This window comes from Hyla sarda, chromosome 9 (genome assembly GCF_029499605.1).
Source record: "Hyla sarda isolate aHylSar1 chromosome 9, aHylSar1.hap1, whole genome shotgun sequence".
Classification (NCBI taxonomy): domain Eukaryota; kingdom Metazoa; phylum Chordata; class Amphibia; order Anura; family Hylidae; genus Hyla; species Hyla sarda.
This window is the reverse complement of record NC_079197.1, coordinates 125824538-125968716: the sequence shown is the minus strand read 5'-3', so window position 1 is coordinate 125968716 and position 144179 is coordinate 125824538. Positions and strand designations below refer to the sequence as shown.

General features: G+C 43.8%; 1 protein-coding gene across 6 annotated transcripts; it reads left to right on the top strand.

Annotated features, from left to right (window-relative positions):
• Positions 1-32094: 32094 nt before the first annotated feature.
• On the top strand, positions 32095-116576 carry LOC130291176 (integrator complex subunit 6-like). Of its 6 annotated transcripts, none has more exons than XR_008847812.1 (20): positions 54168-54246; positions 54448-54533; positions 54620-54697; positions 80426-80575; positions 81092-81181; positions 82967-83150; positions 89222-89350; positions 89786-89949; positions 92490-92642; positions 98076-98208; positions 98304-98398; positions 102503-102613; positions 104182-104397; positions 105012-105135; positions 105314-105456; positions 106687-106924; positions 107567-107950; positions 114891-114984; positions 115615-115855; positions 116319-116576. XR_008847812.1 is itself a non-coding variant. In XM_056539669.1 (19 exons), the coding sequence occupies exons 2-19, from the start codon at positions 54462-54464 to the stop codon at positions 115712-115714; spliced, it is 2658 nt and encodes an 885-aa protein (XP_056395644.1). In that variant the 5' UTR covers positions 32095-32111; positions 54448-54461; the 3' UTR covers positions 115715-116576. The 6 variants fall into 6 exon arrangements, 4 of the variants coding, with proteins under 4 accessions (XP_056395644.1, XP_056395646.1, XP_056395643.1 ...); XR_008847811.1 differs by having other exon boundaries at positions 115615-115957; XM_056539669.1 differs by lacking the exon at positions 54168-54246 and adding an exon at positions 32095-32111 and having other exon boundaries at positions 115615-116576.
• The last annotated feature ends 27603 nt before the right edge of the window (positions 116577-144179 follow it).

Genomic DNA, 144179 nt, shown 5'->3' with positions numbered 1-144179 from the left:
GATAAAATATAATTCCCGGGGTCCCCTTTTGACCCCTTTTTATAAATTGGCACCACATTTGCCATGCGCCAGTACTGGGGAACAGTCCCTGTTACTATAGAGTCCCTGAATATTAAAAATAGGGGTCTGTCTATTACATAACTTAATTCCTTTAGAACATGGGGGTAAATGCCATCTGGACCTGGTTATTTGTTTATTTAGATTTTTTTGTAGGCGGCACTGTACTTCTTCCTGGGTTAGACAGGTGACCTGTACTGGGGAGTTTACCTTATTTCACCTTGCATTTCATTTTCCTCGGTGAATACAGTGGAGAAGAATTTGTTTAATATATTAGCGTTTTCCTCATCCCCATTTATAATTTCCTCATCATCATTTTTTAAAGGGCCAACACTTTCATTTTTAACCTTTTTGCTATTTATGTAGTTAAAGAACATTTTGGGGTTAGTTTTACTCTCTTTGGCAATGAGTCTTTCTGTCTTTATTTTTGCGGCTTTTATCAGTTTTTTTTTATTTTTTTACATATTTTACATTTTTCTCCATAGCTTTTTAATGCTTCTTCACTGCCGTCCTGTTTTAGTAGTTTAAATGCTTTATTTCTGTCATTTATTGCCCCCTTAACATTTTTGTTCATCCATATTGATTTTCTTTTATTTTATTTCTGACCCTTTTATTCCCATAAGGTATATACATCTTACAGTGAGAATTTAAGATATTTTTAAAAGTCTCCCATTTAGTGTCAGTATTCTAGTTTTTCAGGACATTATCCCATTTTATATTGTTAACCCCTTAACGACGCAGGACGTATATTTACGTCCTGCGCCGGCTCCCGCGATATGAAGTGGGATTGCGCAGCGATCCCGCATCATATCGCGTCGGTCCCGGCGCTCATCAACGGCCGGGAACCGCGGCTAATACCACACATCGCCGATTGCGGCGATGTGCGGTATTAACCCTTTAGAAGCGGCGGTCAAAGCTGACTGCCGCTTCTAAAGTGAAACTGAAAGTGACCCGGCTGCTCAGTCGGGCTGTTCAGGACCGCCGCGGTGAAATCGTGGCGTCGCGAACAGCTGACCGGACACCGGGAGGGCTCTTACCTGCCCCCCCGGTGTCCGATCGACGAATGACTGCTCCGTGCCTGAGATCCAGTCAAGCGGCGATAATGCTGATCACAGGCGTGTTAATACACGCCAGTGATCAGCATAGGAGATCAGTGTGTGCAGTGTTATAGGTCCCTATGGGAGCTATAACACTGCAAAAAAAATGTAAAAAAAAAAAGTGTTAATAAAGGTCATTTAACCCCTTCCCTAATAAAAGTTTGAATCACCCCCCTTTTCCCATAAAAAAAATAAAACAGTGTAAAAAAAATAAAAAATAAACATATGTGGTATCGCCGCGTGCGTAAATGTCCGAACTATAAAAATATATAATTAATTAAACCGTACGGACAATGGCGTACGCGCAAAAAAAATTCCAAAGTCCAAAAAAACGTATTTTGGTCACTTTTTATACCATTAAAAAATGAATAAAAAGTGATCAAAAAGTCTGATCAAAACAAAAATCATACTGATAAAAACTTCAGATCACAGTGCAAAAAATTAGTCCTCATACCGCCCTGTACGTGGAAAAATAAAGTTATAGGGGTCAGAAGATGACATTTTAAACGTATAAATTTTCCTGCATGTAGTTATGATTTTTTCCAGAAGTGCGACAAAATCAAACCTATATAAGTAGGGTATCATTTTAACCGTATGGACCTACAGAATAATGATAAGGTGTAATTTTTACCGAAATATGCACTGCGTAGAAACGGAAGCCCCCAAAAGTTACAAAATGGCGTCTCACAATGAATTTTTTTTCCGTTTCGCTGTGCATTTTTGGGTAAAATGACTAATGTCACTGCAAAGTAGAATTGGCGATGCAAAAAATAAGCCATAATATGGATTTTTAGGTGGAAAATTGAAAGGTTTATGATTTTTAAAAGGTAAGGAGGAAAAAACGAAAGTGCAAAAACGGAAAAACCCTGAGTCCTTAAGGGGTTAAGGGCTTCTCTGAGTTGATCAAACTTTGCCTTCCTAAAGTTCACTGTTTTTGTGGCCCCTTGCAAGGTTCCCTTATTTAAGAACAAGTTATAATGTATTATATTATGATCATTATTTCCTAGGTGCCCTTATATTTGCACATTATTATCACGTCTTTCTTATTTGCCGCCTTGTTTATTTGCCTCAGTAATTGATCTTTTGCCTCTACCATTATGTTTGGTGGCTTATAGTAAACCCCTATCAGAATTTTTTTATTTTTATCTCCATATATTTCTACCCATAATGACGCCACATTATCGTTTTCCTCCCGTATACCCTCCCGCAGTGCGGCCTTCAGACTCGATTTCACATAAAGACAAACTCCTCCCCCTTTTCTGTTTTGTCCGATCCTTCCTGACGAGACTATAACCCTGTATGTTGACCGCCCAGTCACAGCTATCGTCCAACCAAGTCTCTGTTTTACCCACTATGTCATAATCCTCCTCAGACATCAACCACTCCAGTTCCTCTGTTTTATTGGTCAGACTTCTGGCATTAGTCAATATGCAATTTAAAGGTGTATGTTTTTTCTTCCTATGATGCCTATTAACTATTCTAATCCCTCCTTCTGCTCCACCCCCAGGTACATTAATAAGTCCCCCCTCTCTATCTACACTATCTTCCCTCTCTATGTTGTAGGTTCTCTCCCCCCCCCCCCCCCCCATTCCCTAGTTTAAACACTCCTCCACCCTTCTAGCTATCTTCTCCTCAAGCACAGTTGCACCCTTCCCATTGAGGTAGAGCCTGTATCCGACAGCGAAGTCGGCCCAGTTCTCCATGAACCCAAACCCCTCCTTCCTACACCAGCTTCTGAGCCACTTGTTTACCTCCCTAATCTCCCGCTGTCTCTCTGGTTTGGCTCATGGTACAGGTAATATTTAAAAAAATATTACATTGGAGGTCCTTGCCTTTAGCTTGTGGCCTAAGTCCCTAAAATCATTTTTAAGGACACTTCATCTACCTCTTACTTTGTGCTTGGTGCCAATATGTACCAGGAGTGCTGGGTCCTCTCGAGCTCCACCCAGCAACCTATTAACCCGATCCACCATGCCGAACTTGTGCGCCAGGAAGACAACACACTGTTCGGCAATCCCGGTCTTTGTGACAGATTGCTCTGTCTGTCCCCCTAATAATTGAGTCCCCCACTACCAGTACCTGTCTTGCCTGCCCTGCACTCCTCCCTCCTTACTGGAGCAGACACCCCCCCCCCCTGTACTGCTAGCTCTGAAATGGCATCCCTCTCATCTGCCAACCGGCAAAACCTGTTGGGGTGTGCCAGATCAGGACTAGCCTCCCTTACACTTTTCCCCTCCCCCGTTTTCTACCTGTAACCCTGCTAACTGCCTGACTATCCTCCCCCACCTCTACCCCAGAGAGTACTAGCTCAGTGAGCCAGTTGCTCCTCTAGATCAAGGATCTGGGCTTCCAAATGAACAACTTGCATACATCACACACAACAATATGCACCCTCAAACTGCTGTTCAAGGATTGCATACATTGTGCAAGATACCCACTGGACTGCCTTTTCCAACATGGAAGCCATACTAGATATGGGGATTACAAAAATTAACACAAAAAAAAAAACAATCAAATATTTCAATTTAACTCCCTGAATTTAAAGTCCCTTAATTTTTAAATCCCTCTCACTTTTTTTATTTACACTCACTTGTATACTTCACACTCTTGTATACAGGCACACAATCACTAGCTCAGACAGCGCTTAGTGTACTTGCTTTTATAGTTACCAGATACCACTGGCTGCAAAGACATTCAACTATTCCTGTTGCACACAGCATCACGAAAAATATTGCAAAAGCTGCAAAGGCTCACAGGGAGACCAACAGGGCTAGTATAAGGCATTTAAGCAACTGATATTTTGTAGAGTAGACATCAACATGTCTGCTTTTAGGTTGTCCTCTACCTGGTGTAGTGTCTTGTTCTCATGCAGCAGGGACAGGATGTTCTCTTGATTCTTTTTGCAGCTTAGACTGGCAGTCTCCTCATTTGACTGGAGGTCACTTTCTAGCAGTTGTTTCCTGGGCTGGAGGGACACAAATCTGCATTAATTTTGGGAGAACTGACAGTTCTCGGATTGGAGACCTTGATGAACTTCCTTTATCTCTGGCCCCACTATTCATCATTGTGTGTTTTGTAGCAGCAGCTAAGGCTACTCTTATATTTATAAAGTAGATGTTCAGGGTATACATCAGCATAGCTGTAGAACTGTATGCTATCATACACCAAATGAGGTTCAATGTGGATAAATGTAAAGTTATGCATCTGGGTACTAATAACCTGCATGCATCGTATGTCTTAGGGGGGATTACACTGGTAGAGAAGGATCTGGGTGTACTTGTAGATCACAGACTACAGAATAGCATGCAATGTCAGGCTGCTGCTTCCAAGGCCAGCAGGATATTGTCATGTATAAAATACATACATACTCCCCCTTTATAAAGCATTGGTACAGCCTCACCTGGAATATGCTGTTCAGTTTTGGGCACCAGTCCATAAAAGGGACACTGTGGAGCTGGAAAGGGTGCAGAGACGCGCGACTAAACTAATATGGGGCATGGATCATCTTAGCTATGAGGAGCGATTAAAGGAGTTACAATTGTTTAGTCTTGAGAAGAGACGTTTAAGGGGGGATATGATAAACGTATGTAAGTATATAAATGGCCCATACAAAAAATATGGAGAAAAACTGTTCCAGGTTAAACCCCCCCCCCCCCCCCCCCCAAAGGACGAGGGGGCACTCCCTCCATCTGGAGAAGAAAAGGTTTAGTCTAAAGGGGCGACACGCCTTCTTTACCGTGAGGACTGTGAATTTATGGAATGGCCTACCTCAGGAACTGGTCACAGCAGGAACAATTAACAGCTTTAAAACAGGATTAGATACATTCCTGGAACAAAATAACATTAATGCTTATGAAGAAATATAAAATCCCATCCCTTCCCCAATAACGTGCCACACCCCTACTCTTCAATTCCCTGGTTGAACTTGATGGACGTATGTCTTTTTTCAACCGTACTAACTATGTAACCATGGCATGCCCAGTGTTGGAGGTCAGGGGCAGACTGATAATGCTCAGGGCTCCAGGACCAAATAAAGTAAGGGCCCCCCTGTGTGATTCCTTACCTGGCCACTTGGTGGGGTTATAAAAAATGTTTCCACTGCGCCATGACCACACATCACTATACTGTTACTCCAAAAAAATAAAATAAACCCTGTACACAGACCAATAGACCATTCCCATACAGTAACCATATAGTGGTAGATATCAGCTGCAGGCCTAGAAAATGAGCGGCACTTTTAACTAATCACATTAGGACATGCTTAAAGTATAGTATTTAACTGTATGAGCATCCTGAGGATGTCCATGCAGTTGACAGGGGCTCAAGGGGCGTTCAAACTGTGAAGCCACTCTCTTGCATACACCCCTGGATTATACATATGTTCACATACATATATTTACATACTGTACATACATGAATTCATCATATATATTAAAAGAAATTACATTTTAGGGAGAAACTCCAGGAGCCCCACACCATTTAAGCAGCCTTGTGCAGATCTTCCTCTCAGACGGCTTTCTGCTTTCTTCTCTGCCTGCTCTCTTCCTCATCCAGGAGAGTGGGGGCCCTGCATGGGGGGGGAGGGGGCCCTGTGTGTATTGTGGTTTGGTGATATACAGTGGTGTGTGGAATGCTGCAGGCGGGTGACAGAGTCTGCAGCATTGGGCCTCTTTCTCTGTGTCACATGGCCTGGGCCCGACATGGCCTGGGCCCTTTCTGTGGCCGGGCTCTCGAACCGTATCTGGAGTGTCAGATCGCTCAGTCTGTCCCTTCTGGGGGCCATTGATTTCAATGGACTGAACGCAGTCCCCTAATGACTACATTTGGTCCATTTTTGAGCATATACAGGAGCCTGCGCTTTTGAGTCCTGCACAAAAAATTTATAAACTTAAAAATGAAATAAAAATAGTCACTAGTAGACTACATTCCAGCAGGTATACATAACCTTTTCTGATATCGGCTTACATTTAAAGGGAATCGGTCATCAGTGTCACCCGCACTAACCTGTTAGTATAGGCGTATAGTGAGGGTGACACTGATTATAATGATACTTACCTATCCCCGATCGGTGGTCCTGTTTGTCCATTGCTTCTTATTCGGGCGACAGGCTTGATGCATGGGCGGAGGTTAAGGTTTGGGGAAGCTGCAGCAGTGATCCTAGCGTCCTCCTGGAGCGCCGCCCGTGCAGGTGACACTGATGACTGATTCACCCATTTAGATTATATTACTTCCAAGGGCCACAATAAAACTGAAATGAGTAATGTATGTAAAATATATACCCTATGTCATGCCTAGTTCAGGTCCTAAAGGAGGACTGTATCCTTTGTAAATAGTTTCCTACTTGTTTACTCTTTTTTGTTTAATTGTAGGAACAACAGGATGACGGGCTGCAATACCTAATGGCACTGCCATGTTGGATTTCTGTGGTTTCTGAGAGTGGTGCAAGTATTGGCATTGGCTCTAGAAGAGCGTAGCAATGGTAGAAGGATGTGTATGGTGAAGGTGAATTACCATGCTGGGAGAAGCCTTAGAGAGGTGTTAAAATACTACGGTTTGGTCCCAATCCGGGAGCTTGTGGCCAATCCTTGTCAGGTGAAAGTGGGAAGTGCTGTTGGTCTGTGTAGTGGGAGATCAGGCATAAGGCTGGGATACTCAGCAGAAGCATATGTTTATGCAGAAGTGTCAGAAGAGGTACTCCGGTGGAAAAAAAAAAAGTTTTCAGATCAACTGGAGCCATAAAGTTTAACATATTTGTAAATTATATCTATATAAAAATATTTAGCCTTCTAGTACCTATCCATTGCTGTATTCTCTAGAGAAAGTTGTGTAGTTCTTTCCAGTCTGATTCCAGTCTCTTAGCTGCCACCTCTGTCTGTGTCAGGAACTGTCCAGAGCAGAAGAGGTTTGCTATGGGGAGTTGCTCCTTCTCTGAACAGTTCTTGACACGAACAGAGGTGTCAGCAGAGAGCACTGTAGTCAGACTGAAAAGAACAACTCAACTTCCTCTAGCACATACAGAAGCTGATAAGTACTGGAAAGATTAATATTTTTAATAAAACTAATCTACAAATCTGTATCACTTTCTGGCACTAGTTGATTTGAAAACATTTGTTTTCCACCAGAGTACCCCTTTAAGGTTCCTGAGGCCCTTGTGGCTGGAAGTTGGAAAAATCTGCATCACCAATAAATTGTGTAGAGTGGATCTGTGAGGGAGAAGAAGGGACAAGTTTTTTTTAGAGCAGACATTGGCTTGTAAAAAGTCTGTGACCACTACTACTATTCTGTGGTTAGGTACGTCTAGGTATGGAGGAGGGTGGCTTGCCTTGTCATTATGGGAGTATTTAAACCTTTGGAACCTGCTGGGGATAAAGTCAGCCCAGTACAGGGAACCTGTATGAGCAAACAATGGAGTGCTCAAACATGCGGGAGGCTACAGTTAGGTCCTTTTAGGGGAAACTGAGGAGGAAACACTTGTCTTTATCCCAGTAGGTTGATGTTACTGACTTCAGTTGCCATACAGGTCTGTAGAGTGGCCCAGATAGGTAGGCCTGAAGTGTGGCCTAGATATTGGGCCTAGATCATAGGTTAGGCTGACACAGTCTAGAAACCAGTGGTCTGGACACAGTAGATAGTAGAATGGTTAAAGAAGTGGGGTTCCTGTAAATGAGGTCCTAAGAAGCAAAAGAATCTTCATCCCCACAAAACTGTAATAAGAGAAGATATAGAGGCAGGCCATAGTAAAGCCTAGTGATGCCAATAGAGGGAGATAGCCAAGCTGAGTGTGTAAATGTAGGGGGGAATTGCATTTGCCTAACAGTTTGGAAAGGTGTATGGCCACCTCTACAGCCACACAGGCACACATATAGTGGGTCATAGACAAAACTCTTCAATGAGAATGAACCAAGGTTTACACTAGTCACGCCAGTTTTTCAAAAGTGTGCGTGGTTATGTAAATGTAATGTTTTACATGATATTTTCAAAGCAATGAGTCCATTTGTAATCCAAAAAATGTCAGCTCTTTGCTAGTGTAAAAAAAAAATGTTTTTTTTTTTGGGGAGGGCGAAAAAGGTGTTATTTAATCAATTATTAAAATATATATACTAATTATTGGCAAATGTTAATAAAAAATATATTATTATTTTGTTTCATAGTCACTACACCTGTACTCACATTTAACCTCTGGATATGTTATATTCATACAGTTATCACTTGTATGGGCATTAGTGAACATGGAATATTAGGCGAGATGCGTCTGCCAGAATTTTCCGTGATTTACAATTTGGTGCCAAAATCGGGAATTTTGGCACCAACATTGCAAATTTTGGTGGTAAACTTGGGAATTTTGGCAAAACAAATTAAATATGGCGGAAAAAGATTTTTTGCACAACAAACTCTCCAATTTTGGCATGAAAATGAAAGCAAAAGTGGCAAGAAAATTTATATTTTCATATTTTCAAAGCAGCACAAGAGATCTTTGAAAATGTGAGGAGAAAAAAAGTGTGATTAATATCGCTGGAACAGAAATTACAGTAGTTTTTGAATATCTCCCCCCCCCCCCCTTATATTTCTTACATTTTATTACACTATGAAATGGATAAGTGTAAAGTTTATGGGAAGAATTTTTGTGAATATTTAGTGTTGTTTTAAATTAAGTAAGTGACCTAAAGGTAGACCTTATACATTACAGCAGGGTTTCCCAAACAGTGTGCCTCCATCTGTTGCAAAACTACAACTCCAAGCATGCCCAGACAGCCAAAGTTGTGAAGTTTTCGTCTGGCAGCAGGTGGAGGCACGCTGGTTGGGAAACACTACTTTACAGGGTGTGTTAGGCTGCATTCACATCACAATTTCGTATGAAATCGTATATAAAGTCGGATCCATTGACCTCCATTAAAAAATCGGATCCATTACACACATCCGATTTGATCCGCATCCGATATCACACGATTTTTGTTGAGGTCTGAAATCGTGGTCAACCCCGATTTCAGTCCCGAACAAAAATCGTGTGAAATCGGATGCGGATCAAATCGGATGTGTGTAATGGATCCGATTTTTTAATGGAGGTCAATGGATCCGACTTTATATACGATTTCATACGATTTCAATTTATAAAAATCGTGTACTCAGGTCGGATGGAGAAATCGTGATGTGAATGCAGCCTAAACATAACATGTATTCTCTGCTTACATTTAAAATAAATAAATAAATAAAAAATCAATAGCAAGCTTGACAAAAAACAAAAAATTTTTACAACAGAGCAAATAAAGTGCACCGCTAAACTGAAATATACAAAAGTCTTTTCCCTGAATCTTAATCGAAAGATAGTCTTTTAGCCAAGAATTGATGTACTTCCCTTCATTCAACAACAAGCTCAGGCAATTCCAAGTAGGTATAATTAATTTTGGCCTAGTAAAACAGGCAGGATACAGGGATCATAAATGATAACAACTATACATTTCCAAGGTAATGTAAAATGGTTTATTATGCTATGAGCAACCAAGACTTTCCGGATAATGATGACAAAACTTTCCATAATGCATAGAAGCTATGTCTACACCGCACATACTTGTCTTGTTTATGCAGTATCTGTTATCGGGTCTTACCTTTTATTTTCCTGTTAAGACTAGAAAAAAGTTATCATTAATGATCCTGTGCCGACTACTGTACTTTTCTGTATATTTTCAACAATCGTTGTAGATTATGGATTAGAGAGATGCTGTCAACTCTCCTGACATGTCTATTCTAGTAATTATTTATAAATATACAGCTGGTAAAATAAGTATTGAATGTAGTCATGAATACTTTGCATAGGGCAGGGAAGAGTGAGCCCTAAGCTGACCCTGAACCTCTTTCCCAGTCTACTTGCACAACCGTCCTACAATGGCGGCTCACAACTGGGCAACATTCCATACTCTAACTAAGATGCAGGGGAGTCATAGTCTAAACAATAAACAAGTAAGTCGGGGACACACAGTAAATAAACCAGAATACAGAATTACAACAGGAATACAAAATAGCACAAAACCGACATCAGGGAAACAGGGTAACAGGAATATAGCGTACAGACAACAGGCTTAGAACAAAAATAAGATAAATGGTAGATATGAAAATATGAACAAGACAGGTAAACTAGGAATTATATACAGTGATATATATCCACAGGTGCAGGGAATGAACAAGATAAAACTCAAGGATACGCAAATACCAGAATGACAAGAACAAAGACAAACGCTCAAAGACCAACTGGTCTGAACACAGACCAAGAACAGGGAACACAGAACTAATTCAAAATTAGATACAAAACAAACTGACTCCTATGTTAGGGACAAAGCAAGCTCAGGAAACGGATCTAACACTAGAGGGAACCGGATAACTCCAACTCCAATAATATGGAGAGACACAAAATACCAAATCCAAATAGGCTCCACCACTGTGTGAGAAAGGATCTAACCTTGAAGGAAAATAAAAATCAGAGACACATCAAAACATGGATACAGATACACATAACAAGAATATCAAAAGCTAAAAGCTACACTGGACAGAAAGCCATGGCAAACACAAAATACAATGTGTCCACTCTCAAGGTAAGGAACTTCCTCGCACTACTACTTTTGCTGTTCACATTGGTGCGTTTTACACATAAAGCTCATCAAGTACTTAGCGTGGCCTGTCTATTCTGGTGGTGCTTCACGTGTATAGCAAGTAACATAAGTAAGTCCAGTAAAGAAGAAAATGACGGAGCACTCACTACTTCAAATGCTGTATACAGATGCTTCTTTATTTTCTTTTCTTTTAGTACATTGAGACAAGGCTTAAAGGGGTTGCGCGCTGCCCTAATTTTCGGAGCTCCGCTCACAGCGTCCGGAAGTTCATTACTCCGAACGCTGTGTGCGGGCTTCCGTGTTTGCGGCCGCTGGGTCTGACGTCACGCCCGGCCCCTCGCCCGCCCCCTCGTGACGTCACGCCCCCTCTACCAAAGTCTATGGGAAGGGGGCGTGACAGCGGTTGCGCCCCCTTCCCATAGACTTTCGTTGAGGGGGCGGGCGAGACGACACGAGGGGGCGGGCGAGACGTCGCGAGGGGCCGGGTGTGACGTCGCGCACGGCGGCTGCGAACACGGAAGCCCGCACACAGCATTCGGAGTAATGAACTTCCGGACGCTGTGAGCGGAGCTCCGAAAGTCAGGGCAGCGCACAACCCCTTTAAAGGCAGGGAAGGTGGACCAGGTCTTGTGCGGGGGGGGTTTCAGGCTAGCCCCGTGTGATCACCTAAAACCCCCGGCACAAAACCTGGTCCACCTTCCCTGCCTTTAAGTCTTGTACTAAAATAAAATACAATAAAGAAGCACCTGTCTACAGCATTTGAAGTAGTGAGTGCTCTGTCATTTTCTTCTTTACTGGACTTACAAAATACAATGTGCACACACACACACAGACAAGGCTAAACTAAATATCAGCAGCCAGGCTGAAGGCCTGAGAAGGCTAGATATAACCCCTTCTATGTTCTGACTGACCAAGGCACACATTACAAATATATTTCCAAAGGTGCTATTGACATGACATTTTCACCAGATGTAGGTAACAACCCAAGTAATCCATACATAGAAAAAAACTAAACAAATGGGGTCACAAATTAGGTTATATGTAATCATGTGGAATGACACAGGGAAAAAGTATTGAACACATGGAAAAAGTGCAAAAAGGCATGGAGAGCCAAGACAACAGCTGAAATATATCCGTAATTAAAAAGCAATCCTGTCCCTTGTCTGTGCAAATTAATATCAGCTGGTTTAGTCCTAACTAATGGTCTACAAAGGTGTCAAACACGTCACATCTCATGATGGGTAAAAGCAAAGAGCTGTCTAGACCTTTGCAACCTAATTGTTACTAAACATAACAAAGGCATTGGTTACAGATTCTGTGGGGAAAAAAAGAGAAAGACCGATACCGGCGCCTAGCGCATTACCCTTGGTAACAAGAGTTAAGGAATTCAAGGATTGGCCAAAAGAAACCATATAGATGGCCGCTCACCTTGGATAAGATGTTTAGGAGCCTATCACCCCAGTGATAATGGGGTAATGCGTATAGGTAGATAATGCTGCTAGCCCTCTGGGTTGCAGGAAACAGCTGCACCGCTGTCCTGTGGAGGAAGATGAGCTTGAGTGGAAGAAAACCCTTTGGAGAAGGCGCTGCGGTTCCTCAGGAAATAATGATGATGGACTGAGTATATTTTAAAAGGTTCGCAGTGGAACCATATTTATTCAATGTAAATAAAAATGGGGATGACGCATTACGCGAGGTGCCCTCCCTTCCTCAGATCAGGACAGATCCTGATCTGAGGAAGGGAGGGCACCTCCCAAAACACGTCATTCCCATTTTTATTTACATTGAATAAATATGGTTCCACTGCGAACCTTTTAAAATATACTCAGTCCATCATCATTATTTCCTGAGGAACCGCAGCGCCTTCTCCAAAGGGTTTTCTTCCACTCAAGCTCATCTTCCTCCATTGATTACAGATGCATTTCTAATCTTCTGAATGTTCCAGTAATCATTGTTGGGGCCATAATATGGAAGTGTAAAGACAGTCATTTCACCATAAATCACAAGATTTCTAAAAGAGGAGGGAAAAGAATAATCGGAAGAGTTGTCCAAGAGCCAAGGACACTTGTGGGGAGTTTTAAGAAGACCTGGAATTAGCAGGTTTTGTTGTCTCAAAGAAAACAATATTTATTGAGAAAAATGGTGACAATGCTTATTTCACCTGCTATATGTAGAAAGGGTTTGTAATTCCATAAAATCAAAGTAACTTTATTGCTTAATCCATTAAAACAGCATGACAGGTACAAACATGGCAATCAGACATGTTTTGCGTCCCAATGACCCTTGATCACTAACACTACCTTACATACATGCCCTTTTAAAACAACAATTGACCTAATGCGCTATACTATACTTCCCTGAGACATTACAGATGTCCCTAAAGTAAGTCAAGCAATACAAACAAATATTTGCATAAAAAAGTACTAAAATATCTTCACAAAAAGCAAAGCCTTATGAAAAAAAGACATTAAAGAATAGAAATATGCAGTATGTTTTATTATTTGCAATTATTTGCATATTTGTATTCTGCAATGTCTTTTTTGTAAAGTTTTCCTTTTTTTGTACCTCATCGCTTGACATTAGCAAAACATTACTGATATTTGTTTCTGTCTGGTCTTACAAGTTTGCCGGCATATATAATAACAAAGGTCCTGCGTATCTGGTGCTGTTGTATTTGCAGTTAACAATATCATTGGCATCCTAGAAGTCACACCTTTGCCCCTAATGAAAAGAAAATGCATCAAGTCTATAGGGGTTAACCAGGCATCAGGTTTGTTTTTTTAATTCTGTTCTGGGTGATGGTAAAACAACATAAATGTTAACCGCAGTCCACCAATTCCCACTGCAGTGTTTTTTGGCAATGACATTTTAGTATTTTCTTCAATATAGTTATATAAGGAGAGATTTATTAAGACATGTGTAGAGGAAAAGTGGTGCAACCAAAAGTCGGGGGGGGGGGGGGGGGTCATCTTATACGCCGGGTGCTGCAGTCGGCCGGGACGCCTGGGGTATGGATTATCCATACCACGGGCATCCCGGCCAAGATTAACTTCCCCCATAACATTAGGGACATCCCTGTGTCCCAAAAGATCTTTTCGGGACACAAGGATGTCCCAGTTACCTTTCTACGGCCCTGCGTTAACTTTAAAAACGCAGGAGCCGCCGGGAGGTAAGTTACCAGCGGCATATCATTTTTGGTGCTCGACCACCACTCCTCCGGTCCAGGGACCTACTGCTATGGCCTATAGATCATGACCCCTAAGCAGTAGATCATGACCCCTAACCGGAGGAGGGGTGGTCAGAGCATATGGCTAAAGGCTGTATGTCTGTGGGGTGAACTATACTGCCAACCTAATGTGGTGGAACTACAACCTAATGTGGGGGTCCACTGCCTACCTAATGTGGGGGAACTACAACCTAATGTGGGGGTATGCTGCCAGCCTAATGTGGGGGAACTACAACCTAATGTGGGGGTATACTGCCAGCCTAATGTGGGGGGAACTATACTGCCAACCTAATGTGGGGGAACTACAACCTAATGTGGGGGTCCACTGCCTACCTAATGTGGGGGAACTACAACCTAATGTGGGGGTATACTGTCAGCCTAATGTGGGGTGAACTATACTGCCAGCCCAATGTGGGGTGAACTATACTGCCAGCCTAATGTGGGGGAACTACAACCTAATGTGGGTGAACTATACTGCCAGTCTAATGTGGGGGGAACTATACTGCCAACCTAATGTGGGGGAACTATACTGCCAGCCTAATGTGGGGGGAACTATACTCCCAGCCTAATGTGGGGGAACTACAACCTAATGTGGGTGAACTATACTGCCAGCCTAATGTGGGGGAACTATGCTGACAACCTAATGTGGAGGGAACAATACTGCCAACCTAATGTGGGGGAACTATGCTGACAACCTAATGTGGGGGAACTATGCTGACAACCTAATGTAGGGGGAACTATGCTGACAACCTAATGTGGGGGGAACTATGCTGACAACCTAATGTGGGGGGAACTATGCTGACAACTTAATGTTGGGGGAACTATGTTGACAACCTAATGTAGGGGGAACTATGCTGACAACCTAATGTGGGGGGAACTATGCTGACAACCTAATGTGGGGGGAACTATGCTGACAACTTAATGTTGGGGGAACTATGTTGACAACCTAATGTAGGGGGAATTATGCTGCCTACCTAGTGTGGGGGAACAATGGTAAGGTACCGTACATCGTGGTAGAGGGGTAGTCTTATACGGCGAGTATATTCCACACTCTATATTTTAACTGTAAAAGTTGGGGGTCGTCTTATACGTCGGAAAATATGGTAGGCCTCTGAAAACTGAAAGAAGCAATCTGATTGGTTGCTATGGGCAACTGTACCACTTTTCCTTTGCACAGGTCTTAATAAATCTCCCCCATAGTTTGTTAGACAAGAACCCCTACTGTGTTGATCCAGAGGAACACCCCCCCCCCCCCCCAATTGGTCCATGACAGATGACAAATTCCTTTCCGACTCCAATATGGCAATCAGAACAAGCGCCTGGATCAATGTTCTATTCTGATACATCTAGTATCCGTAACTTGTAATAATCTATAATAGGTGTAAAAATTCTAATCCCAGAAAGGGACACAACATCCCAGAAATGGACCAAAAAGCAGCAATTTTACCGTACTGGATCATTAACATTATATTTTAATAGTCTGGACACTTGGGCATGCTGCAATACCAAATATGTTTAAAGGGTGATTTAAATTTTACTTGGGGAAGGGGCTTGTTCACATAATAAAAAAAAAAAAAAAAATTATAGTAATCGTTTGATTGATAATACTTTTCAGTGCTCTGCAATCTACTTTTCTGGTCTGCTGGGACCTGCTGTGCATGAGTTGATCGCAGCTCGTGACCACTGGGACCACTGCCCTGGTGGTCCTCAAGTTCCTGTCAGAATACAGTTGTGGTCTGTGACAATGAATAGAGTAGCAGTGAGCACTTTTAAACATTGCTACATTTTGATGGCAGCTTTGGCACACCTTTTCTTAAAATTACGGGGGTCCCAGAAGTCGAATCTCGAAGCAACAAAAAGCTCAAGAATGGCTGCACTGATTAGTGCATTGTAAGCAGCATTAGAAACAAGGTCACCTGCACTATCTACCTGTATATTAAGGTTAATGTTGGTGACCCTGGTGTCAGATTCCCTTTAAAGGGGTATTCCAGGCAAAAACTTTTTTATATATATCAACTGGCTCCAGAAAGTTAAACAGATTTGTAAATTACTTCTATTAAAAAATCTTAATCCTTTCAGTACTTATGAGCTTCTGAAGTTAAGGTTGTTCTTTTCTGTCTAAGTGCTCTCTGATGACACCTGTCTCGGGAAACGCCCAGTTTAGAAGCAAATCCCCATAGCAAACCTCTTCTAAACTGGGCGGTTCCCGAGACAGGTGTCATCAGAGAGCACTTAGACAGAAAAGAACAACCTTAACTTCAGAAGCTCATAAGTACTGAAAGGATTAAGATTTTTGAATACAAGTAATTTACAAATCTGTTTAACTTTCTGGAGCCAGTTGATATATATAAAAAAAAGTTTTTGCCTGGAATATCCCTTTAAGTTTAAAGGAGAACGGCAGGAGTTTATTATTTTTTATTTATTTTTTTAACTATGCCCATTGTGTGGGATAAAAAAAAAATCTACTTCCCATGCTACATCCAGTGACCTGTTTCAATCCCCCACAGCGATGATCATCTTCCTGAAGCTGCAGTGTCAGACTGCAGCTCAGTGAATCATTGTCTGCAACGATGTCCCACCTCAGCATTTTCTGCCTTCGTTGGAAAATGTTGGTTTTACTTTAAGGGCTTGCTCACACTGCCGTTGGGCTCTGTCCTGTTTAGGGTCCGTTTGGCACCAATTAAGGGACGTTTTGCACAACAGACAATGTTGGGTCTTAAATGGGTACTGTCACCAACTTTTTTTTTCTCTAATATATTTTCATTATTTTTTTTATTATTAGGGTGAAATTTACTCCTAGTGGCCGGCTGCAGCCTGGCGTGACGTCACGCCTGAATTTGGAGTGATGCCGGTCGGGCAATCGGTCCTAATTCATTTAGGCTGCGCTCGCTCCATGGCTGTCAATCAGACAGGTGGGAGCAAGCGCATTAAACGCTGGGGCTGCACGCATTTGCTGATTAGATTCGCGCGCAGCCCATCCATCCCCGGCATGTAAGCTGCAGTGGAGACAGCAAACACACACTAGTTATCAGTGCCGCGCTGAAGCTCCACTGCAAGTTTACAAGCCGATGTAGTGAAGAAAACTGTGTCTTGAAGCGATGTGTCCCGAACAGCTGATGAAAGTTCTGAGTCACTGTTCTGAGTGCTGAAACACTGTTATTAGTTGAGAACACTTCAAGACACAGTTTTCTTCACTACATCGGGTCTCGGCAGGTGTCTATTTCTATGCAGGCTGCTCCTATACTCCTCCTCCCTGGGTAGCACATGTACTGCTAAACAGGGAGGAGGAGACCCCGAAGCAGCCTGCCCTGCGATTCACTGATCATCTATGCGCGCTCCCGACGGGAGCACAGCATAGATGAAGTGAGGGCGGAAGTCGGCGACCAGCAGGCGTCAGTGACGTCGCGCCTGCTGGGGAAGCCGGCTTCCGGAACAAGACTGCACAGTAAGCAAGAAGACCAGAAGATGAAGACTATGTAAGTCCCCCAAAACATTTTTAAAGGCAGGGAGGGGGTTAGGGATAGATTACCTATAGGTAGGGACAGAATAAAACAATATTGAGATGGTGGGAGCTACTCTTTAATGGATCCCATTGATGGTATTTTACAGGAGTTGAGAGTAGAAAAAACGGTAATTACTCACCGGTAATTCTGTTTACTCGTAGTCACAACAGCACCACCAGAGAGATGGACTCCTCCCCCAGGGACTGGAAACCTGAAGCTTAAGAGGAAGTGCATCTCTACTACCGAGACCTAGAAAACACTTCCAACTGGTTAGCATATACAATACAATATTACAATGCAAATAAAGATTAACCAACACCATAAAGAAGAACATTTTTTTTTTATACTTAAAGCGCAACTGTCATGACATTTTGGTGCAATAACCTGCACACAGCCTTTGTACTGTGTGCAGGTGGTGGTTATAGCAATGTTTTTACCTGAAATTTGGCGGCTTTCATGACTGAAAAAAAGGCTTTTATTCAAAGCCACTGACGGTCGGATAGGCGTGGCGCGAGGTACGCGATGCCCTGCCGCCGCCATGCCCACCCCCATGCCTACCCCGTATGTCCGCGCTGGGACCTCTCTGTGATTGACTCACAGGTCCCAGCGCATGCGCCCTTCAGCTAATCTAACCTGCGACGCCTATCCGACCGTCAGTGGCTTTGAATAAAAGCCTTTTTTGCAGTCATGAAAGCCGCCAAATTTCAGGTAAAAACATTGCTATAACCACCACCTGCACACAGTACATAGGCTGTGTGCAGGTTATTGCACCAAAATGTCATGACAGTTGCGCTTTAAGTATGGTGTCTTCTTTATGGTGTTGGTTAATCTTTATTTGCATTGTAATATTGTATTGTATATGCTAACCAGTTGGAAGTGTTTTCTAGGTCTCGGTAGTAGAGATGCACTTTCTCTTTAGCTTCAGGTTTCCAGTCCCTGGGGGAGGAGTCCACAGTACATAGGCTGTGTGCATGTTATTGCACCAAAATGTCATGACAGTTGCATTTTAAGTGCATAACCTCTGTGCAAGAAAAGGAAGAGTGGGAATAGGTTGTGGTGCTGTCGTGACTATGAGGAAACAGAATTACCGCTGAGTAGTTACCGGCTTTCCACCCCTTCACGACAGCACCACCAGAGAGAATACCAGAGAAACCTAGGGTGGGACAACAGCCTGCAGAACCTTGCAACCAAAGGATAAGGAAGAAGAATCACCCAAATTTAGCCTGTAATGGCGATAAAAGGTGTGAGCTGCTCTAAAAATTTATTGAATAGAGGAGCCCATAAATTCTGCCCATGAGGATGCCATAGCTCTAGTTGAGTGTGCTCTTAATCCAGCAGGATGGTTTGAGCCTGCTTGTCAGGATTCGGCAGGCAGGAGGTGGATCTTCTGTGTCAGAGAGGGATTGGCGTGGACCGTGCCGGCGGACCGGTTCTAAGTTGCTACTGGTTTTCACCAGAGCCCGCCGCAAAGCGAGATGGTCTTGCAGCGGCGGTAGCAACCAGGTCGTATCCACCGGCAATGGCTCAACCTCTCTGACTGCTGAGATAGGCGCGGTACAAGGAATTAGGCAAGAGCAAGGTCAGACGTAGCAGAAGGTCAGGGCAGGCAGCAAGGATCGTAGTCAGGGGCAACGGCAAGAGGTCTGGAACACTGGCTTGGGATACACAAGGAACGCTTTCACTGGCACAATGGCAACAAGATCCGGCAAGGAAGTGAAGGGGAAGTGAGGTAATATAGGGAAGTGCACAGGTGAACACACTAATTAAAACCATGCGCCAATCAGTGTCGCACTGGCCCCTTAAATCGCAGAGAGCCGACGCGGGGCCCTAGGGAGCGGGGCCGCGCGCGCCGGGACAGCACAGACGGGGAACGAGTCTGGTAAGCGGGTCGGGATGCGCACCGCGAGCGGGCGCGTCCCGCATCGCGAATCGCATCCCGGCTAGGGATTTTATTGCAGCGCTCCCGGTCAGCGGGTCTGACCCGGGCGCTGCGAACAGGAGAACGCTGCAAGCGCTCCGGGGAGGAGCGGGGACCCGGAGCGCTCGGCGTAACACTGCTGAAGTGTAGGCTGAAGTGATCACTTGTCTAATCCATCTAGAAATGGACTCACCCATGGCTCTCTCACCCTTATTTGGAACAGAAAATTGTATGAACAGTCTATCAGATTTCCTAAAAGGCTTTGTCCTCTGAAGATATTCAATGACGCATCTACGAATATCCAACATATTAAATTTTTCCTCTGTTTCATTGGAAGGGTGATGGCAGAAAGAAGGTAGTATTAAATCTTGGGTTATATGAAAAGAGGAGACCACTTTGGGCATGAATGAAGGGTCTGGTCTCATTACAATTCAGTCTTCCAAGATTTGAGTGTAAGGTGGACTAGCGGATAAAGCTGCATTCTCTCCTACTCTTCTGGCCGAAGTTATAGCCACTAAAAGTGCTGTCTTTTAAGTGGGGTGGAAGATAAAGGTTCAAACGAATGTAGGCATAGGGAATTAAGAACAATCGTGAGGTCCCACGGAGGAACCCAAATTTCTTTTGAGAGTTGTAACCTTTTAACTGATCTAATGAACCTTAGGATACATGGATGATCTGCGATTTTCTGACTAAACAAAGCTCCTAGAGCAGAGATGTGGACCTTCAATGTAGCCTCTCTTAAAGGGGTACTCCGGCGCTAAGACACCTTATCCCCTATCCAAAGGATAGGGGATAAGATGCCTGATCGCGGGGGTCCTGCCGCTGGGGACCCCCATGATCTTGCATGCATCACTCCGTTAGAATCAGTCCCCAGAGCACGTTCGCTCCGGGTCTGATTACTGGCGATCACGGGGGCCAGAGCATTGTGACGTCACGGCCCCGCCCCTGTGTGGCGTCATGCTCCGCCCCCTTGAATGCAAGCCTATGGAAGAGGGCGTGGCAGCCAGTCTTGATGATCTTTGTGGATTGGCACATGTAGGTAAGTGTCTGTTAAATCTAAAGATGCCATGAAACAATCCTTTGACAGGAGGTTTATGGTTGACTTTAGTGTCTCCATCTTGAACCGCTTGTATTTGGGATTAGGGATTTTACATTTATAATGACCCTGAATGTGTTTTTTTTTTTTGTGTTTTTTTTTTGTTTTTTTTTTTTGTTTTTTTTTTATTAAGAAAAAGGGACAAATAAAACCCCTGACCCTGTTCTTCTAGATGGACTGGCACCAAAACTCCTTTTTGAAGGAGAGACAAAACTTCTGACTGAAGTTGATATTGTCCTGTAGGACCTGATGGACTTTTTGTAACTATAAAACGAGAAGGCAGCAAGTTGGAGAATTCTAGAATGAGACTATTTTTTATGGTCTCCAGATCCCAGGAGCTACCGGCTATCTCTTTCCACTGGGGAAAGAATTCCTGCAACCTGCCTCCCATTTGTGGCATCCTGTCATTTTGAATTGTGTTTTTTGGTTGAAGTGGAGGGTTGATTAAACATGAGGCCCTCACTCTTCTTTGTAAATTTCCACCTGGCTGACTGACCTCCCCTGTACTGCTGGCCCCCCTCCCGCTAGACCAAAAGGGCCGATTCTGTCTAGGAGGTTGAGGAAAGGGAAACCCTTTCTTTTTATCTCCTGCTTTCTCCAGGATATCAGTAAGCATGGAGCCAAAAAGCAATTCTCCCTCACATGGGATGGCACACAATTTGATTTTTGAACTAATTTCACCCTGCCAATTTTTTAGCCACAGAGCCCTTCGTGCAGCGTTCACTAAGGCTGTAGATCTGGCCAAAAGTCTCAGTGCATCTGATGAAGAGTCTGCAAGAAAGGCAGTCGCCTTCCTAATAGCTGGTAGGGATCACAATAACTGATCTATAGTAGCGTTATTCTGTATGTCAGATGATAACTGATCAATCCATAAGAGCATTGATCTGGCTACAGATGTACCAACTATGTTGGGTTTTAAAGCTGCCCCTGCTGTCTCCCAAGTTCTTTTTAAGAAGCCTTCTCCATAGGATCTTTTAACACTCCGAGATCCTCAAAGGGTAAGGCACCTTTCCTAGACACTTTTGAAATGGCTACATCATCTTAAGCTGATTTCTAATGTCCTGGCGGCCCGCCTTGGTTGTCTTCTCCCATCTCATCCATAAAGATCAGGTGGGTTTTATACCCTGCAGACAGGGGGTGACGACACTAGGCGAGTTGTTAATTTAATTGACCTGGTGAACCAGCGGAACGAGCAGGCAATTGTCCTAAGCTTGGACGCTGAAAAGGCCTTTGATAGATTGGGCTGGCCTTTCCTTTTTGCCACCCTTCGAAAATTTGGGATCACGGGTGCCTTCCTTACAGCGCTGTGGGGCCTCTACTCTTCCCCCACAGCCTCTCTCAAACTCCCCCATGCCTCGTCTCCCTCATTCCCTCTCCATGATGGTACTAGGAAAGGTTGTCCGCTGTCCCCTTTGATCTTTGCCCTATGCATTGACCCCTTGCTGCCATGATCCGGGGATCTGCGGTCATCTCGGATGTTGCTCTCCATGACAGGGAATTTAAAATCTGCCTTTTTCCTGACAATGTGCTCCTCACTCTCACTAAACCTCTCCTCTCCCTGCCTAAATTATATAGGGTCTTACGTTCTTACTGAGATGTTTCTGACTACAAGGTTAATCTCTCCAAAACTGAAGTCCTACCTCTGAATCGTCCTCCATTTTTGTCTGCACAGTTACAGGCTTCCTATTCCTTCTGGTGGTCCCCCTCTGCTATTACCTATCTTGGCGTATGTCTCACCTCTAGTTATTCCTCTCACTATTCTACTAAATATACACCCCTCTTCCATCAGCTGCGCGCACTCATGGATACATGGCGCACACAGTACATCTCCTTTTTCTGTCATATAGTGGCGGTAAAGATGACTATTCTCCCTAAGTTACTTTATTTTTTTGAGACACTACCAGTCCGGGTCCCTTTAGCCGCGTTAAAGGCTTTTCAGTCTGCCATTTTCCGCTTCCTGTGGGGTGGTAAGAGACATCGCCTCCCGATATCGGTAATGCTTGCGAGTAGGGCGGGGGGTGGGGGGGCTCTCAGTACCAGATGTCACTAAATACTATTGGGCTGCTCACTTACGTCACCTCACCGCGTGGACCACATACCGAGCCTATAGTCGCTGGATGGAGTTGGAGAAACTGTGGTTGGCCCCAATTTATTCCAATACATTTCTCTGGAGTCGCTCCCCCCCACCTTCTCCCTCGGGTCCCCTGCTGGGCCCTATGGCCTTCTCCCGATATGTCTGGGGCTACTGCTCTAGGAAATACCAACTCTTTTCTTGTGTCTCCCCTTTGCAATCTTTCCTCTACCATGCATCTTCCCCCCCCAGGTCTTACTTCCCCAGTGGTTAGGGAATGGGGAGGTAGGGGGCTTTTTTGTTGGGCGGACCTGGTCAATCCCCTCACCCGTATATTGCTACCCTTTGAAGATTTGGTCTCCCGCTTTGTTCTTCCCTCCTCCGAACGGCTTCACTACCTCCAGCTCAGGCATTTTATGATGTCACAGTTGGGGACTTACGAGATCTCCCGGCCTTCAGCTTTTGAGTGGCTGTGCCGGTCTGGGCCGCAAATGAAAGGCCTTCTTTCTGATATCTACTCGATTATTATAACCCCTCCGGAAGGAGATGCCCCAACCCATCGTTATATGAGGCGTTGGGAGGAGGTTCTGAATACCACTATCACCCTCCCTTAGTGGGGATCTATTTGGGAGCGGGCTTCCTGAGCATCCATTTGTACCACATACAGGGAAACGCAATATAAACTGTTGATGGGCTGGTATCACACCCCTGAGCTTCTAAACAAGTTGAATCCTAGTATCCCGCCCCAGTTCTAGCGGTGTGGTATAGGGTTGGGTACGATTTTCCATGTCTTCTGGTCCTGCCCCCTGATTGTTCCCTATTGGGTAATGGTGAGGGGCCTGGTGGAGGATGTGGTAGGGACTGGGGTTCCTCTGGATCCTATGGTGTATCTTTTGTTCCTCCTGTAGATCCCTTACTAAGAAGCCATTTAAGCTCTTCATGCATATGGTCCTAGCAGCTAAAATCCTAATTGCTAAGCACTGGAAATCTTCCTTGCCCCCATCAGAATCTGAACTGATAGCCAGAATTCGTGAGATCCGTTCCCTCGAGTCCCTCACGGCTTCCCTTAACCCCTTAAGGACCAGGCCAATTTTCACTGTAGGACCAGAGCATTTTTTGCACATCTGACCACTGTCAATTTAAGAATTAATATCTCTAAAACGCTTTTACCGAATATTCTGATTCTGAGATTGATTTTTCGTGACATATTCTCCTTTATTTTGGTGGTAAATTTTCGTCGTTACTTGCATCCTTTTTGGTGAAAAATCCCAAAATTTCATGAAAATTTAGAAAATTTAGCATTTTTCTAACTTTGAAGCTCTCTGCTTGTAAGGAAAATTGATATTCCAAATAAATTTTATTTTTATTCACAAATACAATATGTCCACTTTATGTTGGCATCATAAAATGGACATATTTTTACTTTTAGAAAAAATTAGAGGGCTTCAAAGTAGAGCAGCAATTTTCAAAAATTTCATGAAAATTGCAAAATCTGAAGGGACAGATGTTACAGAACTACAGCTCCCAGCATGCCTGGGCAGTCTAGGCATGCTGAGAGTTGTAGTTTGGCAACATCTGGAGGGCTACAGTTTGGGCACCACTGTAACAGTGTTGTAACAGTTGCAGTTTGGCCTTCCTAGTGGTTGCCACAGTAAAGATCACATTAATTTAACTTTCATTTCCCCCCCCCCCCCCCCCCACGTCGCTTCCCTACCTGAGCTGGGATCCAGCAGTCTGCAGCGACGATCAGCTGTTCCCAGGCATTTACTCCTGCAGGTACCGACCTCCATCTTCTCCCCATGTTCCCCGCGACATCCAGGGGTGGGCAGAACGGGGCAGCCCACTGTCCTGCTCTGCCATTGGTCAGAATCAGTTCTGACCAATGGCAGGGGATAGGAGGAGATCGCAGCACTGCAACCTCACTCCTACCCTGCAAGATGATCTGGGCTGTCACTGACAGGTCAGATCATCACTATTTTCCGGGCTGATCGGGTCACCAGAGACCCGATCAGCCCGGAATAGCAGAAAATCGCATGTCTGAATTGACATGCGATTTTCTGCGATCACCGACATGGGGGGTCTCAGGACTCCCCTCGGCGTTTGCCTTGGACGCCTGCTGAACGATTTCAGCAGGTGTCCGGTTTCGCAACCCACCCGTTGCGCGGTGGGATGCGAAATTCCCACGGACGTATGAGTACGTGCCTGGTCCTTAAGACCCAGGGCGAAGGGACGTACTCATACGTGCCTGGTCCTTAAGGGGTTAATAACACTCAACCTCTCTTCCTCTCAGTTTGGGAACCCTGGGACAGGTTCGTGGACCGGCAGCCTGCTTAGCTTGCTTTCTTTTCTTCTTCCTTCCCTTCGCTCTCCCCCCCCTCCCTTCTCTCCCCCCCCCCCCTTTTCTGTCTTGTGGTCCCTTGCCTGGTGTCCGTTTTTATGTCGTTCCTTGTCTAATTGTGTTGTCCTTGGTGACACGGATAAATCCGATATTAGATCTCCTGGAATGTTCCAGGTGTTAACTAACTTTTACGCTAGAGGTTTACTTGTTGATCGAGTTATCCTGAGTTTGCCTTGATTGTGATGTAATGAGCCTTTTTGTCTATGTTACCTGTACTTATGTTTGAAAAAATTTGAAACTTCAATAAAAATTTACAGTTGAAAAAAAAAAAAGAAATGGCTACATCAATTTTAGGAGCTCTATTTCAGTTTTTTTTGTATCTGTTTCATCAAATGGATACTTTCTTTTTATGGCCCTCAGAATAAAGGATTTTTTGTCCGGGTTTTCCCACTCTTTTTTAATTAATTGGGACACCATTTTATTAATAGGAAACACTCTACGCTTCCTTACTCCCAGTCCCTCAAACATTAAATCTTGTACTGATTTGGGCTCTTTTTGTTCTTCTAATCTGATAGCTGATCTCACTGCTTTGACGAGCTGGTCTGTATCTTCCATAAAGAAAACTGGTTTGCCAGATAAATCCTTGTCTGTGGATATGGACTCATTCCCTGCAGAAAAAATATACAATTATTCATTTTAGAATCTGCAGAAAGATGTAGAAACAGGCAGAAATATAATTTTTTATATATAGTACCTGATTCTGAATGAGCCGTAATTAACCCTTCTTCTTCATCCTCTATTATGGGAACAGAAGGGGTAACCATATCTTGCATTTGCTGTAAAAGTCTTGGGGCGTCTGCCGTCATCACTTTATTTGTCACACAAATAGGTTTGTCATAATCCAAAGCTAAACTTGCTTTGCAGATAGCACACTCCTTATGCTAAGTTTTTGTAGATGCCTTTTTATGCGAATCCTAACTTTCTTTAATTAGGTGTCAGTAACCCCCCAAAAAAACAAGATATAACTCACCACACAGTCCATGAAAGCTCATGCTGGAACACACTCCCTTCTGGAAGCTAGATAAACGATAAGCCGGTTGTCTAGTATACCCGAGAAGGCAAGGGAGCAGAAAGAAGACCGGCATCTGCCCCCAACATGGCCACAGCCACCAGAGCACGCCGCGCAACTCCACCGTGGCTCCGGAACCCACCGCATCCAGCAATTGTACCGAACCAGCTCTGGCCTCCATAGGTAAGCGCCCGTTCCTGCACCCAAGCCCGAACTACGGGCCGGTGCAGCGCAGAGGATGCAGTCAGTGGAGGGAGTGGGGAGGGTAGAGGGTAGATAACTACCTGCTGGGGGTACACAGGATGGCTCCCAACCTTAAGGGGACCAAAAAACACCTGAACTCCACAGGATTCTGCTTCCGAGGACCACTCAACCAGCACCCATCCAGAAAGATGGATTACTCCAGGTTTCACAAGGGACAGGAAACCACTGTAGCTTGGGAGAGATGAACTTCCTTTTAAGCTTCAGGTTTCCTGTCCCTGGGGGAGGAGTCTATCTCTCTGGTGGTGCTGTCGTGACGGGGTGGAAAAAGATCGGACATGCAGTATCTTTTTCTAAACTCAACTCCCGTCCTTTAACCACATAGGGACCCAGGGAGTACAGGTACACCTTCGCTCCCTGGTACTTAAGGACCCAGGGTGTACCTGTACACCCGTTAGAATTTGGGTCCCCGCCACACGTTGGGTGGGGACCAGACCAGGGTGACTGCTGATATCTATCAGCAGGCACCCTGCGCAAATGCCCAGGGGGGTCATCAGACTCCTTCATGTCGGCAATCGCCGCAAATCGCCGGTGAATTCACACCGGCGATTTGCAGGGGTGCCACCCCTCATATCCCTGCTATTGGACGTCAAGAAGCGACGACCAATAGCAGATGGGGGTTGGGGGGGTTAACTTTCGGTTTCCCCATTCTGCCCACCCACAGTAGGCGGGGCAGAACGGGGAAACCGACAGGGACCATCGTCGAAGTCCACTTACCCATCAGCGGCGGGAGCAGCAATCGGCGGCGGGGATCGACGGAAGAAGAGGACGGCGATGCGGCTCCCTGGATCCTACAAAACCCGGTGAGTTGCCTAGCAACATCTGGAGAGCTACAGTCTGAGACCACTATACAGTGGTCTCTAAACTGTAGCCCTCCAGATGTTGCAAAAATACAACTCCCAGCATGCCAAGACAGTTGTTTGCTGTGTGGGCTTGCTGGGATTTGTAGTTTTGCAACAGCTGGAGGGCTGCAGTTTGGAGATCACTTTGCAGTGATCTCTAAACTGTGGCCCTCTAGATCTTGCAAAACTACAACTCCCAGCATGCCCACATAGCAGTTTGCTGTCTGGGCATGCTGGGATTTGTAGTTTTGCAACATCTGGAGGGCCACAGTTTGGAGATCACTGTGCAGTGGTCTCTAAACTGTAGCCTTCCAGATGTTGCAAAACTGCAAATCCAACATGCCCAAACAGCAAACAGCTGTCTTGGCATGCTGGGAGTTGTAGTTGCGTACCTCCAGCTGTTGCATAACTACATCACCCAGCATGCCCTTCGGCGATCAGTACATGCTGGGAGTTGAGGTTTTGAACAACTGGAGGCACACTGGTTGGAAAATACTGAGTTAGGTAACAAGTGTGCCTCCAGCTGTTGCAAAAGTACAACTCCCAGCATGCACGGTCTGGCAGTGCATGCTGGGAGTTGTAGTTTTGAAACAGCTGGAGGATTGCCCTTCCCCCCCCCCCCCCATGTGAATGTACAGGGTACATTCACACGGGCGAGTTTACAGTACGTTTTCTGCTTCAAGTTTGGGCTGCAGCAATTTTTTTGCCGCAGCGCAAACTCCTAGCGGGAAACTCACCGTAACCCGCCAGTGCGAATGTACCCTAAAAACACTACACCACACTAACACATAATAAAGGGTGAAACACTACATATACACCCCTTACACTGCCCCCCCCCCCCCAATAAAAATGAAAAACGTATCGTACGGCAGTGTTTCCAAAACGGAGCCTCCAGCTGTTGCAAAACAACAACTCCCAGCATTTACGGACAGCCACTGGCATGCTGGGAGTTTAGCAACAGCTGGAGGCACCCTGTTTGGGAATCACAAAAAATGTAACATTTGGGGAAAAAAATTTGCATTTTAGTGAAAACATTTTTTTATTTTCATTTACACATCCAACTTTAACAAAAAGTCATCAAATATCTGTGGGGTGTTAAGGCTCACTGTACCCCTTGTTACGTTCCTTAAGGGGTGTAGTTTCCAAAATAGTGTGCCATGTGTTTGTTTTTTTTGCTGCTCTAGCAACACAGGGGCTTCCTAAATGCGACATGCCCCCCAAAAACCATTTTAGCGAAATTTGCTTTCCAAAAGCCAAATGTGACTCCTTCTCTTCTGAGAATTGTAGTTCGCCCGCAGAGCATTTTACATCCTAAAATGGGTTATTTCCATACTCAGAAGAGATGGGGTTACAAATTTTGCGGGGTATTTTCTCCCATTGCCCTTTGTAAATTTGGGGGGAAAAACTGCACTTTAGTGAAAAAAATTTTTTCTTCATTTACACATCCGACTTTAATGAAAAATCATCAAACACCTGAGGGGTGTTAAGGCTCACTGGACCCCTTGTTACATGCCTTGAGGGGTGTAGTTTCCAAAATGGTATGCCATGTGGGGTTTTCTGCTGTTCTGGCACCATAGGGGCTTCCTAAATGCGACATGCCCCCCAAAAACCATTTCAGGAAAATTCACTCTCCAAAATCCCATTGTTGCTCCTTCCCTTCTGAGCCCTCTACTGCACCCGCCGAACACTTGACATACACATATGAGGTATTTCCTTACTCGAGAGAAATTGGATTACAAATTTTGGGGGGCTTTTTCTCCTATTACCCCTTGTAAAAATTCAAAAACTGGGTCTACAAGAACATGTGAGTGTAAAAAAATAAAGATTTTGAATTTTCTCCTTCACTTTGCTGCTATTCCTGTGAAACACCTAAAGGGTTAACACACTTACTGAATGTCATTTTGGATACTTTGAGGGGTGCAATTTTTATAATGGGGTCATTTGTGGGGCTTTACTAATATGAAGGTCCTTCAAATCCACTTAAAACTGAAATGGTCCCTGAAAAATTCCGACTTTGAAAATTTTGTGAAAAATTGGAAAATTTCTGCTGAACTTTGAAGCCCTCTGATTTCTTCCAAAAGTAAAAACATGTCAACTTTATGATGAAAATATAAAGTACAGATATTGTATATGTGAATCAATATATAATTTATTTGGAATGTCTGTTTTCCTTTCAAGCAGAGAGCTTCAAAGTTAGAAAAATGCTACATTTTCAATTTTTTCATCACATTTTGGAATTTTTCACAAAGAAATGATGCGAGTATCGACAAAAATTTACCACTAACATGAAATAGAATATGTTACGAAAAAACATTCTTGGAATCAGAATGAAAAGTAAAAGCATCCCAGAGTTATTAATGCTTAAAGTGACAGTGGTCAGATGTGCAAAAAATAGGGGTTAAACAGGTTGAGCAACGGAGCTTCCTTTAGCAGACCTCAAAGACCTCAAGAGTAAAAAATAAAATGGTTTCTCAGGAAATTAAGATAATATTTCCAAACCTTGTAGATTTTAAGCTTTGCAGGCAGGGCCCCCTCCTCAGTCTGCCTTTTACTTTGTAGTACATTCATTGTGCTTGTATTTTTGGTATGCAGTCTAACTCTTATCATATGAACTCCGCCATGGAACCAAGGGTACATATATATATATATATATATATATATATATATATATATATAGAAAAAAAGTGAAGAAGAAAGTGCACCATGCGTGGCTGTAGCCAAGGATTCTAAGATCCACGTGGGTGCTCAGCTCCAGGGTCAGACCCAGGCCCCAAGTAAATGTAGCAAAAAATGGAAGAGAGCGGCACTCCAGCATTCAGTGAAAACCAAGTGTGGGTGTATTTATTCACACATCTGCAATACACGCGACGTTTCGGCCGGCCAATAGAGCCTTTGCTTGAGAAAGGCTCTATTGACTGGCCGAAACGTCGCGTGTATTGCAGATGTGTGAATAAATACACCCACACTGGGTTTTCACTGAATGCTGGAGTGCCGCTCTCTTCCATTTTTTGCTATATATATATATATGTGTGTGTGTGTATATGTATATATGAATATATATTAACATTTTGTTGGAGAACACTGAAAGGCAATAGGGACATAGTACCCCACGTGTACATACATGTGTAAAACTAGACTAAACTATCTGTGCTCGGTAGGAATCATTTTCCAGAGCTGCAGAACAGTTATAGTATTAGAAAGGGCAAAATGGACTTACCAGTGTCCAAACACTTCATTGACTCTGGACATCATGAAAGAGACTTACGTTTTATGGCTATTGACTTCATACCGGTTCCACCGAGAGGGGGAGACAGACTAGCAACATTGAGACAGAGAGAACTGTGGTAGATCCACCTGTTGAATTCACTACTGCCTGGCGTTCTGAATGTAGAATTTAACATAACATAAACAATCTTAATGTAGAATCTAACATAACATAAACATAGCATGAATATGTGGCTACTCTTGTAGTAATCTATTTTTCCTCAAGAGATCTTGACTATCCACTGAGGTAATGATACACACAGTACCATATATATTTGGTTTTGTGTGTATATATATATATATATTCATGTTGATATATATATTTTGTTTGTTTTTTATAGGTATACATCTGGAAGAGGAGAAGACACTATCTGCTCCGTTTTCGTGATTATTTTATTTGTCAATCTTGTATATGAGATCAATAAAAAATCTTGGGTTGGAGACAATCTGTATGGATGCATTATGTTAATCTTAGAATTTAGTGCATGGGTAAAGTCTAAAGTGGATTATAACACATGTGCACCAGTTTCTTTGTCTTGAAAAAATTTTCTTTTATTTTTATTTTTTCTATAATTATTATTTTTTATTTTTCTCATTTTATTTTATTTATTATTAATATATATATATTTTTTTTTATAAATTGAGTTCTTGAGCTCATATACAGATACAAATGCCGCTAAAATAACAGGCGTACTACGGTGTATATAGGTGGATAGATCGAGACATGTAGGGACCTGACAGTTCCAAGTGTCATGGTCCCCTGTTGACAGCTGTCCCTTTTGTGTCAGAAATGATTCAGAAGGGCAGAGGTCCTACAATAGGAGTCACGTGTTGAAGATGAGTTCTTTAGTATTCAAATATACTGCTTCATATTGGATTCAGTTATTCATATTGGCTTCAGTTATGTATATTTTCAAACTGGTGCCCATGAGTATAGTTAACACATATGTACTGTATTAGTATGTCCCTATGTTTATTGAGCCAATACAGTCCCTGGCATCATTTGAACTCATACAACTTGTCTCCTATATATAGACTTTGACAGCGATTGCTTCACTCTCCCCTTGGCATCCACTGATGGCTGAAAGCGTCTGTGGTAACCAGGGTGATGAGTGACATATACACTGACTCAGTCATGTGACGGGACCATGTGATCCCAGAGCATGAGACTTATCTAAAGAGGACTTACATCAGAGTCCAGGCTGCTGGCACCAACCGCATACAGGCTGAGTAGTGCTGCACTATTTTGTGGAATATATATATATATATATATATATATATATATATATATATAGTGACCCCCGACCTATGATGGCCCCGACATACGATCATTTCAACATACGATGGCCTCTCAGAGGCCATCGCATGTTGAAGGCAGCATCAACATATGATGCTTTTGTATGTCGGGGCCATCGCATAAACGGCTATCCGGCAGCGCAGACTGCTTCAGCTACCACCAGATAGCCGTTTACGGTGTCCCATGAGGTCGGCTGACGATCACTTACCTGTCCTTGGGGCTACCGCGCGTCCTCTTCGGGAACCCCTGCATCTTCGGCGCTCTCCATCGTCGTCATCACATCGCTGCGCACGCCGTCCTGTCATCCAATAGGAGCGGCGTGCGCAGCAACATGATGGTGGCGACAGAGAGAGAGGATGCCGGGACAGCAGAGGCCTTGCCGGAGCGTCGGGGACACCATGGGGACGCGGCGATAGCAATGGAAGGAGACATCCAGGGCAGCGGTGACGGGTCCGGAGTGGCGGGGACACGTGAGTATAACTTCCTATACCAGTGGTCTTCAACCTGCGGACCTCCAGATGTTGCAAAACTACAACTCCCAGCATGCCTGGACAACCAACGGCTGGGTGTTGTAGTTTTGCAACATCTGGAGGTCCGCAGGTTGTAGACCACTGTCCTATACTTTACATTGCACGGATCCCTCAACATACGATGGGTTCAACAAACGATGGTCCATTTGGAATGGATTACCATCGTATGTTCAGGGACCACTGTAAATATATATATATATATTTACACACAAGATATATATATATATTTTTTTTTTTTTTACATTTTATTGGAGAACACTGAAAGGCAATAGGGACATAGTACCCCATGTGTATATACATGTGTAAAACTAGACTAAACTATCTGTGCTCGGAAGGAATCATTTGCTGCAGAACAGTTATTTCTGGCATCCATAATGCAGCCAGGTGACTGATGCTGAGATGTATCTACATTTTATAATTAGTACCAGCACATTTTATATATTCTGATTTATCTATTAGCCAGGGATTTACAGACATCTTATACCAGAATCTTACATCGTGTCTTGATTAATGTAATGTGCCAGTGGATTTGCTCCAAGGATTACTTTGACCCACTAAACCTTTGAAATCTGCAGATAAGCACAGGTAGAATCTAAACATCTGTCAGGATCCGGGTACTGTGAGGATACTGTTGGTGGATCCTCTGTGTCAGTGGGGTGATGACGTGGGCCGTACTAGGGGAACGGCGTCTAAGGGGTTACTGGTCTTCACCAGAGCCCGCCGCAAAGCGGGATGAACTTGCTGCGGCAGGTAACCCCCAGGTCGTTCCACCCAATAGCGACTCAACCCCAACTGACGGCTGAGACAGGCACGGTACAAGGGATTAGGCAAGAGCAAGGTCGGACGTAGCAGAAGGTCAGGGCAGGCAGCAAGGATCGTAGTCAGGGGCAACGGCAGAGGGTCTGGAACACTGGCTTGGGACATACAAGGAACGCTTTCACTCGCACAAGGGCAACAAGATCCGGCGATGCTGGGAAGGGGAAGTGAGGTAATATAGGCTAGGACACAAGTGTATTCACTAATTGGGCCAGGCGCCAATCAGAGGCGCACTGGCCCTTTAAATCGCAGAGAGCCGGCGCGCGCGCGCCCTAGGGAGCGGGGCCGCGCGCGCCGGGACTGTACTGACGGAGGACAGGTCGGGTAAGAAGACTGGGATGCGAACGGCGAGCGGGCGCGTCCTGCTTCGCGGGTCGCATCCCCGGCAGTGACATTAATGCAGCGCTTCCGTTCAGCGGGTCTGACCGGGGCGCTGCGACAAGGTGAACGCTGCGAGCGCTCCGGGGAGGAGCGGGGACCCGGAGCGCTCGGCGTAACAACATCAATGATATTACAACCAATGTATGTATATATATATATATATATATATATATATATAAAAGAAGAGAAGGCCTGACTCACTGACTCATCAACGCCCAGCCTAAATTTTCACAGGTGTTGTTTTTAAGACGTAAACGAGGAATAAGGAAGGAATTTTTGAAATTCAACCCTTAAGGGGGTGAAAAGGGAGTTGAAAGTTTGTATGGAAGTCCGCCATTATTGAAGCTGGAAACATGAAACTTTTTTTTTAGGCTAACAATTAGAGATAAAGAAACACATGTTTTAACGTTTTCTAAAATTCCACCCATCGCTGTTCTGGCAGATGTCCGGCATTAACTCTTTAGACGCGGCGATCAAAGTTGAAAGAATTGGGGTTGTTTGGATGCCCGTAGACTTTACCCAGAGCGGCCTCATAACTATAGGATCGTAAAAAGTAGATCTATATTACTCCAAATTTAACACGAGCGAAGCCGCGGGCAAAAGCTAGTACCTCTATAATGATCCTGAATCTGAATAACATTTTATTACATGCTGGAGTTTACTGTTATATAAGGAATAATATCCCCCTACCTGTCCACACCAGTGTATTTACAAAGAACACCGAAAAGGAAAGGAAAAAAGAGCTTAGGAACACCACAAAAAGAAAAACAAAAAGGGTGGAATGTATGGATGCTGTTGTGGAGACTCCCAGAAAAGGATAATACCGTAATTCACCGTTTTCCTTATTGTCTCCACGACAGCACCCATGAGAAATACCAAAGATAAATTTAGGGAGGGACAATAGCAATAAGGACCTTGCGCCCAAAGGCCATATCCTCATTAGACCTAACATAAATTCTATAATGTTTAGAAAAGGTATGAAGACAGGTAGCCTTACAAATTTGCTCTACAGATGCACCTGCTCTCTCTGCCCAGGAAGAAGAGACTGCTCTAGTACAATGGGCTTTTATTTGAAGAGGTGGGGATTTACCTCTGGTTACATAGGCTTCTGAAATAGCTGTTTTTATCCATCTGGCTATGGAACCCTTAGAGGCCTTGTTACCTCTATTACGACCAGAAAATTTAACAAGTAGATTGTTATCTTTTCTCGACTGACTGGTTCTATCAATATATTGGAGAACAGCTCTTCTCACATTTAAAAGACTGTAGGATCTTTCAAAGTCATTTTTTGGATTTGAGCAGAAGGACTGAATTACAATGTAATGGGATCTATGAAAAGAAGACACAACTTTAGGCAAAAAAATTTGGATCAAGTTTAAATATGATTTTGTCATCCAAGATTCTAAGATAAGGTTCCTGTATAGAAAGTGCCTGGATTTCATCGACTCTTCTAGCTTTAGAGATGGCTACTAAAAATACAGTTTTTAGAGTAAGGAATTTTTCTGAAACCGAGACTTAGGGCTCAAAGGGATGTAATGGAAGAGCACTTAAGACTGTATTTAGGTTCCACTGAGGACAGAGATTTAGTATTTTAGGTCTGAGTCTACTAGTGGCTTTGATGAACCTGGAAGTCCACATGTAATCAGCTAGTTTAACCTGACAAAGAGCACTAAAGGCTGACACCTGTACTTTGAGGGAACTAGGGGAAGGGCCCAAGTCAAATCCCTGCTGAAGGAAGTCTAAAATTTTAGAAATCATCAGAGTGTCAATAGAAAAGTCATCCCCACACCAAGAAATATATTTCTTCCACACTTTAGAATAGGCATTAGAGGTAGTAGTTTTACGGCTTGCTAAAAGCGTATTTACTACTCTCTCAGAGAACCCTTCCTTTAGCAGAATGGACTTTTCAGTTTCCAAGCTGTCAATCTGAGGTATTAAATCTGTCCGTGAAGAAACTTCCCTGGGACAAAAGTTCTTTTTTGAGGGGAAGCCTGATGGGATCTTCTATACTTAAGGCCCTCAGTAGAGAGAACCACCCCCTCTTCGCCCAGTATGGAGCTACTAGGATCAGAGTGCAAGGACTGTTCATAGGCTTTTGAAGGACCCGGAAATCAATGGAAGAAATGCATAACCTATCTTGAATGTCCAGTCCTAGGCTAGATCATAAACTGCTAATGGAGAGTCTCTTGGATTTAGGGAATAAAATAGATCTAATTTGTGATTCTTCCTTGTAGCAAAGAGATCCACTTGTGGAACTCCCCATTTTTTCGTTATCATTTTGAACGCCCAGAGAGCTAGAGACCATTCCCCTGGATCTATTAGGTGTCTGCTTAGAAAGTCCGCTACCAGATTCCAGGCCCCTTTGAGGTGTATTGCTGTGATGGAAAGTATATTGCTTTCTGTCCAAGAAAATATTTGTTGTGAAATCAATTGGAGGGCAGTATGTCTTGGGCCTCCCTGATGGCATACTGCTGTCGTATTGTCCGTATAGATAAGGATGTGACGATTCCTGCAATTTTGCTCAAACTCCTGAAGTGTCATCCAGATGGCCAGTAATTCCCTGAAATTTGAAGATTTCTATACTGTTTGAGAGCACCACTTTCCCTGGACTGCCTGACCCTCTGAGTGAGCTCCCCATCCCCATGCGCTTGCATCGGCTATCAGCTGAGGATTTGTTTGGAACCAGTTCTCCAGATTCTTTGGGGACAACCACCATTTTAGCTGGACTTTTAGATGTAAAGGAATAACTACTCTTTTGTCTAACATTAGTTGGGACCTGTTCCAAATGAACAGTACAGTGGTCCCTCAACATACGATGGTAATTCGTTCCAAACGAGCCATCGTTTGTTGAATCCATCATATGTTGAGGGATTCGTGCAATGTAAAGTATAGGAAGCTGTACTCACCTGTCCCCGCCGCTCGAGATGGTGTCCCCGGGCCTCCGCTGGGCTCTCCGCTGTCTTCTCCGGTCCTCTGCTGTCTTCTCTGGTCCTCTGCTTTCTTCCGCAAGGCCTTACTGGGCTTGCGTAGCGACGTCATTACGCCGCTGCGTACGCCATTCCTATTGGATGACGTGCGCAGCAGCGTATTGACGTCATCGGAGAGGGCCGAGAAGACACTGGAAGACCAGCGCTGGACCCAGAGGGCACCCCGGAGCATCGTGGAGGGGTAAGTAATACTTACCGCACCACACGGGGAACATTAAGCTGCTATCTGGCAGCAGCTTAAGCATTTGGCGCTGCCGGATAGCACTTAATGCCATGGCCCTGACATAAAAAAGCATCGTATGTCGATGCTGACATCGACATGCGATGGCCTCTGAGAGGCCATCGTATGTCGATTTCATAATATGTCGGGGCCATCGTAGGTCGGGGGGTCATTGTATTCATTTTTGAAGAGGCCTGGAGTGGAACTGGACCCAGGCTACTGAAGGGATGCAGGATGTCATATGGCCCAGAGTAGACATTGCTGTCCTGATCGAGCAAGAGTGCAGGATTAGAAACAGAGAAATTAGAGCCTGAAGATTTACCCTCTTGGAATCTGGAAGAAAAGAGGACTGGACTCTCGAGTCCAAAAGGGTACCTTGGAAGATTTTCCTCTGACTGGGAAGGAGGTCTAACTTATCTAGATTCAAAATCCAGCCTAACTGCTGAAGAACTATAATGGCTCTCTGAATGTGAAGTTCCAATTGAGGAACTGAGTTCGCCACTATCAGAATGTCGTCTAGATAAGGGATAATGAGAACTGACTCCTTCCTGAGAAGGGCCACCTCTTCTGCCAAGACTTTGGTGAAAATGCAAGGGGCAGAAGACAGGCCGAATGTAAGACAGACAAACTGAAAGTGACGCACACTGGACCCCCATTGGGTGTCGAATCTCGAAATTTTTTGGTAATCTGAATGGATGGGAAGATGCCCCTCCTTTATTAACTGAACAGCAGACTTTACAGTTTCCATCTTGAACTTCCTGTAAACCACAAATTTGTTCAAAGGCTTTAGATTTATAATTGTCCAATACTTTCCGTTGGGTTTGGAAACTAGAAACAGGAAAGAATAATGACCTAGGCCCCTCTGAAGGATAGCCCCTAGGCTGAGAAGGTACTGCCTTAGAGAATTTGTTTCTGGACTCTTGGAATCTGCTGAGTGATGACAAATCTTGGAGGGGGAGGTGGTGACAACATGATCTGGTAACCCTGAGATATGACCCCCACTATCCAGGGATTTGGAATCAGAGACTCCCAAACTGGGGCAATATGGGAAAGTCTTGCCCCGACAGGCCTGGTGCCACAGTTTAGGATTGGATGAGATCTGGCTGGGATTAAGAAGGACATTTCTGCCTCTGCCCCCTTTCTTATATGATCAACGCCCCAATTTTTCTCTACCTACCTTGGAAGATTGATCTGGCTGACAGAAGAGAAGAAAAGGAGATTTTTTGTTGTTGTATTTTATCAAGGGGAAACCCTTTTTTCTTGTCCGCTGCTTTCTCTAAAATGGTGTCCAGTTCAGGACCAAATATAAATTGACCATGGAATGGAAGAGAACAAAGTTTGTTTTTAGAATTCATATCATCAGATCAGGATTTTAACCACAGCACCCACCAAGTAGTGTTAGATAAAACTGCAGTGCGGGCAGCCAATTTTACTGACTCAGCATAAGCATCGGACAAGAAATTAGAAGCCATTTTAAGTAGAGGCAGGAACTTTAGAATCTGCTCTTTTGGAGAAGATGAACTTCCAGCTGATCTAACCAAACTCCCAGGGTTCTGGCCACACAAGTAGAGGCTACATTAGTTCTTAATATGGAAGCCACAGCCTCACAGCTCTTTTTTTTAAATAAACTTTCTGCCTTTTTGGTCCATAGGATCTTTCAATTGTGTGGCATCTTCAAAAGGCAGAGAGGTACGTTTGGCTATTTTAGCAACTGGGACATCAACTTTCGGTATAGCATCCCAAGTGCTAAAGTCTGAATCACTGAAAGGATAACGTCTTTTTCTCCGGTCTAGCCCATTCATCCTTAATAATCTTATGCAAATTAGGGTGAACAGGAAAAGAGCAGGTTTTCCTATCTCCTAACCCCCAGAACAGTTCATCCTGGATAGATCTAGTCTCCTGAACTTCTTCAAGATTTAAAGTAGTATGGATAGATTTAACCCGATAACGACCACGGACGAGTATAGACGTCCAGGTTGGCGGCCGTTCCCGCACCTGGACGTCTATACTCGTCCATTATTCTCGTGGGTGCTGCCCAGTGCACCCACGAGATCGCGGCAGGGACTCGGCTGTATCACACAGCCGGGACCCTGCTGCACTGCCAGGACCAAAGTAAACTTCGGTCCCGGCAGTTTTAACCCTTACAGCCGCGGTCGGAAGTGACCGCGGGCTGTAAGTGTTATGACAGAGGGAGGGAGCTCCCTCTGTCACTCCTGCAGCACCCCGCATCGCGATCGCGGGGTGCTGTGTGTGTCCACGGCTGGCCGGGACCGGCCGCACTGCCGGGAGTGAAGTTCACTTCACTCACGGCAGTTTAACCCTTACAGCCGCGGTCAGAAGTGACCGCGCGCTGTAAGGAGTTCTGACAGAGGGAGGGGGCTCCCTCTGTCTTCTCTGCAGCACCCCGCGATCGCGCTGCATACCTGGGCAGCCGGGGGTCCTACAAAGACCCCCAGGTCTGCCCTGGGTATTGCCTGAAAGGACGTGCCAGAGGCACGTCCTAATATGCTGCCTGCTAGTGAAAACTGGCAGGCAGCATATAACCGCAATGCTTTGGAATACTAAGTATTCCAAAGCATTAAAAAGTGTAAAAATAAATAAATAAAATAAAAGTGTAAAAATAAATAAAAATGTAATAAAAGTGAAAAAAAAAAAATAATAAATAAAAAAAAAAAAATATATATATATATATATATATATATTACATATATATATTAAAAATACATTTATTAAATGAATCTAATTTAAAAAAATGCATAATGTGTAGGATCGCATTGGCGGACATCCGCAGCATGTAATATGTTGCGGATGTCCACCATGTGATCCTACACATTATGCAGCAGTCACGGTAATGAGCTCCCTGCTGCGGCTGGGTAGCTTTGTGTGTCCACTCATAGCGGCGGATTTCCCGCCAGCAGTCATGAGCGGACACACTGAGCTACCCAGCCGCAGCAGTGATGGATATATTTGCCATGAGCGGGTGCTTATTCCCACAACATGGCGGATATATCCATCAGGAGCCTTAACTGTCACAGACAGACGCGTTATACTGCCAGCCGACCAAGGACTAATCAGAGTGGTCCCTGGTGCAGCCAATAACTTGTAGGGGTGCGGTATATAAATGGGGTCACTTGTGGGGGTGGTGTTAAACTATGGTGTTAAAATACTCACTGTACCCCCTAGCGAATACCTTGAGGGGTCTAGTTTTTAAAATGGGGTCATTTGGGGGGGGTGTTCCTATGTTCTACTACCTTTTAATTTCTGCAAACCTTGCATAGCACATAAAAAAAGATGTACTTTTCAAATTTTCAAAATTTTCAAAATTTCAAGTTAAATTGTTAGGCTTCTAACTAATTTAAAATGTTAATTAAAAACAAAAAAAAATGACGTCAAAATAAAGTAGACATCTGAAAGTATAAGTTTCATAAACTATTTGGTCAGTATGTATAAATATATGCAACCTATTAGTGTTAAAATAGCAAAACAAATCGTAATTTTTTGTAAAAATTTCATGATTTTTTGCATTATAAAAAAAAAAAAAAAAAAAAAAATACAAATGATATCGGCTTACTTTTGCTATGTACATGAAGGAAAACTTGTGACAAAAAAACAATGTCAGAATTTTCGTGATTGGCAAAACGTTACCAGAGTTATTCTCTAATAAAGACAGACATCCCCGATTTGAAAAAACAGGCCTGGTCTTTCAGAGGCGTACAGGTTTATTTTCATTGGTCCTTAAGGGGTTAATTAAAAGTTCAATCTCATCAGAATTAAACAGGAATTTTTTAAGCAAAGAATCTTCCTCCTCATGAGGATCTTCTACATATTCTCCTTCCTCTATTTCTGGGGGAACACTCTCTTCAGAATCAGAGATGGCAACTGTCTTAGCTTTTATGACTACTGAAATAGTAACCGTATTAGATGAAGTAGCTGGGACAGGGGGTGGAGTAAAGGAGGCTAAAGCAGAATAATTCTCCTAGTGAACCATAGATTTAATTTCATGCATAAGGCTGGGAGACTCAGAGGAGATACAAGCTTTACATAATGGTTTGGATGCAGACTCTGGGAATTCTCTACAACACATTAAACATTTATGTTTAGATTTTTCCTTCGGTTTAACCGCAGACCCCGCAGGATCCTTGTCTCCCTGAAAATACAAGGAAAAGAAGGATGAACACCAAGCAATCGAAGATAGGCCAGGGTAAAAATCCCTCAGGCCCTCAGTACTCACGGATCCAGGGACCGCTGGAGGATCTGGAACCTTTGCTGGTGAGCTCATGATGCAGCCTTGGAAAATCCAACATTGTGACCAGGAAGAGCAGCATCCATACAGGAGAGGGGTTCTTTATAGAAGAAAGGCTGGTCTTCTGAATTGAATTTGCCGCCGAGAGGCAGCGGAAGTGATGTCAGGCGCCAGTAATCTGGTCGGAAGGAGTAACAGCACCTTCCCTCCCCAGCCGGAACTGACGTCCTTGATGCTGGTGTCACCTCTGGAGTGCCCGTGCGCGGCCGAAGAAGATTAGGCCGTGTCGGAGGAATACAGCACGGCAAATCCAGAGACCATATCATGCGTGCAGCCTGACCCGGAAGGAGAGCGTCTCAGCGTCGATCCTGTCCTCCTTCGAACTCCCCAGTCCGGACGCTCCTAAAGCAGACCGGACAGCCGGGAGAAGAAGACAGGGGGACCTACATCAAGCTCCCTGGAAAAGGAACAGGGAAAACACTAGTGTAGACAGGAAGGGGTGGGAAATTTAACCTCTCAGTGTTTTTCCTGTCCCAATCAGGAGGAGTTAATCTCATGGGTGCTGTCGTGGAGACGATAAGGCAAATCACAGTACAACGTACTATAACCATATAAGTATAAAACAGCCTACCCAGTGCATGTACTTAGGTCATGCAACCAGGGACCAGCCAGAGGCTGCGCCAGTGCACCTTGGGGATAGGGAATGCTAATTTATATATAATAATTTGGGGCCATATCTTGAAAACAGCAAAAAAAAAAAAAAGATTAAAAAGATAGAAAGGTAAAGACCATTGTAATCAGCGTCACCCAAAATATTAGCATGTAGTGCTGTTAGTGCAGCCAGTTTATGCTACTGTCAGTTTCCCTTTAGCTTTAGTTTTTAGACTAACCTAATATGGCCACATTTTTGCATTCCCATTTTTGCCTCAAGTATCGGCCCAGCCAATATGGACTAAAATGGGTATGGCTGCTTCTGTAAAATTATCGTTTATCAATCATTTGTGGGCTGTTCAACCATCAGCCTACTTTCATGTAATGTGTACTGTATACCTTCCCTGTTAAATTCAGCTTTACCCCACCCAGGGCCGGTTCTGCCTATAGGCAAAATAGGCGGCCGCCTAGAGCGCCCTCTTGATGGGGGCGCCGCTCTGCACGCAGCAAGAAAGTAGAGTAGCTAGCTAGCATCTGAAGCACCCGCCCTGCCAGCACCACAGTGTCACACCAGTAATGAGTTAATTACATGAGGCGGAGGTTTGTTACAGTGTGTCATCCCATTAGTAAGGTGGGGCATGTCAAAGGGAAAAGCCAATAGGCAGGTTCAAGGGGCGGAAAAATTAACTTTTGCCTAGGGTGGCAAAAATCCTTCCACCAGCCCTGACCCCACCTCATCATCCCCTGTCTTTCTTGTCTCTAACCTGTTGAGCGTTTTATAGAATTTTCTATTTCTATAATGACAACTACACAAAATATTGTTATAACTTACCAATACGTCTGTTCTTTCAGAGAAGATGGCCTCTTGTTATGATACATCTGTTTGGCACTATATTTTTTTTATGTTAATAATAACTTATAAAACTAAAGTCTTTAGCATCTGAGTTGTATATTATGAGAATCTTTAGCAGTCATGACATGGAATTTAAAGGGGTACTCCGCCCCTAGACATCTTATCCCCTATCTAAAGGATAGGGGAGGAGATGTCTGATCGCTGGGGTCCTGCTGCTGGGGACCCCTGCAATCTCGGCTGCAGCACCCCAGACATCCGGTGCAAGGAGCGAACTTCGCTCTGTGCCGGATGACTGGCGATGCAGTGCGGAGGCTGTTGATGCCACGGTCACGCCCGTTCGTGCCGTCACGACCATGCCCCCTTAATGCAAGTCTTGGTATCGATACCAGCAGCGGTGCGGACGCCGGACAGGATCATTATCTAGCTCTCTCACACTGAACACCAATGAAGTTTGGGAACTGTTAAGTGGACCTGCGGAAGGCATCAGCAGATGCCGAAACGCGTTGTCCTGTTACTTTCAATAAAATTTCGTTATCCTGCACCGCCTGAGTATTCCTGTAATTTCGCCATTTGAGCAGCGCCTCCATTGTATCAGCTTTTTCCCACATTGTCTCCCTATATTGCATATAGGCTTCTAACCTAGGAGTCCGATGCCGGTGGGAGTGCTGCAGCTCATCTAACATAAGGGCTGCACAGGTCAAAGTGCGGCTCTTCCAAGGTCGGTATATCACTGTTTGGTGTGGTGGAGGGTGCACATCAGTGAATATACTATCTCAGGGAGCGCCCCCTGTATCTTTTTTTCTCTCCCCTCGCATCCTAATTACAATATTGATGTTACTTGTTCCTACTCAAAAAAATATTAAGAAAGTAGCCTTGGGCAACAGGACAATGGAATAACTTTGGTATCCACCAGGAGCCAGTGTGTGCATTATACAGTAAAGGACATCCGAGCAGTGGCAGCCAGAATGCCATGTGCTACTCCAGGAAAAGCAGTAGAGAGCAGCAGTGGCTGTGAGGGAACAAGACAACATCAGGATGTCAAGTGATAAAAGTAAAAAACTAAATCTGTTATAAGTGCAGGGAGCTCAATTCAATTCTTTAGAGCAAAGCTGTCCCGCAAAATCACTGCAAAACAAATTACCTGGTTGATGTTAAAGGGGTTATCCACCATGAGGTGATTTTAGCACTTACCTGACAGACAATAATGGACATGCTTAGAAAGGATCTGTGCTTGCCTTGGAGCTAAGCAGCTATGTTCTGAGTCAACCATAACCCCTTAAGGACCAGGCATATTTTGGCCTGAAAGATCAGAGCGTTTTTTGCACATCTGACCACTGTCACTTTAAGCATTAATAACTCTGGGATGCCTTCACCTTTCATTCTGATTCTGAGATTGTTTTTTCATGACATATTCTAGTTTATGTTAGAGGTAAAATTTTGTCGATACTTGCATCATTTCTTGGTGAAAAATTCCAAAATTTGATGAAAGAATTGAAAATGTTGCATTTATTTTTTATTTTTGAAGCTCTCTGCTTATAAGGAAAATGAATATTCCAAATAAATTATATATACAATATGTCTTCTTTATATTTTCATCATAAAGTTGACATGTTTTTACTTTTGGAAGACATCAGAGGGCTTCAAAGTTCAGCAGCAATTTTCCAATTTTTCACAAAATTTTCAAAATCAGCTGGTTTTCCCCCAAATTTTACATTTTTACATGGTGTAATAGGATAAAATGCCCCCCAAAATTTGTAACCCCATCTCTTCTGAGTATGGAAATACCCCATGTGTGGACGTCAAGTGCACTATGGGCGCACTACAATGCTCAGAAGAGAAGGAGTCACATTAGGCTTTTAGAAAGCAAATTTTTCTGAAATAGTTTTTGGGGGGCATGTCCCATTTAGGAAGCCCCTATGGTGCCAGGACAGCAAAAAAACAAACAAAAAAAAACACATGGCATACTATTTTGGAAACTACACCCCTCAAGGAATGTAACAAGGGGTACAGTGAACCTTAACACCCCACAGGTGTTTCACAACTTTGGATGTGTAAATTAATGTTTTGTTTTTTTTTTTACTAAAATGCAGTTTTTTCCCCAAATTTTACATTTAACAAGGGATGATAGGAGAAAATGCCCCCCAAAATTTGTAACCCCATCTCTTCTGAGTATGGAAGTACCCCATGTGTGGACATCAAGTGCACTGTGGGCGCACTACAATGCTCAGAAGAGAAGGAGTCACATTTGCAAATTTTGCTGAAATGGGGGGGGGGGGGTGTTTATGTCACATTTAGGAAGCCCCGATGGTGCCATAACAGCAAAAAAAAAAACACATGGCATACTATTTTGAAAACTACACCCCTCAAGGAATGTAACAAGGGGTACAGTGAGCCTTAACACCCCACAGGTGTTTGATAAATGTTCATTATAATGGGATGTGAAAAGGAAAAATTTGATTTTTTCCACTAAAATTCTGGGGTTACCCCAAATTTTTCATTTTCACAAGTGGTAAAATGAGAAAATGTCACCGTAAATTTGTAGATACATTACTTTGGAGTAAGGACATATCTCATGTCTGGATGATAGGAGCTCGACGGGTGCACACTGTACTCTTAGGAGCAGGAGATCAGTCAGGGCCTTGAGCTTTGCTGCCTATGGAGCAGGAACAGTGGGACCCCCCTCAAGGGGCATCACATGGGGTAAATAACTGGTGTACACTAAGTAAGTAAAATGGGTTACAGTGGGACGTTAAAAAAAAAATAAAACAGGTTATGTTCCCAGAATGATGACCCAGAGCATAGCCAAAACTAAAGAATATGCCCACCCCAAACACTATGCTCTGAATCATCATTCTGGGAATGTGATGTGTGTGGCTGTCCCTAACCTGTTTCCTCAAATGCGCACCCCGCTCAGGTGGAGAGAGAGAGCGCTGCGCATTTGAGGCAACATAAAAAATCCCCGATGATAGTGACTTAGTGACCCATGACCAGTGACCAGTACCCCCAGAGGTCTTATCAGGTTTTTTTTTTATAAAATAATTTTTGGGGCAATTTAGATGTTTTATGGGGTTAAACTTGGAATGTACTCTGGACTTGGTACATTGGGGTCAAATTATGGAAAATTAAAATGAAAAGGGAAAATGTAGTACTCCATGGAAGTGTGATACTCCCTGAAACAATCCTTAATGCAGAGGCCCGGATGATTGGGGCAAGTGTCACATTGAGTGGTGGTGTCCTTCCGTATCCCCCTCTTGTAACACACTCTGCATTTTTTCTGGGCTCGTCCCTTCTTTCCAGTGTGGGGGACTTCACCTGGAAAGTGTTGGCCTGGGACGATCCTGGCACCTATAACTTCAGTTCCTTGGGAAGTCCGGCCTGCTCTTTCCAGGTCGCCAAAGATCAGGACCTTTACGACTTCTTCTTGGAACTGAAGGTAGGTCCCTGTGTTGCCAGCGTACTGTGATAGTACAAAAGCGTTGTACATGGCAACCTGTACCAAGTAGACCGCAAATTTCTTGTACCATACCCGTGTTTTCCGCATGGCCATGTATGGCTTGAGGACTTGATCAGAAAGATCAACTCCCCCCATATACTGATTGTAGTCCAGAATACAATCAGGTTTGAGGACCGGTGTTGTGGTACCTCGCACAGGGACAGGTGAGCTGCCGTTACCATGAATAGTGGTCAGCATAAGGACATCCCTCTTATCCTTATACCTGACCAGCAACAGGTTTTCATTGGTAAGGGCACTCACCCTTGGATATAGGTGTCTGAACAAAATTTAGAGGGAGGCCTCTCTGGTTTTTCCGCACGGTCCCAAAAGTGGACGTGGATCTGGCGGAAAGCGATGTGAAGAGAGGGATGCTGGTATAAAAGTTGTCCACGTGCACATGGTAACCCTTATCCAGCAATGGGTACACAAGGTCCCAAACGATTTTCTGTGTGTGTGGGGGGGGGAGAGTATGTAGTGTGTGTTGGTGTAACTTTATCTGTAACGGTGTGTGATTAAAAATCACACACTGTTATATATAGGGGGAGGGGGAAAGCGTTGCGGCCCAAAAAAAAAATGAGGGCAAATCGCAGCACCCTGAACCCCTAATAGGGCCCGGGTCACACTGAAAAAACTGCAGAGGACCCTTGGAGACCTATTAGGGGGTCGGGGGGGGGAAATGTTTTAACTTGTTTTAACTTTTATTTTACTTTTTACCTTACCTTTCCCTGGGCTGTATGCTTTCCCTGATCTATGGGGGGCTTCTTGTCTCCTGTGGGGGCTCCGATCTCGGCAGAGGGGGGGTCCCATGGCTTCCTCCAGCAGCTCTGACCGCTGACTGAACCCAGCCAGCGGCGGGAGCTGCAGGAGGATGCCGTTAACCCCTCCCCTGCTGGCTGCTATTGGCCAGCCAATAGCAGCGATCCTGGGGGGGGGTGACGAAATCGCCCTTAAGTACCAGTGAGCTAGGACGTACGCGTACGTCCTTGGTCCTTATGTGGATAACACTATGGCTATCTTTTTGTGAACTGGCCATTTCCTGTTGGAGTTCCCTCCCTCGAACTACAATTCCCATAATTCCTTGTTTGTACGTGTGAGGTCATATTTCTTTCTCCCACACATCAACCACTCCACCCATTGAAACACACCTGTGATCCCTTCAATGCCATAGACCAGTGTTTTCTTACCAGGGTGTCTCCAGCTGCTGCAAACATACTATTCACTGCAGAATGATCTTCCTCCCACCCAGTGGTTGCTCCACCCATTGAAGCTAAGGCAGGCTCCCTCTAAACATCTGACTAGTGATGTATTATCTTGGGCCACACTGCAACCTGGGAAAACCTGAGACGACACTCATTTTGTATGCTGTTAAAAAACATTGGGCCAAAAATCACAGAATAATTGCGAGGCCACCATCAAACACAGGTAAAGACACCATATTATGAACTACACTAACTTTACAGCCCCTGTAGCATAGTCAAATAAAAATAATCCAGCCAATTTTATTTTTGCATTTTTGATTTTTCCTCCTCGCCTTCTAAAAATCATAACTCTTAAATTTCTATTAAACAGACCCATTGAAACTGAAAACAGCAATTTTGCACATTTTGGTAGGTTAAATTTTCACGCTGTACACTTTATGGTAAAAATTACATGTTTTATTTATTCTGTGGGTCAATACGATTAAAATGATAGATACTTTTCTATCATTGTACTGCTTTTAAAAAAAAACCTTAAACTTTGTTCTTACAAAATAAGTGTTTAAAAATTGGCCAATTTGGACCACATATAACTTTCTACTTTTTCGAAATATGGGGCTGTATGAGGGCTAATTTTTTGCGCCATGATCTGTAGTTTTTATAGGTACCACTTTTGCATATATGTGACTTTTTATTAGTTTTATAGTAATATTTTTTTGGAATGTGATGTGACAAAATAAAACAAAAAACAGCAATTTTGGATTCTTTTTTTCCTTTTTACGTTTACGTTGTTCACCATACTGGATTATTAACATTATATTTAGATAGTTCTGACATTTACGCATGCAGCGATAACAAATACGCTTATTAATTATAATTTTTTGCGTTTTGGGGTAAAATGGGAAAAAGGGGCCATTTAATTTTTTATTGCTATATTGCTATATTTATAACTATATTTTTACACGTGCAGATACTGATCAGGGCTATGCATATGCATAGCACTAATCAGTTTTATCAGAGAAGAAGACGCTGGGACGATGGACGGAGGAAGGTGGGGGGACCCCCATCCGCCATCTTGGATGACCGGATCATCCAAAGTGGCGCATATGCCGTGATCAGTATTAAAGGGTACCTCTCATCAAAAAATGTTCTGATATATTATAGATTAATGTATGCAGAATAACTTTACAAGTGCATGTTATTAAAAAATATGCTTCTTTCTATTTAATTTTCCACTTTGAAGAAATGACCACTAGGGGTCTCCCTACCAGTCCTGGCAGCAAGCATTTCAGACTCATGCTGGAGTCCTAAACACTACGAGCTGCCAGTCTGCTTTGTTCACAAAGGAGAACACTCGGGGCTGCCAGCCTGCTTTGTTCACAGCCTGTTTGGCTGTGAACAAAGCAGGCTGTCAGCTCTGAGTGTTTAGGACTCCAGCATGAGTCAGAAATGCTTGCTGACAGAACTGATCGGGAAAAATACAATAGAAAAAAGCATATTTTTCATTAACATGCTATTGGAAAGTTATTCAACATTCATTAATCTAAAATATATGAAAAGTTTATTTGATGAGAGGTACCCTTTAACACTGCATCTGAGGGGTTAATGGTGGATATCGGCGCAATTGCTGATGTCCGCCATTACCGGCGAGTCCCTAGCTGCTGTATGCTCCACAGGAAGTTCTTTTATTTTTAGATTTCCTTTCTGTCTGACCACAGTGCTCTCTGTTGACACCTCTGTCCATTTTAGGAACTGTCCAGAGCAGGAGAAAATCCCCATAGCAAACCTCTCCTGCTCTGGACAGTTCCTGATATGGACAGAGGCGTCAGCAGAGAGCACTGTGGTCAGACAGAAAGGAAATCCAAAAAGAGAAGAACTTCCTGTGGAGCATACAGCAGCTGATAACTACTGGAAAGATTAGGATATTTAAATAGAAGAAAATTACAAATCTGTTTAACTTTCTGACATCATTAAACAGATATAACTGGGCAGAGATGTTACTTCACGTCGAGCATATGATACCACATATGTATGTATTTTTAAGAGATTTACTCACGACCACCACGTTCAGGTCTTCTCATATATTTCTTTCTTTATTTGCATGATTTAAAATCCTTATAAATACAGTTCTCCTGTTATTGGGGTACGATGATCTACATCCCTGATAGGTATGGCTCCTTTCACACTATGAGCATTCATCCATTTTTAAACATCTGTTTTCTGTGTAAAAATGGATGTATAATAACGGATGAAATAACGGATGCTAATGGCAGAATAAATATTCATCTGTTTATACCCGTTATAAAATCCCTCATGTATGGCCGTTTTAACACCTCTGCCTACAGACTCCAACAGCCGGGACTACTACTACCCCCATCATGGAACATACTTCTTTCCATGATGGGAGTAGTACTTCCCCGGCTGCGGGAGTCTGCGGGTGGCTGGGGAGGCTACATTAGTGTTTGTACTACTACCCCCATCATGGAACAGAGTTTGTTTAATGATGGGGGCTGTAGTACAGGGGCTGAGGGATTGATCGAACTGGGTCTCACTTCTGAGACCCGAGGCGATTAGAAGTTATTAAACTATTAAACAGGGGAGCGGGCAGCATGCTCCACTCCCCTGCGATGTGCGATGTACCACTTTCATTTTTAAATTCCCCGCAGGTGGGGTTTTCAAATAGAAGCGCTGTGGTGGGGAAAAATATATAGAATCGCTGGGGGGGTATATATCTTGCCCCCGCAGCGCATTTATATATGTCCCCCCCTCCCGCAGCACTATCATAAGCCCCCAGCAGCGCTATGAATGAAAAGTATTGTACAGCAGCGCATCTGGCCAGCGCGATTTGCTGCTCAAAAAATACTTGTCATTCATAGCGCTGCAGCGGCATCTGTATATAGATGCACTGCAGTGTCAGACATATATCCATATATCTGGCCCCCACAGTGCGCTTCTATAACTAAATGCCTTAGCAACGCTGTGAATGAAAAGTATTCTAACAACAGCGTATCTAGCCGTCCAGATATGCTGCTGTAGATTTCTTCAGGTTGTGTGTGGTATTGTAGTTCAGTTCCATTGAAGTGAATGAAACCCTTTTAACTTAGAAGGGACCTTGGCCTAAAAGATGGAAGAAACCTTAGCAGGATCTCAAAATCATAAAACACTTTGGGTGTTAACTGGTTATCGAACAAGGATGTGTGTACAGGTCCTTGTGCTGTTAACGGAGTATGGCGCAGGCTCCCGACTCGAGCCCGCTCCATACCGGCCGGCCCAGCTGAATCTTGTAGCTGGGGGCCGGCATTAATAGCCGACATGCGGCGATCACCGTGGCCGGCTATTAACCCTTTAGATCGCTGCTGACAAAGCTGACAGCAGCATCTAAAGGAAGCTTTGAACACTCCCTGGTGGTCCAGTGTGGTGGATTGCCCCCCCCCCGCAGCGCGATCGCGGGGGGACAATCCACTGTGGAGGTAGCCAAAGGGCTTACCTCTGCTGCTGCAACTGTCCCAGTTCTCGCATTGATAAAGCCTGGCAGGACCAGGACTCTATGAACCACATTGATCTGTGTGAGGAATCTAATGATTCCTCCTAAAAGTCCCCTAAGGGGACTAATAAAGTGTAAAAAAAAAAAAAAAAAATATTAAAAGTTTAAAACACCCTTCTTTTCCCAAATTCCATATAAAAAATATAAAAACATAATAAAAATAAACATATCTGGTATCGCCACATGAGTAAATATCCGAACTATAAAAAAATTATGTTAATTAAACTGCACGATTAATGGCGTATACGTTAAAAAATACCAAAGTCCAAAATTGTGTAGTTTTGGTCATTTTGTATACTCTAAAAAAATTATAAAAAACGATCAAAAAGTCCCTTCAAAACAAAAATGGTACCGATGAAAACTTCAGATCATGGTGCAAAAAATTAGCCCTCTTACCGCCCAATAATATTTTTTTAAGTAGTGAAATAAAGAAAAATTCAAATATATATTGGGTATCATTGTAACTGTATGGATCTACAGAATAAATATATGGTGTCATTTTTACCGAAAAGTGCTCTGCGTAGAATCGGAAGACCCCAAAAGTTACAAAATGGCGTATTTTTTCCAATTTTGCCCCATAAATATTTTTTTTCTGGGTTCGCCATAAATTTTGTGGTGAAATGATTGATGTCATTAATAAGTACAATTGGTGGCGCAAACAATAAGCCCTCATATGAGTCTGTAGGTGCAAAATTGAAAGCATTATGATTTTTAGAAGGTGATGAGGAAAAAACGAAAGTGGAAAAACCCCGTGTCCTTAAGGGGTTAAAGGAAAACTGTCATCCTGATCACCCATACTAAATGCAATACACTGGATTATAGTGTGGGTGACCAGAAATCCAGAAGAGGTTTCACTTACTATAATCAGTGCCATGGTTTCCGAGATATTGGTTGGCAAAGTTCCCCTTCAGAATTCAGGGACTTGCGCGCCGGAGGCGGGGCCCCGCCAGCTGGCCACCCCTGCAACCTTTTGTCTTATTAATCAGCCGTCCCCTTAATTAGCATATTCTGCTACTCCACTTTCTAGTGATGTGAGTCGCATGTCATGTTAGCGCTGCACTCTGTCGATAGAGCACATGCGCTGCCAGATTACATACGGCTCTCATGTCCTAAAACAGTGGGTCAACTTGTCGCAGGATTTGTGTCGGTGTTATATTTGCAACTTTTGGTTTACACAAGAACAAGGCTATGAATTCCGTGCGGAGTCCAAAAAAAGAATGTGGATAGAGAGAAAAGAAAAAGAGGGCAGCGCCTCGTGTAATCCTGCGAGCTTCAGTGAAGGGGGAGGGTCTAGTATATGGACTCTCATCTGCTGAACCTCTTGATATTTAGCATATCACCCCAGCTATTGGGGTATCAATGGAACTGCAGGCCGTAGGAGCTTGACTGGGTACCGTAGCTTTGGGTCCAGTAATGCAACTAAATAAAAGAAAAGAAAAAAACTGGTGGCGGTGTTCCAGCAAAAACATGAACTTCTGGTATTTCACTTAAAAAAACATATTTATTACTAAAATCAGTTTAGCAAGCCCATAGCAAAAAGCAAGACGCGTTTCGGGTCCCTGCATACCCTTTCATATCTGCAATTGAGAAAGGGTACGCAGGGACCAGAAACGCGTCTTGCTTTTTTGCTAAGGGCTTGCTAAACTGATTTTAGTAATAAATATGTTTTTTTAAGTGAAATACCAGAAGTTCATGTTTTTGCTGGAACAACGCCACCTTGGAGTTTTTTTCTTTTCTTTTATTGTGTTGCAAAAAAGAATGGACAGGTTCATTCTTCCTGCGGAAACGAAAATTGGTATTTCCATGCCAGAAACATCTAGGGGGAGATTTATCAAAACCTGTCCAGAGGAAAAGTTGCCCAGTTGCCCATAGCAACCAATCAGATCGCTTCTTTCATTTTGCAGAGGCCTTGTTAAAAATGAAAGAAGAAATCTGATTGGTTGCTATGGGCAACTGGGCATCTTTCCCTCTGCACAGGTTTTGATAAATCTCCCGCCTAGAGCGGAAATCCTGTCGAATTCAACGTAGTGGAATCTCTGTGCGGAATAATTCCGAGGTGTAAATATAGCCTTTGGGTTTCTGATCTGCTTTATAATTTTTAATGCATACTTGAAAAAAAAATGCAGAAACACTGGAAAACTCAAAACATACATACAAATAAAAAAAATACAAAACAAAAAAACCTACTAAACGTTTTGGCTCTCCATTTATTAATTATGAGCCAGTGAGTGAATTAGTCTGATAAAACAAGACATAAGAAGGGGCCTGGGAGTGACTGGCTGCCTAGTCACATGACTTTAATATTGTCACTAGAGGGCGTAGTGTACAATGTATGGGCACTATTACTGGCATTCCTGTGACCACTGCAGATGCTACTGATAGGTAAGTCCTGACACTAGGACTCATATATGACATATAATAGTACTAGTATAATGAAAATACGTAATATACCCAGTAGAGACAGTTGCCAGTTTCCTCTCTGAGGTTTAACCCAAATTGTATACCAAGTGTACCCCAGTGTGTGGCTCTGCAGTCCTGGCAGCTGTAGTGTCACCCATGGCTCTTCAGTTGTTGCAAAACTACAACTCCCATTATGTCGTTAGCCAAAATGTCACTGTAGTGCAGCATTCTGCATCCCCTGGTTCTCCAGCTGTTGCAAAACTACAACTCCCATCATGTCCTTAGCCAAAATGTCACTGTAGTGCAGCATTCTGCCCATCTGGTGCAGCACTACAACTCCCATCATGTCCTGCTTCACAACGCCTATCATGTCCTGACAGGGCATGATGAGAGTTATAGCGTTGAAACCTCTGGTTATACTCTATAAGTGGTCTCCAACCCGTGGACCTCCAGATGTTGCAAAACTACAACTCCCATCATGACCTATCAGCCAAAATGTCACTGTAGTGCATTATTCTGCCCATCTGGCTCTCCAGCTGGTGCAGCACTACAACTCCCATCATGTCCTGCTTCACAACTATCATGTCCTGACAAGGCATGATGAGAGTTATAGCTTTGAAACCTCTGGTTATACTCTATAACAGTGGTCTCCAACCTGCGGACCTCCAGATGTTGCAAAACTACAACTCCCAGCATGCCCGGACAGCCAAAGGCTGTCCGGGCATGCTGGGAGTTGTAGTTTTGCAACATCTGGAGGTCCGCAGGTTGGGGATCATTGCTTTATAAGCCTCTCTAGCAGCAGGTACAGCTCTGCAGCACATGTGGCAGCCATAGACCGTGGCTCTGTCCCCATGTGCGGCCCTTCTCGCTCACTGGCCTCCTCGCCCATGATTATTGATAACATCCCTATTTCCCACCACCTGCACATCCTCCTCCCGCTCTACAGGAATGCCACTGGGCGCATTGTTAAAAAAATACGACCCCCCCCTTTTCCCAAAAATGGACACCGACAAAAGCAACCCTCCCAGCCCAAACTACAACTCCCACAAAACAAAGCGTCTCTCCGCAGAAGAAACACGGCCCCGCCCAGGCGCTGAATAATTCATCTATGCAAACGAGGCGCCAGCCAATGGGGTGCCCCGCGACCACGTGACGGCCTGAGAGCGAGCCGCTCATGAATATGCAAACGTCGGGCGGCCAATGAGGAGGCGGGCGGTCACATGGTGCGCGGCTGAGGGGGTTCGGAAGAGAAGTTATCTATCAGTGAACACGGTGCAGACTCAGAGCTCAAGTGAGCAGTACACGGGGCGCAAGGGTCGTGTTGCGGCCGGGGGGACCCACTACACCACATACAAGGGGGGGCGACAGCCCGTACCCCTCCCAAATTACTCGCTATAGATGAGGGCAGCATTGGGTCCGTTCTAGGCTGGCGCTTCAGTGGGGGTTACCGCCTGGCATGCGCTAAAAATGCCTATTTTACTGTTCCTCATAGACACGTCCGCCTCTATGAACCAGCGGACGTATTTGGGGACGACCTATTTGGATATTGCCAAAGGCGCGGTAGAGATATTTATGAAGGTAACCGGACTGGGCTGTGCACTCTGTGTGGTTGTTGTGACTATTCTCTGCTATTCACTCCCCCCTTGTTGTTTGTGTCCCCGCAGCTGCGTGCCCGGGATCCGGCTAGTAGGGGCGACAGGTACATGCTGGTTACATATGACGAGCCTCCATACTGCATCAAGGTAAACGCATCTACGGCTGCTCCCCCCCTCCCCGTCCCCCCGCTGACACCCGACTCCGTGGCGGTTTGTTGCAGGAGGTGGGAGGGGGACACAACAGGCCGCCATCCGCATACAGCCCCTTGTGTAGGGATGGGACCGTGGTGGACACCCGCGCCGGGGGCCCGGAGGGGGGGGGGAGGCCCGCGGGCTGGGAGGGAGGGGGGCATTTCGGCGGGAGTAGCCGGGTCGCAGCCACTGAAGATGGCGGACATCTTGCTTTTGTATGGGTCTGAGGCGCTTGAGATGGAGGTGGGGAGGAGAGAGAGGCTGGAGGGGCGTGGCGAGGTGACGTCACAACTTCAGCTTCCTGATTGGTGAAGGGTGACTCCCAGTCACGCCCCTTCCTGTGTCCCTGCGCCTGACGGTGATTGGCAGGATAGTAGGGGTCAATAACACCAGAGGGTGCAGAGGTAGAGCGCCCCCTGTAGTCTGTGTGCATACAGTGCATGTCAACCTCCTGGGCTGTCACATACGTCAGTGGGTGATGGGGTGTTACCAGACACACAACCACTTCATAGAACTTTCAGTTCACACAGATAATGTAAACAGCTGTTGCAAAACTACAACTCCCAGCATGCCCAGAAAGCCGTTGGCTGTCCGGGCATGCTGGGAGTTGTAGTTTTGCAACAGCTGGAGGCACCCTGGTTGGGAAACACTAGCTTATGTGCATAATAAGGGGTCGTCCACATATATAGAAACATAGAATGTGTCGGCAGATAAGAACCATTTGGCCCATCTAGTCTGCCCAATAATCTGAATACTATGAATAGTCCCTGACCCTACCTTATATGAAGGATAGCCTTATACCTATCCCTATCTTATATGAAGGATAGCCTTATGCCTATTTCTATCTTATATGAAGGATAGCCTTATGTCTATCCCTACCTTATATGAAGGATAGCCTTATGCTTATTTCTATCTTATATGAAGGATAGCCGTATGCTTATTTCTATCTTATATGAAGGGTAGCCTTATGCTTATTTCTATCTTATATGAAGGATAGCCTTATGCTTATTTCTATCTTATATGAAGGATAGCCTTATGCTTATTTCTATCTTATATGAAGGATAGCCTTATGCTTATTTCTATCTTATATGAAGGATAGCCTTATGCTTATTTCTATCTTATATGAAGGGTAGCCTTATGCCTATTTCTATCTTATATGAAGGATAGCCTTATACCTATCCCTATCTTATATGAAGGATAGCCTTATGCCTATCTCTATCTTATATGAAGGATAGCCTTATGCTTATTTCTATCTTATATGAAGGATAGCCTTATACCTATCCCTATCTTATATGAAGGATAGCCTTATACCTATCCCTATCTTATATGAAGGATAGCCTTATACCTATCCCTATCTTATATGAAGCATAGCCTTATACCTATCCCTATCTTATATGAAGGATAGCCTTATACCTATTTCTATCTTATATGAAGGGTAGCCTTATGCCTATTTCTATCTTATATGAAGGATAGCCTTATGCTTATTTCTATCTTATATGAAGGATAGCCTTATGCTTATTTCTATCTTATATGAAGGGTAGCCTTATGCTTATTTCTATCTTATATGAAGGATAGCCTTATGCCTATTTCTATCTTATATGAAGGATAGCCTTATGCCTATTTCTATCTTATATGAAGGATAGCCTTATGCCTATTTCTATCTTATATGAAGGATAGCCTTATGCCTATCCCTATCTTATATGAAGGATAGCCTTATGCTTATTTCTATCTTATATGAAGGATAGCCTTATGCTTATCCCATGCATGTTTAAACTCCTTCACTGTATTTGCAGCGACCACTTCTGCAGGAAGGCTATTCCATGTATCCACTACTCTCTCAGTAAAGTAATACTTCCTGATATTACTGCAGAAACCTTTGCCCCTCTAATTTAAAACTATGTCCTCTTGTGGTAGTTTTTCTTCTTTTAAATATGCTCTCCTCCTTTACCGTGTTGATTCCCTTTATGTATTTAAAAGTCTCTCTCATATCCCCTCTGTCTCTTCTTTCTTCCAAGCTATACATACATATATAGAATATAAAATCGCACAGTGTTGTAATGTCCATGTATTTAAAGTTCTGCACACGTAATTTACTTCTGGCAATACACTTACACTACTACAACTCCCAGAATGCCTCGACAGCTAACCCATGCACTTTTTTTTTATGACTGCCTTAGGGCAATCCACTGAGACATTCAGACTGGCACCAGCCCCTTAGACTTTAGTGGCCTGAACATAGTCAGCTAGTTGACTGCATTAGAGCCATTCCCTGCATGTTTGTGTTTGTTCGTCGACCTTGATTTAGGGTCCAAGTTAAAACTTGTATAGGTGTGGGAAATAAACTGACCCTAGTCACTAGCAGACAACACTCGGATTATAGAAGTCAATGGGGCGCTTGCCTATTGTGCTTGTATTCATCACATCCTGTTTTGACAGGTTACTGACATACGTGCCATGGATGACACAATCTGAGTGAACCTATACACAAAAAGGTGGGCTCAGCCTATAACTAATCACTAGGGTGCTATCACATGTATCATAGCCAAACACTACACAAAAAAGAAAGAGATACAATAATGGATGCACACCTGCTTATTCTACAAAATATAATATCTTTATTACATATATAAATTGATACAAGACAACTCAAAAAAGGACATTTAAAAACACCTACAAAGGCTCCAAGGCCTCCACAAACGGGGGGACCCACAAAAATGAGCCCCTCCCAGGACACCCGCAAATATAGTAATTGCACTAAACCACCGAGCCTATCGAATGACAATAATGCTTAAGTATATATACAATCTGGTAATACAGCCATACTCCTGGACAATGAAAAATACAACCTGCACCAAATGTCTGTAAATGCTAAACACAGGAGAAGGCAAGGCAATATGGAAGGATGGATGAAGGTGACCATGCGGGTGTCCCCCTCGGGTTTAGGGGGACACCCGCATGGTCACCTTCATCCATCGTTCCATGGGTCCCCCCCTGTTTGTGGAGGCCTTGGAGCCTTTTTAGGTGTTTTTAAATGTCCTTTTTTGAGTTGTCTTGTATCAATTTATATATGTAATAAAGATATTATATTTTGTAGAATAAGCAGTTGTGCATCCATTATTGTATCGCTTTTTCTTTTATGTGTAGAATCTGAGTGAACCTGGCTTAGATGTGAATAGTATTTTGTGGAGGAGCAGGATGTATGCAGTAGCTTCTTGTAATGTCCCTCATAGCAGAACCATGCGGTAAAAAGTTGACAACGCATGTTTTTTTTTTTTTTACATGGAAATCAGTCTGGTTTCAGCATCTAAAACCATGTGGGTATTAGCTTTGTGAATCTGCTCCTGCTGTCTCCTCTGCTATTTCCCCCTTAAAGGGATACTCCTGGGGAAAATTAATTTTTTTCAAATCATCTGGTTAAAAAAAAGCTCATGCAGATTTGTAAATTGTCTGCTTAAAACCTAAATCCTTTCAGTACTTATGAGCTGCTGTATGTTACAGAGAAAGATGTGTAGTTCCTTCAGTCTGTCCACAGTGCTCTCTGCTGACACCTCTGTCCATGTCAGGAACTGTCCAGAGTATGAGAGGTTTGCTATGGGGATTTGCTCCTGCTCTGGACAGTTCCTGACATGGACAGAGGTGTCAGCAGAGAGCACTGTGGTTAGACTGCACAGAACTGCACAACTTCCTTTGTAGTTTACGGCAGCTGATAAGTACTGGAAGGATTCAGATTTTTAAATAGAAGTAATTTACAAATCTAACCTTTTGGCACCAGTTAATTAGAAAATATGTTTTTCATCCACTGAGCCATATGAGAAATAGAATAAATAGTTATAGCTCATAAAAGAGGAAAAACAAAAATGCAAACCGTCTGTGTAAAAATAGGACCTGTGGTCCTCTGAAAAAAAGTCGTGACCAGTAAATACTGATCACATACCGATTTACAGGATTATAATTAATTAAATTTTTTTTGTAAAAAGGGGATTTATATTCGAGGGGCTTTTATATTTTTAATATTTATTGTAGACTTTTTAAATTTCAATAGTGGTGTAATGAAGAAAAGTGTTCCTGTAGCTGAATGTGACCCCTGCAGTGATTGGCTCAGCAACGCACACCCTCTGCTAAAAGGAGCACCGCTTTCTTCATTGCAATAGACACCATTTTTTTCCATTCCTGCTTGCTATTACAACGGGACATCACACTTGTCTTAATTCCTGCTCCAGGGATGCAGGCGGGACACAGGTTTCCCTGCTCCCTCCGCACATCTCCCCTCCATTTAGACAGACTGGAGCGCAGCCAGTAGAGTGCTTCACAACCTTTCTCCTGCCCTCACCTCACATCTACTACCTGTCCACTAGCTGTTGCAAGACTACAACCCCCAGCATATCCTCACTCTAAGGGCATGCTGAGCGGATTCTGCTGAAAGAATTGACAAGTCAGCTCTTTGTGGAGTCCGGAATTTGAATTTGACTCAACTTCTGCTGTGTGCACGGTGCAGCAGGTTCCTATTGAAAACAGAACATAATTTGAGTGGAATTTTTCAACCAGACTCTGCTTTGAAATTCCTCCATGTGAACGAGGCCTAAGAGACTTTCAGTCGCCATTTGCCCTCATCAGACCCCTGTGATTACACTCCGGGGGCTGATGACCTACAGATCTATTTTCACTACAGATGCCGTGCTCGGCATTGATTGTGGAATATATAGGTTTTTTATGCTTAACATCAATATGATTGCTAATGTCTGCCATTATAGGTGAGTCCCACTATGAAGCAATCGCAGCTCATGCACTTTCTTCATTGCCGCACATTAAATATATGGCAATGTAAGCACAGTTACTCTGCAGTGCCGTACATCTACGACCTACAGACAATTGTGTATGTATTTTAGTTAACTAAGCAACAACTTGAGACAGATGTTGATAATAAAGTTAAGTGGTATTACTACCTGGAAGAAGAGATCCACTGTTCACAGAATGTTTTATAAAAAGCTAATTTGTGGGGATGTGACTGCTTGGTCCTCCACCAATCCTGAGAATGTGGACACAATTCTCCCTGTAATGAAGGGAGTGCTCTGGTGTGTGCAGCTAGTGCTCTGTTTATATTTTATGAGGCTGCTGAATGTTGCAGAATTTCATGCAGTGTTTGGTGTCCCATAGAGAATGCGCTGGCCATGCACACTCGGCAGTACACTCCATACATTGACAGGTACCTTTCGTCTCATGATTGTGTTACCTCATTCTGTGGATAGGGGAAAACTTATCCGATTATTGATGGCTTCACTGCGCCATAGGACTGATGGAGACTAAAGTATTCCAGGCCCAAAATAAATTATTTTGATCTCCCTCTGGCTGATGTAACCCTTTGGTCACACAGATGAAAAAATGTCATGTGTATAGGACCTACTCTGGGACCATTCCATCATAAGGAGAAGACAGTGCGGGGATCAGCTCATTACATTGTAGCTATAGACCCTAGCGATCAGCACTTATTACCAGAATCACATGTAGATGTACACCTATGCAGGATTTATTAGTCTAGGAGGTTCAAAAAATACTGGGTGTTACCGATCCTGTTATCAACGGGGTGCGTCTCTGTAGCCTGAGGCACACATCTGGTTGACAAGGGCAATGTAAACAGTTCCAGGAGGAGTACTGGAGGGACAATGCAACTCGAACATCATTGTTAGTAACTGTATTAAAGGACAACTGTAGTGGTACACATTTATATATGCCCGGGCCTCAAAAATAAACAAAATAAACTCATACATACCTTCCTACAAGCCCCCGTTGGTCCGGCACAGGCCTCACGGTTCGGCAGTGCTAACGTCATTCCACTTCCTGGGGACGAGGATGCCGCAGAGCCGTCGACGTATCACCGGCCGTGGCGGGAGATTTGAAAACAGTCTGGGAAACCCAGTGTATTGCTGCAGTAAAAAAAGCTACCTGCAGGGGGGAGAATTTGACCTGGGGGGAGAGAATGTGTGTGTGGGGGGGGATTGTGGCAGGGTGGTGTGACGAGGGGGGGGGGAATAGAAATTAAACGGTGGAGATGTGAAATAGGCGGTGGACATGAAATGGGTGGATAGATGTGAAATGGTTAGATTGGACATAAAATGGGGGATTTCACCATCTCCTATCGAAATCTCAATATTTAGGCCCATAATCGTCTCCTCATATCGTGCAGCCCTAATATATAATATAAATATATGCAGTCATGGCCGTAAATGTTGGCACCTCTAAAATTTTTCAAGATAATGAAGTATTTCTCACAGAAAAGGATTGCAGTAACACATGTTTTGCTATACACATGTTTATTCCCTTTGTGTGTATTGGAGATAAAAAAAAAAAAAAAACACACCAAACTCCAAAAATGGTCTGGACAGAATTATTGCCACCCTTTCAAAACTATGGAAAAATAAGATTTCAAGCATGTGATGCTCCTTTAAACTCACCTGGGGCAAGTAACAGGTGTGGGCAATATAAAAATGACACCTGAAAGCAGATAAAAAGGAGAAAAGTTCAATTAGTCTTTGCATTGTGTGTGTGTGTGCCACACTAAACATGGACAACAGAAAGAGGAGAAGAGAAGTGTCTGAGGACTTGAGAACCAAAATTGTGGAAAAATATCAACAATATCAAGGTTACAAGTCCATCTCCAGAGATCTAGATTTACCTTTGTCCACAGTGCGCAACATTATCAAGAAGTTTGCAACCCATGGCACTGTAGCTAATCTCCCTGGGTGTGGACAGAAGAGAAAAATTGATGAAAGGTGTCAACGCAGGATAATCCGAATGGTGGATAAGCAGCCCCAAACAAGTTCCAAAGATATTCAAGCTGTCCTGCAGGCTCAGGGAGCATCAGTGTCAGCGCAAACTATCCTTCGGCATTTAAATGAAATGAAATGCTATGGCAGGAGACCCCGGAGGACCCCACTGCTGACACAGAGACATAAAAAAACAAGACTACGTTTTGCCAAAATGAACTTGAGTAAGCCAAAATCCTTCTGGGAAAACATCTTGTGGACAGATGAGACAATAATAGAGCTTTTTGGTAAAGCACATTATTCTACTGTTTACCGAAAATGGAATAAGGCCTACAAAGAAAAGAACACAGTACCTACAGTGAAATATGGTGGAGGTTCAATGATGTTTTGGGGTTGTTTTGCTGCCTCTGGCACTGGGTGCCTTGAATGTGTGCAAGGCATCATGAAATCTGAGGATTACCAATGGATTTTGGGTCGCACTGTACAGCCCAGTGTCAGAAAGCTGGGTTTGCGTCCGAGATCTTGGGTCTTCCAGCAGGACAATAATCCCCCCCCCCCCCCGCCCCCCAAACATATGTCAAAAAGCACCCAGAAATGGATGGCAACAAAGCGCTGGAGAATTCTGAAGAGGCAGCAATGAGTCCAGATCTAAATCCCATTGATCACCTGGGGAGAGATCTTAAAATTGCTGTTGGGAAAAGGCGCCCTTCCAATAAGAGAGACCTGGAGCAGTTTGTAAAGGAAGAGTGTTCCAACTGAGAGGTGTAAGAAGCTTATTGATGGTTATAGGAAGCGACTGATTTCAGTTATTTTTTCCAAAGGGTGTGCAACCAAATATTAAGTTAAGGGTGTATTTTTTTTCCTTCCTTTTTTGATTTAGTTCCAATACACGCAAAGGGAATAAACAAGTGTATAGCAAAACATGTGTTGCTGCAATCCTTTTCTGTGAGAAATACTTCATTTTCTTGAAAAATTTCAGGGGTGCCAACATTTACGACAATGACTGTTAATGCTGTGGTAAATTGTGGTAAATTCACTGTATTTTAAATAGTAGCACATGTGGAGGAAGTTTTAAGAAATATCTATTGTCATAGGTTCACCACAGGGTTCTGTGTGCTTCTTATTTTTTTGAGCCAGAAGTGGATCCAGCAGGAATGAGATGTATAATTGCATCCTTTATTTCTAATTCCTTTTCAATACACTCCTGGCTTTGACAAAAAAAAACTGCTACAAAAGTTTCTGGATAACACTGTGTAAAAGCTCCCAAACAATAGAAAAGGGAGTGAGTGTTGTCGCAGTATAGGGTTGTGTTTGCACAGTATAGCATGATGGGGATGATCATGGGCCAGCCCAAGGCACGGTCAGCGTTATCAATGTTTTTGCAGCCGGCAGGCCCATCCCTTATGTTCACTGGCCGGCCGCTGCTGCGTGGTGATGGAGGGGGGCACAGGCTGTGTGCTTGTGCTGCTCTGTAACGGTTTATGGACCGACCATAGACTTGATCACGGTGGTGAACGCACCTCAGGCAGCCATGGACGTGGTGAGGGTATCCGTGACATTTGCATGAGTACTAGTACCGATACTGGTTTCAGGACAACCCTGATATATATTCAATCAATCCCATGAGAGGTATAAGCAGTAGAAGGAGAGAAGTGCTGACTGGGGAGACCTCACTTGGAGTATTGTGCGCAGTACTGGAGGCCGTATCTCCAAAAGGATATAGATACTCTAGAGAGAGTTCAGAGAAGATACTAAACTAGTACATGGATTGCAGGATAAAACTTACCAGGAAAGGTTAAAGGACCTTAATATGTATAGAAGAAAGAAGAGACAGAAGGGATATGATAGAGACTTTTAAATACATAAAGGGAATCAACACGGTAAAGGAGGAGAGCATATTTAACAGAAGAAAAACTTCCACAAGAGGACATAGTTTTATATTAGAGAGGCAAAGGTTTCTGCAGTAATATCAGGAAGTATTACTTTACTGAGAGAGTAGTGGATACATGGAATAGCCTTCCTGCAGAAGTGGTCGCTGCAAATACAGTGAAGGAGTTTAAGCATGCATGGGATAAGCATAAGACTATCCTTCATATAAGATAGAGATAGGTATAAGGCTATCCTTCATATAAGATAGGGCCAGGGACTATTGATAGGATTCAGATTATTGGGCAGACTAGATGGGCCAAATGGTTCTTATCTGCCGACACATTCTATGTTTCTAATGGACTTATGGTGTAGACATGTCTGACGTGTGTCGCCACTTACCTTGTTTAGGGCATAGTTGTGGAAAAGCTGCAGTACTCAGTCCTGTGTGCATGTATTCTAAGGCCCCATTCACACCTATTCAATGCCAAAATCTGTACCATTTCATTATCTCTAATGGGAATCTGCACCATAGTGTCTTTATTAAAAAAAAAAAAAAAAAAAAGTGCAGGAAAAAGTCACCAGTTATTCTGCACGGAAATCATGTTTGGTGGCCATGATAGGTTATATTATTTCATAGCGTTTTTCTGCATGCAAACTGCAAATCTGAGTCAGAACAGAGAGTATGCTGGGTATACTGGTTTGCTTCTATCATAGGGAATCACTTGTACATTACACAGCTGCATTAGGCTAAGTTTCCACTTGGTTTTTTTCTGGCAGTTTTTGGATATCTGTCATTGCAGTACTTGTGCCAAAGTCAGAAGTGGATCCATAAGGGAGGAGGAGTATAAGTCCTTCCTTTATATGTCCTATTCCTTTTGAATACATTTCTGGCTTTGGCTCAAAAACTGCAGTGGCAGATATCCAAAAACTGCCAGAAAAAAGCGGAAACGTAGCCTTATAGGGGGAGATTTATCAAAACCTGTGCAGAGGAAGAGTGGTGCAGTTGCCCATAGCAACCAATCAGATTGCTTCTTTCATTTTCCACAGGCCTCTTTAGAGGCCTGTGGAAAATGAAAGAAGCAATCTGATTGGTTGCTATGGGCAACTGCACCACTCTTCCTCTGCACAGGTTTTGATAAATCTCCCCCATAGTGTTGATATTCTGGGATATCTTGATGAACAGTTCACTGGGGGATAATGTCAGATAGTTATTGGGTGAGCCCTGAGACATTTCAGCTGTAATGTGATCTTCCCTTCCATAATAAATGTTAGCATTGTCATTTTATCAGATTTTCTCATTCTGGGTATTCTTTCAGCTGACATTTAATGTTTACTTCAGGCTGGTTCGTTCTAGGGTAAAACCTGTGAAGTTCTCTCCAGATAGTGACCTAAAGGTTAGTCTTAAAGGAGTACTCCGGAGCAAAAGTTTTTTGGACCATTTAAAAGATAATCCTAAATTATATAACATTGTTAATGACCTCCTCTCAGTAATATGCACGCATCCTCGAGTTTCCAAAATCCGGAAGTACAGCCTGGGTTTCTCAATGATGAGTTTCGTCCCCTATTCATTCTGCTTGCCGCAGCCATTTTGGTAACGAAACGTCACCTTTGTAATCATCCTCCCCGCTCTCTGCCGGCCCCCCTAGCCTCCTGTGGGTCACCCCCACAGTTTACATATTCATGGCATCTTTGTTTGCACACCCGTGATTCGCTGGGCTGTGCAAACACCCCATGCCAATTAGTCTTCCGTCCGCGCCTGCGCACTCGCCACAGAGTCGGGACCGGACATGTGACTTTAGCAGGCCAATTATATCACTGCTAGTTACGATGCAGTAACTAACAGGGATATTCTTGAAGCCATTCAGTAAATACCTTTAGAGCAGTGTTTCCCAACCAATGTGCCTCCAGCTGTTGCCAAACTACAACACCCAGCATGCCCAGACAGCCTTCAGCTGTCTGAGCATGCTGGCAGTTGTAGTCTTGCAACAGCTGGAGGCACCTCTGCAACTCCCAGCATGACCTGATGGTACATAGCTGTCTGGGTTTGCTGGGAGTTGTAGTGTTACAATAAATTATAGACAACATTGCTTTATAGGGATTGTTTGTGTTTTACCATACACTGTACATTACAGCAGTGCGCTCTCATAGCTAGTATGTGCTGCAGCCTGCTCTCCTATTGGACAGGGGAGAGCCACAAGGGAAGGAGCTGTGAGCGTCACTTTATTATAATATCCTAGGGGGCAGGGCAGCAGCTTACAGGAAGCAGAGCGCAGGGAGTTATGGGAAATGTAGTCTCTATGACGTGGCTGCTTACCATTTCGGGCTGCAATTACCGGAGAACGGCTGGACCGATTTGGACAAATGAGGTCAGGGGTGAGGAAATAATAAACTACTTGTCCAAGGGACTAAAGCGGAACACAATCTACTTGTCCCTCAAGAAAATCCACTTGTAATGGTAGATAAAATAATTTCAACCAAAATAGTCTGATACCCCCACTAGACCACCAGGGATGGATATAAGATTCCTTTAGACACTGTTGTCAACTTAGACAGCGCTGATCTAATGGTTTAATAGCGGCCACAGCGATCGCAGTATGCCAGGATATTAGCGGCCGGAGAGCTGTAGCTCCTTTTACACCCGAGACAACCACAGAAAAGTCTAGATGTAACTTTTTGATCACCATAAAAAATTTCTCATATGAAGTGACCAAAAATGAGCAATTCTGGACTATTATTTACAATTACACCGTTCACTGTACGGTTTAATTAACATTATATTTTAATAGTCTGGACATTTTCACATGTAGCGATACCACTTATGTTTATTTTTGTACATTATTTTTATTTAAAGAAAATTGGAAACTTTTATTAGGAAAGGGGCTTATTCACATATATTCGCACTTTTTAAAATATTTTAATCACTATTTTTCAGTCTCAATAGGGACTTATGTGTTACTGGGGGGGGTTCTGCTTCTCCAGTTTATGTGCTGCATTTTGTGTCAGAAAATGCTGGAAGTTGCATTTAGTTACTAGATAACTACAACTCCCAGCATGCCCTGATACAGCCTATGGTTGTGTGGGTGTTGCAGCATGTTCCACTGTATAGTAGGACAGTTAAGGTTATTGTAGGACATGGTGGGAGTTGTAGTTTTGGTTTGTGTCAGCTGCAGAGCCATAGTCTGTGTCAAGGAATACTGGGAATAGCTGTTAGTAACTACAACTCCCAGCATGCCCTGATGCAGCCTATAGCTCTGCAGCTGACCCGAATCAAAACTACAACTCCCAGCATGTTACACTTTATAGTTCTACAGTTTAGGTTATGGTGCAACATGCTGGAAGTTGTAGTTTTGGTTCGGGTGTGTTTGCGTGCATCCGTGGGGCTCTTGATCGGCGGGCGAGTATGAAGGGGGTGGGATTCTGGGGGTGCAATTTAGTGCGGGTGACCAGAAGACACTAAAAAAAAAAATTTAGATGGCACAACTGGCGGCGGCAGTGACAGTCCGCTCCTATACAAAACATTCATGCATACACATATCATACATGCACCAGTCACTGCCCCATATCATACATACACCCCCCCCACCACTGCACCCCTCCACATCATACATTACATACACACATTACAGATACATCATACATTACATACACTCACACCTTACATATGCACACATCATACATACATCCACCGCTTCCCCCATCATACATTACATACACACATCACACATACAGACATCATACACACCACACATACTCACACCATACATATACACCATACATATGCACACATACATACACCCGCCGCTGCCCCCCCATCATACATTACATACACACATCACACATAGACATCATACACACACTCACACCATACATATGCACACATACATACACCCGCCGCTGCCCCCATCATACATTACATACACACATCACACATAGACATCATACACACATACACTCACACCATACATATGCACACATCATACATACACCCGCCGCTGCCCACCCCACATCATACATCACATACATACACACATCACACATAGACATCATACACACATACACTCACACCATACATATGCACACATCATACATACACCCGCCGCTGCCCCCCATCATACATTACATACACACATCACACATAGACATCATACACACATACACTCACACCATACATATGCACACATCATACATACACCTGCCGCTGCCCACCCCACATCATACATCACATACACACACATCACACATAGACATCATACACACATACACTCACACCATACATATGCACACATCATACATACACCCGCCGCTGCCCCCCCATCACACATTACATACACACATCACACATAGACATCATACACACATACACTCACACCATACATATGCACACATCATACATACACCCACCGCTGCCCACCCCACATCATACATCACATACATACACACATCACACTTAGACATCATGCACACATTATACATTACATCAGTGGTCTTAAACTGTGGCCCTCCAGATGTTGCAAAACTACAATTCCCAGCATGCCCAGACAGCCGTTGGCGGCGGCAGTGACAGTCCGCTCCTATACAAAACATTCATGCATACACATATCATACATGCACCAGTCACTGCCCCCATATCATACATACACCCCCCCCCACCACTGCACCCCTCCACATCATACATTACATACACACATTACAGATACATCATACATTACATACACTCACACCATACATATGCACACATCATACATACATCCACCGCTGCCCCCATCATACATTACATACACACATCACACATACAGACATCATACACACCACACATACTCACACCATACATATACACCATACATATGCACACATACATACACCCGCCGCTGCCCCCCCATCATACATTACATACACACATCACACATAGACATCATACACACACTCACACCATACATATGCACACATACATACACCCGCCGCTGCCCCCATCATACATTACATACACACATCACACATAGACATCATACACACATACACTCACACCATACATATGCACACATCATACATACACCCGCCGCTGCCCACCCCACATCATACATCACATACATACACACATCACACATAGACATCATACACACATACACTCACACCATACATATGCACACATCATACATACACCCGCCGCTGCCCCCCATCATACATTACATACACACATCACACATAGACATCATACACACATACACTCACACCATACATATGCACACATCATACATACACCCGCCGCTGCCCCCCCATCACACATTACATACACACATCACACATAGACATCATACACACATACACTCACACCATACATATGCACACATTATACATACACCCACCGCTGCCCACCCCACATCATACATCACATACATACACACATCACACTTAGACATCATGCACACATTATACATTACATCAGTGGTCTTAAACTGTGGCCCTCCAGATGTTGCAAAACTACAATTCCCAGCATGCCCAGACAGCCGTTGGCTGTCTGGGCATGCTGGGAGTTGTAGTTTTGCAACAGCTGGAGGGCCACAGTTTGAAGACTGCTGCATTACATACACATCACACATAGACGGACATCATACACACTCACACCATACATATGCACACATCATACATACATCTACCGCTGACCCCCCCCCCCCCCCCCAATCATACATTACATACATACACTCACACCATACATATACAACCACCCTTCCTGCCGCCTGCATTCTCGGCCTCCTCACCTGAGCCGCCATGAGTGGACATCAGACCTGTAGTCACATCGGCGGTGTGAGGTGAGATTTCCGGCTTCCCCATTTAGCCCCAAGACAAGCGCAGATCCTTCCTAAGCATGACCATAACTGTCTGCCAGGTACCTACTAAAATCACCTTATGGTGGAGAACCCCTTTAATGCTTGATATCCTTTTTAAAAGGGGTGATGTGTAGTATTCTGGGCATAGACAAATCAATGTTTATCTTATTTTGAGAAAATGGTCCCCAGATACATGAAGCAGTCACTTCCGATTTACAGAAATGTTTTTTCCTCTTAACTTATCTGATTTGTTATATGTAACGTGTGTTGGGAAATGCTTTGGTGGCTTCATCATACTTTCAGAAATCCACGCCATTCAGACAGGTGTACTTGGGAGCCCCATTCTTGTAATCAGACTCCAATCATGTGCATAGATGAGGGGTCGTGGTAAAATAGATTAGATTACGGATGGCTCAGAGAGACCATTTTCTGCCAATCATCTTTCTCTCTATATATATCTCTCTATCTCTTTCTATCTCTCTAATTTTTTTTTTTTTTTTTTTGCATTGTGGTGTGCTGTAGTGGAAAATCTATTCATGGTATATGCCAATTCTGCATCTCTTCAACAGAAGCCCAAACCAACCCACAGAAAACCCACAGATCATGGCCAAGACAACCTTCAAAGACCAGCTAAAAAAAAACAGGATGTCCAGAAGATGACTGTGTGTAAATTTGGCTGTATAGACAGCCTTAAAGAAGCACTCTGGATGTTTTCTGCTGTTGACAGAAAACTTTACTTGCTACCTTTAACCTAGAGGACCCATGACCTAAATGTTGGTCATTATGCCATATGGGACTTGGCGCACCATGAAGTACATTTTATGTCATGAACATGAAGCGAGTGCAGGAGTTGGGCTTGCTTTGTGCATGGCTGTCCCTGACTTCTAATTGCTAATAGTGGACATCAGCGATGCCAATGTATAGCACTGAACAGTTAAAGCAATCAAAACATTGCTTTAAATAGTCCAGTCTGGTGACTTTAAAAAATATATTATTAATTAGCCCCTATATTATTAATTAGCCCCAATAAAAATTAAACCTCCCCCTTTTCTCATTTTACAAATAAAAAAGTAAACATAAACCTATTTGGTATAGCCATGTGCGGACCTAGATACCAAGTACTTAACCCCTTAATGACGCAACCCATTTGGGCCTTAAGGACGCAGCCCATTTGGGCCTTAAGGACGCAGACCATTTTATTTTTACACTTTCGTTTTTCCTCCTCGCCTTGAAAAATCATAACTCTTTTATATTTTCATCCACAGACTAGTATGAGGGCTTGTTTTTTGCGCGACCAGTTGTCTGTTGTAATGCCATCACTCACTTTACCATAAAATGTATGGCGCAACCAAAAAAATACTATTTGTGTGGGGAAATTTAAAAAGAAAACCGCAATTTTGCTAATTTTGGAAGGTTTCGTTTTCACGCCGTACAATTTATGGTAAAAATGACGTTTTCTTTATTCTTTGGGTCAATACAATTGAAATGATACCCATGATAACATACTTTTCTATTACTGTTGCGCTTAAAAAAAAAATCACAAACTTTTTAACCAAATTAGTATGTTTAAAATCCCCCTATATTGAAGACCCATAACTTTTTCATTTTTCAGTATAAGCGGTGGTATGAGGGCTCCTTTTTTGCGCCGCGATCTGTACTTTTTATTGATAACATTTGCTTATATAAAACTTTTAATACATTTTTTATTAATATTTTTGGGAGTAAAAGGTTATAAAAAAGCAGTTATTTTGGACTTTTTTTTTTTTTTTACGTTCACGCCGTTCACCGTACGGTACCATTAACATTTTATTTTAATAGTTCAGATATTTAAGCACGCGGATATACCAAATATGTATATAAAATATTTTGTTAACACTTTTTGTGGGTGAAATAGGGAAAATGGGGCAATTTACGTTTTTATTGGGGGAGGGGTTTTTTCAAATTTTTTTTTAACTTAATTTTTTTACTTTTATTTTTACACTTTAATGGTACCCATAGGGGATTCGATTGCTAATCCTGTTCAGTGCTATGTATAGGACACAGCACTGATCAATATTATTGGTCATCTCATGCTCTGGTCTGCAGGAAGGCAGATCAGAGCAGAAGACTCCCGGAAGGCAGCGGAGGCAGGTGAGGGGACCTCCGGCTGCCGTGCTGGATGATCTGATCACCGTTGCAGCACTGCGGGTGATCCGATCATCCTGTTAAGTGACCGCGATGCTGCAGATGCCGTGATCTGTATTGATAACGGCATCTGAGGGGTTAATGGCGGACATCCGCGGGATCGCGGGTGTCCGCCATTACCGGCGGGTCCCTGGCTGCGATCAGCAGTCGGGACCTGCCGCGCATGATCCGGGCATCGCTCCGTTGACCACGGTTATGCTTAGGACGTAAATGTACGTCCTGGTGCGTTAAGTACCACGTCACCAGGACGTACATTTATGGTGCTCGTCGTTAACCCCTATATTATATTTATATATTTACGTCCTGCACCGGCTCCCGCGATATGAAGTGGGATCGCGCCGCGATCCCGCATCATATCACGTCGGTCCCGGCGCTCATCAACGGCCGGGACCCGCGGCTAATACCGCACATCGCCGATGGCGGTGATGTGCGGTATTAACCCTTTAGAAGCGCCGCTTCTAAAGTGAAAGTGACCCGGCTGCTCAGTCGGGCTGTTCAGGACCGCCGCGGTGAAATCGCGGCGTCCCGAACAGCCCGGCTGCTCAGTCGGGCTGTTCAGGACCGCCGCGGTGAAATCGCGGCGTCCCGAACAGCTGACAGGACACCGGGAGGGCCCTTACATGCCTCCTCGGTGTCCGATCGGCGAATGACTCCTCCGTGCCTGAGATCCAGGCAGGAGCAGTCAAACGCCGATAACACTGATCACAGGCGTGTTAATGAGAGGGGGCATGATGAGAGGGGGGCATGATGAGAGGGGGGCATGATGAGAGGGGGGCATGATGTGGCACTGGAAGGGGGGACCAAACTGAAGTTCAGGCAAAATCAAAGTTAGAGGGATGATATGGCATTTAGTCTTTCATTTATCTTATATGTATTTTTTTTTAACTTAAATTTCCCTATTAAAATGGGGGTGCGTGTTATACGCCAGTGCGTGTTATACGCCGATAAATACGGTACTTTGCAAAGTGCCACTTATATTTAGGAAAGTCACATCATGCAGATAGGGATATAATTAGGTAAATAAGAGCATATAGTGAGAATAATACCTACACATAGAACGTGTAGCAGTATAACAATTGCTATTGAACCCTGGAATACCCCGTTATAAAGATCATAATATCAGAGACCCTTGTCCACGAATTAGAGAAAAGTCAAGCAGGCAAGTGTGCTGAACACTGGGATTGTATGTGTATCACCTCTGATTACTGTGGGGTACGGCAGTGAATCACCTTGTCATCTACTTATTTTCACTGGATGTTTTTAATAGATTTTTCAAAAGTAGAGAACACCTTAAATTATGTTGATCTCAATACTTTATGACCTGATGGAAATATATGACCTAAATATTTATAGAGCTTCATGGTAAATTATCAGCTGTTTTTAAAGGGGTTTTCTGGCAGTCCTGGGAACAGCCTCCAACGCAGATAAGCCCATGTGCCTGTGTAAACAATGCTCACTAGAAAGAGTGTGTATATAGGAAAGTATTAAAAAGGGGCTTTTCCACCAAGCTTAACGAGGCGTAAAGCTTGGTGGAAAAGCCCCTTTTTAATACTTTTCTATATACACACTCTTTCTAGTGAGCAAAAGATTTCAGTAGATTGCAGCAAAATGATCAGAATCAAATAAACCACATGGGGCGCAAATGCTGCAGATTTTATGCAGGTAAATCCACAGTGGCAAATTTGCACCAAATTGTATAGATTTGTTACAAATTTGCCTGATGTAGATTTTAAATATATCCTATTTATTTAACAAAGTCTGTATGTTCAAGCCTATCTTTCAAATGGCTGGAGATATTTAGAAAAAACTTGGTACACATGTTACTTAAAGTAGCGTTAAATTAACCTTAAGCCCATGTTCACACATCGGCATTTCCATGCTGGATTCCGCATCTAAATCCGGCACGGAGATTCTGCTGCAGTCCCGTTCAATTGACAGGATTCTGCTGCTCTGTGTACTTGGCGCAATTTCCGTACCAGATGTTTCCAGCACAGAGATTGTGATTTCCATGTCCGCACGAAGAATGAACACGTACATTTTTTTTGTGCGGAGACGGTAAGGAGTGCATAGCCGTCTATGAGACAGCGCATTCCCGTGTGGTCCTAGCGCTGGCAGATTATGCCGGTTCCCGGACTCCAGTATGTCCGCACAGCGATTTTCCGTGCGGACTTTCCGGAAGTGTGAACATAGCCTTACCCATCCCTAGTTAAGAGGGTGTTTTTGGTTTTTTTTTAGTTTGAAGACCCAGTTTGAAGACCCATGCAAGTGTATGGGACTTCATGTACATCTCCAGCAAGCAGCCTTTTGCCAATGCATTGGGGGGATAATGTTTATGAATAGATAAATCTATATTGGTCAGTAAGTCTGGCGCTAGTATCAAAGTGTGTGTGAGTATAGGTGTTCTTTATTTGGCCTTTTATACCCCTGCATTTTTCTTATTACAGGTCATGTGATTCTTTCATCACATGACTCAGATTTCTGTTTGAAGAGGAAAAAAGGTAAGAAACATAATTTTACCCTGCCGTTTTTCCACCCATAAAAGTGAGAAGAAACAACACAATTTCTTGGAAAAAATGGCCATGAACAGAGCAATGTTGAAATTTAAAAAACAAACACAACGCCACTAAAGGGTGGAAAAAAATGCCCCCAATAATTTTATTTTAGGTCTGGTGTTTATTTCCTATTGACTCCCAGTTAAAGGGGTATTCTGGGCAAAAGAAATGTAAGATGTCTGATCGCGGGGGGCCCGCCGTGTGAACAGACCCTTAAGGTATTCAGTAGAGATGAGCGAACTTACAGTAAATTCGATTCGTCACGAACTTCTCGGCTCGGCAGTTGATGATTATCCTGCGTAAATTAGTTCAGCTTTCAGGTGCTCCCGTGGGCTGGAAAAGGTGGATACAGTCCTAGGAGACTCTTTCCTAGGACTGTATCCACCTTTTCCGGAGCACCTGAAGTCATCAACTGCCGAGCCGAGAAGTTCGTGACGAATCGAATTTACTGTAAGTTCGCTCATCTCTAGTATTCAGCTAAAAAGAGTAGCTTCTACTCTGGAAGACTTGATATGACTTGAATAAAAAGTACAACAGCGCAAAATTGGTGTTACCCATCCCTTACCTTGGTTACACCTGAGGTGCAAGACAGCTGTTCCATTCTCTAGCAAATAACCAGACACTTATCCCCTTCCATATAGACAATTTAACATTTGCTGGTATAGATCTCATAGATGATATCAAAGGCGGCTCAGCTGATCACACAAGCCAATATTACAGCGCTCAGCAACATTGGGAATGAATGGTGTGCGCTTTTCATTTGGTGGGGGGGAGGGGGGATTTTTAGGAGTATTGTGGCCAAAAAGAATTTGTACAATCACCAGTAATGGTGTATGGAAGGGGAAATACTTCAAGATAGCCACCGCATACACAATCTAAAGCATAATGTCATCCCACTGGAGTATCCGTGTCAGCAGCAAGATACAAATCGGCCCAATCACGGATGACGCTCTCTATAAACAGAACACTTAGATGCTATACAGTGGTCCCTCAAGTTACAATATTAATTGGTTCTGGGACGACCATTGTATGTTGAAACCATTGTATGTTGAGACCAGAACTCTATGGAAATCTGGTAATTGGTTCTGAAGGCCCAAAATGTCATCCAAAAATAGGAAAAAGTGAGGATTAAAGAGAAATAAGTAGATAAAGCAAGTCTTTACATAGAAAAGTAATACAGATCTGCTGGGAGCTGTAAATCACTGTCTATGTCAGTGTTTCCCAAGCAGGAAGCCTCCAGCTGTTGCAAAACTACAACTCCCAGCATGCCCGGACAGCCAAAGGCTGTCCGGGCATGCTGGGAGTTGTAGTTTTGCAACAGCTGGGGCCACCCTTCTGCACTTGGCTCTTGCTGTTAGTCTGACAGTGAATGGAGCTTCAGATGCACTGCTGCTTTAGTCACATGTTAGCTATTATTTCCTCCCGACAATTCTTTGGGAGGGTCTTGCAACAAAACAGATTGCTCTCTGGTTCTGATATGTTAACAAATAGTTCTCGCCCCTATCTTTTTGGCGCAAAGGAAATCTAAAAGAATTTGAAACAATATCCATAGCTCTGATTTAGCGCTAACTTTTTCCTATGCTTTACACTGCAGCTTTACTTACATTGGCTGCTCTGTGTAAGTGCAGCACACATAGACACCTGTTTTACCTTTTAAACCAGTTTTACAGCTAAATTAGTGTAATAGATATACATTTGTGTGCTCATATTATGGCCACAAGTCCCAGCCTGGCCGCAGGTCAGATGGGGATATCAGCAGCGATAGATTAATCAGAAATTACAAGGAAAAATAAGAAATTATCAGGTTAGCGCTGCACGTACAACAAGCTCAATGAGCCCCTGTGGGGGGGGGGGGAGCGTAGCGGGAGCCCTCCTTGATTATTCATACATTGTACATGTAAAAAATGCCTTCCAAAGAGGATGTCAATGCTCTATAAAGGAAGCTTGGTGATAATCGGGATTAATAGGTTTAGCCTTTAAATGGCTTCTGATTGGTCAGGACATGCAGTACTTTTCAGCCTACAGATATTGGAAGGGCTCTCATGTTTTGTCAGGGCCGACCAGACATGAATGTTAATAAAAAAAAAATATATATATATTTATATATATATATATATATATATATAAGGAAGCAGCATGACCAAGAAAACGTCCAGTAGGTGCAAGCACGTCTGGTCCCGGGTCCAAGATGAATCCAACAAGTAAAGGCGACTGCAGCACACAAATTTAGTGCATAATAGAACTGTGAGAATGGTGTTGTGAGAGCCCCGAAATGTTGCTTCTGTTCACAGAATAAACCACAGTTCTATTTTGCACTAAATTTGTGTGCTGCAGTCGCCTTTACTTGTTGTGTGTGTGTGTGTGTGTGTATATATATATATTAGTTAGTAGCCGTATAAGTCCAGTGATGCAAAAAGCAAAATCATCGGTAGTTGCAGTAAAGCTTGTCTCTACATAATCTTGTTAGTCCGATAAAAAAGGTATTACAAGATACTGCAACTACCGATAATTTTGCTATATATATATATATATATATATATATATATATATATTATAATTTTTTTTAATTTTTTTTAATGGAGGCAGGAATCCGGGAGACCTTCCCAAATGTTCTTTCTGCTGTTAACTTTTTTCATTTTTCTTCTCTTTTTTTTTGGGCACAAAGTATGGAATAGAAATTTGACCTCTGTCCTCGTGATCCTGACAAAGTGCCAGTCTCCTGCTATAGCTTACGAGAAGCAAGAGCTGCGGAATAGCTGTAGTGATATAGATCATGATGGGCGGCTGTGGATGGATGCACCCTGTATTGGATGTCCACCTGTCTTTATTCATACAGTGCTCCAAATTCCCTGCATAGACATGGATTGTATGCACTCTGCTATCTTTGGCAGCTCCATAGATTTTTAATAGCGCTTCTGTTCAACCACCGGGACATGAGTCTGGATACTGTTCTGTCCTGTCAGGTCCTTGGGCCGGTGCATGAGGCCTCACAAACCTGACTGGACCTCTTAAAACCCCCTATAACTTCAGATGCAGATGATCACTCTGGCGATCACTTGTTTTAGGGGAGATGTAGCAAAACCTGTGCTGAGCAAAAGTGGTGCAGCTGCCTGAAGCATCAAATCGCTGATTTAAAATTTTAAAAGGGCTGAAAAATAAACAAACAGTCTGGTTGCTATGGGCAAACACACCACTTTTGCTCTGCATGGATTTTTTTTTTCAATAGTAAAGTTTATTAAAGATTTTAAACATACAAAGTAGTAAATGTGCAAGTGACCAAGGGGCCAAAATATGTGGTGCACATGCGCCCAAAAGAAATAGCATGGATTTTGATAAATCTTCCCCCCAACTTCTTACTTAACATTTAAAAATGTCCTGACTATACACGCTGCATGGAGTGTTAGGGCAGCACTGGAGATACCTGGATATCTTTAGTGCTGCCGTAGACCAGTCTTTCCCAACCAGTGTGGTCCAGCTGATGCAAAACTACAACTCCCAGCATGCCCGGACAGCCGAAGGCTGTCCGGGCATGCTGGGAGTTGTAGTTTTGCAACAGCTGGAGGCACACTGGTTGGGAAACACTGCCGTAGACAATGCATGAAGCACGTGCTGACCCACTTTATGCAGCAGTGAGATTTGTGGCCCTGTTTTGGGTAGGGATTGTATTTTGAAATGCTGAAATACCCCTTGTTTGTTTGAACACTATGGGTGAATAAGACCACAATGACCTAGTTTCAGTGCTGCAAAGATTTTTATGCCAGTAAAAAAGCGTTTTTTTCTGCAAATCTTTTTAGAAATACAAAGTTAAAAAGTAATCTATACAACAAGCATTGACTTTCCACTGCTGCTTGCCTTCTACATAGGTGTCCCCGAATGCTGGGAATGCATGTCCATTACACAGGGCTCAGTCATTGCATACTGCCGGAGACTATGGGGATCTCTGTACTGTGCCGCTTCCCCATGTGGGGAACTGTGAAATCATCTCGCACATTTGAGTCCTTTTTTATAATCTCAAAAATTGGTGGGAGGAAAAATCACAAGCGAGAAGCTGAATGTGTGAACAGAGGCACTGAATAATGACTTATGAGTAATCTGTCATGAAAAAATACTTAACAATTTTATCTTTTATGACAAGCACAGAGGGATAGCTTCCTTTAGGAAATATAAAGCCATTTTTACTCCATAGTAATGAGGACTAGTCAGAGAGCTTGTGTAAATAGTAATAAAAGGGGCATGCTCAGATCTGGCAGGCTTACTGTGGGAATGAGAACTAAAAGAAGGATCACACTAGGAGATGGGAGTTGTTTCTGCACTTGGCTCTTGCTGTTAGTCCTATAGACAGTGAATGGAGCTTCAGATGCACTGCTGCTTTAGGCACATGTTAGCTAGGAAAGGAAGGGAAAAAATCGCACCCCTTTGTAACACCCTTGTGCATGCCCCCACTAGGGGGGCAGTTAATAAACAGTTAGCAAGATGGCTGCTCACCTTGAGATTATATTAAAGGGTACCTTTCATCAAAAAAACTTATTATGCATACATTAATATATATAGAAACTTTACAATAGCATATTATTAAAAAAATATGCTTCTTTCTATTTAATTTTGAAAAAATGACCACTAGGGGTCTCCCTACCAGTCCTCATGCTGGAGTCCTCAATCTCAGACTGCTGCCGAGACACAGACAAGCTCAGCACTGCTCCCTGCCAGACAGCTTGTATCATTGTCTGTGTACAAGAATAAAGAATACGTCTCGGTGGCAAAACTCCGCTTTCTCACATTAATGGTCAAAAAGGAAGAAAAAAGACTAAAAGGCAATGCTTTGTGTGTGTCCCACTAGGGGGGAGTTAATAGACAGGTAGCAGGATGGCCGCTCACCTTGAGCGCATATATTAAATATATCACCCCTGAACCTGTGGTGCAGTATTGCATTAATTTGAATGAAAGGGGCTGTAACCCCAGAAACGCGTCATATGTGTATGGTCTCAGGAGTGGAAAAAACCCCTTTTAAACCCGATTACACCCATCCCCTATAATGTCTAGGTAATAAGATGTTATAGTGGGTCATTGCCTGTAAGGATCTGTCACCTCTCCTGATGTGCATGTTGTCGTTAATCCTAAATTTTTCACACAGACTCTGCATTGAGCCCTTACTCTTATTCCTCCTTGAAATCTATGAATAAATTGATACTTAATGTTATCAGTTGTAAATGTAATCATAAACTTTTAGGAGGAGTCAGAGAAACCCAATGCAGGCACAATTTATTTGTAACTTATTCCCGAGAGAATTGGTTGGGTGCAAACACTTGGCAGCCTGGGGATCAGAGCCTTGATGTCAGCACAATGTACGGAGCTGTCCGCTTCCTTCCCTATTTCAGTGTATGCCGGTGCCAAAGCCCTAGCAAACAGCTGACCAGCAGGGGTGCAGGTTGTCGGCACCAATCCAATTCAATGTTGATGGTCTTGTTCAAGATACGTTTTTATGGGGAACACAAGTATTTACTTAGAAGTGTTAGGAGACATGAAAGATTCTCTTTTGGGTTGAATTGACGATGTCATACCTTAATCTACAGGTTTTTTTGTCCTTAGAGATTGTATGGCTGTTAAGGGGTTATGCCATTGTTTAAACAGGGGATGTGCCAATGGAGTGGCGGGTTGTTGGGTCACACACGGACTGTACTTTTGTGTCTCTGGTTTCTCAAGGATAGTTTGTTTGCAAGAAGAATTTTCTGCCAGATTTCACATTCATCTGCCGCCCCGCAGCCTTAATTATTTGTAGCTCTTAGAAGAGGCGGTAAGGTGAAAGACTGCAAACTGTTCACGTCACACTCCGCATCCGGCACAGCTGCTGCCCGCATACCGTACAAGCAACACTTCTAGAGCTGTATGATGTATAGAAAATGCATGGTCACCTGACTACTTTATATGGTTTTCAATTTGTGACACTTGTCTTATTTACTTGACCTGTCCTTGTTTTAATTGTGAGCACAGTGAAAAAAGAACAATGTCCGTCAGAGCGCCATTCTTTAGGACAGATCTTTGTCGTCAGTGTTGTGCCCTCTTCTTGGCAGAAGCTTTTCTTTGTGCTTAACAGACGGACATCTTATTATTTATGCCTGTTTTTTTTTTGTTTTGTGTTTTTGCCAACTGCTTCATTATGTGTCTGCAGTACGTTGAAGACGTTAGAATATTACTTGTGAGCTAAATATTTTTGTCCTGCACTTACTGTCTCATTTGGGGGGGGGGGGGGATAGAACTACAACTACAGTAAAGTCTACAACATGGTAGTATAAGATACAACTCTGCTTAACAGTGAAGATGTACAGTACATACCAGGGTCATTGAGAAGCTGGATAATATCACCTTGTGGGCATTAGCAGTTCTCACACAGTAACGTTATTGACAGCCTTCGTAATACAAGTGGCCAGGATCAGATGTAAACCTTTCCTATCCCTGAAGCGTACCTAATGATCCTATTCTTTTTCTTCTTTGCAGGCTGGCTGGAAGGAGAATCATGCAACGTTCATGAATGAGCTGAAGAACCTTCAGGCCTCTGGACTCACCACTCTTGGCCAAGCTCTTAGATCCTCTTTTGATTTGCTTAATTTGAATAGGTTGGTGTCTGGAATCGATAACTATGGACAGGTATGTATGAAAAGGAAAATCTGTTTTTATTTGTATTCTTTTTTGCTTATATAGTGCTTATTAGGCCATTATTATAGAACATTGGGGAGGCTCTTGTGAATTTTCATTACTGTGCTGTTTATGGGCATTATGATTCCCTATCTCCCTCTGATATGGCTCTTCTAATACAGCCTACACTTTTCCAATGTTGCCTTTGACTTAGCAGAGCAAAGTGCTATGATGAGACTCCGCACCCTTAGTCTCTGCTAAGAGTCCACGAAGTGCAGAAAGTGATCAGTGACTTAGAACGTCTATCCCTTAATTTACCTTGCAGTCTTAGTGTATCCCGATGTGATGAAGCTTCAGCCTGCCTCCTTGTGCTGGGTTTGTTTGTGTTTCTTATAGACATATATGCAGCTGGCAACCCTCTTATATATTATATGGCACCCTGATCTGCAAAAGACTGTCGACAAGATGGCAGGGAACATGTTTATAGGGAGTTAGACAATGAACTTTGTGCTTTTAATGTCTTTACAGGGGAGAAATCCTTTCTTTTTAGAACCGTCCATTTTAATTACAATTACAGATGGAAACAAGCTTACAATTCCTTCAGGTGTTCTTGAAGAGGTAAGTGCACCTTGTGTGCTCGTTTATTCATTCATGCATTGTATTGTTCTTTGAGTTTTTTTGGGTGCTTAATAGAGATAAGTGTGTTTTCATTATTAAACACAGAATCTTAATCTCGAGCAATGGTAGTCAAGTTGACTTAAAAAAAGAGCGGGTGGGGAGGTTTACAACTTCGTCAGTTAACAGCATATAACAGCGGTCCTCTTCCTTCCAAAATGATGACCCTTGGGCCTGGTGTGATGTCAAGGGCCAGTGTGTCACACTGCCACTCGGCCAATCACTGGCCACAGTGATGTGCTGCCTCGACCAGTGATTGGCTGCGGGGCAGTGTGAAAAATTGCCGATGCTTTAGATTTAAACAAAAAAATCACTGATGCATGCGATTTGGATTTGACAATGCATACTGTAAGTTTTTCTCTATTGCTTAAAATCCTTACAATGGGCCATCAGTCTTTAACTGGTGGGGATCAGTCTCCCGTGATCTGATCAGCAGCAGAATGATGGTGCTCTGTCCCTTTTAACCCCTTAAGGATGCAGAGTTTTCCGTTTTTGCATTTTCATTTTTTCCTCATCACCTTTTAAAAATCATAACGCTTTTAATTTTGCACCTAAAATTCCATATTATGGCTTATTTTTTGTGACACCAATTCTACTTTGCAGTGACATTAGTCATTTTACCAAAATATCCACGGCGAAGCGGAAATACATTTCCGTAAAAATGACATCTTATCTTTATTCTGTAGATACATACGGTTAAAATGATACCCTACTTATATAAAATTTATATGTTTAAAATTGTCATCTTCTCACCCCTATAACTTTTTTTTTATTTTCCCGCATATCAGCCATTATGAGGGCTCATGTTTTGTGCCGTGATCTGAATTTATTGGTACCATTTTTATATTGATTGGGCTTTTTGATCGCTTTTTATTCATTTTTTCATGATATAAAAGGTGACCAAAAATACGCTATTTTGGACTTTTGAATTTTTTTGCGCGTATGCCATTGACCGTGTGGTTTAATTAATGATATATTTTTATAGTTCAGACATTTCCGCACACGGCAATACCACAGATGTTTTTTTTTATTTTTATTTTATTTACAGTTTTGTTTTTTGTTTTTATGGAAAAAGAGGGGTGACTCTTACTTTTATTAGGGAAGGGGTTAAAGGATGTTTGTTTATTTTTTATTTTTTTGCAGTGTAATAGCCCCCTCCCACCCACCACCACCTTAGTGGCTATTACACCGCACATACCGATCTTATACACAGAATATTGCCGTGCATTGACACAGCAAAGATCAGTGTTATCGGCGGTAGGTTGCTCAAGCCTGGATTTCTGGCTTGGAGCAATCAATTGCTGATCGGACACAACAGAGGCAGGTAAGGGGAACTCCGCACGCGTTCTAGCTGATCGGGACATCGCAATTTTACCGCGATTGTCCCGATCAGCCCGACAGAGCTACCAGGAAGCTTTTGCTTTCATTTTAGATGCGGCGATCAACTTTGAACATCTAAAGAGTTAATAGCGCGCTGCACAATGATTGGTGCCGCACGCTATTGGCCCAGGGTCCCGGCTGTCATTAACCACTCGGACCGACCCGGTATGACGCGGGGTCATGGCGTGACCCCGCGTTATATACCGGGCGCAGGGCGTACAGGTATGCCCTGCATCCTTAAGAGGTTAATATTTCTCTGCAGGCACAACACCTTACATACAAATGAGGTTCATTAATAAACCAGCTGCAATTGTTTAAAACCTTGTTATGTATTATGTTTTCCTTCAGCTCCATCTTCCCTTAAACTCTCCGTTGCCTGGAAGTGAGCTTACAAAAGAACCATTTCGGTGGGATCAAAGACTGTTTGCACTTGTACTTCGGCTTCCAGGAGCTTTGTCTGCGGAGCCAGAGCAGGTCGGGAGTGTGCCCTCTGATGAATCTGCTATTACTCAGATGTGTGAAGTCACTGGAGGTATGATGCTGCTGCTACTTGTTTCTAACAAGTATCTTAGTACAGATACTACTTACTGTAAATGTTACTTATGCACCTCCCCTTTAGCAGTGTACGGTTGCTTTAGAAACCCGCTATATCCCAACCACCACCACTTTATGCTTCTGACAGAAGATGCAGCTGCAATCATAATTGATGGAGCATGTTATGTTTTTATCTTTCTCATGAGAATTGTTTGGATTGCATTGGTGACTGTGTGACTGACCCTTTAAGGACAATAGACGTAAATGTACGTCCTGATGCGTTGGTACTTAACGCATCCGTAATGTACATAACTAACTTTTATGTTCAATACATGAATCGAGTGCAGGAGCGGCGCTCGATTCATGCACAGCAGGTCCTGGCTGCTATCAGTAATGGCGGTCATCAGCGATCATGCTGATGTCTGCCATTAACCCCTCAGATGCTGTGATCAATACAGATCACAGTATCTGCGGCATTAGCACTTTTGCAGGGGACTGATTAGACTACCTGCAGGAAAATCACGAATATTCGATCAGTCAGGACAAACTATCAAAATATTTTGGCAATGGTCCCGTATGGTATAAATGTAAACAAAATCCCAAATTTCTGCTTTTTGGTCACATCACATCCCAGCATCCCAGAAAATTTTTAAATAAAAAGTGATCAGAGAGTCTCATACGTCAAAGTGATACTGATAAAAACTACAGATCATGGGGGGGGGGGGGGGGGGGAAATGAGCCCTCGTACGGCCCCATATACAAAAGAATGAAAATGTTATAGGGGGTCAGACTAGCGCTGTACTTTGTATTCCTGTGCCCGGGCTGCTAATATTAAAAAAACAAACTTTAACTTACCTTCGTCCTCCGTTCCCCCGTTGCTAAGGAACCGGCCTCATGGTCCCTCCACTGCTCTTGCTGCTTCCTGGTGTTGGGACGTCTCAGAGCCTTCAGCCTATCACCGGCCGCAGTGATGTCCCGCCTCTGCCGATGATAGGCTGAGCGCATTGTCATGTAAGAAGCCGGCCGGCTCCATACATCACAATGGGCTCAGCCTATCATTGGCAGAGGCGGGACATCGCTGCGGCCGGTGATAGGCTGAAGGCTCTGAGACATCACAACACCAGGAAGCAGCAAGAGCAGCGGAGAACAGTGAGGCCGGTTCCTTAGCAACGGGGGTTAAAGCATTGCCTAGGTCTTCTTTTCGGGGTAGAGCTTATTTTGCAGCCCACCCCGATAATCCAGCTAGGGCTGATTTTTGAGGTAGGGTGTATTTTTTGTGAAACACGGTACTAATTTTGTTTAAAAAAAAAAAAAAAAGTTTGAGTTGTTTTTAAAACTAGTTCAGTAATAGAAATGTGTGTAAACATGGGGATCATTTTAATTATATTGAGCCACAGAATTATGAAAATATGTCAGTTTTACCTTTTAAGGTGCACTGCGTAAAAACTTCCAGAAGTTGCAAAATTGTGTATTTTTTTTCTTTTCAATTTCTCCACAAAATAATATATTTCCTCTTTTGTTGGGCCACAAATTTTGGGGGAAAATGAAAGGTGTAATTACAAATACAATTGGTATCGCAAAAAACAAGCCCTCATATGGGTCTGTAGATGGAAAAATAGGAAACGAAAAATGCAAAAATGAAGTTGGCCTGGTCCTTAAAGGGGTACTCCGGTGGTAAAGATTTTTGGCTATATTGCATCTTCTTTTAATGTTCATGTTTTTTGCAATTGACATGTATGATATGTTTGTGTAGCATGTGTCTTTTTTTCTTACCTGTTTGTGGGCCAGGAAGTTCTGTAGTTCTGTGTTGGATCTCTGACTGTTGTCCACAGCCTAATCCTAACGTGTGGACAACATGTCATGTTTTTTTTTTCTCTCTGTTCTTTCAAAACTGCTGATAGAGATAGGCCACGCCCCCTCATCTCCTTCTCCTGGTGGTCACAGGTGTGCATGAGAGCAAGAAGCTCCTACACAGCTCCTCATCTCCCCTCCCCCCTGCTCTGTCTTCTGAGGACGCAGGTCTGCACTGAAAGAAGACAGAGAAGATGTATGTGAAGGGGAGGATAACAAGGTGCAGGGGCTGGGGATGTATAGACTGCAGGGGAATAAATCTCGGACTGGGGATGATTTCTATATGTGAAGGTGGGGGGGGAACTCCTGAATGACACATGCTGGGAGTTGTAGTCCCTGTTATGCTAGTGTTTACAAACCAGTCTGCCTCCAGCTGTATCAAAACTACAACTCCCAGCATGCCTGGACAGACTTTGAGCATGCTGGGAGTTGTAGTTTTGCAACAGCTGGAGGCACACTGATTGGGAAACACTGGCCTAGCCTATTCAGTATATTACAAACAAAGTGCATTGTTTCCCAACCAGGGTGTCTTCAGCTGTATCAAAACTACAACTCCCAGCATGCCCAGACAGCTTTTGGCTGTCCGGGCATGCTGGTAGTAGTAGTTTTGCAACAGCTGGAGGCACACTGATTGGGAAACACTGGCCTAGCCTATTCAGTATATTACAAACAAAGTGCATTGTTTCCCAACCAGGGTGTCTTCAGCTGTATCAAAACTACAACTCCCAGCATGCCCAGACAGCTTTTGGCTGTCCGGGCATGCTGGTAGTAGTAGTTTTGCAACACCTCGAGGCACCCTGGTTGGGAAACACTGGTGTATGCCCTACAGAGGTGTGGTGAACTACAACCCCCAGGAGACTACAGAGGCAGCATGCTGGTGTTATATCACAGACTGAAGACTCCTGAATGACACATGCTGGGAGTTGTAGTCCCTTTTGTGTGTGTGTATGCCAGTGTATCCCAACCAGGGTTGATTATATTAGTGTGCTGTGTATAAGGGGGCTGACCCGGGAAAATAGTAGGGTGGGTAAAGGGCAGAACAAAAAAAGGAGCTGCCCCAAACCATCAAGGCATGTGGCATGCTGGGATTTGTAGTTTTCAGCACAGCAAGAAACAGGAAATGGAAGCAAAGATAGGAAAACAAAGTGGGGGATAAAAAGACAACAAAGAACGGAAATAGAGAGTTGCCTAAACAACAAGATTAGAAATGAAACAAAACAAATAGGTTAAGTCAAAAACAGAAAAACACGTTGAATACCGGAGTACCCCTTTAAGGCCAAAATGGGCTGTGCCCTTAAGGGGTTAAAGGGTACCTCTCATCAAATAAACTTTTGATATATTTTAGATTAATGAATGTTGAATAACTTTCCAATAGCATGTTAATGAAAAATATGCTTCTTTCTATTGTATTTTTCCCGATCAGTCCTGTCAGCAAGCATTTCTGACTCATGCTGGAGTCCTAAACACTCAGAGCTGCCAGCCTGCTTTGTTCACAGCCAAACAGGCTGTGAACAAAGCAGGCTGGCAGCTCTGAGTGTTCTCCTTTGTGAACAAAGCAGACTGGCAGCTCGTAGTGTTTAGGACTCCAGCATGAGTCTAAACGCTAGTGGTCATTTCTTCAAAGTGGAAAATTTTAATAGAAAGAAGCATATTTTTTAATAACATGCAAATGTAAAGTTATTCTGCACACATTAATCTATAATATATCAAAAGTTTTTTTGATGAGAGGTACCCTTTAAGATTAGTAGTTCCACTTTTTCTTTCTTTTTTTAGCGTGAACCTTTGAGGCTCGGATTCCACTGATTGTTTTTTCCCACCAGTAAAAACTGCCACAGCTTTTGCCAGCATTTTGGCAGTTTTCCTGGTGTGTGGAAATAGCCAGTTTTGTCTCCTGTTGCAGTTTTCTCACTGCCTTCTGGGTACCACTCTGTGGGTCGGATGCTGAGCGCCCGGTCCACATAGTGTAAGTAGATGAGGAGTGATGTACAGCATCACTACTCGCCTCCCCCGGCCGTATAGTATACAGGGGGGCATAGTGTACCCGTGTATACTATACAGGAGCCGGAAATCCTGTCACCAGACTGACAGGACTCCCTGCTCCTATAGCCCTTTGGGCAGTATACAGAATCTATATCTATAGATAGCTGTATTTAGTGTATACAGAAGACAAGGTCAGCTTACCTCCCTCACTCCCTGTCCCTGCAGAGTCCTTCTAGCTCTGCCCCCTAGTGATGCACGTTTTGTATAATGTGAACAGACCCTGCTGCCAGGGTCTTCCCAGACAGGGAGACTCCAGATATTGCTAAACTACAACTCCCAGCATGCACAGACATTGTTGCAAAACTACAACTCCCAGCATGGGCTGGAGTCACCCTGTGTGGGAGGACACTGGCAGAAGGGTCTGTTCCTATTATACAAAACGTACAATGTGAACAGAGCCTCACACCCTTACCAGCCTGGCTCACGTCTGTAGCTCCGCCCCTACAGACCCTGCCGGGACTGGAGGGAGGTAAGGGGACTTCTTTGTCTTCTGTATACACTATAAACAGCTATCTATAGATAGCTGTATATAGTGTGTACCGCCCAAAGGGTTAACCTAAGCTGTCCAGTGTAAGTTAACTCTTTGCTTGCCAGGCTGGCGTATAGCGCACAGCTCAGCAAGGGGTTATGTGAGCTAGCAATGTGTATACTGTATACACATTGCAGGCGCACTGGAAGTTCTTGCTGGGCAGTAGATTTACAACGTATATCTACTGCCCAGCATCAGCTGTTCTCCTGGCTCTGTAGCCGTGAGCACAGCTGAGTCCCGAAATTCACATCAGGAGAATCGCAACAGGTGTCAGGAGTGACACTTGCTGTGATCTGTCCCTTACTGCAGGTAATACTGCTCCCAACATGGAGCACACTCTGCTCCATGATGGGAGCTGTAGTATCTGTACTAATAGACAGATGGCCCGGGTGTCATTTCTGACACCCATTGCGATCTGTCTATTAATGCAGGTACTACAGCTCCCAGCATGGAGCAGAGTGTGCTCCATGTTGGGAGTAGTGGTACCTACAGTTAAGGTCAGATCACAGCTGTGATCCTCTGGTATAATCTATAGAAGCGGGCGGCAGCCGCACTTGTCTGGTCCCCTGCCTGCACTATAATCCGCTTTGATGTGATGTTATCTTCACATCACAGATTCGTATATACCACTGAGAGCTGTGTGCGGCCAACACTATTTGGCCAATTACAGCTCTCAGAGGGAAATATGAATCTGTGATGTGTGAATTTCACATAACAGTGGAGTATAGTGCGGGCATGGGACCAGACAAATGCGGCTGCCGCCCGCTTCTATAGCTTATACTGAGTATTGCAGTGAATGTCAGAAGTGACACCCGCTGCAATCTATTGGTACAGGTACTACTATTCCCATCATGGAACAGTCTGTTCCATTCTAGGAGTAGTAGTACTATCTAAAAAATCTTTAAAAAAAAAAAAAAAAAAAAACTTTATTAAACACACAATTAAAATACATTACTAAAAAGAAAATTACAAAATTAATTATACTTTTTTTTTTTTTTCCATAATTAAATAGCCCCTTTCTACATTTTTTATATTGCCGGTTAGTTGTAGTTCTCTGCCTGCCCATATTAATTGATCCCTGTTTAAAAAAAAAAATGTAGTTCTAAAAAAAAATATGAATTTCGTTAAATACAATTTTTTTCCATCACTACTGTATCTTTTTTTTTTTTTAGGTTCTTTTTCTTTTTAATGATACCCTACAAAATTTAACAAAAAAAGTTATCTCCATCACTTTTTTGGATCGCTAAAGTCCCAAACTGTAAAAACGCCGAAGTTAAAACCCACATGGCGTTTTTCTTGGCGTTTTTTCACTCCCATAGACTCCACGATTTTCCCGAAACGAAACGCCATACTCTGAATATAAGGACGTTTTGGAAAACCAGCCTCAAAGCCCAAATGAGTTGAAAAACGCCCAAAGGATTAAAACGCCAAAATGAAAAATGGCAAGTGAATCTGGCATTTTGCATTTCACTATCGACTTGCAGCTAATGTCTGGCCGTGGCGTTTTTTCACAGAAAATAAGCAGTTCGGCAAAATGGGCGTTTTTATCGGCTTTTGCATGAAAAACCTCAGTGGAATTCTAGCCTAACCTGTTATAATTTAGTATAGTGAACACGTAGTCATTTATCTCAATTGTATTGTCATTTTAGGCCGTTCTTACTGTGTCAGGACACAGAGGATGTTGAACCAGTGTTTGGAGTCTTTAGTTCAAAAAGTTCAAAGTGGTGTTGTGATAAACTTTGAGAAGACCGGTGCTGACCCTACTCCTAATGGTGAAGGTAAATTTGTTCTGACTATTGTGGGCTTATGTCTAGGGAAAATTAGAGATGAACAAAAAATTAGCTTCAGTAGGAACCATGTCACCCAGGGGCCACATATTGTCTTCACATCTGATTCATCTGCAAAGCTTTTACTGTTGTAAGCCATTTTAGGGATGTATTCAGTGCATGATGTCTTTCATGATATTGCTGAGTGTGAGCAAAATTTCATTCTAAATTATCAGATAATAGAGCAGGGACATGAAATTCCCAGCCCATTAGGAGAGCCAGACAACAACAACCTGTGTCTGAGCAGAGATTGGCTACGGCTCACTTTATGACAGCACTCCGCTGTGACTGTGAGGTGGTTTTATCACATGTCATTTGTTTTCCCTTTTTTTTTTTTTTTTTTTTTTTCATCAACAATTTCTTTTTTTCTCGCTCTTTCCATTTTAGATGTTCTTCCAGATTCCCTCAGGCCTAGTAATTCTTTTGCTCCACAAGCATGGCACGGTTGTCATAAACTGATCTATGTGCGGCCTAATCCAAAGACTGGTGTTCCTGTTGGACACTGGCCAATTCCGGAGTCCTTCTGGCCTGATCAGAACTCTCCAACTTTGGTAAGTGCACTTCATTCTAGTTTGCATAGGAGTTGATGTGTTTGCACATTTAACCCCTTAATGACATCAGGGCATAAATGTGTACATCCTGATAAGCTGGTACGTCGTGCACCAGCATATACACTTAGGTCTTTACATACTGATCATAGCATCTGCGGCAATGCAGCGGCTCTGATGGCTGATCGGCACGACTGTAGGGATCAGATTATCCACGATGGTGGCCAGAGGTTCCCTTATCTGCCTCCAGCTGCTCTCACGTGAACTTCTCTGGTCTGCTAGAAGGCAGATCGACTATTATACTAATCACTGCTATGCAAATCACTAAATAGTATTACTAATCAAATGATTGCTAAAAATAGTCCCATATTGGGACATAAAAAATGTAAAATGGTAAAAAAAAAAAAGCAAGTAAGCCCCTCCTTCAATAAAAAAAACCGTGACCAAGCATAGGCTGTAATAAGTATTAGATCTTGTTTACACCTAGCAAGTAGTTAAAAAAAAAAGTGTCCATTAGTGAGAAATTGAAAGGTGCCCCTGGGCCAAGAGACAGCTTTTATCCTCCTTTCTAGCAGAAAAGCAAATGTTTGCTCGTGCTTGGAAAAACCTACCCTTGACTTCTGACAAGCGAAGAGAAAAATAAATGGTTAACCATAAGCTTATGATCTTGTCACAGGGAACCTAACAAACTTCCAAAAATCCAGGACCCCTGATTACCCCAGTAGACCTCACCCCTCTAATCCACATAGATGGGTTGTCCAGGCAGAGAATTTAGAGCAAGAAAGGAAGATATCTATATAGAGGTGTACTTACCCAGTGAGTGGAGGGGGTGCACAGATGTTCTTGGAAGGAACAGACTGGTCAGGCAAATATTCCTCTGTTAGGTCACCTCAATCATAGCTATTGACACCCTTTTCCTGGGTTTCCCTTATACCATAGACCCACAGAGGTTGTGACTGAAGCTTTCTGTTGCAAATCTTGTAGTAAAATACATACTGGATTTGCAATGTGCAGTTCTGACACTGAATTTACCCTTCCAGAAAGAAAAAAAGCTGTCAGTCAGTGGTTGGTTGAACCCATATGTATTGAAGGGATGTCTCTACCCATAGCTCTACAGGATAGAGGATAACTAGCTGATCAGTGTACGTCTGAGAACTGGGGCTCCCACCGATCACAAGGAGCTGCATTGCACATTACACAGCAATGTGCATATGTTACATTAGAGAGTGAATTCAGTGGTGGCTGAGCATGTGTGCTGTTGCTCCATTAGCTTGACCTTTGTTTTTATGACTGGACACCCTTATAACTTTTATCCTGTGGATGAGGGATAACTTTTCTTGGGGTAACTCCTATAGATACATGAGACTCCTGCTTCACACAGCTATCGTTATGCTGTAGCTAATAGCAACCAAAAACGTCTTGTATATGTGGTATAGCTGATATCTGGGTGTTAGTTACTGCTTCAATGCTGCATAGATGGGCTGACAGATTCCCTTATGCCTCTTTATGGCTTCTTTCACACTGCCGTTGTGACCCGGCAGTCAGCGGACATTAAAAAATGAGGGGAGAATAGCGGCAGAAAAATTACTGCATGCACAGTCTTTTTCTTCCACTGCTCTTGCTAAAAAAACAATGGCACCCGACGGACCCCATTGTAGTCAATGGGATCCATTGGGACTCGTTGTTGCCTTTTTGTGCCCTGTCTCGATAACTGCCATTAAAGGCAAAATAAAAACCCTATTGGCCGTTTTCGAATTGAGCACAATGGCAGTGTGAAAAATGTATGTAAAATGAATGCAAAAGAGGGATACCAGGCACTGCAAGGGTTAATTCACGACTGGGAAATGTAACAAGCCACTGGAGTCTGTAGCAGTCAAGTACTACAGGTCATGGGAGGTGCTCAGTGTCTAATAGTGAAAGGCAAAGTGTGGCAAAATAAGACACTGCAACTCGCACATCAGACGACTGTAACGAAATTATTTATTCCGGCTTGAAGAAGCGTCTTTTGACGTGAAACGGACGTTGCCTGTCCCTGCACCTGCTCCACTCTCCCCCTGTCCACTATGCTGTAGCGTGTCGCTCAAAGGGGTACTCCACTGCCCCAGCATTCAGAACATTTTGTTCCGAATGCTGGGTGCGGGGGTTGTGATGTCACGGCACCACCCCTTGTGACACCATGTCACGCCTCCTCAATGCAAGTCTATGGGAGGGAGCGTGGCAGCCACCACTTCCCCTCCCATAGGCTTGCACTGAGGGGACGTGACATCACAACCCCCGCAGCTTGCACCCAGCATTCGGAAATGTTCCGAAATGCTGGGGCAGTGGAGTACCCCTTTAATGTGTTGATTTTGCTCCGATGCCAGAATAAATGATTTCATTAGTCGTCTGATGGGTTGCCGTGTCTTATTTTGCCCAACTTTGCTGGACTTTCTATAATGTATGTAAGCAACGGCCATGCACCAAGTTATTTATTATACAAGTGCATTGAGTTCACCCTTTATAGGATTTTATTGTGTATTTATGTAATGTCTTTTTTTTTTCAGCCCCCACGCTCTGCCCATCCTGTGGTGAAATTTTCCTGTGTTGACTGTGAACCTATGGTCATTGATAAACTACCTTTTGACAAATATGAGCTTGAGCCATCTCCATTAACACAGTATATTCTTGAACGAAAGTCTCCTCAAACCTGCTGGCAGGTCAGTGCATCTGTGCTACGTTACTGATGGGAGAGAAATGCTTTAGTGGGGGAATGAGTGAATCTGCAAAATATCTATATGGTTGAACTGTTAATCCTTCACTGCTAAATTATTTGTCGGTAAAATAAAATTGTTTTTGTCCAGCCAGCTCATAGGCTACTCTGTGATAAGTCACATTACTTGAAAACTCTTATCAAATGTATCAGTTTACTAAGCCGCTTATGACCCCCACCCCCTCATGACAATGTTGAAAACATTGGTTAATAATTGAATGATTCTGTATCAGATTTATAGTTGTTTTTAGTGGATTCTGTTCTGAGGGACGATGTAGCTCCTCCAGCTTGATGCATTGTGACACCTTAAGGGTGCGTTCCCACCTGGCGTATAAGCAGTCTATTTCATGCTGCGCAAAATTTGCGGGAGCAATGGGAAATACGCTGCGTATTCCTCACTCACTATACACACAGGGCTTTCTGGCGGCAGCCATATGTGTGCAGTGAGTTTTGGAGGCAAAGCCGCGCGTCACAGTCACGCCGGCACACGGCCCCGCTTCCAAAACTCACTACACGCATAGGGCTGCCGCTGGAAAGCCCTGTGTGTATATTGAGCAAGGAAATTTTGCACAGCGTGAAATACGCTGCGTATACGCCAGGTGGGAACGCACCCTAAAACGTTTTCCTTTTGAAGCATCATGATGGCCCAGATGCCTAAGAACTTTATTTTTAGTAGATGGCTCATGAAATTCCCTTACCAAGTTATTGGCAAAAATATTTCCTCCTTCCTTTTGCCATAATTCTCAAGTCTTTGACACTTGAGTGGGTCAGATTGTTAGTTATTAATGACATAATTTCACTGCAATACTACCAGTCTGGGGTCCCATCCAAACCGGCACTTTTCTGAACGAGCGGTCAGTCACTGAAGGTGGGGGCCATAGTGTGCCAAGGAAGGGAAAGTTACTGAACCCTGCGGTCAGACGCTTATCCCCTATCCACAGGATAGGGCATAAGTTTGAGTTACCCATAGTACCCCTTTAAGTGATAATACATGTTTACTAAACTACTTTTTATGTAGATTCTTTCTATTTGTTAACTTTTAAACAGTGTTCTCAGTTACTTTGTATTCCTTGTTTCTCTATCGGCTCCATTGGGGGACACAGACCATGGGTATATGCTGCTGTCTCTAGGAGGCTTGTCACTATGGCAACAAGAAAAGTCAGCTCCTCCCAGCAGGGTATACCCGCCCACAGGCACCTGAGGTAATCAGTTTTAGCTTAGTGTCTAAGGAGGTCTCTCCAGACCAGGTCCTATGTATTATTATTTTCCTAGATTTAGGGATGTGTTAGATTTTTATTTTATTTCTTTCCTGTTTTCAGGTGGGGACTCGAACTGCGGTTCGCTATTCCCCCATTGCGATTGAGGGGCAGACATCTGGGATGTACTATTAACCCCCTCTCGCCAACGGTCAGCGCCTGGGGTTGTACTTCATGGGTCCGGGTCCCCCTACCTCCCTGCTTGCCAGCTATGGTAGCTCGGCATGATGCAGGTGATAAAAGCTGGCTGAAGACTTCATAGGAAGACTTCATGAGGTAAGTTCTTCTGACTGAGGTGAGTATTTTTCCCCCTTCTTTCCTCAGGTGCGGATTTGCAACCTCTGGAGACCCTCAGTTTTTTGGCCCACTTTTACTGTTGGCTGGACAGGGGTTATTTTTTATTACTGGGGTGAGCAGTGAAGGTGTGGGGCACAGTTTATTTCACTGGCCACTTATATGTGGGGCACAGTTTATCTCACTTGGCCACTTATGTGCACTGGCCACTTATGTGTGGGGCACAGTTTATTGCACACTTGTGTGTGGGACACTGTTATTAATGCGGCTCCCTTCGGCAGCCGCGCCATAACTTTTTATTCTCTGCGGGCGCACATTGCGCCCGTCTTACTTTCACTTTCGGCAACGGTGGCTGCCGGCAGTGTCTTCACCCGTTCCGTTCCCCGCGAGCGCATATGCATTCGCATATGCGCTCAAAGCAGGGAGCGGGCGCCATTAATATTTCTCTTTGTTCTTTGGCGGCCCGATGTGCTTTAGCTCCGCCCACCAGGGCCACCGGAGCTTCTGCATGGCACGAACTGGCCACCAATTAGCTCTGTGTGCGCATATATGGGTGGCAGGGGCCAGTCAGCCAGGGGCCCCTGCTCTTAGCATGCCCCTCTCTTGCCATTGGCCGGCAGTCTCTCCTCTGACTGACCCAGAGCGGAGTTTTTCTCACAGCAGCTGCCCTGGGGACACAGACTTGGGTGAGAGAGTTATTTTTTACGATGTCCGTACCCAGAACTGTTCTTCCCTCTAAACAGTTAACGGGAGTGTTAGCCACAGGGAGTAATTGTCCCGGTTCCTTCATGGGAACGTTTTCGAGGTTTATTTGAACCTCTTTGTGGTCCCCAAGAAAGGCGTTTCTGTTCCACCAATCTTGGTTCTCGAATATCTCAGCCAGCATCTTCTGCTTTCCCACCCCGAATGGAGTCTCTCTGTTCAGTGCTGGCGTCAAGGATGCCTGCCTCCACATCTCATGTTTCCCGGTCATCAGCGGTACCTCCGCTGCAGTTCCGGATGGTCATTTTCTATTGTGGCTCTCCATTTCGGTCTGACCACTTCTCCGCGGACCTCTACCAAAGTCCTGGCGCCTGTGATAGCCCTTTTACGGAAAACAGTTGTTTCTGTGATTCCTTACTTGGACGACCTCCTGATCAGGGTTCCGGCTAGGGCCCAGATCCTGGAGAGTCTTAGTCTCACTTCGGTTGGATGGTCCAGACCTTGTCTCACTTCGGTTGGTCAATTGAGACAAGTCCAACCGCTCCCCTGGCTGGGGCTCCAGTTGGGCGCGGCCTCTGCCCGCTTTCGACTCCGCCGACCAATCGACTGACTCTTATCAAGAGTCCGATGACTTCGGCACCCTGCTCCAGTTTCCATTCACTTTTGCATGGATGTCCTGGGTCGGTTAGCGGAGGCCGTGCCATTTGCCCAGTTTCATCACCGGCCTCTTCAGCTGGTGATTCTCTTCTGGTGTGACAGGTCCCCATTATCTCTCGACCGCTAGATCGTTCTCTCTCGACAGTCTTGTCGGTCTTATGGTGGCTTCGTTCCCCCCTTGCTTTTTCGGGGCGTTCCTTCCTGTCCCTCCCTGCCAGTCTGTCGGGCTGGGGAGGTGTTTTCAAGGACCGGTCGGTCTGGGGCCTTGGTCCCCTAGAAGCCCTTTTCCCCTTCAACATGTTGGGGCATAGGGCAATTCTTTCATTGCTTGCTTCTTGGGAATTTCCCTTCTGGGCGGAACTCAGGTTTCCGGCCATCTCAGCGATCTTCATTCCGGGCGTCTCTGGGATGTGGTCTTTCTCAGCCGGTCCTCGGCCGTTCAAGGCGAGTGGTCCCTACATCCGGAGGTGTTTGCAGTGATCTGCAACCTCTGGGGCGCTCCAGGCGTGGACCTCTGCACGTCCTGCCACAACCAAAGCTCTCTCTCTTGGTCGGGCTTGGTCCTGCCTTATCTGTTTATTGGTCGGGCTTTTCCCTACCTTATGTTTCCTCCCCTTCCTCTCTTTTCGGGGTCCTGAGGAAACTCATAGCAGAGGGCGTTCCCGCCATTCTTGTGGCCCAGACTAGCCCCGGCGGGCATGGTACGTTGTCGTGGTCAGGCTCCTGAACGACTTACCGCTGCGCCTTCCCTATTGTCCAGACCTCCTATATCAGGTCTCCTGTGCCACCCCTATTACCGTCTCTGCCTTTGACGGCGTGGCGCTTGAGACAGCGGTTCTGAGGACCCGCGGTTTCTCTTCCCAAGTGGTTCGCTCCAGGCGGAGGGCTCACAAGCCTTCCGCTGCAAAGATTTACCACCATACCTGGCGGTCTTATTTCTGTTGGGGTGAAACTCTGCCTTTTTCTCCGGTCGTGGTTGGCTTTCAGCTCCCTTAGGGGTCAAAGTTTCGGCCTTTCCATTCTTTTTCAACGTCCTCTGGCGTTCAATTATCATGTCCAAACCTAGTTCAGGGAGTGGCACATGCTGTCCCTCTTTATCAGTCCCCTTTTTTCCCTTGGGACTTGCACTTTGTCTTCGATGTCCTGCTAGGCCCCCCTTTTGAGCCTCTCAGGGACATTTCTCTTCGCCTCCTTACCCGGAAGGTGGCGTTCCTTATTGCTCTTACCTCTGTTAGGAGGGTTCAGAGCTGGCAGCTTTTTCCTGCCGATCTCCCTTCCTGGTTGTATACCAGGACAAGTTGTTTTCCGTCCAGGTTCATCCTTCTTACCTGAGATGGTTTTGATTTTTTCATCTCAATGAGGACATCGTCCTACCGTCCTTTTGTCCGGCCTCTTTCTCATCCCTGGGAGTTCCACTTGGTTGTGGTGAGGGCTGTTCGGACTTGTCTCTCAGTCTCTCTCCTTTCGGCAGTGTGACTCCCTTTTTTGTTTTTCCGGAAGGTCGTCTTACAGGACAACCTGCTTCTACGGCCACCATTTTTCCGTGGATCCGGTCTGTTATTTCGGAAGCTTACCGCTGCAAAGGGAAGATCCCACCTTTCAGGGTTTTGGCTCATTCCACCCTTTTTCGGGGCATCCTGGGCACTCAGCTACGTGGCTTTGGCCTCTCAGCTCTGTAAAGCGTCCACGTGGTAGTCTTTGCACACTTTCACAAGGTCCTACCAGATTCATACCTTTGCATCAGCTGATGCTCCTCTGGGCCGTAAGGCGTTGCAGGCGGCGGTAGTCCTGACTGATTTCCTTAGGCTGGTCGACCATGTTTTTGCCTGCGGTCGGGAAACCGCATACGGCCGAAAACTAAGCCGACCGGAGGCTGCGGTTCACTCTGGTCGGCTCATAGACATACATTAAATACGGTTCCCGAATACGGCTGAGTGTGGGCGCCACGATTAAGCCCCGCCCTCCTCCTCCCAGCCATATACGGGAACCGTATTTAACAAAACGTGGTGTGAACCCAGCCTTACCCACCCAAGGGACGGCTTGGTACGTCCCATGGTCGGTGTCCCCCAATGGAGCCGATAGAGAAAAGGAGATTTTTATGCTTACCGTAAAATCTTTTTCGAAGGATCCTTTGGGGGACACAGCTCCCATCCTTTTTCTGGTGTTGCTATTTCAGTTATCTGTCCGAGGGTGTGTTCAGTTACCTTTTCTTCTAGTTGCTCGGACAGTTTGTGGTTTTTCTCTTGACCTGTCGGTCTTCTCCTATTGCTCTGGGACTAAAACTGATTACCTCAGGTGCCTGTGGGCGGGTATACCCTGCTGGGAGGAGCCAACTTTCCTTGTTTCCATAGTGACAAGCCTCCTAGAGATAGCAGAATATACCCATGGTCTGTGTCCCCCAATGGATCCTTCGAGAGAGAGATTTAACGGGAAGCCTAAAAATCTCCTTATTTTTTTTCTTTTTGTTGCAGGTTTTTGTGAGCAGTAGTGGGAAGTACAGTGAAATTGGACAGCCATTTGGCTATTTGAAGGCTAGCACCACTCTTACCTGTGTGAACCTATTTGTCATGCCATACAACTATCCTGTGTTACTTCCTTTACTTGGTGAGTCAGCGCTATATTGCTGTGGTCCGCATCACTTACTGTTTATGTTGGTGTTATTTTATTCTACAGCATTAATTTCACTTTCATTTTTACAGATGATTTGTTCAAGTTGCACAAACTTAAGCCAACACTGAAATGGCGCCAATCCTTTGATAACTACTTGAAAACAATGCCACCCTATTTTTTAATGGTAAGCTTTATCCTCTTTTTATTTATTTTATTTTTTTTTAAACCATTGATTATAATTTGTAACTCCCCCCCCCCCCCCCCTTTGGGCTTTACACATGTGCAGGCAGCCGCCTATTCCTCTGTAACCAATCGATAGAATCAGTACATTTAGGAGATTAAACCTTTTCTGTCTTTATCCCCTTAAGGACAATGGAAGTACTGTCCTGTCCATTCCCGGCCCCCCGCCGCTAGCCGGAGGGGAGCCGATGCCCGATGCCTGCTGAAATCGTTCAGCAGGCATCGCGGCATATCGCCCAGGGGGGTCATTATGCCCCCCCATGTCGGCGATGGCCGCATATCGCTGGACAATTCAGTCCAGCGATCTGCGGCGATTCCGGGTCAATCGGGTCTCCAGTGACCCGGAATTACTGGCTGATCGGGGCCGTCAGAGACGGCCCCGAACAGCCATAGCCAGCAGGGGTGAGGTGGCACTGGTGCCACCTCACGATCGCCCTGATTTGTCGGCCGGTTTCCCGGCCGACCAATCAGGGCGCCTGCTGCGGGTGTCACTCCCGCAACCCGCTCCGCCCCTCTTCCGGAGGACGTGAGCGGGTGCGGGACGTGCACCCCGGGTGCTGGGGACCCCGATCCCCGGCGTTAATGTTGGGATCGGGGCCCCAGGATCGGCGGCTGCGAGGGACTGACCTGATGCGGCGTGGAGCAGCAGCAGGAGGTGAGTGACAGCCTCCTGCTGTTGCTTAGCAACAGCTCCCAGCATGCAAAAAGGGCATGCTGGGAGCTGTAGTTATGCAACAGCAGGAGGCAGACCACCACAACGCCCAGCATTCCCTTATGGGCATGCTGGGACTTATAGTTTTGCAACAGCTGGAGGCACATTTTTTCTATGGAAAAGTGTACCTTCAGCTGTTGCATAACTACAACTCTCAGCATGCCCGTTGGCTGTCGGTGACTGCTGAGAGTTGTAGTTTTGCAAAAGCTGAAGGCACACTGAGTTAAGTAGCAAACCAGTGTGTCTCCAGCTGTTGCATAACTACAATCCCCAGCATCCCCAGCCAAAGTAGTATGCCTCCAGCTGTTGCATAACTTCAAGACCCAGCATGCCCTTCCACTGTCCGTACATGCTGGGGGTTGTAGCTTTTGCAACAGCTGAAGGCACACTGGTTGCAAAACACTGAGTTTGTTACCAAACTCGGTGTTTCACAACCAGTGTGCCTCCAGCTGTTGCAAAACTACAACTCCCAGCATGCACTGATAGACCGTACATGCTGGGAGTTGTAGTTTTGCAACAGCTGGATGTTTCTCCCCCCCCCAATGTGAATGTACAGGGTACACTCACATGGGCGGAGGTTTACAGTAAGTATCCGGCTGCAAGTTTGAGCTGCGGCAAATTTTCTGCCGCAGCTCAAACTGCCAGCGAGAAACTACTGTGAACCCCCACCCGTGTGACTGTACCCTAAAAACACTACACTACCAAAAAATAAAATAAAAAGTAAAAAAAAAACACTACATATACACATACCCCTACACAGCCCCCCTCCCCTCCCCAATAAAAATGAAAAACGTCTGGTACGCCACTGTTTCCAAAACAGAGCCTCCAGCTGTTGCAAAACTACAACTCCCAGCATGCACTGATAAACCGTACATGCTGGGAGTTGTAGTTTTGCAACAGCTGGATGTTCCCCCCCTCCCCAATGTAAACGTACAGGGTACACTCACATGGGCGGAGGTTTACAGTAAGTATCCGGCTGCAAGTTTGAGCTGCGTCAAATTTTCTGCCGCAGCTCAAACTGCCAGCGAGAAACTACTGTGAACCCCCGTCCGTGTGACTGTACCCTAAAAACACTACACTACACTACCAAAAAATAAAATAAAAAGTTAAAAACACTACATATACACATACCCCTACACAGCCCCCCTCCCCAATAAAAATGAAAAACGTCTGGTACGCCACTGTTTCCAAAGCGGAGCCTCCAGCTGTTGCAAAACAACTACTCCCAGTATTGCCAGATAGCCGTTGACTGTCTAGGCATGCTGGGAGTTTTACAACAGCTGGAGGCACCCTGTTTGGGAATCACTGGCGTAGAATACCCCTATGTCCACCCCTATGCAAGTTCCTAATTTAGGCCTCAAATGCGCATGGCGCTCTCACTTTGGAGCCCTGTCGTATTTCAAGGCAACAGCAAGGCATCGCCGTACTCGGGAGAAATTGTGTTACAAATTTTGGGGGGTATTTTCTGCTATTACCCTTTTTAAAAATGTAAAATTTTTGGGAAACCAAGCATTTTAGGTAAAAAAAAAAATTTTTTACATATGCAAAAGTCGTGAATCACCTGTGGGGTATTAAGGTTCACATTACCCCTTGTTACGTTCCCCGAGGGGTCTAGTTTCCAAAATGGTATGCCATGTGGGTTTTTTTTTTTTGCTGTTCTGGCACCATAGGGGCTTCCTAAATGCGGCATGCCCCCAGAGCAAAATTTGCTTTCAAAAAGCCAATTGTGACTCCTTCTCTTCTGAGACCTGTAGTGCACCAGCAGAGCAATTTTCACCCCCATATGGGGTGTTTTCTGAATCAGGAGAAATTGGGCTTCAAATTTTTGGGGGTATTTTCTGCTATTATCCTTTTTAAAAATGTAAAATTTTTGGGAAACCAAGCATTTTAGGTAAAACATTTTTTATTTATTTTTTTACTTATGCAAAAGTCGTGAATCACCTGTGGGGTATTAAGGTTCACTTTACCCCTTGTTACGTTCCCTGAGGGGTCTAGTTTCCAAAATGGTATGCCATGTGTTTTTTTTTTTTTTTTTTTTTTTTTTTTTTTTTTTTTTGCTGTCCTGGCACCATAGGCGCTTCCTAAAGGGGACATGCCCCCCAAAAACCATTTCTCGCTCCTTCCCTTCTGAGCCCTCTACTGCGCCCGCCGAACACTTTACTCGAGAGAAATTGGGTTTCAAATACAAGTAAAAATTTTCTCCTTTTTACCCCTTGCAAAAATTGGGTCTACAAGAACATGCGAGTGAAAAAAATGAAGATTTTGAATTTTCTCCTTCACTTTGCTGTTATTCCTGTGAAACACCTAAAGGGTTAATACATTTACTGAATGTCATTTTGAATACTTTGGGGGGTGTAGTTTTTATAATGGGGTCTTTTATGGGGTATTTCTAATATAAAGACCCTTCAAATCCACTTCAAACCTGAACTGGTCCATGAAAAATAGCGAGTTTGAAAATTTTGTGAAAAATTTCAAAATTGCTGCTGAACTTTGAAGCCCTCTGGTGTCTTCCAAAAGTAAAAACTCATCAATTTTATGATGCAAACATAAAGTTGACATATTGTATATGTGAACCCAAATTTTTTTTATTTTGAATATCCATTTTCCTTACAAGCAGAGAGCTTCAATAGTTAGAAAAATGCTAAATTTTCATTTTTTTCATCAAATTTGGGGATTTTTCACCAAGAAAGGATGCAAGTTACCACAAAATTTTACCACTAAGTTAAAGTAGAATATGTCATGAAAAAACAATCTCGGAATCAGAATGATAACTAAAAGCATTCCAGAGTTATTAATGTTTAAAGTGACAGTGGTCAGAATTGCAAAAAATGCTCTGGTCCTTAAGGTGTAAAATGGTCTGGTCCTTAAGGGGTTAAATGCTTACAGAACAGAAACTTGTATACAAGTTTTTTTAAATGTTGACACTTTGCAGATTATACACCCATTTCTAAGACTGAAGCAACAATCTATACATCATTTGTTTCTGCAACATATGTGGATTTTTACCAGTTAATTTTAAATCTATAAAAACAGGTGTAGATATATCTGCAAAAACATTGTAGCCCTAAGCGTTCATATAACCAATTTTTCAGTCTAAATGCTTGTTGTGAATGTGGACAGTTTGGATGCAGGGTTATTCCCATTGAATGGCGCTAATCCACACCCGGGCTACCTGACGCAGAATCTGCAAAGATTCCGCTACGCGGATGCTAAATTGAGAACAGTTGGAATCTGTGAGAACAAGATCAATTTGTGGGTGCAAAAATGTAAAAATATGCACCATGTGAACTGACTATTAGTATTATTATAAATAATGTTTTTTTGTTTGTTTTTCAGCCATTAAAGAAAGCCTTAAGGATGATGGGAGCACCAAACCTAATATCTGACAACTTGGACTGTGGTCTTAGTTATAGTGTAATTTCGTATCTGAAAAAGCTTAGTCAACAGGTAACCTTTCATTTGTCCTTATTGTAGATTTATAGTTCCCTTTATTCCAGCTTCTTCTGCTTGTATTGTCAAGCGTGTAAGTGTTGTGAACTGATCTTACAACAGTAGCTGGATTATGGCCAAGTGGAAAATGCAATGGGGGTTTAGCTGAGCATTAATATGTTCTGAAGGAAGAGAGGAGAATGCCCTGCCAGACTCCTCTGGTGGTGGCTAATCGTTCAAAACTACTACACCTAGAGCCACCATTTTCATAACCCAATGATATGACCTATCCCAAGGCTCCAGGTTTATAGTTACTTTAAATCCCTGCAAAAAGGTGAAGCATTGGAATCACTCTTATTGGTTTCTCAGTATCTAGGTAGTGTACATACTGGTAACCTTGTTTTAGTGGGATAGGATCTACCACCTTTTTTTTTTTTTTTTTTTATAATGGAGGAAATAAATGGTAATTTTACTCTGTACCACCCTGTCTTATCACTTATTCCTAATAGATATACCGTATTTTTTGCCGTATAAGACGCACTTTTTTTCCCCCCAAAACTGGGGGGAAAAAGTCGGTGCGTCTTATACGGTGAATACACACCTTTCGTGGCGGTCCCTGCGGCCATCAACGGCCGGGACCCGCGGCTAATACAGGACATCACTGATCGCGGTGATGCCCTGTATTAACCCTTCAGACGCGGCGATCAAAGCTGACCGCCGCGTCTGAAGGGAAAGTGACACTAACCCGGCTGTTCAGTCGGGCTGTTCGGGACCGCCGCGATTTCACAGCGGCGGTCCCGAACATCCCGACTGAATAGCCGGGTTAGTGCTTACAGGACACCGGGAGGGACCTTACCTGCCTCCTCGGTGTCTTCTCCGTTCAGGGATCCCCTGTATGGCCGGCGCTCTCCTTCCTCGTCGTCGCGAGCGTAACGACGTGATGACGGCGACGGAGAGCGAGGATACCCGGCAGCAAAGACGTTCCGGAGCGACGGGGACACGGCGACAGCGATGGAGCGACATCCAGGGCAGCGGTGACGGGTCCGGAGCGGCGGGGACACGTGAGTATTACCTCCTATGCAGTGGTCTTCAATCTGCGGACCTCCAGATGTTGCAAAACTACAACTCCCAGCATGCCCGGACAGCCAACGGCTGTCCGGGCATGCTGGGAGTTGTAGTTTTGCAACATCTGGAGGTCCGCAGATTGAAGACCACTATTGGGTTCAAAATCTTAAATTTTTTAGATTTTGCACCTAAAAATTGGGTGTGTCTTATACGCCGGTGCGTCCTATAGGGCGAAAAATACGGTAGTTATAATTTATTATTTCATTAGTATTTTGATCTTGCCTCTTATCCAGGTCAGCTGTATCTTGTTTCAGTTTGAACAAGAATGTGGGCATATGATCAGCGCTGATTTTTCTGCGCTATGTCAGTCTTTGTGGATTTTGACCTCTGTGCTGCTTGTATTTAACTTTAGTCCTTTGTTGTTTCTGACATTGTATGCATTTAATTAATCTCTAGTTATTCATGCTGTTGTATTCCCTCCAAAAGGGGTCGCCTTGCTCATAATTCTATTTATTTTGCAGACTAAAATGGAGTCAGAAAGAATAATTACATCTGTTGGCAAGAAAGTCCCGCAGGAGACGGGGATTAAAGTGAAAAGTAACTCAACAAGACTGTCTTTAGTTCACAACAGACACTTCAAACAGCTGCTGCAGGGAATCTCTGGAGACACCCCAATACGACTGCAGGAGATGAATGTGAAGGAGTTCCCTGGTTTTCAAATTGGCCTCTTAAATAAGGTAAATCAGGAAGTCTGATTCACTCTGTATTCAAGTCATGTTTTAATGGCCTGGTAAAGAGCATATCCTCAAATTGAAAGATTACCTTTCATTAAAAAAAAATGTTTTTTGATGCTGTGCCTGTTAAATGAAACTCTGCGCCTGACACCCTGTGCTTAGAAGCCTGCCGCAGCGCCCGTCAGCAATTGCAAATGCCCCCCCCCCCCCCCCTGTTTTTGTTATGTAGCATATGGATGAGTTTCTGTGTTGCTGTTGATTTAAGTGGACCAAACTTAGTTTAAAAGTGACTGCATTTAGTCAATTTCTAAACATTTACAGTTGTGTTTTTTTTGTTGAGAACTACACTCTTAAATCCTAAAAAGAACTGGATACATTTAAAATAGGTTCATTTAGCTAAGTTAAGTCCTTTGAATACCATTCTGCCAGTTTGCTGATTTATACCACATGAAAGATAGTGTTGTAATAAAATGAAAGCGCCTTTACTTGTATTTTTTAAAAGGGAAAGATCATGGTTTGACCATTGTAATATAATGCCCGCAGACTATAACAATTCATGACACTAATATTTTTAATCTTTAAAACATTCTTTTTTGTATCTTTTATATTCTTTCTAGGATCTCAAGCCCCAAACGTACAGAAATGCCTATGACATTCCACGCACTAATTTATTAGATCAGTTGACAAGGATGAGGACTAATTTATTAAAGACGAATAAACTGATTGTTGGTCAGGATGAAGGTACCTTGTTGTTTACTATGATTTTGGTAATACTACTGCTCATTTATTATGAGTCATAAAAATTCAGATATCCATATTTGTAACAAAACAGTTTTTTCCCCACATAACTGTATAAAGAAACTTTGTATGATAGAAAACTATTATGATAATCTTTATTCATTTTTATTTGGGTTTGCAGATTGTCTGCATAGTGTTCCAGTGGCTCAGATGGGTAACTACCAAGAATACTTGAAACTCCTGCCTTCCCCTCTCAGAGAGATTGATCCAGATCAACCAAAAAGGCTTCACACCTTTGGAAATCCATTTAAACAGGATAAAAAGGTATTGTAGTTCTTCACACCAAAATGGCACTCTTTCAGGGGAGCAGTATATCTATTGTACTAGTGAATTGCTTTTGAGCAGCTCATATTAGAAATGCTCCTTTTATAAACTGTAAATCCAGGACAACTGCAGGTAACAAAATTACCTACAAGCAGCAGAATATAGGTGGTATATAGCAGTCTTTACTCTGTAAATGGCATTGCTGATGACATGCTTATATTCTGCAGGTTCTGATAACATTTAGGCAGTTCATAAGTGTAACAGGTATAACAGTTGCTGTGTCAAAGGAAAAATTTGCATGTTAAGCATAGTCTCTGGTGTTTTCCAGACCAAACCTGTCATTGGACAAAGGGGTACTCGGGCAGTAGACCTCTTATCCCCTATACAAAGGATTGGGGGGGGGGGGGGGAGAGTTCTTTAAACATTTTATCACCTATCCTTTGGATAGTCGATAAAATTTCTAAGGCCGGAATACCCCTTTAATGGTTTGTCCCAATTTTTAGTCTTTTTCACCTATCCACAGGATAGGTTAAGTGTCTGATCGCTTGGGTCCCACCATTCACTAAAAATATCAATGGGACCCTCTGTACCCAGTTCGAAGTCGGGCATGAGCACTGACACTTTATTCAGTCTTTATGGGACTGCCTAAGATAGTAAAGTGTTTTCTTAGTCTTATAGAGATTGAATGGAGTTCAGCTTGTATACCTGTCCACTGGTTCATTCAGATGGAGGATACAGGTACCCTGTTCTCATGATCAGTAGCAATCATCAGAGCTGTGGCTTCTAGCAAGCAGAGCACCTTTGTGCCTGCCACATGGCTAGGATTTTTTCTGTTTATTTTTCAAGGAGTTGTCCGGGGATGATTCAATATATATATATATATATATATATATATATATATATATATATATATATATGTTTTTCTATTTTTTCACCAGCCATATAATTATATATATATATATATATATATATATATATATATATATATATATATATTTATATATAATTATATGGCTGGTGAAAAAATAGAAAAACAGGGCTACTGATTTTTGCACCACCAACAACCCAAACACACTCCTAGGTAACATTTATAGTGTGGTTTCCTATAATAAGTTTTTCGTATAATAAGTTTTAATGTAAACCTACAAAAATTTAAAATAACACGGCTAATGACAACTATCTTATAAAAGTATTTTATTGAAATTTTTTTTTATTGCTTTTCAACTATAGGGTATGATGATTGATGAAGCTGACGAATTTGTTGCTGGACCTCAAAATAAAGTTAAACGTCCTGGAGAGTCCAATACTCCGGCATCCTTGAAGAGAAGGCGTAGTATGTCTCCTTTGCTGCTAAGAAGACCTCAGACCCCTCCTATCATCACCAATCATGCAGGGGGTAAGGGGGCCCCTGCAGTGCCTGGGAGCCCTGCTCCACACAACCTAATAAAGCCAATTCCCATACACAAAGGTAAGATATCAATATGCAGCTGCTACTGGTATTAGCTTGATACTGAACATAAAATAGGATAGAAAAGTTTGTCAAATGTTGAAAGTTGAAATGTAAGTGACATGATGATGTAAATAGAAAGTACAGGCATGGAGAAATCATGCAAAAGATATAGATGGAGCTCTGGGATAATGCCATGGACCACCACACTTTCATTGCAATACATTTTCAATGAACAATTCTGTATACCACAGCTAACTTTAGCGACGGCGAACTGAGTTGCTAAAATCCTGACACCTGACGTAAATGAGAGGTGTCCTTTAACAAGAATCTAATTTAGGGTTTGCTGGTACATGGCTTCCTGTACATCTGAAGGAGGTTTGTAAAAATTGCAAACATATTCTGTAGAAACATTATCATTCAGAATTATAGGGGTTATTCCCTTCTTTAAAAAAAAATTCCCAAATAAATACAGAATAGATAATAAATTAATGATTGTGTTTGTGTCTTGAGCCATGTTAGAACTATGTTCAGGGTATGAAGTCCTGTTTACAAAATAGCACCTACAGCTATAGAGCCACTGGTTGGGAGTGCTACATCACTGCTTTAGACTCTTCTACGTATGTATACAATAAATGAACACTGGATATTTTCTCTGTGCAGATGGCAATAACAGTCTAACTACAGAAGGGAATGGAGAACGGACTGATAATGGTCAGGTTGTGGAAAAACAAATGGATGGACTGTCTCCATTAAGTGTTTCTGCTGCTTTGGGTGATGAGGATATGCTGCCTAATAACTTCGACTCTGTTACTGATGAACTCAATTGCTTGAATGAAGATAACCTGGACCACAAGCCGGTTAATAACACACTTCTAAAGACTTCTCTAGATAACTATATGACTATGGAGGAATCTCTTGGGACTCGGGAATGTACATCTGCAATGACTGTGCCAAACTCACTGAAGGAAATGCAAAGTATAATCAATGGAACAAATGCAGATATTAAGATTAGAGTGATGAAAGAAGTGCGAAAGCCAGGAAGAAGTAAGTAGAAAACACATATTAACCATTTTCACCAAATTCTGAACTTAAGAGGTTGTCCAGATGTGAAATTCTGGTAAAATCTAGAAACTGGACAGTGTTCTCAAATATAAAGACCATAGTTCAAACTTCACCCCAATGTCACTATTTACTTTAGTTTCTGCCCCCATTGGAGGTTTACAATTTCATTTCCCTATGTCACACACCACACACATGCACAGGTAAAGAAAACAGGAGTTCCTTGAGAAAACACATGCAAATAAATGTAGAATATATAAACCTGCTACATGCAGATGTTTGGTCAGGTTCAAACCTAGGACCCCAGCACCACCATACTGCATATGGGACAGGAACTGCATATGCATAGGACACAATTGTGTATGTTTTGTTTTTCATTGCTTTCTTGTTACAATAGCATTGAAGTTAATGTAGACCTGCTGCTTGCTCTAGTTCCTGTGTTAATAAAGTAGAGATAAGGTGCTTAATGTGTATCATTCCATTCATGTAGCTTAAACAACAAATAGTGCATAACTAATCTAGTATAACCTAAGCCTTTAAAGGGGTGCTCCGCTAGAAAAAAATAAAATCTCTGGCGCTCTTCATTGGGGGACACCTAACTGATGGATATATGCTCTTGCCACCAGGAGGCGCTGACACTAGGAAAAAAGTCAGCTCCTCCCTGGCAGGATATAATCAGGTAATCAGTTCTAGCTAGTGTCAGCAGGAGGCAAGACGCAGGGTGCTCCGCTAGAAAAAAATTTTTTAAACAGATTTGTAAATTAATTCTATTTTAAAAATCGTAATCCTTCCAGTACTTATCAGCTGCTGTATACTACAGAGGAAGTTATTTTCTTTTAGAATTTTTTCTGTCTGACCATGGCGTTCTCTGCTGACATCTCTGTCCATGTCAGGAACTGTCTAGAGCAGGAGAGGTTTGCTATGGGGATTTGCTCCTGCTCTTGACAGTTCCTAAAATGGACAGAGGTGTCAGTAGAGAGCACTGTGGTCAGACAGAAAAGAACCACTCAACTTCCTCTGTAGCATACAGCAGCTGATAAGTAATGGAAGGATTATGATTTTTAAATAGAAGTAATTTACAAATCTGTTTAACTTTTTTGGCACCAGTTGATTAAAAAAAAAAGTTTACCAGCGGAGTACCCCTTTAAGGTGAACATGCGACAAATAGCAATTCACAAACTGCAGAAATGCAAAGCAGGTCTCTAAAAGATGTCCACAGGACTAGAGGCAAATAGTAAATGGTTTAATTGTTCTCACTGCTGTTTGACACATAAAAGATAAGCTATGGTCAAACTACAGTGAAATCTCCCTTAGCGGACACCTCCCAATAGTGGACAGTTTTTAATTCCCCGGCAGAGTCCCATTAGACTTAATGTATTTGCACCCTATGAAAAGAGGACACTCCCAATAATGGTCGTGGACACACCTGAAAAGGGACAAAACACTCCCAATAGGGGACAACCAGGCCTATGTGCCAGCCCCACCTTGTACACAGGGCTGCTGTCACGGGGTACAGCCAATACCAAAGTAAGGGGCCCAGGCCTCCACTTCACCCCCTACAGAAGCCCCAGCACATAAGTAGAAGACATAAAACAGTAGTCTCCTGCTTCTGTATGTCTGCCGACCACATCATTCACTCCCCCCTTCCCAGATTCCCCCCCTTCCCCATGCCACTCTATTTCCCCTGTGCCAAATCATCCCCCCCCTTTATTACCCCCTGTGCCACATTATTTCCTCTTCACCCCCCTGTAATTCCCCCTTTATTACCCTTTGTGCAAATATATCACCCCCTCTTTACCATCCCCTGTGCCATTTTATCCCCCTATGCCACTTCATAAAGAGGGGGTGATGAATTTACACAGAGGGTAATAAAAGGGGAATGAAATGGCACAGGAGGATCAAGGGGAAATTATGTGACACGGGGTAAGGGGAGGGGGGTAATTTGGAACAAGGCGAATAAGGTGGCATAGGGTATAAAGAGGGGATGATAAGATAGGGGTGGGATAAGGGGAGATTAAATGGCACTGGGAGATTGTAATATTGCTTTTTAGCATGTTTTAAAGGTAATTACACTCTGGAGTGAGTACAGTACAGTATTCGGTCATTTAGAAAGAATAGCGGACACTTTTTTTTTTTTTTTTTTTTTTTTTTTTTTTCCCCCCCGTGAGTGTCCGCTATTGGGAGATTCTACTGTATATGTTAGATTACTTCCACTTCAATTCTCTGCCAAAAGCTTTGAGGTCAAAAATAAACTATCTGATTGGAAGTTTTGAGTCACCAACTCATTAGATCAACAGGAGCAGGAGCTTTTAGGACCTACCAACTTATCCCATAAAAATGTTTTTATCTGTTAGATCTATCACTTCAGAAAAAAAATCATGAATGCATGCAGGAAAATTTATATGTTTTAAAATGGTCATCTTCTGACCCCTATAACTTTTTTATTTTTCTGTGTTCAGGGCGCTATGAGGGCTCATTTTTTGCGCCGTGATCAGAAGTTTTTAGCGGTATCATTTTTGTTCTGATCAGACTTTTAGATCACTTTTTATTGTATAAAAAGTGATAAAAAATGCGCTATTTTGTACTTTGGAATTTTTTTGCGCACGCCATTCAATGGCGTGTGGTTTAAAAAGCGGTATATTTTTATAATTCGGACATTTGCGCACGTGGTGATACCACATATGTTTATTTTTATTTACACTGTGTTTTTTTTATTCTTGGAAATGCCGGGTGATTCAAACTTTTATTAGGGGAAGGGATAATTGAAAGGGTTAATGTTTTTTTTAACACTTTTCTTATGCAATATTATAGCTCCTATAGGGGGCTATAACATTGCATTAACTGATCTTTTAAACTGATTGATCCATAGGAATGGATCAATCAGTGTTTTCGGCGATTGAATGCTCAAGCCTGGATCTCAGGCTTGTAGCATTCAATCGGCGATTGGATTGCAGGAAGGAAGGTAAGATACCTTCCTCCTGTGCTACAGCTGTTCGGGATGCCGCGATTATACCGCGGCGATCCCGAACAGCTCCCTGAGCTATCCGGCAACTTTTATTTTTAGCCGCGCGGCTCCGCTTTGAGCACGCGGCTAAAGGGTTAATAGCGAGCGGTACCGCGATCAGTGCCGCGCGCTATTAGAGGCGGGTCCCAGCTTCACTATGACGCCGGGCCCGCCGCGATATGTGTGACCCCGCTTTATATCGTAGGACCGGGACCCAGGACGTATCCATACGTCCTGGGTCCTTAAGGGGTTAAAGGGGTACTCCCGGTGAAAAAATAAATAAATATTCAAATCAAATGGAGCTAGAAAGTTAAACAGATTTGTGAATTACTTCTTTTAAACAATCTTAATCCTTCCAGTACTTATCAGTTGCTGTGTGCTCCACAGGAAGTTGAGTTTTTCTCTTCAGTCTGACTACAGTGCTCTCTGCTGACACCTCTGTCCATTTTAGGAACTGTCCGGAGTAGGAGAGGTTTGCTGTGGGAATTTGCTCCTACTCTGGACAGTTCCTGACATGGACAGAGGTGTCAGCAGAGAGCACTGTGGTCAGACAAAAGAACGCCACTTCCTCTGTAGTATACAGCGCCTGATAACAACTGGAAGGATTAAGAATTTTTAATAGAGGTAATTTACAAATCAGTTTAACTTTCTGCCACAAGTTGATTTGAAAAAAAATAATTCCACTGGAGTACCCTATTAAATCTTGCAGTTTTCAATCTGACCACTAGGCTCCTGTTCTGTACAGATTGTCTTGTAATGTCTGTCTTCTTAGCACAGACAGGATTACAGTGAACAGTAACACCTGTACACCAATAACACTGCATCCTCCACCATTTACAACAGAGATCAGCATCCTCCCTCCCTTAGAGTGATCTCTGAAAATCTCTCCAGTTCATCTATGTCTATGGGTCCTGCAGTAAAGCATATCTTTAAAGAACACCTGTCATCAAACTATAATTTCTAAATGAACTCAGATTCTATTGCCCTTAAAAAAATTCTAAGCTTTAAAAAGCACTGTATCATACCTTTCCTCTTACTTACAATGTGTGAGCTCCTGGCAGGATAAAGTGGTCATTCCCCAGCAGGCGTGAAGTTACTGAAGCCTGAGAGAGCTGTGCCTCTCCCTGCCCCGCATGCATTTCCTGAGTTTGGTCTCCTGCCAGGCCAGGAGAGAACAGAACAGAGCCACCTAGTGGTGTCTTTTTCAATCACATTAAAAACATATAAAGGTTGAGAATTTTAACAGCAAGTAAATACCGTATATACTCGAGTATAAGCCGACCCGAGTATAAGCCGAGACCCCTAATTTCAACCCAAAATCCCAGGAAAAGTTATTGACTCGAGTATAAGCCTAGGGTGGGAAATACATCAACCCCCCCTGTCATCATCCAGACCCGTCATTAACATCATCATCACCGCTTGTCATCATCCAGACCCTCATCATCATCACCTGTCATCATCCCCTTGTCATCATCCCACACATCCCCCCCTTCATCATCCCCTTGTCATCATCTCACACATCCCCCCTTCATCATCCCCTTGTCATCATCTCACACATCCCCCCTTCATCATCCCCTTGTCATCATCCCACACATCCCCCCTTCATCATCCCCTTGTCATCATCCCACACATCCCCCCTTCATCATCCCCTTGTCATCATCCCACACATCCCCCCTTCATCATCCCCTTGTCATCATCCCACACATCCCCCCCTTCATCATCCCCTTGTCATCATCCCACACCCCCCCTTCATCATCCCCACCCCCCTTCATCATCCCACCCCCCCCTTCATCATCCTCTTGTCATCATCCCACACCCCCCCTTCATCATCCTCTTGTCATCATCCCACACCCCCCCTTCATCATCCTCTTCTCATCATCCACCCTCAGTGGTCTTCGACATCATCCAGCCCCCTCTCACCCCCCTTTAGTTCTGTACAGTACTCACCTCCGCTCGGCGCTGGTCCGGTGCTGCAGGACTGTCCGGTGGGGAAGTCGTCCGGTGGGATAGTGGTTCCGGGCTGCTATCTTCACCGGGGGCGCCTCTTCTCCGCGCTTCCGGCCCGGAATAGAGGCGTTGCCTTGACAATGACGCAGAAGTACGTTGGCAATGAACATACCTCTGCGTCGTTGTCAAGGCAACGTGACTATTCTGGGGCCGGGCCCGAAGCGCTTAGAAGAGGCCTCCCCGGTGAAGATAGCAGCCCGGAACCACTATCCCACCGGACAGCCCTGCAGCACCGGACCAGCGCCGAGCAGAGGTGAGTACTGTACAGAACTAAAGGGGGGTGAGAGGGGGCTGGATGATGTCGAAGGCCGCAGTGGTCTTCAACCTGCGGACCTCCGGAGGTTTCAAAACTACAACTCCTCCTGGAAGACAGACACCACGTGATATCTGGCTTCACAGCCACAGGTCCCCTCCCTGTGTGAGGATCTTGCTGGTGAGAGAAGCCCAGTGAAGATTCTCAGTCACAACTCAGCACATAACGCTGCTCTTTTCCTCATGTAGATGTAATCACTGACTGCTGCCATTCAGAGCATAGCATGATTTATTGCTGGGGGAAGGATAGTTTGAAAGAAAAGACTTGTAAACAGTCAGCAGCACACACTGTACACAGCACACAGATAGTAAGAGAAATTGGCTGGCAACCATTACACAGAGCTGCACTGACTGCTGGGAGTTGTAGTCTGGGCTGCAAGCAAGGAACAAGAATATTTAGGAGACCACAGGGGACGTAGGAGCTGGCAAAATCACATGGATAACTACAGGGGACACAGAGGTATTGTGGTGGCTTTGGGACAATTTTATTTTTCATAACTTCCCTGGAGCACTCCCTTTAAACGGATAAGCAAAAAAAGAACTTGTTTCGTATCTGCCTCTAATAAGGAAAATAATCAAAGGTACATATTACCTTTTAATTCTTAGAAATGTCTGTTGCATTATGTAAAAGCCCATGTGCACCTTTACAGTCTTTTTTTTTTTTTTTTTTTTTATTGTTGACTTGTATCTAATCTAAATATTATTACTAAATATTCTTTATTAACAAATGTCCTATTTTTTTTTTTTGCTACTCTGTGATGTAACAGATTTATCTTTTCAAATTGAAAATGCTTTTCAAAGGTGTCCAAAGGCTTTAACTACTGTAGAACACAGGGGTTACTGCCACCTTGGATCTGGTGACGTGTCTTTATAAGGCCTCGTTCACATGACAGAATTTCTGTGCATGCGCTCAGACTGGCAGCAGATTTTTTTCAGTTTTGTGGATTTGGAATTTATGTGTAATTTTGTGCGCTCAACACAGATTCTGTTTGTGAATGAGAGTACCATTGACTTCAATGGGGCTCTGCTGCGGAGTTCTGCAAAAATAATTGACTTGTTCATTCTTTTTGTTGAATGTGGAATTTCTGCTGTGGAAAATCTGCCATGTGAATGAGACAGCAGAAATTTGTTTCACCACAATGTTAACTTCATGTAGCATAATTTCCAAGCTGAACTTTTTTTTGTCAGATTCTGCACCGAAATTCTGCAGTGTAAACATTTTCGGTGGCACTGCACATCTTCCTTGGTCAAACAGATGACTTTTATGTAGGTAGTCTATAAATCAGTGAAGAAATCTTTTTGCCATCACCTTTAAAAATGTCCCTCTTATTACTTAGTGTCCAACACTTTCAGCTTTAACCTTTTTACTGTTTATACAGTTAAGAAACCTCTCTCTGTGTTGGAGAGACTTGCTGCCAAATAAGCTAAAAAAAATTTCCAGCTTTGCTTCCTTTTTTATCTGTTTTAAATAATTTATTTTTTTCCTTAGTTTTGGTGATATTATCAAATAACTACCTCATTTTGGTTTGCTGATTCATTCATTGGCCTCGGTAATAGATTTTATGTGGATTCCACTTGATACTTATTTATTTGTATCATTAGATTATGAAAAAATCTTTGCCCTGCTTGAAGAAGTGCAAGGACCATCTGAAGTACAAAAAACTTTTATAGAATTTACAATCAAGGAAGCGGCACGGTAAGTGTTAGTGGATCTGTAAAGGAACACTTAATGTACAGAATACACAAACCCAAAATGTAATCCAAGTCTCTTGATACCCTACTCTGCTTTGATCTTATCCTTTGATGTGCCGTAATCAAAACACCAAGAAATAAAGAATTTTACATGTGTACCAGGAGCTCATCTATTACACCCACCACCTTTGTCACAAGCCTCAGATCTGTCTCTGGCTGAAGGCAACTGGCTGCAGCAGGAGCTCTCCCCTCACTTCTCTGCCTTCAATAGGAGACCAGGCACACCAATTACTGTTCCGCTAACAGAAATTATAGCCACTTTAGAGAAAACTGCTCAAGTGAATTGTCATGGGCAGTTATTTCAAAGAAAAATTCCAGTAGGAAATTTGTCTGGAAGCATATGTTTAAAACAAATATACAATCCATTATAGATAAGGTCTCACGTTATTGTTCTCTGGTCAGCTCTGAAGACCAGTAGCCATCTGTTCGGAAGATGGAGGTGCACCATCAATATATGTATAGTTTAACAAGATTTAAATCAATTCCCCTTTATTTTTCTTGGGATGCAGTGAAGCGTTACTTTGGAATTAACCATATTAAACCTACGTCTATATTGTGTATTTTTGCTAATCAGGTTTAAAAAGAGAGTGTTAATACAGCACTTGGAAAGATTTCTATCTGAACTGGATTCCAGCGGTGTTCCAAACATTGTGAACCATGTGAACAGCAGATAGCAGTCTGCCCAGAAGACTGAGGACCAGGGTTGAGCTTGCTGTCGCAGAAGAAAGAAAGAGGACATGGTGACCCCAACACCTTGCATCTCGGGACACTTTCTGGCCAGAGACAGAATACAAGCAACGGAGTGACAAGTTGATGTAGGCATCAGGACTTACAATGAACTGTGAGGCTTTATCTGTATGGAGGGTCCCGCCCGGTGAGCAGGCTGGAGATGGTAACCATTGGTGGCCCTCCAACAGGTGATGAATGTACTCATTTGGCAGTAATAACATCATTTTCATGCTGTAGAAAGCACTTGAGGGAGTGAGAGGCAAAACAATGCTCTAGCACAGACCATTACTTTGATCAATAGCAAGCAACTGGTGGTTGGTTATTAGCAGACTGAGAGTTGTCTAACAACTTGGGAACCAGCAGTTGTCTGACTGCGATCTTGGTAAAGATCTCTGCGTGGCGCATTCATGAGTACATGAGGTAGCTTGTCCCGTTTTCAGAATAGGCTGCCATTTGGTATTGAGGGACATTAAAGACAGCCCTGTGACTGTATACATCCTATGAGTCACTAAACAAACTACCTCAGACTCTCTTCTGTTTTGTCTGCAGACTTTAAGAAAGTGCACCTGAGACTCCCCAGGTCCCCGACTTCTTTCATCCTGTGAGCAGGACGGAGACTCGTCAGGTGGCCTTGCACTCGCTGTGCTTTGGAAGCACTAGAAAAGGAGAACTCCTTGTTTTTTTTATTTTATTATAATTTTTTTTTAACATCTACTTAATTTTAATGTTCATAAAGAAGAAATATTTTGGACAGTATTGTTATTAGCTCTGTAATTTGTGATATTTTAATTGTACATAGAAGTTTCGGTCGTGTATATAAAATTATATACATAAATATATATATATATATATATATAATAAATTTTTTTATTAAATTGTAATTGTGGTATGAAATAGTAATTGTAAGTTGCGTATGGTAAAGGTTAATTCAACATAAAGGAAGACATTTTTTTTTTTAAACTGTCAATTTTTATTACATTTTCATAAGTAACAGAACGACATCATCCAACAGAAAAAAAAGGAATGCAATCCCAAGAAGCAGTACTAAATAAATTGCTATACAGTAGAGCAACAAAATTACATTCCTTAGCATGGCTGAAGTCCTCATCCGAGCCAATGAAAGCAAAAAGTACAGTTTCAAACCTAATGCCAAATAGAAACGAAAAAAAGAGAAAACAAAGAAAAAAGGGGGGGGGGGGGGAGCGGAACATGAAGAAAGAACAAACAACACCTGACAAACAAAAAAAGGGGGGGGGGGCTACTGACAAAGGGGAGGCCACAAAAGGAAAAGGAGGGCAAAAAGGGGGAAAAGTAAGTCCGAGGCAGGAGATAGACAGCCCCCGTAGGCTCTCTGCTTTCTCTATCAATGAAACTATCCCATGGATCCCAGATAGCCAAGAACGAGGGGATGTTGTTGTTTAAGGAGGCGCTAAGATTTTCTAGGGAACGCATCTCACGGATCCGACCCAGAAGGTCCCCTCAGACAGAGGCTATGTCCGCCTCCAGCACTTTGCAATAAGGGTTTTAGCAGCGAGAACAATATGTAAGAAGAGCTTAAACAGGCTCGCTCCCAAATCGGTCGCCACTGGAGGAGAGTGATAGGAGTGTCGAGGTCCTCTTCCCAACGGCTCATATAATGATGGGAGGGGCGAGAGCCATCTGGGGGGATAATAAGTAGGAGTAGATACTGGAGAGCAGACCCCTCGTCTGAGGGCCCCTCCTACACAACCCCTCAAAACCCGTTGGGAGAGAGAAAACCAGTGAGCTCAGTCTAGTAGAGAAGTAATGACGAAGTTGTGTAGTATAGTGGGCCTCTTCAGTGGCAGGGAGGTCCCAGCGGGCAGCCAGGCGATCAAAGGATGGGAACATACGTGTACGGGGGTCCACTACATCTGCCCAACAGAAAAGACCCCAAGAACCCCATTCCCGTACCATCTCCGAGGTTAAACCAGGAGGGAAATCAGGATGATATAGAAAAGATTGGAGAGGAGTCCAAAGCGCCGAAAGCAATAGGACCACACATAGCGGGAGAACGACATCGCGCCAAGGAGAGAGCAGTCGGGAAGGGAACAGGACTGACCATAATAAAGAGTTGGGGTGGATAGGGGCTAGCCATAGCTTTTCCAACTCCATCCACTTACTGTATGCATGATGTCCAGGCTGCCATGTGGCGTAAATGCGCAGCTCAATAGTACTTGGTGACATCAGGGACACCCAACCCCCGCCACAGGACCTATCGGCTAGCATCACCGACATGGGGAGACTATGACGTCCACCATCCCATATAAATCGAAAAATCGCTGATTGGAAGGGACGCAACATGGCCAGAGGGAACTGCACTGGCAGAGTCTCGAACAAGTAAAGCAACTTAGGGAGGATAGTCCTTTTTACCGCCGCAATACGCCCAAAAAAAGAAATATACTGCAACCTCCATTTGTCCATTAGGACTCGTAGGTCACTAAAAAGGCGAGGGTAGTTAGCAGAATAGAGAGAAGAGTAGCGAGAGGAGAGCGACACACCCAGATAAGAGATAGCAGAGGGAGACCAACGAAAAGAGTAATCAGCCTGTAGGAGGGAGGCCAACAAAGGAGGAAGATTAAGCGGCATAGTTTCCAATTTAGAAAGGTTGACCTTATAGCCCGAAACAAGACCATAGGCATGCAGTTGTTTGTACAAAGAAGGCAGAGACAGGAGAGGGTTAGTGAGAGTAAGCAAGATGTCGTCAGCAAAAAGGCAGATCTTGAAGTCCCTACCGTGAAGAGACACCAGAGATGTTCGGATCCCCCCTGATCAGAGCAGCAAGGGGCTCTATGCTTAAAGCAAAAATCAGGGGGGATAACGGACACCCTTGCCTGGTACCATTACATAAGGTAAAGGTTGAGGAGGAGGCATGATGAGGTTTGAGAGAAGCCGTGGGAGAGGAGTAGAGACCCCGCAGAGCAGTGAGAAAGTTGCCAGAGATACCGAATTTTTGTAAGGTAGCAAACAAGAATGGCCAACCCAGCCTATCAAAGGCCTTCACAGCGTCCAAGCACAGGACCGAGGCCTGCTCAGACCTCCGATTAACTATATATCAATAACACCCTCCTCGTGTTATCTCCACCTTGTCGACAAGGGATAAAACCCACCTGGTCTTTATGTATAAGGGAAGGCATAAAACGGCAGAGGCGGTTAGCCAACAATTTAGAAAACAATTTCAGGTCAGAATTGAGGAGGGCAATGGGTCGATAACTAGAGCAGTCATGGGGGTCTTTCCCAGGCTTGGAAATCAAGGTAATCAAAGAGTGGAGGAAGGATTGTGGAATGCACTCCCCTCCCAAGAAAGAGTTAAACAGAGGAACCTAGCAAGGAAGAAGGACAGAGGAGAAAGTGTTATAGTAGAGGTAAGTAAAGCCATCAGGACCTGGGGAGTACCCTGCGGGGAGAGCCTTGAGCACCTCCAAGAGTTCCTCAACAGGGATCTGGGCGTTCAACAGCTCCCTGTCAGCCACCGAATGAGTCGGGAGGATACTGCCAGAGAGGAAGGAGTCAAGCATAGCAGTACGCTCCCCAGGGTCCGAGGGCAGCTGAGATGGGAGGGAATAAAGTTTAGAATAGTAATCAAAAAAGAGACAGAATCAGGATGGTGCTGAAGGGTACCAGAGGGGTCTTTCAGGGCTGATGGAGCCTGGGCAGCCGCCCAGTCCCGAAGGTGTCGAGCCAACTTAGTGTGCGCCTCATTGCCCTTCTCGTAAAAGCGTTGCTTGGCATAGAGAAGTTGGCGCTCCACTTTATGGAGCGCCAAGTTACTCAACTTGGAACGGGCCGTAACCAGACACCTCAGCACCGGTAGTGAGGGAGAGGACAGAAGGAGAGATTACAAGCGAGAGTTCAGAGCCCTAAGTTCCCGGGAGCGAGCCACAGCATTACGTTTAAGTTTAGAGCCCAGAGCGATACAGTGACCACGGACTACCGCCTTGTGGGCTTCCCACAGGTCGCCAGGGAGGAGACCGAACCCTCGTTATCTGTAAAGTAGGTAGATATGCTGGCCTGGATCGAGTCCCAGGAAGAATGGGTTTTAAGCAAAGAGTCATTGAGACGCCAATGACAGCGGCGAGTAGAGGAAGTGAAGGGAGAGAGAGAGTAAAAAAAAAGGGCTATGGTCTTACCAGGAGATAGGCTCCAAGGAAGCAGAGGAAAGCATACGGACCATAGGGAGATTACCAAAAAAGTAGTCAATACGAGAGTGAAGTTTGTGAGTATGAGAATAGAAGGTGAAAGAACGATCAGTAGGGTAGTTAATGCGCCAGATGTCATAAAGGGCAGCTGAGCGAATCAAGCGCTGAAAAAGCGTAGAGAGGCGCAACTGAGCAGAGGGGGCGGGGCACCCATCACCGAGTGGTGATCCATCGTAGGGGAGAATACTAAGTTAAAATCACCCCCCAAAAGTCACACAGAGGAGGGGAAACTATGCAGGCGAGAGAAAACCCGGTGCAAAAAGGGGATTTGGGAGGTGTTAGGGGCATAGACATTACAAAGGAGCAGCTGCTTACCCCCCAGTGTCCCAGAAATAATAACAAATCTACCAGAGGGATCAGCATAGGATGAGGTGACCTGAAGAGGGCAGGACCTAGAAATTAAAATGGCCACCCTCGCAACCTTCCTATCCGCAGAGGTGGAAACCGCCTGGGGATAGAGGTGGTGTAGGAAGAGAAAGGTGCCCGTCTTGTCAAAGTGCGTCTCCTTGAGATAGACAATATCTGCCTTCAAGGCAACCAACTCTCTAGAGCAGACACTGTTTAGTCGGGGAGTTAAGGCCTTCAACATTCAAGGAGACGCACTTAGCCATAAGAGAGTAGGTGAAAGAGGAAGTGCAATACGGCAGGGTACTCACTCAGACCGAGACAGAGATCCCACAACACTACAGGAGAAGAGTGGGACCGCAGGAGCCCCAACGACAGCCATCCGAACCTGGAGAGAAAGGGCGCAAACAAAAAAGGAGGGTTAGGAGGCGAGAAACAAGAGGTGCGCATAGTGGAAGAACGCTCCGAAGGAGAACCACTCGGGGAACAAGAGGTCCACCCAGAGGCCAGGCCAGAGCAAGCACCCTGTAACAACAACCCAGAGGGTAGCAGATAAATAGGCAAAATAAGAGAGACAATAAACAATTCCACCAATTAGCAACAGTGAGGAGGAACAACTATCAAACAGTTCAGTCATCAGTTGGTGAACCCAGTATTATAGTCCCAGGAGGGGGGTTCGGGGAGGGTCGGATCTGGAACTGCCGGACTTCGGCGAGGGTAGGGACCGACCTGCACTATGGCGCTTCCCACAGACAGGCTGCCACACTGGAGGCAGGGGGGTGGTGGAGGAGTGAGACCCCAGTCCTGAAATTGGGGGACCTGAAGGGCAAGGGTATCACAGAATTCCGGCGAGTCTGCAAAGTTTCTCAGCAGAGCATGCATCCCGACGGGCCTGGAGGGCAAACAGAGAGGACCATCTGTAAGGCACCTGGGCAGAACGCAAGGCAGTAAGGTTAGGTTGCAGCATCCTCCGTTTGCGCAACATGATCCAGAAAAGGTCCTGGTACAGTTGGATGGGAGCCCCGTCAAAATCAAAGTTCTGGAGAGAATGTGCTTTAGTCATGATCCGCTCCTTCAGTAGGAAGTCCGCAACACAACAAATGACGTCCCGAGGGGGACCATTAGAAGGGCGGGGACGGAGAGATCGGTGTGCCCGGTCCAGCTTAATCTTGTGGGATGCGGGCTCACCCAAAATCATGTTGAAGATGGCTTCCAGCGTGGCGTGTAAATCCTCAACCTGGGTAGCCTCAAGGAGGCCACGGACTCTGATATTATTACGCCTGCCTCGATTATCCAGGTCCTCTACATGAGAATGCAAGTCACCAAGGAATTTGGACTGAGCAGAGATGGTATCATGTAGCTGTGCGATGTAAGATCTGGTAGAATCATGGGCCCCCTCCAAATCCTCCACCCTGCCGGAGACATGTTGCAGATCCTCGTGGAGAGCAGAGATTTCAGCCTGAAAGGTATCCTTAACCTCAGCGATAAGAGCTCTAAAATCGTCCTTGGTAGGAATTTGAGTAAGAAGCAGGCTGAGATCAGGGGGGGGGGGGGTCAGGGTGGAAGCTGGGGCTCCAGAGCAAATGACATCAGAGTCCATTTCCGTATCCCAAGCAGGGTGGGCCGCGACGGATGGAAGGGCCCCCAGGGACCCTGAGGTGGAAGGCAGGTCCTGCACAGGTCCCATCCCTGGGAGACCCCCTGTGCGCTTAGAAGCAGACCTGGCCCTCTGTTTTTTTGGAGGAGCCAACGGAGGTAAGGAGGTGGTCGCAGGGGAGTAGCTGCTCACAGCTACAGGGGGTGAAAAAGGCCCAGGGAGTCCAGAAGTGGCAGGCCAGGCACCAGTGGTAATGGGTGAGGAGGCCTTCAAGGAGGAGCAGGGGCCAGATGGAAGGTGTCCAGGAGGAGAGGGGGCCCCAGGTATGGAAGGGGCCCTTTTTTACTAGGGCAGCCCAAGATAGCCACCCCGACCCTGAAGAGGGAGGGGTCAGGAGGCAGAGAGGTGAATCAGGAGACGGAGAGTCCTGGGTCAGCTGCAACAAGACGGGGCCAGCACTTACCCTCTGCAGGCTGCTCTGCTCAGCGGTGTCCTGGACTGCCGCAACAGGAGACAGTCCCCTCTGAATGTCGGCAGCAGCAGGGGACGGAGGGCAGGAGGCTCCGGCAGCACCCTCTGAGGTCAGCGGAGTCTTCCCTGGGAATGGGGACAGTGGAGGAGAGGAGCTCCTTGCTTCAGCCAGACCTCCGGGTAGCGCATGACCAGAGGGACGACGCGGCACCGCAGCCCCGACTGAACGGGAGGGGAGGGTGCGGACTAGGCCCAAGGAGGCAGGAGGGGAACCTGGGGCAGATGAAGGAGCCGGGCAGAGGTAGCAGGCGATGGTCTCGGAGGGAGGCACAGGATCCAGGCAGATGGGCGGGTTCCTTCTGCGGCGACGGGACCATCTCGGCATCAGGTAGGGAGCAGTAGAAAGCTAATATAGTAATATAGCGGTTAGTAGGCCTCTTGGTGCCGGAGCTCAAGAACTACGCGGCAATCTTCGTGCACGGCAACCCACGATCCCCCCCCGGAAAAATTAATATTTTTATTATGACTTTAAACCCAGATGGGTGTCAGATTGTAAACATTTTTCTTTTAAAATAGAGATGCAAATCATTAAATGTTGCAGTATCTTGTAATACCTTTTTTTATTGGACTGACAGAATTTTGTAGAGAAAAGCTTTCGGGATGCCTCCCTTTATCAAGTTCAAAGCAAATCTAAGCTCACAAGCAGAAGACACAGGTTACATCTCACAAATATGCAGGGGTTGAGACTATAGATGTGGAGAATTCACACAAAAATGGGCCATAAATTGTCCTGCTATAGGAACATATTTTTTTTTTATAGTAACCCTTCAGAGACATGTCAAAAGTTTTAATCCGTTTGGGTGCTGAGAACCCCCGCCGATAACTGGACAGAGATGAATACTATAGTAAGTCTATGGAGCTCTACTCATGCAGTGAGACAGGAAGAGAGACACTCAGCTGGTTTGAAAAAATGATGGTGGTGTGAGCACCCAAACTCAACCGATCCAAATTTTTGACTTGTCAATTTGCCATCTCAAAAGTTTGTTTGAAATGATAGGAAGACTTTAACCCCTTGCCGCAAATGGATGTGACTGTAGTCCATTGCGGGCTCCCGAGGTATGACTTGTGCTCAGCATGTGAGCGCGCATCATACCAGGTGGGTCCCATGGCTAATGCCGTACATTGCCGATCGGGCTGCTGTTCGGCATTAACCCTTTAGATGCCGCTATCAAAGTTGACCGCGGCATCTAAAAGAGGTTAATTTAATTCCCGGCTAGCTCAGTGGGCTGTTCGGGACTGCCGCGTTGAAACCGCGGCATCCCGATCAGCTGAGAGTACGGAGGAAGGTCTCTCACCTTCTTTCCTGCCGTCCGATCACCAAGCAGGAGCAGTGGAGCGCCGCTAACACTGATCAATGCAATGCTATGGCATAGCATTGATCAGTGCTTGCAATCGAGGTATTGCATGTTATAGTCCCCTATGGGGGCTATAACATTGCAAAAAAAAAAAAGCTAATAAATGGGATTTAACCCCTTCCCTAATAAAAGTTTGAATCACCCCCCTTTTCCCATTTAAAAAAAAAAACTGTAAATAAAAATAAATATAAACATATGTGGTATTGCCGCATGCATAAATGTCCGAACTATAAAAATATATTGTTAATTAAATTGCACGGTCAATGGCGTACACGTAAGTACACGTAAAAAAAAAAATTCCAAAGTCCAAAATAGCGTATTTTTGGTCACTTTTTGTACCATTAAAAAAATGTATAAAAAGTGATCAAAAAGTCAGAGCAAAACAAAAACTGTACCAATAAAAATTTCAGATCACGGCGCAAAAAATAAGCCATCATACATACCCATATGCAGAAAAATAGTTATAGAGGACATTTTTAAACGTATAAATTTTGGTGCATGTAATTATTATTTTTTTTACGTAGTAAAATCAAATCAAACCAATATCTTTGCGACTGTATGGACCTACAGAATAAATGAAAGGTGTCAATTTTACCGAAAACTGCACTGCGTAGAAACGGAAGCCGCTAAAAATTACCAAATTTTTTTTTCTTTTCAAATTTTGCCCCACAAATATTTTTTTTCTGGTTTCGCCGTAGATTTTGTGGTGAAATTATTGATGTATTACAAAGTAAAATTGTTGGCGCAAAGAACAAGCCCTCATATGGGTCTGTAGGTGGAAATTTGAGTGTGTTCTGATTTTTAGAAGGTGAGGAGGAAAGAACAAAAGTGCAAAAATGAAAAATCATCAGAGGGAAGGCGTTAAGGCTCAACCTTGTACTAGGAGACCTCATCTTCCGAATTTATTTAGTTACCTTTGTCGGCTATGTTACAGATACAATGGATCTGCTGTCTGGACGCACTTGCTATTTCTACGAGCCTGTCATCTCACATTATGCTCGACAGTCCTTCTACCTATTTCCTTCACAGTTAGTGAATTAGTGCAGATGCTGCTGTAATCATAGGACTTTAACTATAAAATAACATATAAACGGCTTGGTATCTCATGTTAATAAGCAGCAGAGAAGCGTTAATTTTTAACGTAAATTTGTTTTCCCTTAGGCCTAACAGCAGCACAAGTGGGGTGTTCTGCCCCTGTGAAGCTGGCAGGACGGTGGAATTTTTAATTCTGCCCAAGTAATTAAAGATTTAATTAGCCCCCCCATATAACGCCTCCTCCCTTAGGCCACATTGCTTAATAACAAGTAAAATAAACAAAAAATTACGGGCGGGAAATTTGTGTGCTGCTGTTAGGACTAAGGGAAAACAAATTTACGTTAAAAATTAACGCTTCCCGTACGTCCTAACCAGCAGCACAAGTGGGGACTTGGCAAGTAACAACACAAATAGGAAGGGACTACGGCAGAACGGCACTTAGGATAGACTGCCCAAAGACCAACTCTTCCGAATGTTTGGCATTAACCCTGTAATGACTGACAAATGTGTTATGGGTGCCCCAAGAGGCAGCAGCACAGATATGTTTCAAAGGAACAGATTTCCTTTCGGCAAAGGATGTAGACACTGCCCGGGTATAATGGGCAGTAACAAGGGCAGGAGGAGTCAACTCCTGGGCTACAAAAGCCTCTCGAATTGCCTCTTTAATCCATCTACTCAGAGAGGGTTTAGAGGCTTTAAACCCTTTTTTTCTTCCCTGAAAAAGAAACCAGGTGTTCTGATCTTCTGAATTTTTCAGTTCTTGCAATGTAGATTTTCAGAATTCTTGAAATGTCCAGAGTGTGATCCGCAGCTTCTTCAGGAAAAGATGGGTTAGGACACAGAACTGGGAGAGATATGACCTGGTTGATGTTTGAGAAGGTCGGGACCTTAGGAACAAAAGTAGGCAGATATTTCAACAGGACTCTGTCCTGGAGAAAAAGCGTATAAGGCTCAAAAACCGAAAGTGCCTGAAGCTCACCAATTCTTTTGGCTGAGGTTATGGCCAACAAAAAGGTGACTTTAAGGGTTAAATACCTAAAGTCACCTTCTTCCAGAGGTTCAAAGGGGGGGAGCGCATAACCCCCTTAAGAACAGTGGGTAGATCCCATCTGGGGATAGGTCTGAGAATCCTAGGTTTAAGTCTATCAGCTCACCTGAGGAATCTCCTAATTAGGGGTTCTTGTGACAAAGATCTGCCTAAAAAGGCAGAGAGTGCTGAGTCTTGAACCTTTAGAGTAGATGGGCTTAGACCCTTGTCAAGGCCATCCTGGATAAAGCGTAGTAATGCAGAAAGAGGAGGATCTGAGGCTACTATCTCTTTCATAGTACACCGCTGATGAAAGATCCCTTTTATCCGGGAATAAACTTTGTTGATTGAGCTCTGGAGTGAGCAATGGTTCTCAAAACATCTGCAGGAAGCCCACTATCTAGTAGGGTCCTGTCAATCTCCACGCTGTCAGATTGAGTCTCCTCAGATCTAGGCAGGAGCCTGTGTTGTGAGACACTAGGTTCTGCATGGGGGGAAGCCTCCAATAACACCCTTGACTCCTCCTCATGAGCTGGGTGAACCAGGACCTCATGGGCCAGAATGGTATGATGGCTATCACAGAGGCCTGGTCTTGCCTGACTTTCATCAATACCCTCAGTATCATGGAAAGTGGAGAGAATATGTAGGCCAGCCTGAACCTCCATGGAATAGACAGAGTGTCTATCGCCACAGGATTGTCCTCTTTGTAAAGAGAGCAAAACTTGCTCACTTTGGCGTTCAGACGACTTGCCATTAGATCTGTCTCTGGCACTCCCCACCGACTGGTTATTTTCTTGAAAATATCCTTGTTGAGGGACCATTCGCCTTGGACTGGAAGACCTCGACTTAGACGATCTGCAACTGTGTTGAGTTCCCCCTTGATATGGATCGCTGAAAGGTGGGTTAGGTTGGACTCTGCCTAGGAAAGAATTAGTCCTGACTCTCTCAGGAGAGTTTGTGACTTTGTGCCCCCCTGTCTGTTGATGTAAGACACCACAGTGGTGTTGTATGACCGAACTCTTATCGCTTTCCCTAGAATAAGGGGAGCGAAATGGGGGAGAGCTAATCAAACTGTTCTCAGCTCTCTCATATTGGAGGAGAGAAGTCTCTCCTGAGGGGTCCAAATATCCTGAACCGGATTCTCGTCCAGATGGGCTCCCCAGCCCAGAAGGGAGGCATCCGTGGTCAAAATGATCCAACGAGGTTGAATCAAGGACTTCCCCATCCGTCAGATCCCTCCACCAACTGAGGAATGCTCAGACTTAGGGAGAAAGGGAGCACTTCTTGTCCAACACCTTGGGGTTGCGATTCCAGACAGACAAGACTTGCTCTTGAAGTGGCCGGAGATGCCAAAGGGCCCAAGGAACTGCCTCTGCAGACATTGACATGTGACCCAACATCTTCATCAGGGTTCAAATGGAGACCCTGCGAGTGCTCCTCAAGAACTCCGCGGCTCTTACTACTCGACCTTTCCTCTCTGGAGTAAGAGATAAGGTCATTTGGGAGGAATCGACTATGAAGCCCAGAAACTTCCTGGTGGAGGAAGGAATAATCTCAGACTTTTCCCAATTTATAATCCAGCCTAGACGCTGGAGAAATTCTAGAGCCAGGTGAAGATGGGATTGCAAAACCTCTGGAGTGGCAGCTTTTAGAAGCCAGTCGTCCAGGTAAGGGATGATCTCTAGACCTTTTAGTCTGAGAGCAGCAACAACTGGAGCCACAACTTTTGTGAAAGTGTGGGGAGCAGAAGTGATGCCGAAAGGCAAAACAACAAACTGGAAATGCTTTACCACACCTTTGATGGTGACAGCAACCCTCAAGAATTTCCTGTGAGCAGGATGGATGGGAACGTGAAGGTAAGCATCCTTCAGATCGATGGTAACCATGAGATCTTGAGGGTCCAGGATGCTGGTGACTGACCGAATGGTTTCCATTCTGAACAGTCTTTTCCTTATAAAACCGTTCAGGAAACGAAGGTCGATAATCATACGCCAGTCCCCTGATGGCTTTGGGACTAGGAAAATAGGGGAATAAACCCCTGTCCCTTTTAGATGAGGAGGCACCTCTTCTAGAGCGTGCTTCTCTATGTACTGAAGAACGGATTCTTCTAGGATGAATTGATTTGGTTGGGGTAACAATTTGGTTAACACAAATTTCCTTGGGTGGGGGGGGGGGATAAACTCTATTCTGCAGCCTGACTTGACCACATTTAAGACCCAAGGATCCTGAATCTCCTGGACGCAGGAATTTAGAAATAAACTTAGACGACCTCCTACTGGAGGGGGAATGGTGGATGGACTTTCCACCTGAGAGATTGGAAGGGAAGGGGGAAGGAAATCGTGGGTGGAGGCTATGGGAGTCATAGATCAGACTTGCGGTCTTTACCGCGACTGTGTCCCCCACCGTGTTTTTTGTTGGACTGCCGCTTCTGAGGTCTAGTAGTGCCCTGGTCTCTACCACTTCTTCCTCTTCCGCGCCCACCAAAGCTCTGAACAGGAAGGCATTTCCCTTTTTTATCAGCAAGGCCCTCCATAATCTTATCCAGCTCGGAACCGAAGAGTCTACCAGGCTCAAAGGGAAGATCACAGAGGTTAAATTTTTAAGAATTATCCGCCATAAGGGGCGTCTGCTAGCAGAGGCAAGAGCAATAGATTTTGCAGCCAATCTAAGATGTTGCTGAGATGCCTCCATCTCATTATCTGGAAGCGGATACATCAACTTAAATCTCCTAGTAAGAACAGGAGGCTTATCAGGGTGTTTCCATTCGGACATCATAAGTTTTTTTAAGGGACTCGTCCACTTTGAAAACCAAAGGCCCTCTAGAGGTGGACGTAGAGGCTTCCCCTTGGTCAACATCATGATCCCTTGACCGGATGGACCTACCGTATTTTTCGCCGTATAAGACGCACTTTTTCTTCCCCAAAACTGGTGGGAAAAAGTCGGTGCGTCTTATACGGCAAATACACCCCTATCACGGCGGTCCCTGCGGCCATCAACGGCCGGGACCCGTGGCTAATACAGGTGATGCCCTGTATTAACCCTTCAGACGCGGTGATCAAAGCTCACTGCCGCGTCTGAAGGGAAAGTGACACTAACCGGGTTAGTGCTTACAGGACACCGGGAGGGACCTTACCTGCCTCCTCGGTGTCTTCTCCGTTCAGGGATCCCCTGTATGGCCGGCACTCTCCTTCCTCGTCGTCACGTCTTGCGTCGGCGTGCATAACGTCGTGATGGCGGCGATGGAGAGCGAGGATACCCGGCCAGCAGCAGAGATGTTCCGGAGTGATGGGGACACGGCGACAGCGATGGAGCAACATCCAGGGCAGCGGTGACTGGTCCGGAGTGGCGGGGACACGTGAGTATTACCTCCTATGCAGTGGTCTTCAATCTGCGGACCTCCAGATGTTGCAAAACTGCTGGGAGTTGTAGTTTTGCAACATCTGGAGGTCCGCAGGTTGAAGACCACTGTTGAGTTAAAAATCTTAATTTTTTTAGATTTTGCACCTATAAATTGGGTGCGTCTTATACGCCGGTGCGTCCTATAGGGCGAAAAATACGGTAAGTAGTCTTTGTGTTTTGTCACCTGGGAAGAGAGATGGTAACGTAATCTCCTCAACAGACTGCTCGGACCGAACATCCACCGACATCAGAGAGTCATCGGGCACAGAAGTCAGACTGGGGGAGACTCCAGGTCTCTTAGCAACCACAGCAGATTTTAGCTCATTAACCCCTTAAGGACTCAGGGTTTTTCCGTTTTTGCACTTTCGTTTTTTCCTCCTTACCTTTTAAAAATCATAACCCTTTCAATTTTCCACCTAAAAATCCATATTATGGCTTATTTTTTGCGTCGCCAATTCTACTTTGCAGTGACATTAGTCATTTTACCCAAAAATGCACAGCGAAACGGAAAAAAAAATCATTGTGCGACAAAATCGAAAAAAAAACGCCATTTTGTAACTTTTGGGGGCTTTCGTTTCTACGCAGTGCATATTTCGGAAAAAATTACACCTTATCATTATTCTGTAGGTCCATACGGTTAAAATGATACCCTACTTATATAGGTTTGATTTTGTCGCACTTCTGGAAAAAATCATAACTACATGCAGGAAAATGTATACGTTTAAAAATGTCATCTTCTGACCCCTATAACTTTTTTATTTTTCCACGTATGGGGTGGTATGAGGACTCATTTTTTGCGCCGTGATCTGAAGTTTTTATCGGTATGATTTTTGTTTTGATCGGACTTTTTGATCACTTTTTATTCATTTTTTAATGATATAAAAAGTGACCAAAATACGCTTTTTTGGACTTTGGAATTTTTTTGCGCGTACGCCATTGACCGTACGGCTTAATTAATGCTATATTTTTATAGTTCGGACATTTACGCACGCGGCGATACCACATATGTTTATTTTTTATTTTTTTACACTGTTTTATTTTTTTTATGGGAAAAGGGGGGTGATTCAAACTTTTATTAGGGAAGGGGTTAAATGACCTTTATTAACACTTTTTTTTTACATTTTTTTTACAGTGTTATAGGTCCCATAGGGACCTATAACACTGCACACACTGATCTCTAATGCTGATCACTGGCGTGCATTAACACGCCTGTGATCAGCATTATCGGCGCTTGACTGCTCCTGCCTGGATCTCAGGCACGGAGCAGTCATTCGTCGATCGGACACCGGGGAGGCAGGTAAGAGCCCTCCCGGTGTCCGATCAGCTGTTCGGGACGCCGCGATTTCACCGCGGCGGTCCCGAACAGCCCGACTGAGCAGCCGGGTCACTTTCACTTTCACTTTAGAAGCGGCGGTCAGCTTTGACCGCCGCTTCTAAAGGGTTAATACCGCACATCGCCGCGATCGGCGATGTGTGGTATTAGCCGCGGGTCCCGGCCGTTGATTAGCGCCGGGACCGACGCGATATGATGCGGGAGCCGACGCAGGACGTAAATATACGTCCTGCGTCGTTAAGGGGTTAAAGGGGTACTCCAGTGAAAACCTTTTTTCTTTTAAATCAACTGGTGGCAGAAAGTTAAACATATTTGTAAATTATTTCTATGAAAAAATCTTAATCCTTCCAGTACTTATTAGCTGCTGAATGCTACAGAGGAAATTCCTTTCTTTTTGGAACACTGGTGACATCACGAGCACAGTACTCTCTGCTGACATCTCTGTCCATTTTAACAGACGTGCAAAGCAGATGTATGCTAAGGGCAGCATGGTGGCTCAGTGGTTAGCACTGCTGCCTTGCAGTGCTGGGGACTTGGGTTCAAATCCCACTAAGGACAACAATAAATAAAGCATTATTATTATTATAATAACGTCAGCAGAGAGAACTGTGCTCGTGATATCATCAGAGAGCATTCCAAAAAGAAAAGAATTTCCTCTGTAGTATTCAGAAGCTAATAAGTACAGGAAGGATTAAGATTTTTTAATAGAAGTAATTTACAAATATGTTTAACTTTCTGCCACCAGTTGATTTAATAGAAAAAAGGTTTTCACCGGAGTACCCCTTTAATGGAGTTTCCCATAAACTCCTTCATCCACACGAACATGTCCTGGATGGTAGGTTCCGCAGGATTGGAGGGAGGGCGGCAACCCGGACATCTATTAAATTCATAGGAGTCCCGTGAGGGGGTACCACACTCCGCACAGGTTAGATGTCTTTTCTTAGAGGTAGTTTTGGGGCTACCAGGGTATGACTCACCACTAGGGGGAGTAGACATTCTGGAAAAAAAAAAAAAGAATTATTTAGAAAAAAATTATTTGCACTACCAAAGCAGTATGCATAGACCTCAAAGTACCTAAGAGGAAGACAGAGAATGTTATTACAAAACCACCATATTTTGTAGTCACTCTAGCAGCTAGGCAGCGAGAGATCTACTGCACTGAGGAGCTGCTTTAAATAGGGGAGCAGGTGGGCTTTTTGAAATAAGCCCCGCCTCTGCCGGATGTGACATCACTGTGTATATAACTACACCAGTAAAAATAAATAATACAGAGTATTTTACATCTATGCCCCATCCAAACTAATGGAAAGGGCATAGCAGAGAATCCCAGAAGGAAAGGTAAAGAAAAAACCTTAAAGATGTGCACTATTATAGTGCAAACGCCGGACTGGAAGTCGTCAGATGATGCACTTCCGGTCCGCGGCCCCGCCAAACAGTGGGGCGAACGCAGGCAGCATAGCTACCCAGATTACGTGCATTCCGTTAAGAGAAACCAAGAAGGGGGGAGGGAAGGAATCCAGCCCCGGTCCAAGAAAAAAAAGGGACACAGAAGCGCCTCTATACACGCCACTCCCTGCTTTAATCTATGGGCAGCGGAGCCGCTGCTCGGAGTGCAGGGAGCTACATGATGTGTCCCGGGCGGCGTGTCTTATGACAAAATGCAGCTCAGGCAAGAGATAAAAGAAAGGTTATGCTGCAGTGGGGAGTAGATAGCAGGGTGGAAAGGATTTACTAAATTCATGCTATCCACTGCAGCACAGCCACACCCCCTGGAGTTCATGTGACTTATGGCATATTGTGTAAGGTTACATGAAATGCTGGGAAAGGTCAGAGACAGAAGTAAAATAACAACTCGCACGATAGTACTTCCGGGTGTGGGTCATATGCATGAAAATGTGACAGAGTGGTGCACTGAGGTAATAGAAGCACATTACATAGTATTCTACTTTGGCATCATGGACTCAAATAATGAAGAAAAAAAAAAGTACCACTCCATAATGCTGCTCTGGCAGAGCTGGGGCACTTAGGTAGTTGGTACACCAGGGTTTGCATTCGCAGGAGATTCCATCTCTAGAGGCAGAGTGTGAGACAATCTGCACAACATGAGGTGATTTTTAAAAGCTCTGAAGATAGCTTCTTGATAGGCTCAGTGTCCTGAGAGCCTGTGGATCTCGCCCTGCCAGTCCAACAGCCTTGCTCTAAATCTGGAGCAGGATGCATCCATGGAGGCAGTTCCAAGCAGTCTAGCCCAGTACTATGGGGTTCTAAATCCTGTAAGAAAGCTACAGCTAGGACCCAATATAAAGAACTGCCGGCCCTAGATTGATAATATGATGATGGAGGAATCCTCTGCACTTACTAATTATATCAGGAAAATTGTTATTGGTAAAGTAAAAGATTGTTTAAATCCCATAAAATGTCATGATGGTCCCAGTACATCTTCAGGCCATATTTCTCTCCTCTTTTTGTCTGAAGTAGTCGTCCCTAAATAGAGGGAGAAAGCCATGTAGGACTATTCACCTACATTCTTTTTTTCTGTTTTGGATTGATGCATCAGTGGCTAAAATAAGTAGGAAATCTTTCTTGCCTTTGAGGACTTTGGTTCTCTCTCAGATCCTAAGGTTTGCAGGGTGGATTTCTATACCAAGAAATCTTGGGAGATGGGCATTTAGACCTCACATTGCAGCAATCTGTAGCAAGATTCTGAAGAGCTTGGGTAACTCGGGCCCATTCACACTACAAATTTTCAGTTTTCAATGGGATTCTGCTGCACCAGTCTCACTACGAATTTCCACGACAGACTGTCCACCAGGGAAATTTCGGATCCCAGACTCCACTGAAAGAACGAATGTGTTTTCCTGGCGGAATCCCCTCTGTAAATGGATTATCCTTTTGAGACTGACATTTTTGATCTTAGTGGTCCTAGTGCCAGATTGTTTTGGTGGCGCCCACCACAGATGGAATCTCTAGTGTGATTCCGTAGTATGTATGGGCCCTTACAGGTCCTCATTGCTTATAAAACTCCAAGGAAGAAACTATTAGCCTTCATGCTGGTTTTATCTACAGCAGCTGACTCTTTCTGATGCTTCTGTTAATTCTCTAAAACTGTTCAGCTTCCCTTTCTAATTCTGCTAAAAAGGTGATTTGGTTGAGATCTTGGAAAACCTCTTTGCGCTATCCCGAAGGAAATTTCAATTTTTGCCCTGTCTTAGCCTGTTTGAAAAAGCTTTATACAAAAAGAATTGGTTCCCCATTCAGTCTAGGAAAGACTCATTCTTACAGTGGGGCAAAAATGAATTTAGTCAGCCACCAATTGTGCAAGTTCTCCCACTTAAAAAGATGAGAGAGGCCTTTTTCATTTTTCAATTTTCATCAAAGGTAAGCACTGACACCGGCTGCTAAAAACAAGCCGTATTTTAAGCAACCGTTGTCAGTGCTTAATATACCACTAAACAGTCTTTCATATTAAAACTACTGCTTCTTTCTACCTCTTTTGAATGAAGTTTCCAATACATAGTGCTCATTTACACCGGAACTCCCCGGCGCTTTCTTATTAAGTGCATGAGGAGTTACGTCCTCTTTTAGTGATATTTCTTAGCGTTTATAATATTTTTATAGTTCACCTCAATTAATCCAAACATATATACATATCGATACTGTCAATATTAATGATTGTGTGTTTTGTTAACCATTTGTTTTTTAACCTGGAGTGGTTACGTCATTTATCTAACATTCGTTTGTGAACAGCTAATCTTAATTGATGTCACTCCTGTCTTGCAATGAATCCATGTGTGTATATATTTTCTGTACCTCACAACCTCTGTATCAGCACCTTGTCCTGACAAATGGCCCACTCCGGGCCAGAAACACACTGATATGTGCTTTCAATAAATGATATTTTATTAATCCGGTTTACCATCCTGCTGAATTGACGACTTGACTGGGTCTGGCGCTTGTAAAAGTTCAATTTTCTTCTTTTACTTGTGTGCACAACTTCAAACAGTCACACTCCAAACTTCACTATGGCAGAGATCAAACAGCTGTCGCAGGACACCAGAAACAAAATTGTTGACTTGCACCAGGCTGGGAAGACTGAATCTGCAATAGGCAAGCAGCTTGGTGTGAAGAAATCAACTGTGGAAGCCATTATTAGAAAATGGAAGACCTACAAGACCTCTGATAATCTCCCTCGATCTGGAGCTCCACGCAAGATCTCACCCCGTGGTGTCACAATAATCTCAAGACCGGTGAGCAAAAATCCCAGAATCACATGGGATGATCTAGTGAATGACCTGCAGATAGCTGGGACCAAAGTAACAAAGGCTACCATCAGTAACACACTACGCTGCCAGGGACTCATATCATGAAGTGCCAGACGTGTCCCCCTCCTTAAGCCAGTACATGTCCGGGCCCATCTGAAGTTTGCTAGAGAGCATTTGGATGATCCTAAAGAGTATTGGTAGAATGTCATATAGTCAGATGAAACCAAAGTAGAACTTTTGGTAAAAACTAAACTCATCGTGTTTGAAGGAGAAAGAAAGCGAAGTTGCATCCAAAGAACACCATACCTACTGTGAAGCAAGGGGGTGGAAACATCATGCTTTGGGGCTGTTTTTCTGCTAAAGGACCAGGATGACTGATCTGTGTAAAGGAAAGAATGAATGGGATTTTGAGTGAAAACCTCCTTCCATCAGCAAGAGCATTGAAGATGAAACATGGCTGGGTCTTTCAGCATGACAATGATCCCAAACACACCGCCCGGGCAAAGAAGGAGTGGCTTTGTAAGAAGCATTTCAAGGTCCTGGAGTGGCCTAGCCAGTCTCCAGGTCTCAACCCCATGGAAAACCTTTGGACGGAGTTAAAAGTCTGTGTTGCCCAGCGATAGCCCCAAAACATCACTGCTCTAGAGGAGATCTGCATGGAGGAATTGGCCAATATACCAGCGACAGTGTGTGAAAACCTTGTGAAGACTTACAGAAAATGTTTTGACCTCTGTCATTGCCAACAAAGGGTATATAACAAAGTATTGTGTTAAGTATTTGGTCAATAACAAAAGTTTCTTTTCCACCATAATTTGCAAATAAATTCTTTAACCCCTGAAGGACCAAGCCCATTTGACCTTAAAGAGGTATTCAAGGATTTTTTTTTTTTATTTGACTATGCTACAGGGGCTGTAAAGTTAGTGTAGTTCATAATATAGTGTCTGCACCTGTGTGTGATGGTTTTCTCACAAGTCTTCTGTGATTTTCACCCCAATATTTATTTTTAACAGCATACAAAATGACAGGTTGCAATGCGGCTGAGACCTGTCTCACTAGTCAGCTGATGACAGGGAGCATGTCTGCTTCCATGAGTGGAGCGATCGCTTGGTGGGAGAGAGATCAATCTGCAATTAATTCAACAGCTGTAGGCACTGTGATTGAAAACCACAGGTCTTTTGAATGGATGCAGCTCATTTATGTTTCAATGGGTGGGGTGGCTGATGTGAGGGAGGGAGGGAAATGGAATTATGGGATTTGTAAGCAAAAAAGAAAACTCAAAAAGGAAATACCAGTTCACAAAAAGCTAGCCACAGTGTTATAATAGTTTTACAACATAGCCATTTAGCCCCAAGACAAGCGCAGATCCTTCCTCAGTATGTCCATTACTGTCTGCCAGGTGCGTACTAAAATCACCTTATGGTGGATAACCTCTTTAAGGACCAGACCAATTTTATTTTAGCATTTTCATTTTTTTTTCCTCGCCTTAAAAATAATCATGACTTTTATATTTTCATCCACAGACAAGTATGAGGGCTTGTTTTTTTTTTCGCGACCTGTTGTCCTTTGTAATGACATCACTCATTTTACCATAAAATGTAGGGCGCAACCAAAAAAATACTATTTGTGTGGGAAAATTGAAAGGGAAACCGCAATTTAAAAAAAATCACAAACTTTTTAACCAAATTAGTACGTTTAAAATCCCTTTATTTTGATGACCTATAACTTTTTCAATTTTCCGTCTTAGCGGCAGGATGAGGGGTCATTTTTTGCGCCATGATCTGTACTTTTTATTGATACCACATTTGTGTGTACAAAAATTTATAATTTAAAAAAAACTTGGGGAATTGTTAACGCCGTTAATCTTACGGGATCATTAACATAAAATTTTAATAGTTCTGACATTTACAAACGCGGCAATACCAAATATGTTTATACATTTTTATTTTCTTGCACTTTTTGGGGTTAAAATGGGGAAAAGGGACAATTCAAATTTTTATTGGGGAGAGCGATTTTTCAAATTTTTTCACATTTTTTTAATAACACTTTTCATTTATAGCAAGCACTTGATTACTAATACTGTTCAGTGCTATGCATAGGGCATAGCATTGATCAGTATTATCGGCAATCTTCTGCTCTGGTCTGCTTGAAAGCAGCTCAGTGCAGAAGACGCCGGGAAGGCGGCGGAGGCAGGTGAGGGGACCTCTGTCTGCCATGTTAGGTGGTCTGATCCCCGCGGCCATGCCACGGGCGATCAGATCAGCCGAAACTGTAGCCACACTGCCGAAGATGCCATGATCTGTACTGATCACGGCAGCTGAGGGGTTAATGGCGGACATCCCCGTGATCGCGCAAGTCGGCCATTACCGGCGGGTCCCTGGCTGCTATCAGCAGCCGGGACCTGCCGCGCATGGCCCGAGCATCGATCCAATGCTCGCAGTCATGTATAGGACGTAAATGTTCGTCCTGGTGTATGAAGTAGATGGTCGTTAAGGGGTTAAAAATCTGATTTTAAAAAAGGGGTTAAAAATCAGTGATCAGTGATTTTTTTAGATTTTTTTTTTCTCATTAGGTCTCTCATAGTTGAGGTATACCTATGATGAAAATTGCAGGCCTCTCTCATCTTTTTAAGTGGGAGAACTTGATCAATTGGTGGCTGACTAAATACTTTTTTGCCCCACTGTATGTAGATCTAGAACTTCTAGGAGATCAGGTCAGGGTTCCCACGAAAACAAACAATTCAGATTTCCCAAGGAAAGGAAAGGCTTTATCTTTAATCCCACCTCCGATTCCTGAGGTAGGGACAACCAACAATGACGGGCGCAGTCGGCTGTCTATTTGCCCAGGCTTGGAGTTACATTTCCTCCAATCATTTGATTATAAACAGTTTCTTCTGGACTGGTTTTTCCCAACAAGATTTTTCAGCCATATCAGGGCTTGTTTTGTGCAACTTTTGGGTTTTCATTTTTACATAGTACATTTTACGGTAAAACTGATGTCTTTATTCCGTGGTTCAATACGATTAAGACAATATCTATCTGACCCCTATTACATTTTTTCCCATATACAGGGCTGTATGAGGACCCTTTTTTTTTGCCCTGTAATCTGTAGTTTTTGTTGGTATCATTCTTGTTTGGATATATCTATATGGAAAGAAGAAACAGCAGAGTTTCTCATGGGATAGTAGTTCTTAAGTGCTGGTATAAACGTAGGGGCAATCTTGTTCACATTTTGTGGTTGTGTGCCAGACACAACCACCTGTAACAGCGTATGATAACGGTGCAGCCACAACGGTCTCGGCGATCAGGAAGTTTAGGCTGAATGTAGAAGTATCGGGTGAGTAGATGTGTAGAAAACCACGGGGTCTTGGCGCAATCCGGCGAATTAAATAACAATACGTGATGTATAGAAGAGCAGTCCATTTATTAAGGTGCCAAACAAATGTGTTTCGAGGCCTCACCAGCCTTGTCGCAAGCCATTTTTAACATTGAAAGAGAGGCTGGTGAGGCCTTGAAACACTTTTGTTTGTTTGACACCTTAATAAATGGACTGCTCTTCTATACAGTGAGGATCAAAAGTTTGGGCACCCCAGGTAAAAATTTGTATTAATGTGCATATAAAGAAGCCAAGGAAAGATGGGAAATTCTACAAAAGGCATCAAATTACAGATTAGACATTCTTATAATATGTCAACAAAAGTTAGATTTTATTTCCATCATTTACACTTTCAAAATAACAGAAAACTAAAAATTTGGTGTCTGCAAAAGTTTGGGCACCCTGCAGAGTTTATAGCATGCACTGTCCCTTTGCAAAGCTGAGACCTGCCAGTGTCATGGATTGTTCTCAATCATCATCTGGGAAGACCAGGTGATGTCAATCTCAAAGGTTTTAAATGCCCAGACTCATCTGACCTTGCCCCAACAATCAGCACCATGGGTTCTTCTAAGCAGTTGTCTAGAAATCTGAAACTGAAAATAGTTGACGCTCACAAAGCTGGAGAAGGCTATAAGAAGATAGCAAAATGTTTTCAGATGTCAAAATCCTCTGTTCGGAATGTAATTAAGAAATGGCAGTCATCAGGAACAGTGGAAGTTAAAGCAAGATCTGGAAGATCAAGAAAAATATCAGACAGAACAGCTCACAGGATTGTGAGAAAAACAATTCAAAACCCACGTTTGACTGCACAATCCCTCCAGAAAGATCTGGCAGACACTGGAGTTGTGGTACACTATTCCACTATAAAGAGATACTTGTACAAATATGGTCTTCATGGAAGAGTCATCAGAAGAAAACCTCTTCTACATCCTCACCACAGAAATCAGCATTTGAACTTTGCAAATGAACATATAGACAAGCCTGATGCATTTTGGAAACAAATTCTGTGGACCGATGAGGTTAAAATTGAACTTTTTGGCCGGAATGAGCAAAGGTACGTTTGGAGAAGAAAGGGAACAGAATTTAATGAAAAGAACCTCTGTCCAACTGTTAAGCATGGGGGTGGACCAATCATGCCTTGGGGTTGTATTGCAGCCAGTGGCCCAGGGAACATCTCACGGATTCAATAAAATTTCTGCAAATTTTGGATGCTAACTTGATGCCATCTGTGAAAAAGCGTTAAAGAGAGGATGGCTTCTACAAATGGATAATGATCCTAAACACACCTCGAAATTCATGGGGGATTACATCAAGAGGCGTAATCTGAAGGTTTTGCCATGGCCTCCACAATCTCCTGACCTCAACATAATTGAAAATCTATGGATCGACCTTAAAAGAGCAGTGCATGACAGACAGCCCGGAAATCTCAAAGAACTGGAAGACTTTTGTAAGGAAGAATGGGCAAAGATACCTTAAACAAGAACTGAAAGAGTCTTGGCTGGCTACAAAAAGCGTTTACAAGCTGTGAAACTTGCCAAAGGGGGCAGTAAAAGATATTAACTCTGCAGGGTGCCCAAACTTTGCAGTTGCCATTTTTTTACATGTTAGATTGTTTCTGTAGAGGGAACTACTCCAGAAAAATGTTGCCCTTGTATTATTCTGCTCTCACTTCCTGTGGCACTGCTTCCCTCCCCTTTCTGTTCCCAAATAGAAAGGCCTTTATTACATTTTCTTGAAATTGCAGGAATGTTCCCCTATTTCCTGCATGTTTGTACAGTTCAGATGAATGTAAAACTATACACTGTAGTATTCAGCTCACCTGACTGAACTCTGTGTTTACATGAATGGCTGCAGTGGTGACGTCACAATCACATGGGGGCAATTTATCATCGGTTTTACAACTGAAGGGTTAACAGGGTGGAAAAGAGAGGGGACAGCACCTGAGAGATGGCTGCAGGGGGGGAAGGAACAGTTCACAGACCTTAGAGATCATTACATGGAGGACAAAGAACAGAGCTTCTGGCTGGACAGGGGAGCTTCCCGAATGGTCCGTAGGCTTCTTGTGAACAGAGACGATGAGGACAAGAAGGCTGCCAGCTTCCAGACTGCACTCCAGGCTGCGGTCTCATTGCTTGAGGTAGGCCACAGTTGTTGCAGGCCAGAAGTACCTTCAAAAAGACACCCAGAGGCACTGAAGGGTTAGGAGAGACGGAGAGGACATTTAGGGGCAGACTGATGGTCTATAAGGCAGGGAAAGTAGTTGCAATAGTAGGTATACTATGTTACTAGGCAATACCCCTTAATGCCAGAGACCACTCCCCCTAACAGCAGATTCATCCATAATGAAAATCAACATTTTCATTTTTTTTTTAATTGATATTGTTGCTCAAGCACTCAAATTTTGGTGCAATCTCACTCCAGCCTGGAGCACACTTAGAAACTTTATCTACATCTAAGCTACTTATGAAGAATGTGCACCTTTTTGATAAATGTGGGGGAAATACATATGCCCTGGAATACGGGGGTAAAGAAAACTTGATTTACACAGATAATAATCCCCTCCATGGGGTATAAAAGTAGAAGCCGGTGTCCACTGAGAGTTACTGGTTCTAGGACCTGGTTGAATGCTAACCCCAGAACGTGTAGAAGAAGGTTCCACATGTAATTCTGTGAAAGAGAGCTGGATATGAACATCTTCTCCACTTTTAAAATCAGACAAAGATAAAGACAACGGGACTTCCGTCACCTCACCCATAAGGCCATGGGTTCAACCGAATGGTGTACAGGTATTGCAGGAATGCGCTAGTGCACAGCATACTCCGCATCATAAGTGAGGCATTCTGCTTTAACGGGTTAAGCACTATGGGGCTGAGCTCAATTCTGTCTGATTTCACCTTTGGACATACAGTCCTTTAGGCAGTAGCAGGCCCCCCTAACTTGTCTCAACTAGTCTAATTTTCCAAGGGTGCTGTCATTGGGGGAGTGGGCAAAATAGTGATTACTCACCATTGGCTTCACAAACCCATAACGGAAAAAATAAATAAATATATGTGATAAAATATATTACTGGCAAAGAACTGAGGTGTGGAGAGGCATGTTCCTATCTTCTCAGGTTTCCTATCCTGGGGTGGGTGGTGCTATCATTGATTCTTGAGAGCCCCATTACTGGTGATTGGTCACCATTTTTTTTCTTCACTTCAAGCTTAGCATATAAAGAGGTAAGAAAGATGGGCAGACAGCTAGTTTTGTCTTGGCACACGCAGCTCTTGCAGCATTTGATGTAGCACATAGAAGAATGTGCTTACCTCTTTTAATATAGCAGTTATTATCCTGTAATGATGTATCATTTCACAATTGTTGTATAAGGTGATGGACACATGGGCCCAAATTTATCAATCTGCCTAAGGCCAAAACTGTCTGGTTTTGCCCATTACAACCAATCACGGCCCAAAAGCTGAGCTGTGATTGGTTGTTATAGGCAAAACAAGACAGTTTTGATTTCAGGCATATTGCTAGATCTGGGCCATGGTCTGCACTGTTCTCTTATGCACATCAGGACATTGGTACCTTTTTTATTTGACAGAAGAGTGCTTTGAAAATATTTTGGTTTGGCTGTAGGATGAGACTTTAGATCCCCATGGGTATTAACTGGAGATATTTCTAACAAACTGGAGATAAACTAATAATGACAGATTTCATTTCTGGCAAAACGCTGATTGGCAGAGAATCTCTCTAGTGCTTCCAAACCAAAATCTGCAGAAGAGTATTGGAACCTACTTTAAAAAAAACATGGTTTTGTTAGATTAAGCCTTCAGGGTGATAAGGTTATTTTAGTGTTCTCCAACATAGAAACATAGAATGTGTCGGCAGATAAGAACCATTTGGCCCTTCTAGTCTGCCCAATAATCTGAATCCTATCAATAGTCCCTGGCCCTATCTTATATGAAGGATAGCCTTATGCTTATCCCATGCATGCTTAAACTCCTTCACTGTATTTGCACGACCACTTCTGCAGGAAGGCTATTCCATGCATCCACTACTCTCTCAGTAAAGTAACACTTCCTGATGTTAGTTTTAAATTAGAGGGGCAAAGGTTTAAAAGTATGTCCTCTTGTGGTAGTTTTTCTCCTTTTAAATATGCTTTCCTCCTTTACCGTGTTTATTCCCTTTATGTATTTAAAAGTCTCTATCATATCCCCTCTGTCTCTTCTTTCTTCCAAGCTATATATGTTAAGGTCCTTTAGCCTTTCCTGGTAAGTTTTATCCTGCAATCCATGTACTAGTTTAGTAGCTCTTCTTTGAACTCTCCCTAAAGTATCTATATCCTTTTGGAGATACAGACTCCAGTACTGCGCACAATACTCCGTGAGGTCTCACCAGTGTTCTGTACTGCGGCATGAGCACTTCTCTCTTTCTACTGCTTATACCTCTCCCTATACATCCAAGCATTCTGCTAGCGTTTCCTGCTGCTCTGTTACATTGTCTTCCTACCTTTAAGTCTTCTGAAATAATTCCTCCTAAATCCCTCAGATACTGAGGTCAGGACTGTGTCAAATATTCTATATTCTGCCCAAGGGTTTTTATGCCCCAGGTGCATTATCTTGCACTTGTCCACATTAAATTTCAGTTGCCAGAGTTCTGACCATTCTTCTAGTTTTCCTAAATTATTTTCCAGGAACATCAACCCTGTTCCATATCTTTGTGTCATCAGCAAAAAGACATACCTTACCATCGAGACCTTTTGCGATATCACTAATGAAGATATTAAACAATATTGGTCCCAGTACAGATCCCTGGGACCAATATTCAAGGCTGTTGTTGAGCCTGAGAGTTCCCTTTATGGTGCACAGCTAATTCTCGGTCTCTCCATTTCAGGAGGAAGGACCAGAGCTGGGCTGTTTGCATATAAAACAGCTATGGAACATTGAGTCACAGCGTTGTTTAGCCTGCCAGCAATCAGGACAAGCATGCGCCTTTTCGATCTCTGAACAGTATACTTCTGAGACAATCAGGAAGAGGGGCAGAACAGGTAGGACCATTTCTGCTCTGCAGACAACTCCTGGGCACTCTCATTGAAACTAATTTTTGCTATTGCACTCCTTATGGTAAATAAATCTTTCTAATGTACTTTGATTAAAAAAGTAGATTTTTATCCTTACTGTAAAATCTTTCTCGGAGCCTCATTGGGCGGGGGGCGGGGGAACACACAGGAACCGTGGGTATATGCTGCTTGCCACTAGGAGGCTGATACAAGGCAAACAAAATAAGTCGGCTCCTCCCAGCAGGATATACCCGCCCACTGACTGAGCTAAGAGAAACAACTTCAGAGGAACAACCCAGACAAAAAATACAACAGAGCCCCTGACGGAGAGACAACCAAACTTTGGAAACGAACAACAACTGATGGGTCGGTGCTGTGTCCCCCAATGAGGCTCCGAGAAATAGATTTTACAGTAAGTATAAAAATCTACTTTTCTGGGGGGACACATAAACCGTGGGACGTCCTAAAGCAGTGGGGTGGGAAAAACAAAATCCCAGCTAGAGAAAGTCAGACAGAACTGAGCCGCCGCTGCCTGCAGAACCTTGCAACCAAGTCTAGTATCCGCAGATGCAAAAGTGTGCTCCTGATAGAACTTGGCAAAAGTGTGCACGGATGACCAAGTGGCCGCCTTGCACACCTGCATAGCAGAAGCCCTTTTCCGGACCGCCCAAGAGGCCCCATCCCCCCCCCCCCCCCCCAAGGAGCTGGTAGAGTGAGCAGTAACTCAAAAGGGTGGAACCTTCCCTTTACACCGGTATGCCTCCGAAATGGTCGACTGGATCCACCTGGAGATGGTTGCCTTAGAAGCAGGAAGCCACTTACGCCATCCATCGGGAATGACAAACAGCGAGTCACAGCGCCGAAAAGAAGTGACCGACAAATAGGCCTTGAGGGCC

Bases quoted from the DNA above. Each gene is read 5' to 3' on its own strand.
- LOC130291176 (XM_056539670.1), top strand. From the start codon at position 54,423: ATGCCTATTTTACTGTTCCTCATAGACACGTCCGCCTCTATGAACCAG. The intron at 89,950-92,489 runs GTAAGTGCACTT...TTTTTTTTTCAG, and splicing joins ATCAGAACTCTCCAACTTTG to CCCCCACGCTCTGCCCATCC. The intron at 92,643-98,075 runs GTCAGTGCATCT...TTTTTGTTGCAG, and splicing joins CTCCTCAAACCTGCTGGCAG to GTTTTTGTGAGCAGTAGTGG.